The 113,135-nt window shown below is 49.4% G+C and overlaps 2 protein-coding genes across 6 annotated transcripts; both read right to left on the bottom strand.

Annotated features, from left to right (window-relative positions):
* Positions 1–1,702: 1,702 nt before the first annotated feature.
* Positions 1,703–92,071, bottom strand: WHRN (whirlin; the record flags this gene model as incomplete). Of its 5 annotated transcripts, none has more annotated exons than XM_079706200.1 (13): positions 1,703–1,885; positions 2,174–2,296; positions 2,790–2,971; positions 4,877–5,414; positions 6,850–6,921; positions 17,334–17,393; positions 20,214–20,423; positions 21,235–21,447; positions 22,590–22,626; positions 23,724–23,926; positions 57,023–57,148; positions 66,817–67,035; positions 91,451–92,071. In XM_079706200.1, the coding sequence occupies 13 exons, from the start codon at positions 92,069–92,071 to the stop codon at positions 1,703–1,705; spliced, it is 2,787 nt and encodes a 928-aa protein (XP_079562326.1). The 5 variants fall into 5 exon arrangements, with proteins under 5 accessions (XP_079562326.1, XP_079562328.1, XP_079562327.1 ...); XM_079706202.1 differs by having other exon boundaries at positions 17,361–17,393; XM_079706201.1 differs by lacking the exon at positions 17,334–17,393 and having other exon boundaries at positions 2,790–3,000; positions 4,873–5,414.
* On the bottom strand, positions 48,687–49,023 carry LOC307054583 (protein BEX3-like; the record flags this gene model as incomplete). Its single annotated transcript, XM_079706358.1, is given in 3 exon segments — positions 48,687–48,878; positions 48,882–48,905; positions 48,907–49,023. Coding segments are annotated over 3 exon segments (327 nt in total). The 5' UTR covers positions 49,018–49,023.
* Positions 92,072–113,135: the final 21,064 nt, after the last annotated feature.

Raw genomic sequence — 113,135 nt, 5'->3', positions numbered from 1 at the left:
GCAGACCATTTTTTGGCCCCCTCCCCTCCCTGCTCCTTCCATGTTTTTTTGTTTTTTTTTATGGTACGAGGACCTCTCACTGTTGTGGCCTCTCCCATCGCGGAGCACAGGCTCCGGACGCGCAGGCTCAGCGGCCATGGCTCACGGGCCCAGCTGCTCCGTGGCATGTGGGATCTTCCCGGACTGGGGCACGAACCCGTGTCCCCTGCATCGGCAGGCAGACTTTCAACCACTGCGCCACCAGGGAAGCCCCCTTCCATGGGTTTTTGCTTCTAACACCCGCTGCCCTTGGCTCCTGGACCAGCTTGGTCTGCACAGATAGAGGGTGGGACGTGACTGGGAATTCACTGCCTCTCCCTCTCCCCCAGACCTTGTCCAAAGACTGACAACTTGAAAGCCCTGTCCCCTTGCCCTGAGTGGGGACAACTCTAGGCCAAGCTTACACTCCAGTGTCCCCCGTGGGATCAGGCTGCCACTGTCCTCCCGGGACTTTGCCTGTAATCACATCCTGCTTGGCTTCCTCACCTTCCCTCCTGATTCTCCCATTGCTATACTGGACTCTCCACCACACTTCCTTAATGAATCACCTGCACAAACATCCTCATCTCAGAGTCAGTTTCTGGGACCCGCCCTAAGATAGGCCACCTCTCTGTGTTTTAAAACATTCATGCACATTGTGCATTCTGCTTCATAACGTAAATGTGCGCTTAAAATATTACTGTGTAAGTTTCAGGGGTACAGCGTTACAGTTTAACAACTATATATACCTGTGCATTTTGAGCTAAAAATATCTGTAAATCACCTTCAAGGAAGGTGTTCCAAAGATGTGGCTGTGGCTCCAGTGCCCCTGCGTACCTGCTGTGTGACCCAGATTGAGCCAAGGGGGGGCAGGGAAAATGTGATATTCTAGGTGCCTCCATCTGTCCTACCATCCCCTCCCCACGTCAAGCAATCAAAATGCCAGCCACCCAGGCAGGCCACATAGCACGCTGGGTCCTAATCTTGTTCAGATCTCTTTATTGAAAAATTAAAGTCATAAGCTCTGTATATAAATACACTGACGACGCTGGTCACCTGCAAGGCCTCTGGGATTAGGCTAGGGGTGTGGTGGGAAGCTGGGGTCCTGGGGTACCCAGGGGTGTGGGATGGAAATAAATAATAAATACCATGGAGGATGAGGAGCTAGGAGGAACGGGGGTGTGAATGGGGGGTGCTCGATGCTTATTTGTGGCACTGAAGGTCCTGCAAGATGCCGCCCTGGCTGGGGGCTGTGTCTACGGATTCTCATGTCACTGCACTCCAGACAAAAGCTCGGGCATCTGGGGATGGGCCAGGTCCTAGCTGGCCGGGGAGCAGCAGGGCCTCCACGCAACCCAGAGTCCCAGGTCCTGGGAGGCCTCAGGTGAAGACATAGGCGCTCTACCCTTCCCCTTCGTTTCTTCCCTTCCTGAGGTTTCATGCTTATACTGAGTGCTTACTGTGTACTGGGCATTGCACCAGACCCCGACCTGACCTTCTGTTTGCCTTGCCCAGCTCTTTTTTTCCCGGTTCTGGTCCAGTGGGCCAGGAAGGAGTGGAGGGATGTCTTCCTGCCACCCTGGCCATGCAGCCCCAGCCCCTGAAGGAGCTCAATAGTGCCAGGAGGGAGGAAGGACCAAGGCCGGGGGCTGGGCAGCGGCGGGAGGCCCTGGGGCCTTGGCCGCTAGAGCATCACATTGAACTCGGTGACCAGAAAGTCGACGTAGTCACGCTCCTTGCTCTTGAAGGCCTCTGCGATGATGCGCGCGGCCTCGCGATGCTCCTTGCCCCGAAGCGTCACCCCGTTCACTTCCAAGATCACGTGGCCCACCTTGAGCTGCCCACAGTTGTGGGCTGAGCCGCCTCGCTGCAGGAGTGAGACACAGGACATGAGCACACAGGGTGCCTGAGGGCTAGGCCAGCCTGGCCTTGACCACCCACCAGGGTAGGCCTGCCACTGCCAGCCAGGCAACCACAATCTGGTGCCCACTGCCCTGATTAGGAAAACTGTGGCTCAGCGACAGCAAAGGCAGTATGAGCCTGGGTCTGCCCTTGGGTGCTGAGTCATCTCTGGGTGTGGCAAACCCCTGGGGATGCTGAGAGGGGGACCTTCAGGGGTAGGGAGACGCGGTCAGGCAGGTCCCTGGGGACGTACCTGAATCGTGACAATCCTAGGCAGGGGCTGGCGGGTGTTGGCGCCGCCCTCGATGGCGATGCCCAGGGTGGCTGCACTTTTCTTCACGCGGACCAGGATGGAGGTGGGCTCCAGGAGTCCGGGCTGCAGGTGTGAGAAAGGAAACCAGTGACAGGCCTCCTGGGTGGACAGGGTGCCATGACAGGCCTCTGGGTCAGCAGGGTGCAGACTCCAGCCCCGTGTCGGGAGCCTGCAGTGTGCTAGCACTAAGCCCAGCACTTGGTGTTCTCAGCTCTCTAATTCTGAGGCTCGGGAGGTTAAGAGGCTGGCTCAAGGCTGCCTGGGGGTGACACCAGGACTTGAATGCAGCCTGACTGCCTCGCCACCACATCACATCAGAACTGAGCTTAAAGATCCTTGAGACCCACCTTGAGCACTTGGCTTGTGTCAGTGGCCAAGGAAGGGTCTTCAGACTCTGAATACAGAGGTCTTTGCAGACACCCACATCCCTCCAGTGACGGGGGGCTCACTACCTCCCCTGTGGTTACTTGCCAAGTTGAACCCTGCTCAGGACCTCCTGTTCTTCACCTGGGGCCGGCCTCCCCCTCCCCCTCTGCACCCCCCGCACCTCGCTCACCGGTTTGGCGGCCCCCTCGGTGGTCCTCTCGTTCCGAGGCGTCTCCTTGCTACTCCTGCCCTTGGCGGACACCACCTGTCTGCCTCGGCCTGGGGCGCTGGCTTCTGCCTCGCCAGCGTCCACGCCACTGTCCTCACTCAGGGTCTGCCCGCTGTCCGAGAGCTGGGAGAGTGTGGAGGCTGCTGGGAGTGGGGACAGGAGGAGAGGCATGGTTTACAGCTGGGGCTGGTGAGGGCTTCCTGGAGGAGCTGAGCGGCAGGCTGGAAGGCTGGGGATTCTCTGGGCAGACTCCCTGCCACCCTCCCACCTACTGAGACCTGCCCTTCCAACTGGGCCTGGCCCCAAGGCCACCACTTCCAGGACGTCTGCTTTGACTGCCCCTGACATAATGATTAAAACAGAGCTTAGGAGGCAAACCCAGCCCACAGATACGGGCTTTGTTTTGCTTTATCTTGTTTTGTTTTTTTTAACTCTCACAGTGTTGTCAATTTTTAACGAAGGGCCAACACATTCGAATTAGGAGATTTCACACAAAAATTAAATTCCAAGCTTCTCGGGGGGAAAAAAAAAAGGAAGGTCTGCTATGCTTGGTCTGTGCCCCTGCTGATCCCACCTGGCCTGAGCTGAGTGATGGGCACACGCCCTCTGGTTTAACAGTCAAACCGAAGCCGCTTCACTATGTGTGTAACAGCTTGGCCCCTGAGATTGAGACACGTTGGAGTCTGGCAGGTGGGGTTTGAATCCTCTCTGACCAGCTGCGCAATCCTGGGCGAGTTACACAGCCTCTCTGAGCCTCCATGTTCTTGTTCCAACCCAGGAGCAATGATGCCTATCCCATGGGGTTATCATAAAGACTAACAGACACGATGTGTTGGGTGAAGCAGCCAAGAGAACAGGCTTATGCTAGATTGCCTGGCTCCACAATTACATTCCGTGTCTCAGTTTCTTCATCTGTAAAATGGGGATAATAACAGTCCAGCCTCACAGAGCTGTTGGGAGGATTAGATGAGTTACTAATATCGGCAGGGTCCCTAGAACAGTGTTCCTGGCACACAGAGAGTGCTGTACACCTGTTAGCTTTATTATCATGTGTGTCCGGCTCAGTGCCAGGTCTAGAGTGATCCATCTATGATGGCTCAGGTTTCTCTCACCACATCCTGCCTGCTCTTCCCTTAGCTGCCTTCCCTCAGTGAGCTACTGAACGCAGGGACCCCGCATTCTTCATCCTAGTCTGCCCACTGCTTGCATACAGCAGGTGCTAAGTAAGTGTCCCCTGACCTGGCTGGCCACCTTCCCTGGCCAAGGCTGCCCCATGCATCATCAACTTCTCCACAAGATGGCAGCAGAATCCAACAAAACATACCCAACTCACTAATAGGAGGGAGGGGGTCCAGGGCCTGCGGAGGGCTCAGCCTTACCGAGTGGAAAGCCAGCTCTGCCATGCCTGCCACCTCCGCAGCTGGACAACCTCTGGAAGCTCAGGGCATGCGGCCTCGGGCCGGCCTCCCAGGTGTCTGGAAGGTCGAGCCCGCACTCTGACCCTGCAGCCCCAGGTCAGGAGACCTCCAGGGGTCCAGAGACTGCAATTTCAATGCCCACCTGTCCCCCAGCACCTGCTCTGTGCCTGGCACTGGGGGACAGAGATCACAGAAGCCACCCCTGCCCTGAACAGGCTCAGTCTTCTTGGGGAGACTTGTAGGTGAGTGCAGGATGACCAGGTCTGGGGCCTCTGGAGGAGGAGCCCGACCCTCACAGCCACCTGGCAGGACTGTCACTGTTATCTCCAGTCCCCCATGGGAAAGCAGGGCAGCCTGTCCACAGTCACACAGCCAGTAATGGCAGAGCGGGGACTCACATTCCCGCCTCTGCCTCCAAAGCCCCTCAGTGCGGGCTTGGGCTTGGGACCCTGTTCCCTGGCCCCACTGACCCTGACGGGGGCAGGCCTGGGCTCGAAGCCCCCTCACTGGGTGAGCATCTGGTCCCACCTTGGCTGTGTTGATGGGCAGGTCAACGTAGGGGGGGCAGGGAGCCCCTAAGATGACACAGCAGCACCCTGAGCCCAGCCCGCCAGGGTCTGTGGTACTCACTGCGCGTCTGGGGCAGCGCCCTCACTTCGTTCACGTCGGGCTCGCTGTCTGGGCGGTGCACCTCCACCATGACAAAGTGCTGGTTCGTGCCCGTCTGGTCTGGGTGGCCGGAGGGGGAGGGTGGCGGAAGGCTGCCCCCCGCCAGCGTGGCCTCTGCAGGGGGGCTTTTCAGGTGCGGGGGTGACTGGACCCGCGGGAAGGGGCCAATGGGGTGCTGGTTGACCAGGGCCAGATGGGCGTCCAGCGGCCTCTTGGAGCCGGGGTTGGCCGGGGAGATGGAGGCGTAGATGGGGGAGGAGGGCGAGTCCTGTGCTGAGGAGGCCTCTGGGGCAGGGGAGGTGCCCGCCGGCGGGCTGCGGTTCCGTGGAGCAGAGAAGACGATGCCCGCGTGGGAAGATGCGGAGGAAGGCGGCTGGAGGTCCTCTCTGACCGGCTTCCTCGTCTGGGTGGTCAGGTGGTCGTGGCCTTGGGGCAAAGGTGATGGGGGAGGCGGTGGCTTGTAGCTAGGCAGTCCCTTGGAGGTGGACTTGACATCATCCTGCCAAAAGACCCAACAGGAGTAGGAGTCAGAGCCCATCGTGCCTGTTAGAGGGGAGACCTGAGTGCCCCAGTGCACCAGGCCCTGGCTGCAATTCCGTCCCTGCTCTATCAGCTCTTGGCCACGCTGCTCTGAATAATGCAACACCCGAGTGGAAAACTTCTCCCTGCATCTCAGCAGCTGATAAGCATCAGGATCTTGGCGGGAGTCTCTGGGGATGGCGTCGTTACCTTTGGGAACTGAAGTTCTTGGCATTAGCCAGGGCTTGTCACAGGGCACGGGACTTAATTAGACGCAGGATGCAGAGATGGAAAACAAAGAAGGCCTTTCTTTGGCTTTTCTTTTTAAGGGATTATCATAGCTTCTGGAGACAGGAGGTGTGACAGGACTGATGGGAGAGAGTGGATAGAAGGTGGACAGACATGGGCTGGGGTGCCGTGTGGCCCTGGGCAAGACACAGCACCTCTGAGTGCACCTCTGGGCAACGGGGAAAACTGTACCCACCCAGCAGAGTCGTGGGGGGGTGGTGAGAAGCAGCGTGTGTAATGCATTAGCAAGGGGCCTGTGACCCGGCAGGTGCTTGGTGAGTGGCAGAGCCTGTCATCACTATGCCCCCCTCCCTATGCCAGCATCCAACACTGGCACAGCTCTGATGGCCTTGCGGGCACTGTTCCAAATTCTTTACTTAGTTTAATTAATTGACTCCTTGCCACAGACTTATGGGGTTGTACACTATTATTACCCCCATTTTTACAGATGGGAAAACTGAGGCACAGAGAAGTTAAGAAACTTGCCCAAAGTCACACAGTCAGTGGCAGAGGGTGGGATTTGAACCCAGGCAGTCTGGCTCCAAAGCCCAGGCCATTCAAGAGTTATGTGGGGGCTTCCCTGGTGGCACAGTGGTTGAGAGTCCGCCTGCCGATGCAGGGGACACGGGTTCGTGCCCCGGTCCGGGAGGATCCCACATGCCGTGGAGCGGCTGGGCCCGTGAGCCATGGCCGCTGACCCTGCGCGTCCGGAGCCTGTGCTCCGCAACGGGAGAGGCCACAGCGGTGAGAGGCCCATGTACCGCAAAAAAAAAAAAAAGTTATGTGGGTCAGATCACAAGGCAACGCTACCCAGACTGCTGATGCTTGCGTGTGGGCACGAGGTCACGTTTAACTCCCTTTTCCAGTGCAATCACAGGGCCTCCTTGAGGAGCTTCATGCTTCAGTACTTGCTATGACAACGTTCAGATAACATATCAAAAGTAACACCAACTCGGCAAATAGTCAAAGAGCCTGACAGCCCTGCCTCAAATCCCCAGAACTAGCTGAGAGCTCACAGCTGAGGGCCTCTGTCCCCTACCTGTGGCTCTCACCAGGGAGCCGGCCCCCAGGGTCTCAGGCAGACCCGGGAGGGCAAAACACAATGAAAGGGCCAGAGAGGGTCTTACCAGGGAAACGTCTGAGAGGGTGTTCATATTGCCCTGGACGGCCTCCCCCGTCTCCTCCAGGTCCAGAGTGTTCTAGAACAGAGGAGAAAGCCACGTGAGCAAATACAAACTGAGAGGGAAAAACCACTTTGCTCTCTAGGACGCCAAATCTACGTGCCCTGAGACACCTTTGTGCTGTGGTTTAAGTTTCTCCTGACCTGCCCCACTCCGTGGGAATTTACTTTACACATTAAAATTAATGTCGATTTTCATTTGGAAATCAATTTCAAGGATGTCAATTTCTTGGAGACTTTCCAGGCCTCTCCTGAACTACGTGTGGGTGCTGTGGCGTGGCTCTGGCCTTGACTGGGATTTCCCGTAGCTCAGCCCGCGCTCAACACTCTCAAAGCCTCCAAAACCCAAGGGTTCTCTCTCCACTGCTCCCCTCAGGATCCCAGGGAGGTGTGAAAGTGGCAAGATGAGAGGCGGATGGGGAAAGTCTCTCTCTCTTTTAATTTTAATGGTTTTGTGCTGTGGGGGACGGGGGAGAGGGTTACGGTTTCAATGGAGCTTATTTTGCAAAGATGCTCATTTCTTCCTTTCCTACCTCACCGGAAGCCTAACGCTCCCTCAGGTGACACTGAGCTGCCACCTCCAGCCACCCCGGGATGCCCAGCAGTACTCCTCTCTAAGCTGGGCTCCTGAGGGCTCAGCAGAGCTACTTCTCTCCACCTCACCGGGCCCAGGATGGCAAGGAGCCTCCATGACCATCACCGGGCTCAACTCTCAAGTTCAGCGACCCATACTGAGCAGTCTCAGTGCTCCAGACCGAGGGCCTGGGGACACAGAGGAGGTGAGACACCGCCCCTGCCTTCAATAGCTTAGAGAGAGTAGGGTGGACACAAATAAGCAAGGAGGCGATTGCACAGGGTGAGGAGGGGTCATCCGGGAAGGCTTCCTAAAGGAGCGAGCACGGCTTAAAGCTGGGCAAAGGAAGGGAGGATGGGTGTTTCAGAGGGAGGGGTGTGCATTAAGCAGGAAGGATAGAGGATGCTTGAGAACCTTCGGGGGGTTCCACATGAGTCAGGAGCTGCTTAGACCTAAGCCTGAGGGCAGTGGGTCACCATGGAGATGTGGTCAGGTTTGCCTCCTAAGAAGATCCCCTTTGCTCACTTCCTCTCCAGCCACGCTAGAGCCATGCAGGCATGTCAGGGCCTTTACATTTCACACTGGCTGTTCCTTCTGTCTGGAACATGCTTCCCCGGGACTATCCACAAGGCATGATCTGTTTGCTCACCTCCTTCAAGACCTTACTTAAATATCACCTCCTCAGAAAGGTCCACGCAGACAACCCCACCTAAAATCACAACCCCCACCCCTGCCCTGCTTTATTTTCCTCCTTTGCACTGATCACTATTCTTCACCCAGCAGCCACGATGTAATCTTGAAAGGTAAATCAGACAGTGTCTCTCCCCAGCTCATAATCCCTCCAGGGTCTTTCCATTTTACGCAGAGGAAATTCCAAACTCTGCCTTCGCTGTGCCTGGTGACTGGGCCCTTTCTTGCTACTCTTCCAACAGGATGGGATGGTTCCCGCCTCAGGGCCTTTGCACTCACTGCTCTGACTGCACTACACTCCTGGCTCACTCTCTCACTTTAGTTAGTTCTGACCTTAGTGAGGCCTTCCCTGACCAGCCCTGTTTTCAAACAGCGCCCCTCGCCAACCCCCGCATACCACCTCTGTCTAACCCTTGACCCTGCTTCGTTTTTCTGTATAAGATTTATCACCACCTGATCGGATACTATTGATTTGCTTATTGTTTGTCTCCCCACTAGGATAAATCCTCAAAGGCAGGACTTGTGACTACCTAGTCCCTACTCTATCCTCAGTGTTCCGGATAGTGGCTGCTTGGTAAATATTTACTAAGCAAATTAATTAATCCACGAATGAATCAATGGGTGAATGAATTAAGCAGTGACCCTGGCTGTCACAGGGAGGAGGCCCGAGCAGGCAAAGAATTGAGCAAGGTGGCTACGGTAGGTCACAGAGAGCAGTAATGGTGGCTTGAATGAGGGTGAAGGCAGCAGGTGGATGGGAGGAGCCCCCTGACTCCATACCCCTAGGGCAGAGGCTACCAAGTCACTCCACACTGACCCCCATCTCAAATGAGCCTCCTGAAGCCTTGAGCGTTCTGGGTGGGCACAGGGAACGTGGTCAGCCACAGGAATCCACCAACCTACAAGATGCCCCGCCCTCCCGGCCCTGAGCCTTTCTCACCCAGGGCTCCTCATCTGGTCCTGTGATGCCTCTGGGACAACGTCAGGCTGGGACAACATCAGGCCAGGACAACTGCCTTGTTTTATCAACAAAGCTGAGGCTTATGTGCAAACCTCAGCTTCCTGACCTCTCCCGCTCTCTCCAACACTGTCTCCTGCACACCACCTCACGGGAAGACGCCCCGACAGCTTCGGTGATGCAAGGATGGGGGGATCCTTGAGGAGGGGAGGCCTGCTCTTTCACACACTGATTAGTGGTTCTGGCTTTTCTGAGATCGCACCCAGCTCTGCTACTCACAGGTGAGTGACACTGGGCAAACCACGGAACTGCTCTGTGCCTCAGCTTCCTCATCTTTAATATGGGTAAACAGCAGTTCCTCCCTCACGGAGTTGATGCATGAACACCTGAAAGATGCTCAGAACAGAGCCTGGCACAATATAAGAGGGGAGGTTACCAGAAGCCTGGGATCTTGCAAATCTGCCCTAGGAACCAAATGGCTACACAACGTGCCCTGGTCCATGTGAGCACTTCGATAGAAAGAAACAGTAATCCTTTCATATACCCCCTCCTCCAAAACCGTAATGAGTCCAGTGCTCCCAGGAAACAGTCCAGCTGGGCAACACAGACCATCTAGGATGAAGGTGGATGGCGAGGCAGGTTACGTGCAGTGACTTCCCAAGACTCGGCCGTTACTGCCCTGGCCTCAGCAGGAGGCCCCAAGGGGATCATAGACCTGGAAGGTGCCTACACCAAAGACAAGAGGGGCCTCCATCACCTCAAATGTAGCTAGCCACTGCCACCTGCCCCCAAAATTCACCTTGTAGGCACCCTGGGGGCTTAGATGACAGTCCACGGTTGGACAGAAGACATGGGATTCTGTCCTGTTCTGGCACATCAGGAGCTTTGAATATTCATTTAGTTGATCAACAAGCATTTATCAGGCAGCCTTGACTTATGAGGAAAGCTCATGGGGGTAAAGGTGAGCAGGCCACTCCCCAACACCCAGCAGAGGGCCAGGCATGAAGGAGCTGCCCACAAACTGTTGTTCGGGATCACTGATGGGGCTGGCATTGTAATAAGGCCCACGGGAGGGGGCAAGGAAGGGTCCTGATCCTGGCAACACAAGCATGTTTTGCCGAGTGCTACAGGGAGGGCGTGACTTTCTCTTAGAGAGAAGGACATCAGAGAACTCCAAACTGTGGAGGGCCTACTGCATGCCAGATCCCTGCTGGATGTTTTCCTTACATGATCTCATTGATTCTCCCAACGACCCTGTAAGGCAGGCACTCTGTCCCCGCTCACATCTTTTACACTTAAGCTCAGAGAAGGCAGTGACTTGTTCAAGGCCACAGGGCCATTCTACAGCAGATCAGTTTTCTAACCCATGTCAGGGTGACCCCAAAGCCCGTGCAACCTTACCCTGACCCCAGAATTGAATAGGGTCCTGATACTATAGGAACCAAAGGGCCCCAGGAGGACCCTCTCTGAAACAAGAGAGAACACAGCCATCGCTGGGCCCTGGCCTCAGTCATTTCCTGCTGTTAGTGGTATCCTGGAGCCAAGATGGAAGGCAGGCATGGAGAGGTGGGAGGGTGAGGGTGGATCAGGGACAGACATCCGGCCCTGGGAGGAAGGCCTGAAGTGGAGCAAACGGCAGACGGGTTGGAGCCCAGCCCTGCCAGACTCCATCTGTTGAATCCAGACGCTCAGGAGCCCCGAGTCCCCGAGCCATGTTCCTTGTGCATCTGAAATAGCTGCAGACAGCAGGCTAAGAACCCGGGTGATGCGTCAGCAGAAACGCTTCTGGAACAGGCTTCGAGAGGAGGATCAAGGTCAGAGCTCACGAAGGAGCCCGTGCGTCCTGGCCTCCTCCCCACTCCCCTCAGCCCCAGCTGCTTGGGCTGCCCTCCTCCCGCACCCACTGAGGCCAGAGACTAGCTAAGGGTTGAAACCTGGAGGCTCAATGAATCCTGCCAGGTGGGACCCTTCATCAGTTCCACAGCTGAGGTGACGGAGGCTCAGAGAGGGGAGGCCACCTGCCCAAGGTCACACAGCAAGGACGGAGCAGGAAAGCTGAACCCTATTCAAGGTCTGAGTCTGTTATCCAGACTACTTGCCATGAGAGCCAGGATGCCCTCAAGACCTGCTGCCGTGGCTCCCCCATCTCCTTCCTCCTCGAATCTGTGGCGGTTCAGAAAATCCCCTGCCTTCCAAAGAGAACTCCTTTTCATCTGAGTTTGCCCAGTCAGGGCTCAGATACCCCAGGGTCTGGCTTGAGGGAACTGTGGGGAGAAAATGAAAGGAAATCATAAGGGGGCAATCACCTGTGCCTGCCTCTGCCGGATGGACTCGTGATCCTGGAAAGGGAGGCCTGTAAGGCCGTGCGTGAGGCCTTACGCATCCTGTGAGGGAGGCCCTCCCCTCCCCTGCCCTCTTTCTCTCCCCTCCCCTCCCCTGCCCTCTCTACAGCCCAGTTCCGGGGCCCCTCCGCTCCCACCCTCTCATTACAATGGGAGGGCTCTTACATAAAGGTGCCGTTTTCAGCTCTTCATTCTTCTTGCTTCTTTACTCTGATGTCTGCACTACAGGCTCCCCCGCCACCTCCACCCCAAAATGCACCAGAGGCCTGAGGCTGGGAGTGCCCTCCCCTTTCTGTCAATGGGCAAACTGAGGCACAGAGTCACAAAGGCTTCTGGAAGGTCGGCAGTGGAGGCTGCTGAGAGGAAGGGGACAGCGGGAGAGAGAGAAACTAGAGAGGGAGGAGTGAGAATAAGAGGGAAAAAGAGAAGGGAGAAGACTGGGGAGAAAAGACCAAGAAGTGGAGAGCAAGGGGAGAAAGAGGAAGGGAACTTGAGAGAACAGCAAGAGGTGGTAGCCTCGCCAGAGCTGGGGAAGAGGGGCTTGTCGCAGCCGGTAGAGCCAGACAGTCCTGGTGTTCCTGGGGGGCAGGGGGCTGCCCAGAGTGAAGGGGACGGGGCTGCCCAGAGTGAAGGGGACAGGTCTGGGGGTCCAAAAGGATCGAGTGGCCAGACCCTGGGGTGATGGCCATGCTGGTGGAGACAGATCATGCCGTCCCAGCCTGTCCGAGCCGGGGCTTGGGTGGAAGTCTGGAAGCTGGGGGGGTGGGCAGAGGAGAGGACAGCGAGAGAAACAATCTTCAACACAGAGGGCTGGAACCTGCACTCGCTGGCGAGGCTGAGGCCATGGGAACTGGCACTGGGCCTTTCAGCAGCTTGTCCATTCCTGCTACCATGTTTGGCCACCAAACCACAGAAGCAGAAAAGCCCCCGGGAAGATGGTGCACAAAGCCCTCCCGAGAGGCGGGTGTTACTGCCTTGTCCCAGCACAGCCCGTGCTTCCTTCTGCCTCCATGCATCTCCCTCCCAATGGTCTTAGGCAAAGGACGTCATTCAGTGAACAGAGAGGGTGACCCAGAATCTCCAGGTCAGGGACAGAAGAGCCCGTAGGGCAGGCATTGGAAAGCGGGGCTCCAGGAAGGAGTCAGAAGCCGGTGAACCTGGCTGGGGGAAAACCCTGCATCTTTTATTTTCATTAACCTCTAACTGAAATGTAGCGTCTCCTTCTTTTATGGACGGAGGCAACACAGCCCAGCAGAATAAGCAGCGCCTGTGACACTGTCACAGATCTTTCGTAGCACATGGCAGAGGCTACAAAGTCCCATTTATGCTCATCACGGCCTGACAATTACAGCTGTTACCGACCTGCTGTCAGACCTCGTTCCTGGGCGTGATGATAAAGCACACATTTTACCATTTGTTTCCATATTTGAAAAAGGCATTTCATCATCTGATTTGTTTCCTTTGTAATCCTGTGTGTTTTAGTTTTAAACATTTAAAACTGTTATCCTGAGAACGGGTCCCAGGGCTTTGCCAGCTTGCCAGAAGGGTCCACGGCACAGAAAAGGTGAAGCCCCCCACCCTACAGTCCTACGTCAGTGTTTAGTCCCGCTCTCCTAGGTTATAGCCGGGCAAACCTGGGCTCTGAGGGGAGCAGGCACTGGTCATGTTCCAGCAGGCTCTGAGCTCCATGGACTTGGTTCTATTTGGTGGAAACAGCTTCCAGCACTCGCAGTCCCCACACAGGGAGGAGAATGCTCCTCAAAGCACTGTCCTTATTTCAGACACCGGCTGAGGCGAAGCTGCAGCTACCCTGAGGGTCACTAATGCCTCCGGTGACACTATGGTTCTATGCTCTTGTACCACCCTCCGACCCACTTATCAAAGTGTGAATTATGGAGATGATTTGATTCGAGGCTGCCATCCTCACTGCCCTTGCTAAGCTTCGCGAAGGTGGGCGTGTTGTCTCTTGTTCCCGGCTACCAGTGCCCCGCTCAGAGCCTGCATGCAGGAGGTGCTCAACGAATGCTTGCCACATAAATAAGGAACGGCAGAATGACTGAGTAAATAGATGGGCTCCTTCCTGCATCCCCGCTAGGGAAGAACTTGCCCAGAAGAGGACTCCTAAACTCACCCAGGTTGGACCAGAGGCAGATGCAGCAGGTGGGATGTATACCTCTCATCATTTGCTCCCTGTTTCTGGAAAGAGCTGCCTTGACAGTCAGGGGTCTCTGCAGCTGGAGGCATCCGAGACAGGCCTGAGCGCCTCCGCCCTCCTTTGGCCCCAGATGAGGAGGAAGGCAAGGAGGCCATGGGGAGGAGGCTGACACTGCCAAGGGCTGACAGCCACGCCCTGCACCCCCTTCTCACCTTACTGCAGGGGAGACGGGCAATGGCCTTTAGAGGCAGGGGCCCCTTTCCAGGTACATGAGAGGCCTAGAGTGCAAAACCTCTCAAATCCAGGAGGAAGAGGGCTGTGGGTAAGGTCAGGGCAAGTTCCACTGCCACCCCGACCTCAATAGCATCTGCTCCATGGGTACAAGGCTGGCTTTGGCCTTTCGGCCCCTTTTCCTCTGCAGTGCCCTTTGCCAGCCTTTAGAGTATCAACAGAATCGGCTCCTATAGAGTCCACACCTGTAAGTCCACCCCTACTCTCACTCCATCTCCACAACAACCTGTAGATGGCTGGCCTTATCAGCCCACTGTACAGGTGCAGAAACTGAGGCTCCAAAAGCTTAAGTCGCCTGCCCAAGGTGACACGGCTACTAGTTGGGAGAGCCAACCCTGGTGTGTGGGATTCCAGAGCTTGTGCACTTAAGCCCCTCTGCCACAGACCTGCTCACACTAGATGAGGAATTCAAGAAATGTCCGGCAGGCCTTTCTTCTTTCACGCAGCTCTCCTGGCCGACATCTTTATGGGAGGGGAATGATACCGTTTGGAGGCAGCCCAAAATTCCCAGGGCTGACTCTGTATTAGACAAATGGAAAATAAACACAATTTGTTGAAGGGGGAGGGCTGCATCTGATTTCCTTTGATTGATTGTGTCTGGTTTGAAGGAAAATGGCTGCAGAACGAGCCACGTTTAACCTGGGATTGATAACCGTGCAGCACGAGCCAGGGAATTTGGGTTAAATGGAAACCGGCTCCAGCTGGGGCATCCGTCTGCGGCATGTGGGTCACAAGAGCCAGCCGCCTGCCCCCTTGCCCGTCTGAACGCCAGAGCAGAGGACATTTTCCTACGATGTGGGAGGTAACTGTCCAGGAGGCTGGAACGTTAGAAGATGATCCTGGGTGGCCAGGGAATGAGGTTTCATTTCGGTTTCTGCTTCACATTTCCTTGAACTCTGCTCTGTGCCAAGCCCTGGGCTGGCAGTGGGGACACAGACAGGAGAAAGATGAGGTTCCTGCCTGACCCCACCAGCTTTCCCTGTGTACTGGGGAAGACACTCAGGCAGAGGTTAAAGCAACATGGCGGGCATTTTAATGGAGATGTGAAAAGCACGCGTGCTCCACGAGGGAAGGGATTTTGGCCATGTGCAAGAAATGTTTTTGGTTGCTGTCCATCCAGATTGTGGGGCACGTTTGTTACTCAGCATCCCTGCAGCAAAAGCTCACTAATACATGGTGGTGTTGCAGACCAGTGCCTGGCACTTAGCGGCAAATGAATTAATATTATTTTAAGCTCTCTCTCAGGAGGTATGATGCAGCCCTTGTTCAAATACACAGGTAAGTGGTGGGAACACAGGGCTGCCATTCCTTGCCGTGCCTCCCCTGGACTATTTTCCAGAATCTCCTGACAAGAGGACTCTCAGAGTTGGAGGAGACTTGGGGGTCTGCCTGCATCATACAGATGGGGAGACTGAGGCTGACAGTGAGTGAGGGGCTTTCCTGAGGGTGCACTGCGTGGTGGGGGCAGACAGGAGGAAGGGTGTGGGCTCCTGACTCCCTGGATGGGCCTGGTGCCCTGCATTCCTGCATAGAGGGGCTTCCAGGAGGAGGTTTCTGTCCTTGGCTCCGCAAGCAGGCAGCATGGGGTGTCCAGTCTAAGACCTGCTGTGGGTGTGGCGGGAGGGTGTTCCCAGGAGACCCTGAGGCCAGGGCTGACCAGGCAGCAGGAAGAGCTGGCGCCTGCAGAGCCCGTCATCACGTCTCTTAGCAGCTCAGGCTGCACGACCTCCCCAAGCCCTTCCTGGGAATGAACCTGTTCTTGGTTCAAACCCATCCCCGTCTGTTCTCAACACTCAGTGACATCCTGGTGAACTAAGTCAGATCACGTCAGCCCCTGCTCTAACCTGCCGACGGCTCCCACCTCACTCAGACGCGAAGTCCAAGTCCTCGGCACATAACCCGCCACTGCCCTTCCCCTTGCTTTACTGCTCCAGCCTCACGGCTTCCGGACTTTGCTCAGACACTCCAGGCCTGCTTCCACCTTAGGGCCTTTACATTCGCTGTTCCCTCTGCTGGAAACACTCTTCCCCAGCTGTGGGCAGGACCATCTTCCTCACCTTTTCCAGATCTTACGCAGGTGTCACTTCCTGACCATGCCACCCCCTCCCCAAGTCTCCTTTCCTGTTTCGTTTTTCTCCTTAGCACTTTTTACCACTTAACATACCGTGCATTTCAGTTATTTATGTGGTTTGGTCTGTCATTCCTGCTCTACCCTAAATTCCATAATGGAAAGTATTTCTTTGTATTGTTTTCACCACTGTATGCCCAGCACCTAGAACTGGATATAGCACATAGCGATCACTCAATTGATATTTGGTAACAGAAAAGAGGGAAGAGAAAGAGGGAGAGAGGAGATAGATAAGATAGATAGATAGATAGATAGATAGATAGATAGATAGATAGATAGACAGATAGGTAGATAGGTAGATAGATAGATAGATAGATAGATAGATAGATAGATAGATAGATAGATAGGTAATGCCTAGCAAGCATCTGGTGAGCTGCTTCAGGGAAGAATCACAACCAGACTGCAGTGTTAACAGTACCAGCTCAGAGGTAAGCAGGCCTGGGTTTGAATCCACATTCCACTGTTCACTAGCTGAGCAATCTTGAGCAAGTCACTTCTCTCTAAGCCTCAGTTTTCTTCTCCATAAAATGAGGATCATAGCAGTACTTGCCACACCTAGTTACTGGGCAGGTCAAAGAAGATACAGTTGGAAAGCATTATCATAGTGTCATGGAGATGCTTGACAAATGCCAGCTACTATTATTATTAATAAAGGCCCAAATTATTCATATGGACCAGGCTCTATGCTGAGCACTAGGGATTCAATGGTAACTCCAGACACAGTTGTTGCCCTCAAGCAGCCCACAGTCAAGGCGGGTAACCAGCCAGTCTTGTACAAATGATTGGAATATAATGACACAAGAGCCATGACAGCAAGAAGCCCAAGGGGCTGAAGGAGCCAGAGGCTCAAAGTCACTCTCCTTGAGAGGATCAGGGAAGTCTGCTTGGAAGAGGTGGCCTGTGAGCTAAGGGCTGAAGCACACACAGGAGCTAGCCAGGCCACGTGAAGTGGGAAGGAGAACACTCCAGACAGACAGGTCGTGTGGCATATGTGAAGGCCGAGAGGTCTCTCAACAGCTCCACAGCACAGAAATTATCATCCTCATTGTATAAAACTGAGCTCAGAGAGGTGAAACTACTTCTTGAGGTCACACAGCAAGGAAGCGGCAGAGCTGGGATTTGAACAGAGGGCATTCTCACTCCAGAGCCTGAAAAACCTGATGAACTGGCAAATAGGAGAGACAGGGAGCACCAGGAAGAACCCCAGCTCCCCACCAGGGCTGGGTGCGGGTGTAAGGAGGTGGGGGGCAGGACCACAGCCCCCTGCCTCTGCCCCAGCTAAGGCACTCCCACAGCCCCCCTTGGCAGGAAGGACGGTACCTCCATCAGGTCTATGAGCCACAGCAGCCGCTCCTGGGGAGGAAGCGTGGGCAAAAGGCAAAAAGAAAAATACATCAAATAAATATTAGGGATGGAATGGGCACAGCAAACCCCCTTCCCAAACACCCACACACACACACACAAAGGCAAAATAAACAAAAGGATTCTCCAAGTCCCTTTTTTCTTTACTTGGGATGCTGTGGGCAAGAATAAAGAAGGGGTGAGGAAACCCCACTGCTACAATCAGCATGGCCTCGTTCTAACTGCCTCCTGGAAGGAAACCAGGGGTTCCTCACTGCTCTGCAGAAATGACACGTGTCCTTAAAAAAGGCCTTCAGGAGATGGTCATGCCCCTGGGGGCAATCCTGGGACTCTCTAGCAGTTGAGGCTAGGGTCATTATTCCCACTTGGCAGATGGGAAAACTGAGGCTAAGCAAAGGGAAGTGACTTGTCCAAGGTCACACCTGCAACTGAAAGGCAGAGCCTGAAGGAGGACCCTGTTCAGAAGCCTCGATCAGAGAAGACCCAGATTTCAGGGAGGCTCAGGCCCCGTGGTGGCAGAGAAGCTCAGCATCTGCAAACTGGAGCCCTGGGCTGTGCGTGTGGAAAGCACCCAGGGGGGATGAAGTTTGGAGGGGGAGTGGCAGGTCCTCAGCCCAGTGCTTTCCAGAAGCCACCAAATGCCTGCAAGGCCCCGGATACAGGGTGGTTTTTCCGGCCAGGCTGGGACAGGTCAGGAAGAACAGAGGTTTCCTCTGCCCTCGGGCTGTGGGCAGCGCGTCTGGGATGTTACTCATCCTTTACTCCTCCCAGCAAGCTGGGGAAAGCAGCACGGCTGCCCCAACACGAGGAGGGAAACAGAGGCACTGCGGATCGAGGCAGCCTTTCCACATTGCCTCTCCTGCCTGTACGATGTTCTCTTAGCACCCACCTGCGAGGGCTCGCCCTGGTCTTGGTGAGTCCTGATCTGACATGCCCGAGCTATCCAGTGGGTTTCAGACTCATGGTTATTCCCATTTCAGAAGCTGGGAGACCCCTTCCATCTGTCCCACAAACTCCCTGCCTAAAATCATCCCGTGGCCTTTCTGAAGTCTGCCTTTCCCAGGGTGCTCCAATCCACAGAGAGGGTCTCTCCGGCAGGGCAGGGCCAACTGCCACAGCTGGGGCTCAGATGGCCAGGGTCAGCACTCCCCAGGTGCAGGAGAGACCCCCCGGGCTGGGACAGGGTCATGGGAGGCCAGTGCTGAGCTGGGGCTGGGACCCCTGCCCAGAGCCCTTCCTGGGTATAATAGTTACCCTGAGGCGTCTTAGTGCTGCAGCCTGGCCTGCCATCAGGGCATCAGGGCTGCCGTGGCCAGGGCCACCCAGGGCCTCAGGTGATTTAACCTAAACCTCTTGCCTCCCAGGTTAGAACACACCCCATCCCACCCACTGGATTTCTCATCCCTGATTCTAAAGGGACCATCCCAGAATTATAGTCGGCAACCCTCCAAGTTTTAGAGCAGTGACTGATGTGAAGCCACACATGGACATCATCAAGCCAATCTCTGTGCAGTTGGATCCAGAGAGGAATAAACCCTCGGGCCAGGGCCCCGCAGCCTGAAACCAGCTCATCACCTGTGTGCTATATCAGAGCCAAACATGCAGCCCCAGGTGGGAGGCAGCCTCCTCCCTGCCCCAGAAGTGAACTGCTTATCCTGAAGCATGACATCGCCTCCACTGCAGCTGCATCCAGAGCCAGGAGGAATATGTGGCAGCTTCCTGGTCGCCCCAGGAAGGATGAGGACTCTTGGGGGATGAAGGTGACTTGGGATGGTAGGGATAGGAGGTAGAGAAGTAGAAGTTTCCCCAGAAACTCAGATCCCCAGAGCTAAAAAAAAAAAAAAAAAAAAAAAAAAGCTATATTGGGAGCTGGAGTCCCCAAGGGAAAGGCACACATGCTCCAGGGCTGTCTCCTGGTGGCTGCAAGCTCATCTGTGCCCACTTACCACCTGTGTCTGCAGGCGGACATCACGGCACCCTCAGACCTCCTGCTCCCCCAACAGGACGATGAACACAGTCTAACAGAGATTCCACCCGTAAGAGCTCCCAGTTCAGTGTCTGGGAGTAACAGTGTTTAAGGAACTCGACTTCCCCACTCCCTTTCTGACAGACAGGGAAGGAGAGGATGGGGCCAAGCCGGCTCTCCTGACCTCCAGCTCCGGCTCTCCCCAGGGCACGGACCTTAATAACTGGCTGTTCCGCATGATGGATAATCAGGCATTTCCTCTGCCCTTTCCTTGCAAAGGCCTCCCGGGGTTAATCTGCCTCTGAGCATGCTGGGGGCAGAGTCACACCACGAGATGGACCAGATGCTTTTCTAGGGGCTGGCGAGTCTGGGAGAAAGTCAGGCTGGGCTTTGGGGCTCCAGAGAATCAGGAGGGTGTGTCTCAGGGAAGATCCCAGTCACCAGGACCACGACCACGAATGCCCCGTGTGGTCTCTCGTGGGATCCTCGCAGGGATTGGCATTATTTTTTCTATTTGTCTCATGACCTGTGTTTTTCACCTTTCTCCCCCAGCCTGCACCCTATCCCCCAGACTCTGAGCGCCTGAGGCAGGGCCACAGCTGCCTTGTTCACCAGTTGTGTCTTAGAGCCCATGCCTGGCATGCAGCAGGCACCCAACAATTAGGAGGCTTTCAGAGGTGAAAAAAACTGAGGCTCGGAAAGGCAAGGCACAGAGCTGGCAAGGGGTCGAATCCCAGCACAGACGCCCAGTGCTGGGATTCGAACCTGGATGGGTCTCACTCCAAAGCCGTTATCTTAACTCCCCTGCTGGCCATCAAGCCAGGGACGGGGCAGGGGCAGCTCACCCTGGCTGAGCTGACAGTGGTGGAGGTGCCATGGCTGGCCGTGGACGAGCCTGTGTCGCTGCAGGAGACCATGGAGTAGGTGTCCCCGGCCACAGGGCTGGGGGGCTGCCGTGCCTTCATCGACTCGATCTCCCGCCTCAGCACCAGGTGGTCGAAGCGGTCCAGGTCTTGGGGGGAGATGGTACCTCTCACCTCAGAGAAGAGCAAGAACTGGAGACAGGGACAAGCCGGACACTCAGCAGGGAGCTCCACCAGCAGGTGGGACGGCCCCCTGCCACCCCAAATGACCCGCATGCAAACCTGGCCACTGGCCTCCCCTCCTTCACCCTCGTGGCTCCCCACTGTCCTAGGAGAAAAGTCCAAGCACCTTCGCCTGCAGGCCGGGCCCAGCATCATCTGACCCCTGCTTCCATCTCACCTCTTCCTCCCCGGCACCTCAGCCTGCACATAAGGCTGCAAGTCCCTGAACAGGAAGCCCCTGGCTGTCCCTTCCCCCTCCTCTCCAAACTGCGCTTCCTCTGTTGTCTTCCCAAATGTAACCACTCCCAGGGGATTTAATCACTTCTTCCTCGGTGCAGCTTTTGAACCTCCAACAGACTTCCACTAGAGCAGGGTTCTCAGAGAGGGCAGCACGGCACAGTCACTTGGGGGGCTCGTAAAAATTACTGGTGGCCGGCTCCCATCCACAGAGGTGTGAGGTCAGCCAGCTTGGGGTGGGGCTTGAGCATTGCTTTTTAAGAGCAATCCAGACGACTCTAAATGTACACTCAGCATGGAAAGCCGCTGTGTTAGGGCCCCAATCACAGGGGACCTTAACTGACAGTTTCCCCAGGAGTCTGCGGGCTCCCCCGGGGCAGGGTCTGTCTCGGTCACCAGCCTCCACCTGGGGTTCAGTTTGGGCCTCTTTGTGGGCTCTCAGGAGAGGAGTTGGGGACAGAGGGCGGCAGGGAAGGATGCGGAGACCCTGAGAGCTAAAGCCAGGCACCCCCAGCCCCGCCTCGCCCAAGGAGGCATGGGTCACCTTGGCATGGGTGTTGAGCAGCTCGAACAGGGCCATGACGAGGGCGTCCACGGACACGCTGCCGCCGCGGTACTCCTCCAGATAGTAGGCCATGGTGGCACGCTCCTGCGCGCTCAGCAGGTGCCGCGCCTGCGCCTCCAGCAGCACCCGCGTCTGGTTCCCCAGGCTGCTCAGGGTCACCTGGGAGCCGGCTGGCCCCTTGTAAAACCCCAGCTGAAAGACAGCAAGACAGAGGCCTGGGAATTTGGAGCTTCTCTGGAGGCAAATGGCCAGGCCCAGCCGGCGACCCCCCTGCCAAGGGATGGGGTGGGTCCCTCCGAGGTCTCGGCCCACATGGGAAAGCTGTAGATGTTACCAGAGCACGTGGCCTCGTGCAGTTGCAAAGTACTTTCATGGCTCCTGTAGCACTTTTACATACGTGATCTCATCAGAGCCTCGTGACCATTCAGAGTCAAGCAGTATTATTATTATGGTGCCCATTTTACTCTCTAGGTTGAAATACCTTTCTTGGTATGGGGATAATAGTAATTTTATTTCCAAAACATAGCTCAGATCTGCGCCCACACACTCCACCCTTCCTGCCTCTGCCACCATCAGCCACCATCCGGTCTCCCTCCTTGTCTTTTCTGCCTCTCTCTGTCACCTACACGGAGCTGCTGAGAGGACCTCGTAAAAACACACATCTCCTCACCTTGCTCCCCTGCTTAAGCCCTTCAACGGCAACCTATCATTTTAGGTTAGCAGGCAAACCTCTTACACGACCCACTGAGTCCTGTGTGATCTGGCTCTCCCACCAACAAGCCAAGTGTGGCACCTGCCTCAGGGCTCTGGCACATGCTGGGCCCTCTGCCTACATCATCCCTCTCCTGCTCCTGCCCAGACTCTGATCTCACGAACCTCCACTTCACGTTCAGTTTACGGCCCAGACACCATGTCACTACCGCAGAGAGCCTTTGCTCTCTCCCTCTGGCCTCTCCCCCAACCTAAACTAGGTGTCTCTGTCATTCTCTCTCATCAAACGCAGCACCTTTCCTGGATGGCACTGAAAGTCTTTTGTGATTAGATACATGTGCAGTTTTGTTTTGTTTTTATGTGTGTCTCCTTCACTGGGGATAACCTCCACCAGGGTGGGGACCCAATCTGTTCTGTTCGTGCCGTTAACCCAGGTGTCCAGGGCGGTACCCAGAACCCGGTGGCACTCACAGACGTGTGTAGGATGGAGGATGGACAGTCAGCGGGCTGCCCAAATGAAATGAGATCGTGTCCGTGAGTCTCAGCCCACCCTGCCAGGCCCAGAGCTCCCCGCACGGGGAGCTGTGAAGAAGCTGAAGACACCCAGACAGAGAGCAGCCTACCTTGTTGGTCCCCTCTGCTGTGAGATCCCCAGGAAAGCTATGAAGAAAGACAAGCATGTTTAGCCTCATGTCTGAGCAGTTCAAACAGGTGTGGGGAAGGGAACGGCTGCTTTGCTGCAGGATGAGCAAAGCTTTGGGAGAACTATGGCCTGCACCTGCCGGGGCCACTCAAGGGAATATCAACCCCTGGACAGACGGGCAGCTTCTGTCCTCCTGACCAACATGTGGATGGCATTTCTAAATCCATGCAAGGTGGTCTCCTGAGTTGTTTCCAACCCTACAGGGGCCAGGGAGGTAACAAGGAGAGGAGAGACTAAATGGCAACTGCCTCGTGGCCTCGGGGTCAGGCCAACGTTAGGGAGGGTGGGGATGGGGTCAACTGGAGATGCTGAAGTGCAATGCGCAGGTGCAGCTTGGTTGCAGTCTATTTTCACAAAGAAACGTGGGCTCAAGCTGCCAGGATCCCTGATTTTCAAGAAGCAGCCAGAAATCCAGATTTTTTCATGGGAAACCAGATGACCTTTTAAATGTTGGTAACTAATTTTTAAAAATTATAATACTGTGCAGGTGAAAGGAAGAGAGGAAAGAGGGAATGAAGAAAGGGAGAAAGAGATGCTCTGGGTGTGTTTGGCTTGGGGGCCACCAGCCAGTCTGAGACTTCTGATGGAAGTCCAAAGGTGACACTTTACATTATTAGCAGCTGCACAGCCACCTGGCAACTGTATCTCACTTTATGACTCCCAAGGCCCTTTCCCCCAAGTAACGCATGGGATCCTCATCCACACACCTGGGATGGGGGCTGGGGTTATGATTCCCACTCCTCAGACAAAGCAACTGAGGGCCAAAAAGTAAGTTATGTGATTTGCTGGGGGGCAAATAAAGAACGGGAGAGCCAGATCCTGTGGCTCAGCTTTACAAGGGAAACCAAGGCCAGGAGGGGACAAGGGATGTGCCCGAGGTCCTGCCCGGCAAACGGAAGGGACCCCGGGGCTGGGACCACAGGCTCTGGGAATCAGTGCAGTCTTCACAGGTCAGGGCACGGTGCATGGCGAAGAGGTGGGAAGGGCTGTTACTGGCTTTCAGAAATGGCCCTGGGGTCCTGGGGCTCAGAGCGAGAGAGCAGGGCAGCCACACCCTGTTGAGTTCGTGGCGGCGTCCCCGATCCGGGAACTGGCGATCCACTTGGTCTCGTCCACGGTGGTTCGGGCGCGGGGCAGCCTCCCGACATCCTTCACTGTCAGGATGAGGTGCTGGGATGACGTGAGCAACCTGACCGCTTCGTCGTGCAGGATGTTGAGAAAGCTCTGCCCGTTCACCTCCAGAATCTGGTCCCCAACCTGCCAAGACCACAACACAACACAGTCATCTGGGCTGTTTGCAGGACGCCGACACATCAGGGCTTCAGAGCCCTGATCCCAATTCTCCTCCTGGGTAGCCTACCAAGGAGGTCACCGAGCCTCAGAGAGTCTGTGCGGGTGCTTGAGGTCATACAGCAGGAGGCTCGAAGAGGTTATGTGAATTCCTGAGGGTCACACAGCAAATCAATGGCAGAACCAACTGTCCAGTCCTGATCTTCAACTCATGTTCCTGTCACTAGAAAGGGCCACCTCCCCTCAACTTAGCAATGGCTTTGAGGGATGTGTCTATGAGATTCCCAAGGGTCCCCTGATCTAGAAAACAAAAGCCATTTCAGAGGCCTGGAGGTGGGTGGAATTGGGGGTAGGATGAGGTGTGAAGGCAGAGTTCCATTATTTTCTTTTTTTTTTTTTTTTTGTGGTACGCGGGCCTCTCACTGCTGTGGCCTCTCCCGTTGCGGAACACAGGCTCCGGATGCGCAGGCTCAGCGACCATGGCTCACGGGCCCAGCCGCTCCGCGGCATGTGGGATCTTCCCGGACCGGGGCATGAACCTGTGTCCCCTGCATCGGCAGGCAGACTCTCAACCACTGCGCCACCAGGGAAGCCCTCCATTATTTTCCTTTTACACTTCTACACTGTTAAAATTTTTACAAGTGTGCATTCTTATATTACCTTAAAGTGTAAACATCATTTTAAGTTACTCAAGAAAAAAGCAATAAATGAGAAAACTAGCCTTCCGTTAAAGGAATAATATATTGCTTGGATTCTTATCACAAGAAGGCGGTCTGGGGGCTTCCCTGGTGGCACAGTGGTTAAGAATCCGCCTGCCAATGCCAGGGACACAGGTTCAAGCCCCTGGTCTGGGAAGATCCCATGTGCCGTGGAGCAACTAAGCCCGTGCGCCACAACTACTGAGCCTGCACTCTAGAGCCTGCGAGCCACAACTACTGATCCCACGTGCTGTGACTACTAAGCCCGCGTGCCACAACTACTGAAGCCTGCGCACCTAGAGCCCGTGCTCTCCAACAAGAGAAGCCACTGCAATGAGGAGCCCGTGCGCAGCAACGAAGACCCAACGCAGCCAAAAAGAAATAAAATAAATAAATTTTTAAAAAGAAGGCAGTTTTATTTTGTAATATAAGAACATATTTTTTAATGAAAGGAGTAAAAAATAGAGAGAAAAAACTAGCCTTCCAATAAACATAAGTATGTGACAAAACCAGAAGAAGTTGGCTGGGAAGCTGCTGCAGTGTGACCCGGGGCATGTCAGAAGGACGTGCAGCGTGTTTAAACTCGGAGGTTCGGTGCTTTTCCTCTGTTCACCGATGGGTGACCAGAGGGGGCTGCCCAGGGTCAAAGCCCACCGTGGCCTTGAAGGGCAGCCCCATGATGCCAATTATTTTTTATTTTTTATATTTGTTTATTTATTTATTTATTTGGCTGCGCCGGGTCTTAGTTGCGGCACACTGGATCTTCATTGCCGTGTGTGGGATCTTTTAGTTGTGGCAGGCAGTCTCCTTAGTTGCGGCTCACAGGCTCCTTAGTTGCGGCTCGCCAGCTCCTTAGTTGCAGCATGCATGTGGGATCTAGTTCCCTGACCAGGGATCAAACCCGGGCCCCCTGCATTGGGAGCACGGAGTCTTAACCGCTGGACCACCAGGGAAGTCCCTGTAATGCCAATTATTCCTGGCCGCTTTTCCTTCTCCCCCCGTCCCAGCCTGCTGATGGCATATGGTCACCCTCAGGGGCGTTTTCCAGCATTTTTCAAAGCAGAATTTGGAAAAGGTGAGCCAATTGGGAATTTGGAAGAAAAAGAGAATAAGATGTGTTGATGAGGCTGAGAACTGAAACCCTGGTCCCCAGTTTCTCATCTTTTCTTTAACCCCTCACCTGCTGTTGGGGAGTTTCCAGAACAGAAAGTGGTTACAAATTCAGACTTTCCGGGCATCCCTGGTGGCACAGTGGTTGAGAGTCTGCCTGCCGATGCAGGGGACACGGGTTCGTGCCCCGGTCCAGGAGGATCCCATGTGCCGCGGAGCGGCTGGGCCCATGAGCCATGGCCACTGAGCCTGTGCATTCAGAGCCTGTGCTCCGCAACGGGAGAGGCCACAGCAGTGAGAGGCCCGCGTACCGCAAAAAAAAGAAAAAAAAATTCAGGCTTTCCAACCCTCCTCTGCACCAGCGTTGATGTGCTCAGAGAGGGCCCACTGCATCTTTGCCTCCACAACCCCATTCCACATTTCCTGCACACCTACTACGTGCCAGGCTCTGAGCTGGGACACCGTGCACAGCCAGACAGATCACATCCTGCTCTCAGGCTGCTCAGCGGGCTCCATCTTGTGCTATAATTGGGTTTTCCCACCAGCCTCTCCACGCTATGTCCCCAGGGCCCGGCACCCAGTGGGAATGCAATAAAAATTCATCAAATGAATGAAGAGTCAGACACCAGTCCCTCCATTCCTAGCTTCAGGACCATCTCTGCTGCAGCTCAGTGGGGACCAACACATGACACCAGCCTGGGGCCCCAAATTTCAAACCACTTTTAACCAGATGCTGGTTAAAACCTTGTCTGTCCCTTTACATAGTTTTCCTTATTTAATATCTTCAGTATCCTGCCAAGTAGGTATCATTGCTCTGCATCTCACCAGAGAGAAGACAGAGGCTCAGAGAGGTTAAGTAAATAGTCTGTGGTCACAGAGCTAGTGAGGAGGACAGCTAGGGTATAAACCCAGGTCAGGTCCCAAGGCCCTAGTGCTTTCTACTACTGGGCTGCTGTCGGGCTTCAGATCCAGCATGTCCAAAGCCTGCCATTCCTCCCTAGCCCTGCCTGCAGCATCCAGCTCTGAAAACCCACCCCCATCATAAACTCTACCTTTATTCCCTGACTAGACTCTCCAGGAAGTCTCACCTTCCTCCTCTCCCATCGGTCCCCTAACCTGGGTCCCCACCTGCTCATACCTGAGCTCCTGAGCTGGCATCCTCCTCCGTGCATTAACTTCTAAACTGGCCTCAGACCTAGCACCCGATTAATGTTTCTTCAACTTTTTGCTTTCATGATATCCTTCCCGGCTTAAAAACCTCAACAACCCCTATAATCCAGGAGGCAGCATAACGCTATGGTTAAAGGTTTCAAAGACCATCAGATTCAGGTCTAAATCCTGGCTCTGCTACTTTCATGCCACATGAGCTCAAGCAAAACCCCCAATGAGCTTTTGTCCCTTAGTTTCCTCTGGTGTAAAATGGGGAATCCTAGCCCAGGATTGCCCTCCCAATCTCTATAGTCATCAGCATGTGTTTCCCAATGCCACCAGCAATATCAACAATTTTTTTCTCTCTTTCTGCATCTTTGAGCTCCCTAGCTGAGAAACTGGGGTCCCTGAGAACTTAGGCAACCCCAGCTGGTTTCCTTGTAAAGAGCTAGAGGTGAGACCCAACACCTGATTCGGGGCTTGGCACACAGCAAGTGCTCAATAAGTGCTTATGCGCGGAGGTATGGATTTCGCTACTTCCCACTGTGCCTCTCTCCCGGCTGGTGTTCCCCGATGCTGAGAAGCAGAGCTGTGTCAAAGGAGAGCTTCCCAGGCAGGCATTCGGGCCTTACTGAGAGCGGAGGGATGCTCTCAAGGCAAGGACGGCCCCCTCGGCCCACGTCATCACAGTCTCCCTGAGTAGCGTCTCTACCTCTCCCCTCTGCCCCTGGTTGTCCCCCCCACAGATCCGAGCTGGAGCCAGGCTGTACTTTTCATCTGCTGTTTCCTTAAGTATCCCTCTCAATAGCTTTGGCTTTTGTTAAGCTAAGGAAGTCAATTTTAGCCTTTCCCACACACTTTATTTCATCCCAGCAGTTTAATTAAAGGAAGTAACATCTGAGAGACCAGATAAGTAAGGGCATCCTTTTGTGAGCAAGCCTCTCCCTACAGGTCCAGGCCTGGGGGAAGCAACTCGATTCTACAAGCACCTACCTGGCCCTTCACAGCGAGGCTGGAGAAGCAGGGAACATCCCAAATATTGCATGGGACGTATGTACACTAAAAAAAGTATTCGCTCTTTAGCTGGAACTCAGATTTAAACGGTGGCCTGTATTTTTATTCGCTAAATCTGGCAACACTGAGGTCGGGGTGTCAGTAGCCTCTGGGGGCAATGGTTCTTGGGGGAGGTGTACCGATTTAGTGCTATGGTTTCCAAACTTCAGTTACTCTCCCTTCCCTGAGCTGGGCACCTGTTCTTTATGCAGTGCTGTGAGTCACCGGCACACATTTACTGCAGCCTCCACGTAAGCATTAACATCCATGAAATCAAAGGTCTGCTGTGCTAATCACATTTCCCCCTAATGTCTGCTGAATGAATCCCTACCCGATCTGTGAGTCACTGTGGGGTAATCCACTTGGGGAACAGGTGTGAAGTAGGAGTCACACTCTGGAAACCCCAACCTAGTGGGGGGGTACGTGAGCCCCTCTTCCCCATCTCTTTCCATCCTCTCCTATCTTCCTCAGAGCCTGTTTTAAAACTGAAGCTCTAGACGGGGTTGTCTCCACGCAGCCCTCTGCAGCATCTGAGTTGGTCTGAGTGACTCCCATTTCTGTGTCCAGCTCTCTCTCTCATTCCCTCTACTTGTTGGAAAGCTTCCCGAGGTCCGGGAGCCCTGTCAGAACAGGCGTCTGCATGTTCACTGTCATTCAGAATTCACAAGCCACGTTCAAATAAATCCAGCATCTCACGCGCTGCTCACAGCAGCCCCAGGCCAGCAGGCTGTAGAGTCCCGTCCCTACGGTCCAACAGAAAGATGCCCATCGTTCTGAAGCCAGGCAGCCATGACACAGTGGCCGTGTGGTCCTGCACAGCTCGAGTACACTCCTCGTCTGTAAAAGGCACATGATACTGCCCGCCTTTTCCAGGTCTCTGAGAAGCAAGTGGGACCACTCAGCACAGAGCCTGACACTCGAGAGGCTTTTGAGATTTTCATTCACTTCCCTTCCAAATGGCGGGGACAGGTTGACATGTCAACTTGCTCAAGGTCATGGTCACACGTGGACAGTGAGCCAGCATTTGAGCCCAGCCTCTCCCCGATTCTCCCCCAAGCCTGTGCCACCTTTATCCCACATAGTGTCTGGCACGCGGGAAGCATTTAGTAAACAGGAAGGGATTGCAGAGACCCCTCCTCTCTCCTCTCCCAGGCTCACTTCCACTCACTTCCCCTTTTCCTTTGGTTTGTGCAATGTGAAGTCCAGGTTGAGTGTTTAAAGGTCTTCATCTGGCTCTTCCCCTAAAGCACTTCCCCACCCCCCGCCACCCAGAAAAAATACCTAAGAGCTCTCCGTGTTTATTCATTGAAATGTTACTCTCTCCTTCCCACGGTAGCCAGCTCTGAGTTAGATAACCCGGGCGGGGGAGGGGGAGGGCAGATTTAAGGCAAAAAAAAAAGGAAAAAGGAAAACGTGGCCACTGTCAGGCCTCCCAAGGTCCCCTACATATGGGGAGACAGGCAGCACAGGGGCGTGTCAGGGAGCACAGAGCCAGGCAACGGCAAAGCCCAGACCCTGAGGCTGATTCACCAAGAAAACACCCACCAGCCCAGAGCTGTCAGGACACGACCCCCTGGAGAAGGGAGAGACGGGAGCAGAGTGTGACTGAGTGTCTAATATCGCTCAGCTTTCAGACAGGCGCCGATAGAGGACGTAGATGGATGAATAAATAAAGGAGCCTTTCTTTTATTTGTCACCACGGGCGTCCTATTCGTCACCGGTGGTGGAGCGCGGGAGGGCCCTTCAGTTTAAGGCAGAGGAAAGACTCCTCCATCATCCACAGCCATCGAGTGGCAGGCTCGGGTTCGGGATGCTCCGAGGAGAGAGGAAAGGGACTTCAACAAGGACAGGACACTGATTTTCCCCTGAACTTGGCCAGCCAACCACCGGGAAGCAGGAATTCACTCCCCCTGGGTCTGACTGAGGTCCCTGGAGCAGTAGAAGGAGCTCAGCAGGCTTAGGAGTGAGCTGGCCTCGGTAATGATTCCCTCTTACTCCTTAAGAGACTTGGGGAAAATAATGCTACCGCTCTAGGCCTTTCTTCCCTCAAAACGGGAATAAGACCAGCATCCGTGAAGAGTGTTACACCAACTAAATAAGAAGCCATTTGCTGGGTGGTTACTGAGCACAGACCCAGGAGTCTTGCCCTCGGGATCTAATTCCAGGCTCTGCCACTTCCCACCTGTGTGACCTCGGGTCATTTCCCTGCCCTCTCTGTGGCTCAGTTACCTTCTCTGGAAAATGGGGAAAGCATCAGTGCCTACCTCATAGGTCTGAGGATTAAATGAGTTAATACACTCTCCACTGTATCCCCAGCACCTAAAACAGCACCTGGCACATGGTAGGTGCTCAATGAATATTTATTGAATGAACACATACCAAGCAGGTAAAACAGTATCCAGCATACAGTAAGTCCTCAATAAATGCTAGCTGCGTTTTTGAAAACCATGTTTACCCTTAAAGTGACCCTTGGTCACTCACCAACCCGATATTGCAATTCTGCCTCCTCTGAGTCTCTCAAAGCCATACCCTCCGCCTTTCCACCTTCCGCGTCAGCACTCACACATGATGGCCACACCCACGAGGCACATACTGTTATCCCCATCTTACAGATGAGGAGGCTGAGGCCAGAAAGTGAAGTGACAAGAGCTGGGATTTGGCCTTCGTTCTGCCCGCCTGCCAAACCTCTGCTCGAACCACTATCGGCTCCTCCTCGAGGAAAAACCAGCCTATCCTTCCACCTCTGACATGACCTCTCAGGCCCGGGCATTCTGCCACGCACACAGTAGGTGCTCTGTTCTTGCCTGGTGAAAGGAACAAACAAGCCCAAAGAACCCATGGAAGGATGGCAGTAGGGCTGAGCTCCCACATCAGAGGGAGGCAGGGGAGAAACCTGCCAACCACTCGACCCCTGTGCCGAGCTGGCGGGCAGGAATCCATCCCCTCTGGATGCGCACACCAGTGGGAGCCTCGCTGGGCCAGGGCCCTAAGGAGGCTGACTTCAGGCCCTTCTTCACCACCTTCCCAAGACTCTACTGAAATGGATTTTGCGGCTTCAAATGAGGACTCCGCTGACTGTAGCATTACCACAACGAAAATTCGAATTCTACTGAAGAGTTTCATTGCAATTATGAATCTTTAATAGTCTTCCATGTCAGGTTTAAAACTTTAATGGGCTTGTTTTCTTTCTTGCTTTTTTTTGGGGGGGGGGTGAGCAATGCAGTTTTAATGAGACATTAGTTTTTTCCAACAGTTCAGAAGTCAGTAAACCTTGTCTGTATTTTTTTAAAAAAAGATCAAGGTAAATGCTCAGAAGGTTCCTAGAACAAGCAAGCTGTGGGTGAGGGCTGGGTCTGGGTGAGCTCATCACACAACCCTCTCTGGTCAACCTTGCTCCCACAAGGCAGAACCCACTCAGACATGCCACGGATGGAACTGGCGGACGTGGCGCATTCTGACTTCCTTCTGGTTCCTTCTTCTCACACGAACACGTCCATTGTCGGTCCTTGCTTACTCTATTCAGGACATGGGCAGCCCTCAAAGAAGGCCTGCTCTAACCCCCAGGTCATCAGTGGAAAAACTGAGGCCCAGAGAGGGGAAAGGGCTTGCCCAAGGTCATACTCTGAGTCCATGGTGGAACGAGGGCAGAGAAGCCACTCCTGAGCTCTTCTCACAGGAGCGTTTGGCTTTCAAGTAAACACATCAGAGCAATGACAACGGTCAAACCCAGGAGGAATAACAGCTATGGAACCCCTTGAGCACCTCGCTCAGGCCAGTGGCCTCGTACAATTTGGCTCTACTCTTAATAAGCACCACCGGAGGCATGGAATGGTCTAGCCTGTTCTATAGATGAGAGCAGTGAGGTTCAGAGAGGTGAAGTCACTTGCCCAAGGACACCCACCAGTCAAACAGCAGAGCAAGATATGAACCCAGCCCAACGGCTATTCTGAGCCCCCGACTTGTATTTGCCTACTCAACGTTTCAACTCAGAGGATGCAAAGCCACTCTAAACTAGCACTGTCCGAAAGAACTTTCTGCAGTACCAGCCCCAAAGCTCTCATCATAGTTCGAGACCATGCTGGGCTGTAAGCACTGAGTTCAGGGCCAGAGTACTGCACCCCCCTTGCATGGCACACGGGAGGCACCCCACCAACGCCTGACAGAATCAGTAACTTGTGAATGAACAATGAGATGAATGGATGAACAAATACACGAACAAGCAAGCTAGTCCCTTTGCCCTTTCTGGTTTCTGTAGACAGGCAAGAGACATTTTCCATGTATGTAAAGGTCTAGTTTGACAAGGCCAGGGCATGTAGGGAGGCTGGGTACTTGCAGCCTGGCTCTGTGCACTGAAGCAGGGAAAGAATATCCAATTTGTCAATCACAAGCAAGGGAAAGAGGTAAAAACACAAACCACAATTTAGCTTTGGCTGGAATTTCACTCTGGGAAATGGTGCACATTTATCCAGCCCTTCATTTTGGAAGAGAGAAAACTGGGGTGAGGGGTAGAGAAAATATGTCATGGGTCTGAGGCCTCCTGGTAAGTTGGGGTAAAGCTGGCCTGGAACTAGCCCTCTCACCTGCTTTGTGCTGCTCCACAGACCTGTAAAAATCAGTGAGTTCTCAAGTTCAAGTCTTCATATACAGAGTGAGCAATCAGAAGAGGTACAGTATATACTCTATGCTCTATACTCTACATTTATAATGGTGACAGAAGAGAGAAAACAGGAATAAACTTAATAAACAGGAAATGTGCAACACACAGGTGAAGAAAACTTATAACACTCAAAATGGACTCAACAAACAGGAAAAGAAAAAAAAAGATGGCCTGTTGTTGGAAAGGATTCAGCATCATTAAGATGTCAATTCTCTCTCATTTGAAAATTTAACATTATCCCCATAAAAACACAAACAAGCTTTTGTTAGATAAGCTGACATAAAAAGTTCATGTGAGGGGCTTCCCTGGTGGCGCAGTGGTTGAGGGTCCGCCTGCCGATGCAGGGGACGTGGGTTCGTGTCCCGGTCCGGGAGGATCCCACATGCCGCGGAGCGGCTGGGCCCGGGAGCCATGGCCACTGAGCCTGCGCGTCCGGAGCCTGTGCTCCGCAACGGGAGAGGCCACAGCAGTGAGAGGCCCGTGTAACGCAAAAAAAAAAAAGTTCATGTGAAAAAATAAAACTGCACATGGAGGAACCCTAAATGCGTATGGCTAAGTGGAGGAAGCCAATCTGAAAAGGTTACATAGTGTATGATTCCAACCACATGACATTCTGGAAAAGGCAAAACTTTGGAGACAGTAAAAAGATCAGTGGTTTGCCAGGGGTTTGGGGAAGGAGTCGGGGGATGAACAGGCAGAACACAGAGGATTTTTAGGGCAGTGAAACTATTCCTATGATACTGTAATGGTGGATACATTTCAGTATACATTTGTTGAAACCTACAGAATGTACAATACCAAGAGTGAACCCTAATGTAAACTATGGATTTTAGTTAATAATAATGTATCATAATGTGGCTCATCACTGTAATAAACATACCACACTAATGAAAGATGTTAATAATAAGAGAAATTAAATTGTGTGTGAAAAGGGTGGATGGAGAAGGGGTATATGAAAACTCTATACTCTCTGCTTAATTTTTTTATCAACCTAAAATTTCTGTAAAAATGAATCTGTTAATTTTTAATAATAATTTTAATTAAAAAATAAAAATAAGAGAATAGCTATGAAAAAAAATAAAAAATTAAAAATTAAAAAAAATTAAAAAAAAGAGAAGAGAATAGCTATGAAAACCCTGATACAGAATTGCTACAGGAGGAGGTACCAGATACTAAATCCTGCTCTAAAGCCTCTGCAATTAAACGGTGGGGGACTGACCCGTGAGCAGATGGATAGACAGGGGAACAGGCTAGAAATAGGACCAAGGACACACAGAAATGTAGTACATGATAAAGGTGGCATCACAAATCATTGTGGCGAAGATGGGCTTTTAATACATAGCACTAGGATAACTATGTAGCCATTTGGAAACAGATAAAATTGGATCCATATCTTATACTGCACACAAGAATAAATCAGATCTGCATGGAGTTCAGGGCCAGTGTGCTAATCAGAGCTTTAAAAAGAAAAATGTATTTACAAGTGTTAAAAGAAAAAAATGGATAAAATGCTCTATATCTAAGAAAGGTTTTCTAAAGAGACCTCAAATTCAACAGAAGAAAGAATTGGTAATTCAACTAAATGATAATTTAAAAAACTTGCACATTGGGAAAAAAAAACTCTATAAGCAAAGTTGAAAGAAAATGACAACCAAGGAGAAAACATTTGTAATACATGTCACAGATAAAGGGCTAGTAAGCCTTAATATATAAAGAATTCTTAAATTTTCGGGGAAAAAGTCCAAAATCTTGACAACAGAAGGATAATAAAAGACACAACCAAGTTACAAGAAGACATAAAAATGGTCCATAAACATATTAAAAGATGTTCAATTTCACTCATAAGAAAATTACAAATTAAGCTACATCAAGATACCCTTTCTCACCTATCAGATAGGAAACAATTAAAAACTTGACAGCACCTGTCGGGCATGCTCAGACATGGTTGGTGGGAATTCAAGATGGAACAACTCTTATGGAGTGGGACGTTGCAATATTGACCAACTATATATGTATTTACCCTTTGACACAGAAATCCCAACTCTAGAAATTTACCCTGAAGATACACTTCCCAAAGTTACAGAAAACATATACATGGAGTTACCCACTGCATCATTGTTTGTAACTGTAAAATACTGAAAACAATCTAAGCACCCAGACAGAGGACAGCAGTTGAATAAAGTACAGCAAAGCCACACAGTGGAGTACTATGCAGCTGTAAAAAAGAATGACAAAGACTTCTGTGCAGTGACATGCAGTGATTTCCAGGATGCTAAATTTTTAAAAATTAACTGAAAAAGAATATCTATCGCATACTACCTTTTATATAAGGAAGGCAAAAGAACATATACATGTATCTGCTTATTCTTGCAAAAAGAAACAGAAATTAGCTTATTTAGTTGTCTTGTGAGGAGTGGTGGGGGTGGATAGAAGGGATGTGGGGGAGAAGTAATACCCTGAGTACTTTTTTTTGGTACAGTTTTGATGTTTTTGTTATTCAAAGAGTAAAATTAAATCAATAAAGATGTGGGGAAACCCTACTGAATTCCAGCAGAAACAAATGAACCTATTTCAAATCAATAACAGAACTAAGGTGAAGGGGAAAAAAGAAATAACCCAAGTAACACAGTACTTTGACTATAAACACTCAGTTTACAGACAAAATGTACTGCAACCAAATCAGAAACACAACTTAGTGGGTTCGTTTTCCAGTGGTATGTATGTGGCAACTGCAAAACTACTTTTGTGTCTTGGAAGACTGGGCAAATGATAAATATAATGAACCATCTAGACAAGAACCAAGAACCTCCCTCAGGGCCAGCACTATGCTAGGTGTGGGGGATACAGTATGTACTGTACTGTATTAGTTCCCTATAGCTGCTGTGACAAATTATCACAACGTTAGTGGCTTAAAAGGACATAAATTTATTATCTTACAGTTCTCAAGGTCAGAAATCCAGCATGGGTCTCACTGGGCTAAGACTAAGATGTCAGCAGGGCTGAGTTCCTTTCTGGAGGCTCTAAGACACAATCCATTGCCTTGCCTTTTCCAAGCTTCTAGAGGCCACCCACATTCCTTGGCTGTGGCCCCATTCCTCCATCCTCAAAGCCAGCGTCTTCGGGTTGAATCCTTCTCATACAGCCATCTTTCTTGTTCTCTCTTATTATTCTCTCCTCCACTTTTAAGGCCTCTTGTGATTACACTGGGTCCACCTGGATAATCCAGAATCATCTCTCTATGTCAAAGTTAGCTGATCAGCAACCTTAATTTCATCTGTAATCTTAACTCTCCTTTGTCATATAACCTAACATATTCACAGGTTCTGGGGATTAGGATGTAGACATCTTTGGGGCTCATTATTCTGCTTACCACATGAGTGGTACTCAAAACACGGCGACACTCATGGTTAGCCAAAAAGAACCAAACACTAAAAGGTTTTCACCACCCCATCTGGGTGAGAAAGTTTAACAGGGCATCTGGCACTTTGCCAGCTGGAGCACACTTTGGTTCAAACTTGCTAAGAAATATTTGACAAAGTGGTACAAAACTTTTGCAACTCTCCTTCTAGGAATTAACCCCAAGAAAATCATCAAGACTATGCAAAACAAAACGTTTCAAAAATAATTTGGACCCCCCCTCTTAAGTGTCTATGAATCGATCACTCAAATACCCTATGGTATATCCATACAGTGATGCTATAAAGTCATAAACAATAATGTTGCAGAATATTTAATGACATATAATTATTTTTTCCAATTAAACTTAAAATTGCATCTACTAGAAATAGGCAAACAGTAAACAATGGGTATATACACAAATTGTAAAAATCCTGCCTCCCCAAAGTTCCCTTCCCTTAAAAACACGTCTCAGGCCCCCAGACTACTGAAGTCACAGGCCCCAGGACTGAGACTAAGAAGTAACCACCATTATACATATATAATGGAGTACTACTCAGCCATAAAAAAGAACGAAAGTTTGCCGTTTGTAGCAACATGGATGGCCTTGGAGGGATTTATGCTAAGTGAAATAAGTTGGACAGAGAAAGACAAACCTATGACATCACTTATATATGGAACCTAAAAGATACGACAAACTAGTAAATATAACAAACAAGAAGCAGACCCACAGACGTAGAGAACAAACTAGTGGTTACCAGTGGGGAGAGGGGGAGGGGCAATATAGGAGTGGAGGGGTGGACGGTACAATCTAGTAGGTGTAAGACAGGCCACAAGGATGTATCGTACAACATGGGGGACATAGCCAATAGTTTGTCATAACCGTAAATGGAGTGTAACCTCTAAACATTGTATAACTGTATAACTTTTTTAAAAAAAGTAACCACCGTTAACAGTTTCTTGGGCATCCTCCCAGGAACTCTCTTCACATATGTAAGTGTGTACAAATAGACTTCTCTTCTTTAAAAAAAAATGGAATCACATAACACCGCTCTGTACTTTAATATTTTGCAAAGGTCTTTCTGAAATGGAAAGATGTTATGGAGGATGGGGGAAAGCAAACAGTCCGACCCCACCTTTGCTGAACTATTTTTGTCCATATCCTAGGCCCTGTGAGCGTAACACTCTGGAAGGACAGACATCTAGACTGTTGCATGAGGTTTTCCCTTAGTGTAGGATTTTTTACATCTTCTACAGTGGTCATGCTTTACTTGTGAATTCAGGTTTTTTAATGTTATCTTAAAATTGCCCATCTAACGTGGTCTTCAAATGTGTTAAAGAGACTGGGAAGGAATATGCCAAAATGTTCACAGGAGTTGCCTCTGAGAAGTGAATTCCAGGCAATTTTAATTTCAAGCTCTTTATTCATTTTCTCTGCTTTCCAGACTACATGTGAAGGCTATATTGTTGAGGGTAAAGAAAATAAATTCAAAAAAGAAATGTAAAAATTTGCCAGGGGGCATGATATAAAGCTAACATCTCCCTTGACATTTGGGGGTCTGGGGAAGAGTGGGCCTGGGCCCTTGGCAGATCTGTTATGCCACCCTGGAGAAGAATCTTTTTTACACCATCCAGTCCAATCTTTGTCTCTTAGTAATTTGGGATAAGTCATTCTCGTCCCTCTCTGGGCTCAGCAGCTTGCTGGCACAAATAGGCTGGGAGGCGATTTAAGCTCTTCTGGAAAGATCCCCTGAGGTTTCTCTCATTTGTTGCTCCTTTTAAAATCTTACTGCAATTGGAAACAACTAAACACTTGACTTCAAGGGAATGGTTAGGTAAATTATAATTCAGCCAGAAGATGGAGTATTATCATGCAGCTATTACAAATTGCACTTATGAGAAGTTTTTAATTACATGGGAAAACGCAAGTGAAAATGTGGGATGCAAAATAGTGTATACTGTATAATATCATTGTGTAAAAGTGTACAGAGAGACGAATAAAAGGTGCTAACAGGTGGAAACAACCCAAATGTCCATCAACTCACAAATGGACAAACAAAATATGTTATAGCTACACAACAGAATATTATTTCGCTATAAAAAGGAATATACTGATATATGCTACAACACTATGTTAAGTGAAAGGAGTCAGACACCAAGGCCACATATTCTATGATTCACTGATATGAAATGCCCCCAATAGGCAAATCTTTAGAGACAGAAATGGGGAGTGACTGCTAAAAGGGTACAGGAATTTTTTGCAGGGGGTGGGGGTGATGATGAACATGTTTTAAAATTAGATGGTGGTGATGGTTGTGCAATCTTATGAATGTACTTCACTGATCTGCATACTTTGAAAGGGTGATTTTTATGGTATGCGAATTATACGTAAAAAAATAAAAGATGTTAACAAAGGTTGTCTTTGGAAGGTAGGACATCTGGGTCCTTCTACTGTCACATGTTTTCGCGTGTGTATTACATATTGAATCTACTACTTTAATAGCTGGAAAAAATAAACAAAAAAGCAACAAAGTCGCCCCAAGGGTGTGAGTTAATAGTTCTAGTACACAGCCCCACCCAGGTCTCCGGACTCCCCAACCTCTGAAAGCTCTGGCCTCCTTCTGTCTGCCTTACAGCAAACAGCTCCTTGATTCTGGAGTTAATGCAATCAGTCCAAGTGCTATGTGTCTCTCCAGGTTTGTCCAGCCATCGGTGAGCTCTGGGAAAAGCCGGGGTCTCCTTCCCCGCCCCACGCCCCCTCGCCCTGCCTCTCCTCTCAGCAGCCCCCAGGTTCCCCTCAGCACACCTGTGAGCTCCAGCCCATGTGTCTGTGCCTTTGCTCTTGCTAGTACCTCCCTGAAGATCCATTCCTTCACTTCTCTACCTGGTATAATTGTCCACAGTCAACACCCCAACCAGATTACACAAGGGCAGAAAGCACATGTCTTTTGGCTCCTGCTTCTGCATCAGGCACACACACACGTTGAGCAAATCTCAGGTGCCTGAGTGAATACCCTGTAAGGCCCAGCTAGGGAGCTACTTCCTCTCTGCAGCCACACTGGCTCTCCTCCCCTGGGCTGATGGCTCCCTCCCGAGGTCCCAGCCCAGGCAGGGGAGTGCAGTAGTAACTGCAAGGATTTTGAACCAGCTCTGCTTGGGTTCGAGTCCTGGCTCCACCACTTCCTGGCTGTGTGACCTTGGTTAAGTCATTTAACCTCTCTGAGCCTCACATCCGTGAACAGGGACAAAAACCTTTTTAAAAGGTGGCTGTGAAGGTTTAAAGGAGCTAATATATGTCAAGTGACTGTACATAGTAGATGCTGTGTGTTAGTCAAATATTACGTAGTCTTGGTATTAATATGGTACCTAGTTTGCTATTTACTCCTCCCTCCTCCTCAGTAGACTGAGATTTGAGAACAGTAGCCTGTATCTTTGTCCAGCAGTATCAACAACCTAGGAACTTATGAGAAATGCAGGATCGCAGTCCCCATCCCAAATTTTCCAAGTCTTATATGATCTCCTAGAGCCTTGCCACTCTCCATCAGGAGCTGTAGTGGGTTGAAATGTGTCTCTCCCCCCAAAAAAGTGATGTCCAAGTCCTAACCCCCAGTACCTGTTGAATGTCACCTTATTTGGAGATAAGATCTTTGCAGATGTAATTAAGGATCTTGAGATGGGATCATCTTGGATTTAGGGTGGGCCCTAAATCCAATGATTGGCATCCATAGAAGAGAAAGGAGAGAGAGATGTGAGACCCAGAGACAAGCGGGGAAGACCAAGTGACGAAGAGGCAGACACTGCAGGGATGCTGCCACAAGCCAGGGAATGGCAGAAACACCAGAAGCTGGAAAAGGCAAGGAAGGATCTTCCCCTAGAGCCTTCAGAAGGAGTATGACCCTGTCGACACCTTGATTTGTGGGAGAATAAATTTATGTTGTTTTAAGCCACTAAGGTTGTGATGATCATTTGTTACGATAGCCCTAGGAAACTGATACAGGAAGTAAGAGTTATTTCCTTCCCCTTGAACCTGCCTTCTGAGGCTGGGTCATAAAAAGAATACAGCTCTACTTGTCTCTCCCCCAGGACCCATGCCCTCAGAATCCCTTTCTAAGCCACCATGCTTAGAAGAAGCCCAAACTAGCTCTGTGAGAAGATGTCATGGGGAGACCCTTGCAGGGAAGAGCTGGGGGCCCCCGGCCAGCAGCCAATGCCAACCTCCAGACATGAGACAAAACAAGCCTCCCAATGGCTCCGGTGCCCAGACTGAGTCTTCCAGCTGTAGCCTGAGGATCACGGAGCCAAGACAAGCCGCCCTGCTGTGGCCTGTCCACTTCCTGATCCGCAGCAAGGCTGAGCAGAATCTGTGTCTATTGCACACCTCTTGGTTTTGGGATAGTTATGAGGCCATAATAACTGCAGCACTTGCTGCTGAATCATAATCTGCACTTGACAAGGTCCCTGATAATTTGTATGCATGGTCAAGTGCCTGAAGCACCTCCCAGCATGGTTACTGACCTCTCTCAAAGCCCGTCACATGTGCCCTATCCCACAGCAGGGGCTAAGGAAATGCTCGCTGATCACTGTTTCCGTTATGAAACGGCGGAACAGGCTGACCTCAGATCCAGCGAACCATGCACATCCTCGATATACAGGCACCGAACTTGGCATGGCCACATGTGGAGCCAGAGGGCAACTGACGACCCTCCCATGCTGGTCAGTCGCCGCCCAGCTCCTCGGGCCCTTCCCTTGGCCACTTGGGACAGGGATGAGAAGGAGAGCCAGCCCCTGGAAGCCCAGTCTTCCTCCTGTGGAGAGCATGTTCACGGGGGCCATGGGCACCTGAACAAACGCTCTCCCCTTTTGCTGTGACCTGGGCAAGCCACAGCTGGGCTCCTGCTTCACACGGCCTCCCTGCAGAAACTAAGTGTTACTCTTTTCGGCAATAGCCTGCCTGGGAGCAATTACTACCCTGGCAGGGGCCCCTTTAAAAGTCAGGAGGTAGGACTAAGCAACTCAAATGTTTGCAATTTACTAAACATGCATTCAGAGGCTACTTCACAAACCCAGCTAGGAGAGCATGCTATGGAAGGACTGAGAACGTGGCACAGCCGGTGGGAGTGGGGTGGGGGGGAAGAGGCTAAAACTGTCGCCCAGCATGTGCCAGGATTCTCAGGAAAGAAACCACCTTCTGGCTCCTCGGAAAGGTGTTCATCATCTGGGCAGATCCATCAGCTACCCGAGAGTTTCAGATGCCATCAAGGACCAGTCTCACCCACGAGCACACACACTCATGTGGATACTGAAGATCACTCACATAACCAGAGCTACCATTTGAGGGGAGCTTATCCTGTGCCAGGCACTGGGCATTCGCTCATTGAGTCTTGACAATATGGTACTTAGGACACAGGTGGTGGTGGTGCTGGTATCATTATTTTTACTATTTTTAGAGAACCTGGAATCTATGGGAAGCACAACTCCTCCCCCACAGTCCTTGGAAGGGAAGCAAGATGCCAGCTGGAGGTTCACAGCTCATGGATTCCCACCCAGGAGAAAGAGGTGGCCACCACACCCCAGGGAAAGGCAGCCCCAGGGAAAGGCCTGGAAGAGAAGGCCCTGCTCGGCGAGGGGCTTGGGAAGGGAGGCAAAGCCAGCCTTCTAAGGTGGAGCTTGGCAATGATGTGAAAGCTGTTATCCCACCTCTTGCTGAAAGAGCCAGGGGACTTTCAAGGCTCCAAGCAATCAGGGGCTGCTCTGCCACAATTCCTCGCAAGCAGGCTCCGTGCAGGGCCCGGGCTGGCATGCCGGCAAGGAACTGAAGGAACAGCCTAGGTTTATTCCATCCTGGTGGGGCAACGCCAGACTGACCCTTCACCAGGGAGGCAGGACCCACAGCGGAAACCACATGGATGGGCATTAGAGCTGAGAGCCAGGCCTGTGACCTTGGCCAGCCCATTCCTGGCATGTGACCTTGGGCAAATCACTCCCACTTTTGGAGCCTCATTTTTCTCATCCACAAACAGAACCAATTCTATTTACTTACAGGCTTATACTGAAAACCAGAAATTAATTTTTTTAAAGCCAGCATATTTTTTTTCTTTTTTTTTTTAACATCCTTATTGGAGTACGATTGCTTTCTGTTTTCAGCATTTTTTTTTAAATTGGGGTATAGTTGTTTTACAGTGTTGTGTCAGATTCAGTCTTAAGGTAGAGACATAACTGTGCAACATGACTAATATTTTGATAATCACGTATTGTGTTGTTGGTTGTATTTACCTATAGCATTCCTATATACATTGCAGGTTAGCAAAGCAAATGTTTCATTGGCCCCAGTCTTCTGCAAAATGTCCTATCATTAATATTGGAGTACAATTGCTTTACAATGTTGTGTTAGTTTCTGCTGTATAACAAAGTGAATCCGCTATACGTATACATATATCCCCATATCCCCTCCCTCTTGCATCTCCCTCCCGCCCTCCCTATCCTACCCCCTCTAGGTGGTCACAAAGCACTGAGCTGATCTCCCTGTGCTATGCAAAGCCAGCATATTTTGAATACTTTTATCTGTGTTAAGTGCTTTTATAGAGATTCTCTGGCTACATCCCCACAAGTTCCTAAAGGTATTATTTTCCCAGCTTTACAGATGGGGAAACTGAGTCCAGGGAGATAAAGTGATACAGCTGGTAATTATGACTCCAAGGTGTGTGCATTTAACCACCATGTGACACTGCCTGGTAATGACTCACAGCGCCTGACACAGTGGGTATGAGAAGTGGTTGCCATTGTTATTAGTTTTCCCCAAATAATACTTTCTTGCTGAAGTACAGCTTTAATCATAAATGCTTATTTAGATAATCTTACGAGTTGAGCCAGGCCCGTGCTCTCCCATGGAGACGGCACACATCCAGTCATCCGGGCCCCCGGGCCCCCTTCTGTCCACAGCAGACACTACTGCGGGAGCCTTAGCTTAGCTAAGTATTCTTTCTGGCAGAATCCAGTTGCAAACGCACAAGTACAAACACTTCTGCAGTCACACTAATTAAATGGCGTTGGCACACAAGATAGAGATTATTTGCTGTCCCTGCGAATGGCAAGAGCACTGGGTTTGGAAGCACAGAAACACGGACAAAGCCTTTCTCAATGTAAAATTTAAAAAACCACGTTACCAGTCAGAGATATTCTGATTTCTGTGTTCAGCCATCCAGGTGGCAACGGAGGAGAGCATGTAGCCTCAGAGAGCTCTGCATTTGAATGGCCAATTCTCTGCCAGCTAAGAACATGCTTTGGGGCGAGCTGCTTAATCTCACTGAGCCTCAGTCTCTTCATCCATAAAATGGGTACAATCAGTACCTCTGCGTGGGGCTGCAATAAGGACAGACGAGGTGATCTCTCCTGGGCGGGACTGGGCTGGGAGTGGTTGGTGACTATGAGCGCTTTTGTGCTGTTGTTGTTCTGTAGATTTCAGGAATATCACTGGGTGTGTGGAGGCAGGAGCGCACACACCACATACACAGAGAAACAACCCGAAGTCAAGGATTATTCACTCCTCCCTCACCCCCCCGGGGGCAGTAAGCTCAAGCTGCCCAGTTTGCGTGAGAACCATTTTACAAAGGGACGACCCCCTAAGTCCTGTAAGAGCCACTGCAGTTGGCCAGAGGAGGGGGTACGAGGGAAGGAAGAGATGGGAACTGGATTTCTGTGACTAAGCTCCAGACCTGCCTGAGTTTCAATCCCAGCTCCTCCACCTACCAGCTGTGTGACCTTGGGTGTATTACTTAACCTCTCTGGGCCTTGATTGCCCATCTCTAAAATGAGGATGATTCTACTGCCTCCTCACGGGGTTGCTGGGAGAATTAAATGACTCAGTGCAGGTACAGCACTCACTAAGCGCCCTGGCTGGCACAGAGGGAGCACTCCCCAGATGCTGGTGATTCCTATGATTATTACTGTCAGTTAGAAATACTGGAAGACTCCTCTGCCCTAACTTCCTTCCTTCTATTATTATTGCCCCTTATCCATATTATTATTATTACTACCCTCACACTACAGTACCTTCCACCATTTCCACCATACTTTTACTTAAACATATTCTGAATGGCCAGGAGAATCCTCCAGGTTCCAAATCCAAAAGCAGAGTGTGTAGAAACATTGCGCAGCTGTCACGACTGTGCTGATGTCAGAGACCTGAGCAGAAGCAGAGAGGGCTGAGGGCCTGGCTGCCAAGGGCCGTCAGTCTGTTTTTTTCCATCACACAAGTTCAGAGTTATAGGGTCTCGTGGCTAACAGGGGAGGTCCTGGAGCCAATCCCTACTCCAGTTTCACCACTTCCTTGCCGTGTGATCTTGAGCAAGTGACCTCTCTGAGCTTCAGTTTGATCATCTTTAATGAAGTCGATGTACAGTGTCTACGTCAAGAATTGCTTAGGGATTCATTAAGGTGGAACATAAAAGAGCACTTAGCAGGACGCTGGGCTGGAAAAATCACTCAGTGGATGTTCACTGTCACCATTCCTCTCACTGACGCTCAGCCAGCACATCACCCGGGGACGCCAGGAGTCTTCGCTGCCTTCTGTCTCCCACTCCCGCCCTCCCCATTCAACACGATTTCCATGCAGAGCACGCAGGAGACACAAATCCAGGTGCTGCGTCGCGCACGCCTCACTCTGGTCCCCAGATCACCAGCATCTGATGCCCACCTGAATGCCCACAGCCCTCTAACCACAAGAAAGACCCACGGGCTTGGGGTGCCCGGGGAGGGACATGGCTGCTCACCCCCTCCCTGCCACCTAGCCAGCAAGACTCTCTCCAAATCCTGCTCAAGATGAGAAAATGGACACGCTCAGGAGACATTTGTTTGTTTCTCCTTCTTGTGTTTTCTCTCTAGCAGACCGCAGAGAACATTACAGATACTAAATCGCAGTAGTAAGAAATGATAACAAGATGGCTAAGATACACTCGTGCTACATTTTTGTGCTTTGACTTTTGAGGAGGGCCTTCTCGTGGCTCTGAAGTGGCAACAACTTAGTCAAAATCTTAGAAATCAGAGATGTCAGGTTTTGAACTGAGAAAGGAAGCATTTTTCTAAGAAGCGGATGGTTGGGTCACAAAAGGAACAGAATGAACAAGGGTCCCCACATAACTGTGTGCACAACAGGCCAGGGAGAAAAAGGTCTGGAAGGACACGCCAAGGTTGGGTCACAAAAGGAACAGAATGAACAAGGGTCCCCAAATCACTGTGTGCACAACAGGCCAGGGAGAAAAAGGTCTGGAAGGACACGCCAACGGCTGACAGTTGTCACGTCCCGGGCTGGACAGGGACAGGGGAGGAAGGGCTGTCACTGCGAACAGGAGTCAGTGCGTGATCGACTTTTCTACAACCAGCAAGTGTTATGTTTACAATTAGAAAAAAGTTAAGATTTTTTTCTTTTCTTTTTTTTTGCGGTACACGGGCCTCTCACTGTTGTGGCCTCTCCTTTTGCAGAGCACAGGCTCCGGACGCACAGGCTCAGTGGCCATGGCTCACGGGCCTAGCCACTCCATGGCATATGGGATCTTTCCAGACCGGGGCACGAACCCCTGTCCCCTGCATCGGCAGGCGGACTCTCAACCACTGCGCCACCAGGGAAGCCAGACTTTTTTCTTAATATGTATTACACTTGGCTAACTTGGTACCTGCCAGGATTCTCTGCTGTAAACTTATTCTTTTTCCCTGCATAATTACAAAATATATTGGTAGAGATACTTTGAAACTATGCAAGACATCCTGTTTCTGCTTAAACTTCTGCCCACAATTTAGCTTCCATTGGTGCACCTTGCCTACAGCAATTAATACTGTAATGTAATGTTCTAATGGTGATTTTCTCTTCCCTTATTCCTTCTACATTTTTTCATGGGAATTTTTCCTAAAGGAAGAGTGGTCGCTTCTCCCCCATTGATGTATTTATTCCGTTCTTTGTGTAATTACATTAGTATGGATCCATGGATATTTACTGTCTTCTCCTTTGGCCACGAGGTGCTCTTTCAGGTTGGCTCTGTACACATCTGATAGGCTGATTGGTTGGTTGATTGATTTGGTAGCACATCTTTGTTTTCTGGTCCCAAAAGATACCCCAGGCTTCTCTGCCCTAGACCTGGAATCAGTGACTCCTACAAAGAGCCCTGGTTCCTTTCATTTAGAGAATAGTATTTAGAAACTAAAACCTGAGTGCTAATTGTACCTATTTTAATTGTGTACAATCCCTCTCAATGGATAGAATGAGGAATTATATATGTATATACTAACTCACGCATATATACACATGTATATTGATCTCTGTATCTATTTATCTGTGGGTAAATGTATACATTTTGGGGTTTTTTTGTAAATGAGTCCATATTGATACCTCTGACGATTCCTGCACCACAGGGTTTATTCTATTTTCCCTTTCCTTCCTTGTAACTTTCTCTGGGAGTGAGAAACCTGGCTCTCACTATCTAAAATGTACTTATTTTTTCAAATGAACCCTGTACAAATGAAGTAGTTTCAGAATTCCTAATCCATATCCCTTTGAGAAAAAGAAATCTGCCAACTGGAGTACAGTGTCTGAGTACAGTTCGTCTTGTCTTTGCCTTACAGTACTGGTAGAAACAATGTTTTTCAAAATTGCTTAGGTCAGCTTCTTCCTTCTCCATTCCCTTTCAGTGTGGTCACGGGAATCACCTGTAATAGTTAGATTCCTTTGTCTTCATTTGTCTCAGTCTGCTCTCCATCTATCCCCGCAACAACTGGGTTGATTTTTTTTTAATTTATATATAACAAAATTACTCTGTGTACAGTTCTGTGGGTTTTGACAAGTGCACAGACTCATGTGTCTATCACTACATGCAACCAGTTTTCCATACAAAACCATTTCCCAGGTCTTTTGCCCATTTTGACAGTTCTTTATACATTCTCAATAGAAGTCCTTTGTCGGAAATGGGATTTGAAAATATTGACTTCACCAAGTCTGTGGGTGTCTTTTCAATTCTCTTAAAGGTGTGTCTTTTGCAGAGGGAAGTTTTTAATTTTCATAATGTCCATTTTGTCAATTTTTTCTTTTATGGGCCATGCTTTTGGTGTCACATCTAAAAACTCTTTGCCTAATGCATGATCACACAGATTTTTCTCCTATGTATTCCTTGAAAAAAAAATTATTTTTATTTATTTATTTATTTATTTATTTATTTTGGTTGCACCGGGTCTTAGTTGTGGCACGCGGGATCTTTAGCTGCGGCATTTGGACTTCTTAGTTGTGGCACGTGGACTCCCAGTTGTGGCATGCATGCCGGATCTAGTTTCCCGACCAGGGATCGAACCTGGGCCCCCTGCATCGGGAGTGTGGGGTCTTACCCACTGGACCACCAAGGAAGTCCCTCTCCTATGTATTCCTGTAGAAGTAGTGCAGTGTTATATTTTACTTTTAGGTCTACAATTTATTTTGAGTTAATTTTCATAGAAGGTGTGAGGTTGAGGTTGAGGTTCATTTGTTGGCATGCAGACTTCCAATTGTTCCAGCACCATCTGTTGAAAGGACTACCCTTTCTCCATTGAATTACCTTTGCACTTTGCCAACAGTCAGTTAAGTATGCTTTTGTGGGTTTATTTCTGAACTCTCTACTCTGTTCCACTGATCTATGTGTCTATCCTTTCACTAATACCGCATCATCTTGTTTACTATAGTTTTATAGTAAGTCTTGAAATCAGGTACTAAGTCCTCTAACAGTGCCCTTTGGTTTCAGAATTGTTTTAGCTCCTCTAGTTTCTTTGCCTTTGCATTACAAAATTTACAATCAGCTTGTAAATATCTACAAAAAGTCCTGCTGGGATTGGAATTGGGATTGTGTTAAATCTAGATCGAATTAGGGAGACCTGACATCTTAATAATATTCAGACTTCCTATCCAGGAACACAGTGTATATCTCCATTTATTTATGTCTTTTTTGGAGTTTTCAGCATACAAATACTGCACATATTTTGTTATTTATACCTACTCTAAACTGTATTATTTTTATTAATATTGAATTCCAGTTGTGCATTGCTAGCATATAAAAATGCAATTGACTTTTGTATCCCTCCACCTTGCTAAACTCATTTATTAGTTCTAGGAGTTTTTTTGTAGATTCTTTGGAATTTTCTATGCAGATGATCAGTCTCTGTAAATAGAGTTTTATTTCTTCTTTTCAGATCTGTATGCTTTTTCTTTCTTTCTATGGACTTATTGCACTGACTACAATTTCTAGTATGATACTGAATAGGAGTGGTGAGGGAGGACATTTTTGCCTTATTTCAATCTTAGAGGAAACCTTTTAGTTTTTCACCAATAAATATGTTATCTACAGGTTTGTGAAGATGCTCTTCATCAGGTAATGGAATTTCCCTTGGATTCCTAATTTTTTTTTTTGATTTTTAATTGCTTTATTAACTTTACATTTTTCCATGCAAATGGGTGAAACTCTACTGTTGACAGAAACTTAGATTGCGTGCCAAGGCAATCTCCAATTAGAAGCTGGTAACACAAGAACCCACCTGACACATGGAAATTACATAAGGTTCACAGCAAACGGATCAGTAAAGGCATATCAGGAAAACGCAAGGAAAAGGAGAACAACAGTGGGAATCACAGTATTAATCTCATGGAAAATGGCAGGAGTCAAGGCATAAGGCAAAATTCATCATGATGGTCATGGTGATTAGAGAGCTCCCCCATAAGGATACGCAGACAATTCCTCAATTGCAGCTCCCTAAGTTTTCTCCTGATTTCTCTCATCTCCTCCATGAACATTTCCATATCATCTCCATCTCCACCCAACCCATCGTTGACCTGCCTATTGGGTATGGCCCATCAGAAATTAGGGGCAAGCCTGTCCCCGTCTATTATTTCCTGCTGGCTGGTGGCCTTCGCCCCCTCCCAAAGGGCGGTCTTCCTCTCCATTCTGCACGGGCTGCTCCATTTCTTCATTTTCCTGGTGGATATTTGCCATGATGAGATTTTTTTCCCCTGGTTATTTTTCTGGGCCTATTCTCGCTGTCTCCTGCTCCTCCTGATTCTCGCCACGAGTGCGCCGCCGCGATGCCTAGTCCCGCAGACCTGCAAAGGGGCGGGGTGGGAGCAGGGGGCTGCTGCAGCCGGGCGTTCGGCCCCTTCCCCACCCCACGCCCCCGCCAACCCCTTGGATTCCTAATTTGATTAGAGTTTTTTTTTTATCATAAATGGACATAGAATATTGTTAAATGCTTTTTCTGATTACATGGTTTTCTCAGTAACATTGATTTTCAAATGTCGCACCAGCCTTGCATTCCTTGGATAAAACCCACTTGGTCACGGTATATTATCCTTTTTATAGATTGCTGGATTTGTTTTTCTAACATTTTGTTGAGGATTTTCACATCTATGTTCACGAAGAATAGTGATGCGTAGTTTTCCTGAAATGTGTTTGTTTGTTCTTGGTATTACATAATGCTGGTTTCATAAAATGAGTTGGGAAGCATTCCCTCATCTTTTATTTTCAGGGAGAAACTGCATAATTTTCTTCCTTAACTATTTGGAAGAGTTCATTAGTGGAAGCATCTGGCCTTGAGTTTTCTTTTTTGGATGGTTTTTAATTATAAATTCAGTTTCTTTGACACACATATAGAACTTTCAGGTTACCTAGTTTTCTTTCTTGAGTATTAGTGGTTTGTGTCTTTCAAGAAATTGGTTCATTCATCTAAGTTAGAGAATTCATAGGCAGAGAGTTGCTTGTAACATGCCCTTATTATCTAAGGTTTTTTTTTTTTTTTTTACTGTTAGGAATTATATAAATATTAAGAGGTAATTTTTGTCATCATCATTAGGACTGCTGTAAAATCAGTCATAATCACAGATAAAAATACTTTTAAAGGATCCTTACTAAACAAGTATTCTGTAGTAGCCACACCCTTTTCCCACCAAGGATACACAGACAGCAGCCTTGGAGAGTATTCCTGGCTCATTCTCTCCCTATTTCAGGGACACATAGAGACAGAGTCAGCAGGCAAAGTCGAACTGCCAGATGATGGAGGGGCTCTGTCCAGAGGTGTCTGGACCCACCTCTCCATGATCCTCAGCCAGTCCTTCCCCTCCTTCTGGTCCTCAGTCTCCCCATGTGTAAAATGGGAGGGTTGGAGGCTGGGATCTATGCATATAGATGGATTCCTGTCACTTATCCTTCATCAGAGAAGAGCTGAAGGTGGCACCAAATGCCCATGGGCACCTTTGATGAGCAAACCTCACTGCGGGCCATGGCTGCTACTCAGCTTCTTAAACATGAAGGCAGGAGTCTCTAAGGGAAAGGGTTTGACCGCTCAGGCCCATCCCAGGTAGTTGTAAAAACCACTAACACCTCTTATCAGGATTCATCCCTTAACAAAACTGCCAGCTCTGTGCCGTGTTCAGGCCAGGATGCAAATGAAGCAGTGGTCAAGATTGGAGCTTTGGAGTCAAAAAGACTATAAACTACCAAACGTAAAATAGATAGCTAGTGGGAAGCAGCCGCATAGCACAGGGAGATCAGCTCGGTGCTTTGTGACCACCTAGAGGGGTGGGATAGGGAGGGTGGGAGGGAGGGAGACGCAAGAGGGAAGAGATATGGGAACATATGTATATGTATAACTGATCCACTTTGTTATAAAGCAGAAACTAACACACCATTGTAAAGCAATTATACTCCAACAAAGATGTTAAAAAAAAAAAAAAAAAAGACCTGGCTTGGGGCCTGCCTCAGCTGCAGCCACTGACTCCTTCATTCAAGACACCCACTGTGTGCCAGGCACTGTCTAGGCAGGGAGATAACAGTGTGTAAAGAACACCCAGTCTCTGCCCCATGCTTCTGGGATCTCAGAAAAGAGACAGTCATTAATAAATAATCCCAAATTATGATGGGATTACAAGTTCCTACCTCACGGAGCTGTGGTGAGGGTAAGAGCTGACACGTGGAGATCACCTGCTCCTGGGTGACTGTTCTGCAAAGGATGCCATCCCAGGCTCAGTCTAGAGAGGACCCTGGCGAAAGCCAGTCTGCAGAGGGGTCAGCCCAGCCCAGTTGGCTTCTCCAATTTAGCTGACACACAGCACACACGACAGATCTGCAAAGTAGCAGTTCATCCCCATAGCCACTGAGACACCGAATGTGAAGCTGATGCTCCACGGCCGGCCCCAAGACCACAAGTAGCACAGTGATGACCCCAGGGGTGGGGCATTCATGAGAACAGAGATCCTGCCCCAGTGAACCCCAGCCAGGATGGAAGCGTGGCTCCCACTGGCAAAAACAAAATGGGCCTCCCACCCTGGAATGACCTCAAGGGTGAAGGACGTGGAGCTGGGCAGGGTCAGGGACAACCACTCTGGGCTTCAGAAGCTTGGTGATTTCTAAGAAGACTAAGTGGCCTGTGTTTCTTTTCTCCGCATTCTTTTGATATTTAGCCAGTTTAGGGTACTAGGGAGGTGGCAGAGCAAAGCCCATGGCTGTTAGAGGGCTTGAAGGGCTGGGGCCGGATCCCTGTGTGATCCTGAGCAAGGCACTACACCTCTCTGAGCCTCAGTTGCTCATCTATTAAATGGCATTATTAATGCCCACCGTAGGGTTATTGGAGGATTAAATAAGTGTATCTAGGGCTTCCCTGGTGGCGCAGTGGTTGAGGGTCCGCCTGCCGATGCAGGGGACACGGGTTCATGCCCCGGTCCGGGAGGATCCCACATGCCGCGGAGCAGCTGGGCCCGTGAGCCACGGCCGCTGGGCCTGCGTGTCTGGAGCCTGTGCTCCGCCGCGGGAGAGGCCACAGCGGTGAGAGGCCCGCGTACCGCAAAAAAAAAAAAAAAAAAAAAAGACTGTATCTAAAGCGTTTAGCACAGTGCCCAATTCATAATAACTGGTTAATAAATAGCAACTGCTACCATTATTATTAGTTTTAAATGCCAGTCAATTCTGGCTGTTCTTAAAGGAACAAACAAAGTCTTATGGTCCATTCTTTGGTAGGGTTTGCTGGGGGCAGGTGCAAAGGAGTAAGAGAGGCGTAAAGATCAATGCCGAGGGGGCAGTCAGCCCCTGCCGGGAGGGTGGGACAGTTCCAAGTTCCATGCGGCCGCTCCCCAGGCCCCCCGCCACCGACCACCCCCACCGGGGTGAAGGCACTGGGAAGTGCCTGACCTCCTCCGAGGAGCTTCTCCTCCCAGCCGTGTTGGCTGGGCTCACAGGGCCCCTCAGGAGCTAAGGGAGCGGCTGGAAGCCAGGCACAAGGGGAACTACTGCCCCAGGAAAGCTCTGCACGGTGGCAAGGAGCCCTATGTACAAATAAAGCCTGTTCTTGGCTCTACCGCCCACACGGCCAAGCCCCTTTATTTCATTTCAATATGCCTAATTCCATGCTGCGTTGGCAACAAACAGAATCAATCAGTCCTGGACGCCTGAGTGAGTGTAGGCAGGTGTTAGCATATGCGAGGGACCCTGGAGAAGAAAGTAAAACAGTGGCAGGGAATATAAAATGCTTTACTGCGGTGGGGACTGAAGATGGAAGGGACTTTACTGAAGGTGGGCATTTTATGAGCAAATAAAGCCTCCGACTGCCTGCAACTGAGAAGCAAACTAAAGTAACTGAAGACCTTCTATGGAATATTTTTCCTCTGCCTTGTTTGAAAATGGAAACTGCTTTATGGTTGCTGTTTCCATGACTATAAAACTAGTATTTGCTCCACTCAGATACTGTATAAGGATGTAAAGAATAAAATGAAAATCATCCATAATCTTCCCACCTCGGGACAGCCACGTGTAGACGTTTCTCTGGGCATATTTTTGTATATGTATACAATATGCATGCGATCCTGATAGAGGTGTGGTCTGGCAGTCTGTTTCCCACCTAATGACATACCATGGACATCCTTCCATATTAATAACTGCAGATCTCAAGCATCATCTTTTCATGGCTGCAGTCTTGGGTGCATTATACACCCTGTGGGATCTGGCTGTTCGCCTCCTCAGCATCATCTGGCACCTTCTCCCTGCCTGGCTTTCTGTGTTCAGCCAACTCTGGTCTTCCTTTGCACCCGGAACACTTCTTTCCACTTCAGGGACTCAGCATTTTCTGTCCTTTCTGCCTGAAATTCTCCTTTCCTCTTTCACATAATTAATTTTCTCCTTTTAAATTTCAACTGAAATGCTTCTTCCTCCAGGAAGCCTTCCTGGATATCTACCAGCAGACAGAGTTCCACGTCCTTCGCCATCTTGGTATTTATCACAATTGTAATTAAACAAACAGTTGTGGAACTTATTCCGCCCTTGTTTTCCCACTAGAAAGTAAGCTCCAGGAGGTCAGGGACTGGGTCTGTCTGGCTCAGCTCAGAAGCCACAGGGCAAGTACAGTGTCTGGTGCTCAGGAATCCTGAGGATATATCTGCTGATTAAATGCAAGGAAGGAAAGGAGGGGCAGCCAGGGAGACCCACTGCCGGCATGTAACACCCACTTCCTTCCTTCCTTCCACACAAAAGAGGGATCTGCCAGCAGGTTACCTACTTTGGCATCTCTCGGTGGGTATGGGAACCTGCAGATGAAGGAGAACGGATCACGTTCCTGTGCCTGGGCACCCACTGGTGCTCTCAGGCCGGGAAAATGTGCAGATCTAGGAGAAAGCCTCAGAGATCCGCCTGCCCAACCGTTCAACTGCTGACTGTCTGAGCTGGGAGACTGAGGCCCAGAGAGCAGGGGACAAGTCCACCTTCACACAGCTGGTCAGGGCAGGTCCTAGGCCTCCCATTTCCCCCCAGACAGGGCAACCCTAGGCTCTGTGAGGCCTGGGTTCAAATCTCAGTTCTGACATGAGAGAGAATTTGGCCTTTATCTCCATGAGCCTTGGTTTCTTCAACAGAAAACTGGAGATGGTAACACCCACATGATCATTGGGAGGAAGTGGAACATGGTGGTTAAGAGTATGGACTTGGAGTGAGCAGGTGTGAGTCCAAATCTAGCGCTTCCTAGCTGGGCGACCTTGGGCAAGCTGCTTACTATTGTTCCTGAGTCTGCCACCTGTCAAAGAGGGAGAAGGACATTCTTTTTTCATATACTGCTGCAAAAATTAGTAAGATAATGTGAAGCATTTAGCGCAGTCCTAACATAGTAACTGCTCAGTAAGTGGCTAACGCGATAGCAAAGCTACCACCTGTCAGTCATCAGAGGGGGAGAGAGAGAGAGACAGAGAGAGACAGAGAGAGATGCTCGGTCCTCTCCGGCCAGAACCTAGCATGTCATCTCTCTTGCACGCTGCCGCTCCCCACTCCCACTTTCTCTTAACATGGATTCAGTAAGAGTGTATTCACTGGGCTGCCCTGGTGGCGCAGTGGTTGGGAGTCCGCCTGCCGATGCAGGGGACACGGGTTCGTGCCCCGGTCCGGGAAGATCCCACGTGCCGTGGAGTGGCCGGGCCCGTGAGCCATGGCCGCTGAGCCTGCGCGTCCGGAGCCTGTGCTCTGCAACGGGAGAGGCCACAACAGTGAGAGGCCCGCGTACCACAAAAAAAAAAAAAAAAAAATGCATACAGGCTAAACATAACGTGCTATGCTGAACTGGACTGTATCCTAGAATAGAAAAGGGGCATTAGTGGGAAAACTGGTGAACTCTGAATAAAGTCTGTAGTTTGTTTAACAGTATTGTACCAATGTTAGTTTCTTAGTCTTGACAAACGCATCATGGTTATATAAGATGTTAACATTAGAGGAAGCCAGATAAAGAACAAATGGGTAATCTCTTCGTAACTTTTCAGTAAATCTAAAATTAATACAAAATAACAAATTTATTAAATACAATCTGCATATAGAATACCACGAGATTGTCTCCTTTTGGAGTCCCAACAAGGAATCATCTTTACTTGCTGAGAGCACAGCAAGCCGGAGACCCAGGGCATTTCAGAATCACCTAGAGCCTACCGGCATCTACTCCTCTCCCCACCCCCACCCAGGCTGGCCTGGTAACCAGCACAGTTCTAGAACCAGAATTCTGATCCCTGGATGGGAATTCCGGCTTTGCCTCTTACAGCTGTGCAGCTCTCTGAGTCCCAGATACTGTGCCTATAAAATGGGCTAACGGAAGAACTGCTTTCACAGGAGCGTTGGGAGGTTTAGGTGATTTTATGACATAAAGTGCTTGGGAAAGAGCAGCCTGTCTCAGTCAGTCTAGGCTGTATAACGAAGTACCACAGACTGGATAGCTTATAGACAACAGACATTTATTTCTTGGAGTTCTGGAGGCTGAATGTCTGAGATAAGGGAGCCAGTGTGGTCAGGTTTTGGTGAGGACCCTCTTCTGAGTTGCAGACTGCCAACTTCTTTCTCATTGTATCCTCCCAAGGCGGAAAGACAGCCAGGGATCTCATTGGGGTCCCTTTTCTAAGGGCACTAATTCCATTCATGAGGCTCTACCTTCATGACCCAATCACCTCCCAAAGGCCACACCTCCTAGTATCATCCCTTTGGGGGTTAGGGTTTCAAGGTATGAATCTGGGAGGAACACAAATATTCAGTCCATAACACAGACCCTCAATAATTTTAACCTTTATTTGTAATGTCACTGTGAGTTTATTCCTCATTTTTTTCTGAGAAAGAGATGCTATATATTGTTATTATCTGGGAAAGGGAAGGGAAACTCCGAGAGGTAGAGGGATTCTCCAAGGTCACACAGCCACTAAAGCAAAAGCAGCAAAGCTGGGATCTGGACTCCAGACCCAGAGCTCTTCCCATTATGCCATGTTTCCTAAGAGAACCCCCCGAGCCACATCATGGAGGATGAGGCTGGAGTCTCATTCCTGTCTCTCTGCCACTCCAGCCTCATCCTCTGTGGCTTGGTGGGGGAAGAGGTCTCCTGACTACCACTCTGATCTGCCATGACCCTTCGTCTCGTCCGCATAGAGAATCCGCTTCCCTCCGTCAGTGGGGCGTTCAAGGCTCTTTGTTAGGAAGGCACGACCTCATCTCGTGCCTTCTTTCCCAGCCTCACATGTGGCTAGTTGCCCATCCAGTCACACACGGTCAAACCACATGGCTCCTTCAACCAGACAGCTCCACAGCCCAGCCCGTTTACCCAGCAGCCTCTCTCGTCCCACAAGACGTGGCTCAAACGCCACCTGTACCCAGGGTCACTGCTGCTGTGGCTTCCCTGACACCAGGATTTAGCCCAAAAGCATGCTGCCATTTATCTAGGTGACTAGGTGTCCTTAGTCCAGTGCCCTTGTGGACGGTCTCTGCCTCACTCACTGTCACCTCGCCCCCACAAAGCTCTGAGCCAGTTCCTGGCCCTCCCCAGCGGGGGATACAGTGTAGCAGTTAAGACCACGGGCTTTGGAATTAAGACTATTGGGCTCAAACCCTGCTCTGCAACTGATCAGCTGCATGACCTTGGACACGTCTGTTTAACCTCTACATGCCTCAGTTTCCCCAACCGGGAAATTCGGATAACATACTACCCCACGGGATACGGTTTAATGAGATGATATGTGTAATGTCAATTACGGATGCTGGGCACACAGACAGCCCTCTTTAAAATGAGAGCTAATTGCTGGTTGCTCTGGATCAAACGCCAGCCCCGAGGCTGCCCGGTGCAAACCCACCCCAGCCTGCAGCTTCCTCTCCTCTTCCCTCTCCGAGTACCACAGTCAACCCTGAAGTCGGGGCCATCACAGGCCATCAGCAGTGTTTCCAAAACAGCAGCCACGAAGAGCTCAAGCTGGCCTGCTGCCCAGCAGCTCGTGGGAGGCTGCCCTGCTCTGCGGATGGCTAGGAGAACTCGGGGTTCGGGAGTGGAGGCGGCTCCTGCTGCCCGCTCTGAGCCCTGAACTAGAGCCGTGCGGCCAGGGGAGGGCTCTCCGCCGGGACAGGACGTCCCGTTGAAATCAGCTGCACAGGGCTCCGCACACAGGTCTCTCCCTCCCTTGCCCCAGCACGTTCAGCCTGGCGCCCCATCCCCTCCCTGGGAGTCGGGGTCTCTCACCTTGAGCCCGCTGCTTTCCGCTTCAGAGCCCGGGTCCACGCCAGTGATGTAAATGCCCAGGCCGTACTCGGCTCCCCCACGGATGGTGAGGCCCAGGGACCGGCCGTCCCCCAGCACCAGGTTCACCTGCAGGAGGGAGGGAAGAGAGTATTCGAGGGCCTGGAGGGCACCGGGAACGTTGGGGGGCACCCCCTCCCATACTCTGATGGGCACACCTATTCAGGCCTGCAAGATCTCCTGGAACATTCCGGTTTCTGCCCCAGCTCCGCCCCTGGTTTGCTGAGTGACTTGGGGAAGTCCCTCTCCCCTCCGTGGGTCACAGGTACAAGTGCGGTAAAAGGAAGGCGCTGAGGAGAGGACCTCCAGGGACCCCTCTGGTGCTAACGTTCTAGACACTCCAGGTTTTCATGTGTTCCTCACACCATGGCGGCCACAGACTCTCCAGGCCTCCACTGGCTGCCCTTGACTATACGCCCTTCAGTCAGGGAGTGCCCGTCAGGCTGCGGACCCTCCACCCAGCTCCCTCACCTCCCATCCTCCCACCTTAGGGTCAAGGCTAAGTCCAGGCGCAGGGCCCCACCACCTGCCTCCCCAGGGGTCTCCCGCCTCCCCAGGGGTCTCCTGCTCTGCCATCCATCCTGAGAGGCCCCGGCAGTGTCGCTTCAGCAGCCCTTCATCCCACAAACACAGGGAGCGCCCACTAAGGGCAGACCCAGTGCCAGCCCAGGGGGTGTGGAGAGGACCCAGACACAGGCCTGCTCCCCAGGGCTCAGGGTCCTGAGGGGCAGAGAGACCAGTAAACACACCTTCACGGCACCGCGTGATCAGAGCCAGATGGGGTGACTTGCGGGCTGTGTGGGTCCCGCCTGGAGGTGGGGGGATGGGTGGGGACGGGCTTCCTGGAGAAAGTGACATCTCTGATGAGACTGGAGGGTGGGCAGGAGTCAACCAGGCAAGGGTAGGGCAAGGGCAACAGGGGCATTCAGGGCCATGGGACAGCGGTAGGAGAGCACACGTCACACAGGACCAGAGAAGTGAGGCACTGTGGCCAGAGCAGGGCGCGCCGGGGGTGGGATGGGGGCCGGGGAGGTGGGTGACCGGGCAGGGGAGGCTGGGGCAGATACAGGAAGCCTCAGAATCTATGCCGGAAGCTGCAGGAACCTGCAGGTTAAGTGTGCCTTGCGTCTGAAAGGGGAACTTACAAAAAGAAGTGTCCAGAACAGCTGGAACCTACCCCAAAAGGACAGAAAACATCCCGCAACAAGTGAAGACCCAGTGACCTGTAAGGGGCCTAAAGAGAGCACAGTGTGACCACCCACAGGAGAGGAAGGGATGGAGGTCCCGGCGGGCATCAGGGGAGGGCAAATGTCATGGTGTTAGGGAAGCCATCCAACTAGCTTTCTATTTCCGAAAAGTCATTCATCTAAGAGTTATCAGGGGCTCTGCACCAGCCATCAGGAGAAGCTTTCTACATTTATTATCTTCCTTCTTTGACCCCTCCCCCCCCACCGCTGGAGGTCAGCGGGGTGGTGCTGAAGAGGACTGACTCAAGTCCAAACTGACCAGTGGGGGCCTGGCTGTGTGACCTTGGGCAAGTTACTTCACCTCTCTGTGCCTCAGCCTCCTCACCTAGAAAATGAGGATGGAAATAGTGTCTGCCTTATAAGGTTACTAGGGAGAGGATCAAATTGAGAGACAAATGGAGGCTAGTCTCTGGCCCACAGTAAACGCTCAATAGATGGTAGCCACTGTTGGTGTTACTTTGCACAGGACAAAACCAGACAAGGCCACACAGCCGCAGCTGACACCTACTGGCTGGCAAGCCACTGTCGGGAGAGAGCCCTACACACAGAACGACTCTACATGGTTTGGTTCTAAGACTGTAGACTCTGCAGCATGTCAGGGAGGCCCATCCCTGTGGGAGAGTGCCAGGCCGTGCTGCCCAGTGGAGTGGCCCCAGCCCCTTTAGTCCAGAGCCAGCCCCCCATCTCCTCATCAGACACCATGACCACATTATAAGGAGACCATCCGTGAGGCCCACAGAGGCCTCAGGGGGACTTGTGAGCAGTCACCCAGAAATGTCAGAGTTCTGGGAACAGCAGGCTCTGGGGACGCTTGAAGTCGGACTTGGGAACAACTTCCTAGCCCCCTCCCTTCCCCAATGCAGCTCCAGGGCTGAGATAGGTTTGGGGTGACCTAGGTCCACCCTGGTTCACCCTGGTCCCTCATCATATCCAGGTCTGTGTGTTTGGGAGGTGACAGTGTGGTAGCTGCCTGTGTAGACTCTGAAGCCAGACTGTGGAAGTTTAATCCCAGCAATGACACTCGCTAGGTATGTAACACTGGGCAAGTTACTTCACCTCTCTGTGCCTCAGTTTTCTCATCTATAAAATGGGGAAAACAATCACAGCAACTTTATTGGGTTGTTGTGAGCGATGAACGGGTGTATCTACTTGGAGTACTTAGAATCATGACACAGCAGAAGCACGCACACAGCGTCAGCTATTGTTATTATCTTCAAAATGTCCCTCTTGGGGAAGCCATGGCACTGAGCTTGGGCAGGTACGATCTGGAAAGAATGAGGAAGCCTTCTTCACGCGAGAGAATGAACATGGGCTGCTTCTCAGACAGGGACAGGCCGTGCGCATGTGAGCCGGTGCTGGTATTCCATCCAGTGCAAACCAAACCCCAGCTCCGCACTGGGCACAGATTCAGGGGAGAATCTAACTGGGTCCCTGTCCTCAGAGGAACCCCTGAGCTGGAGTATTGGCTATTGATGGCTCACAGCTGAGTGCCTGCCAGGACCTGCCTCACCTAAGGTCACAGCCTCCCTGGAGCAGCTCCCATCCAATGACTAGCTGATGCAGACGAGCGAAAGCCTGACCCCTGCCTCAATTCAGGACAACCTTGCAAGTCACCCCCAGCTCCAGAGCTCCCTTGGGAACAGCCAAGGCCTCTGCAGAGATGGTATCACAGCCTACTCCTCCCTCCGCCCAGTCCTGTATTCCTCATGCCTTTTCTGGTGGAGTTCGCAGGGCATTGCCTTGCTGCTGTCATAAATGACCATGGATGTAGGGGCTTAAAACAACACAAATTTATTATCTCAAAGCTCTGGAGGTCAAAAGTCTACAGTGGGTCAACAGGACTGCATTCCTTCTAGAGGTTCTTGGGGAGAACCCATTTTCTTGCCTTTTCTAGCTTCTAGAGGCCACCTGCATTCTTGGGCTCATGGCCCCATCCTTCATCTTCAAAGCCAGCAGTGTAGCATCTTCTGATCTCTCTCTCTCTCTGCTCCTGGCATCACACCACCTTTTTCTGACTCTGACACTCCTGCCTTCTTCTAAGGACACTTGTGATCACATTGGGTCCATCCACATAATCCAGGATAATGTCTCTATCTCAAGATCCTCATCTGAATCACACCTGGAAAGTCCCTTTGCCATGTAAAGTGACCTGTTCACAGGCTCCAGAGATTAGGAGGTAGACGTCTTTGGGGCATCATTACTCTGTCTACCACAGGCACATTCCTATAAACCTCTTTCAGGGAAATCTTGGTCTCAGAGTCCATTCCTGGGAGCCTGAGCACAGGCAGAGCATCCCAGAAATATGACCTCCAAGCCCTGAAGGCTGAGGGGGTCAACCACGGCAAGGGGAGGGCAAGAATGTGTGCAAAAGCTCAGAAACAGGACAGAGAAAGGCCCCCTGGGATCACTGCAGGGTTCTGTTTGGTGGGAGAGTGGCAGGGAAGGAAGGTATGGCACTCGCCTGTGGCGGGGGGGCAGTGAGCGAGGTCAACAAGCCTGGGCTTCAAGCAGGAGAGAAAAGGCTCAGATTCGAATTTTAGGAAGACTCCTGGGGAGGGCTAGCAGCAGACAAGGCCAACTTCTGGAGCTCCTTTAAGACAAGGTGTGTGCCTTACGACACTGGTGGAGTGAGGGAAGGCGAGCTTCACACCTGGGGGACGTCAGTGAGGCTGGCTGAGGACAGAGTGGCAGTGCCCGCCTCAAACCCAGATGGACCCTTCCTGCAGGCTGTGCTGCTGCGGCATGGAACAAGGCAGGCCTGGCCTGGGGGCCTCACACCAAGGCTCCAGCCCAGTTCACTTGATGGCCTGGGTCAGTCCCTCCCCCATTCCCACCCCCACCTGGTCTCTCCAGCTCCGGGACATGAAGATTCTGGGGGAAGAGAGCAGACAGGAACCCAGGAGCACACAGACGGCTGTGGTCCCCGCCTTTGAATAGTAAGGATGAAAACAAACCCCACTGTCTGCCAGTCACTTCCCCATAAATCCTTCACATGGGAATAAAACGGAGTCTTCATCCCAGGACTGTAATAACAGACCTATCAACAGCAGGGTATCTGCTTCAATCACCTGCTGGAAACTCCATCAGCACTTGGCAGGAAACAAAACTCACCTCTGGGAAAGGGCATTAAGCTGTGAGAGGCAGCCTGGCACAGTGAAAAGAATATCATTCCCACCAATAATAAGAATATAATGATAACTCACTAAATCAATTGGTTACTAAACGTATTGAGTCTTTCCTAGATCCCAGGCATTGTGCTCAGCACTTTACATGCCTTACTTCGTTGAGTCCTCTTTCCTCCTCTATGGTTTCTCTTATTATCCCCATTTTCCAGGTAAGGAAAGTGAGGCCAGAGAGGTGAAGTGACATGGCCAAGGTCAAACAGCTGGCAGAGCCCAGGCATTTAATCAGCTCACTGCACTGCCTCCCACAGGCCTGAGTTCGTATACTGGTTCTGCCCTTTACTCCTGGGCAACCCTGGGGCAGGGCCTGTTGCTTTTCTGATCTTCAGTTTCCCCATCAGTGAAATGAGAGTTGCACAGCTTGCCCGGCGCAGGCACTGCCATCCCCCTTCCCACCTTCCTCTAGAACCCCAACCCTGTCCAGGAAGCAGCGTGAGCAGCCTCAGGAGATGACATCAATAAACATTTGGGGACAAAAATGATATGAAAGGTACCTAGCACCTAGGAAGCATTGGATAAATGATGGCTGTTACTGCAATGAATTACTATGCCCCAGGCACTATCCTCTGTGCACATGATTTATTGATTCTTGAAACAGCCCCATATGGCTGCTATGACCATCCCCAAACCATGGCTAGGGAAGCTTAAGTGACTCACCCAAGGTTAAGTGTCTTACCCAAGGTCACACAGTCAGGGAGTTCTGATACCAGGTGCGATACTGTGATTTATACTAAGAAATATGTATTTTGTCTTTGTCTTCGTTCCTGGCACTGAGCTCCTGAAACCTTTGTAAATTCCTAGGTGATAAGAGCACTAAGCACATCTGTTGTTCTAATGAGGTGACTCTGATTGGCCTCCTGGAGGGTGGCTGGTCCCCAGAAAGACCAAGCCATGATTAGAAGCTTGGAATTTTCAGCCCCACCCCAATTTCTCCAGAGAGGGAAGAGGGGCTGGAAGTGGAGTTAATAACTGATCGTGCATGGGACTTCCCTGGTGGTCCGGTGGTAAGGAATCCGCCTTGCAATGCAAGGGACGCGAGTTCGATCCCGGGTCAGGGATCCCACATGCCGCAGGTAGCAACTAAGATCCCACATGTTGCGGGTAGCAACTAAGCTTGCGTGCCACAACTACTGAGCTCGTGCGCCTCAACTAGAGAGAGAAAACCCGCACACCACAACTAGAGAGAAGCCCACGTGCCACAATGAAGAGTCCGCGCACCGCATCGAAGATCCCGCATGCCGCAACTAAGACCCGACGCAGCCAAAAAAATAAATAAAAAGTTTTAAAAATTGATCATGCCTACATGATGAAGGCTCCACAAAAATCCCAATAGTATGGGGTTCAGAGAGCTTCTGGGTCAGTGAACAGGTGGAGGTATGGGGAGAGTGGTGCACCTGGAGGGGGCATGGAAGCTCTGCACTCCTTCCCACATAACCTGCCTTACACATCCCTTCCATCTGGATGTTCATCTGTATCCTTTACCATATCCTTTTATAATAAACTGGTGCACAGTAAGTAAACTGTTTTCCTGAGTTCTGTGAGTCACTTTAGCAAATTAATCAAAGCTGAGACGGGGTCAGGGGAACCTCTGAGTTACAGCCCATCAGTCGGAAGCACAGCTGATAACCTGGACTTGCAACTGGTATCTGAAGTGGGGACAGGTAGGGGGTTGTTTCATGGGACTGAGTCCTTAACCTGTGGGACTGGACACTCTCTCCAGGTAGACAGTGTCAGAATTGAGTTAAATTGTAAGACATCCAGCTGGTGTCGCAGAGAATTGCTTGGTGGGAACCCCCCACCCACCCACATCTGGTGTCAGAAGCGCTGTGAGTGTGATGGTAAAGGAGAAACACAGGAGGAGAACTGTAGGTTTTTCTTCAGAGCCGGTCCCAAAGGCTCCTCGCCTTCCATTCCCAGCTGGGCCCCAGCCTGAGCTAAGGGGCAGGCCCCTCCTTATCTCTGCGGCTGCTGAAGGCATGGGCTTGGGGGAGCAGCCGCTGCTGCAGAGGGTCTGCCTGCTCAGCCTGGAGCGGGGCCTTGGGACCGAGAAACCACTGAGACTTGCTCACTTGCTCCTGGGCCAGTGATCCTGGCAGGGGGCAGTAGGGGACTTTGAGCCCTGCATTTTAATTCAGTCATTCATGTAATAAATACTTACTGAGCACCTCCACTGTGCCAGGCACTGATCCAGGCACTTTGGGCATACCAGGGCCCATAACCAAGAGCCTTACACAGTGGTGGGGAGAGGAGGCCCTACCACTGTCTCCATGTTATACAAGAGGAGATTCAGGCTCAGAGAGGTTATGTAACTTATCCAAGGTCACACAGCTGGCAAGTGGTGGAGCCAGGACTTGAACCCAGGCAGCCTGGTTCCAGTGTCTTACTCTCCCTGCCACGCTGACACCATACTATCTAACTCCCACAACAGATCTGTTCCAGTTTTTTCATACAGAGGCTACATCTGTACTATAGAGGCTGGGGGTTAGCCCAGAATGGGAAGCTGGAACACTGAACAACTCTGCACCCTGTTCGCCTCTGACGATGTGATGGTGACTTGAGAGCAGACAGGCCTGATTCCCAGAGGCGCTACCTGTGCCCTTCCCTTCTGTTCCTTCCTTCAGCTTCATGGGATGGTTCTCACACGTCAGTGTGGAGAAGGGCACTCCTAGCAAGGGCTGCAAGACCAGAACCAGCTTCAGTGGACAGCTTAGGAGGTTTTCAAGGGTAATTTTGCTACATGTGATTTTTACACCACTATTGCCCTGAGAACTCATTTCCCTAGAAGGTGTGTTCCCACTGGGGTTGAGGTTAGGATTTTTGAAGTTTGGCATGGGAAGTCTGGGAGGCTGGTGGTGGCTCTCTGGAATATTAGCTGAGACCAGTCTGCTGGAGAGAAGAGAATCAGGCCAGGGGGCCAGAAGTGAGGGCTCCAGAGACATTTCCCCCATGCCCTTCCTCAACAGGAAAAGGGGGGCTCCATGTTGTATCAGCAAAAGGAGGAACGGGGTGGGGGCGTGTAGAAGCTTCAGCCTGGAGCTATAAAGTCTGTGAAGGCTTCTCTGGTGTGGTTCAGGGTATTTCCTGCCTCCTGAGGTATCTGGGTCCTCCCTGGAGCATGATTCCCTCAGCCTTTGCCTTCTACATTCCTAAACACGTTACTCTAAGACTCCCAGAGGGCACCCTACATCCTCCCAATCCTCCCACCCACTCAATTCCAGTGGCAGGGTCCTTCTCTCTAAGACTTGAAGATGCCATGCTCATTCCCACCTCAGGGCCTTTGCACGTGCTGTCCTTGCTGCCTGGCATTTTCAATGCTCGGAACGGTACGTGGAGGCTCCATCTTCCTCTCTCAGTCTCAGCTCAGAAGTCATCTCCTCAGAGAGGTTTTCCCTGCCCACCTCATCTGAAGCAGAGCCTCCCTCCCCATCACCCTCTAACCCCCTTCCTGATTTTATTTCCTTCCATCAATCTTCACCACCTTAATTATCTTGCTCATTTATGCTCATTCCTGGATTTTTGTCTCACGCCTCCTACGACTTCCAAACTCACTGGAAGCTTCCCCAGAGCAAGGCTTCATGTCTCTTGTCCATTTCTCCATTCCCACCTCCCATAACAGCGTCGGGCATAGGTGCTCGCTAAGTGTGGACTGACTCGCTCAATGGGTCCTAGTTGCCGCAGTGCCCCCTGAATGTCGGATTTTGCATCTGTAAAACGTGCATAAGGACACCTACCCCCTGGGGAAGCCACGAGGATTCAGTGAGATGCTGTAAGCACAGAACGAGCACATGGTGAGCTCTTACTATTTTAAGTTCATGCCCTATACAGGGAAGAGCTTGAGAAAAAGATAAAGCAAGTTCTCTACCCACCCTGGAAGGCTGGCCTTGAAAATGACTCAATGCCACAGGCTGTGCTGCTTTCTCAAGATGGCCAGAGAGCAACATCGCCTGGCGGGGAGGGGGATATGAGCCCACCTCTGCAACCCTGGCCACCTTGAAGAAGCCCAGGCAGGCTCTGACGGTGCATACGAACTGGCTACCCCACTGCCTCTTGCCTGGCACAGAAGCCCCCGCCATCTCTGCCGCTTCCTGCATATCGACATTTGAGCAAAGAACACAAAACACATTAAATAAATGTTATGCTCTTATGGACAGGAAAAGAGAGCTGAGAAAGAGTCTCCAGAGGGAAGGCGGTTGGCTCAGAGCCCCAAGCTGTGTCAAGGTCTTAAAACACCAGAGACCAAAGTCATGGTCATGTTTTGACCACGGTCATGGTCACACCAAAGTCATGCTTACAGGAATAACTTTCTTGGTCCCAGGAGCAACCATAGGGCACAATGCAAACAGCACCCGGAGTGAACCTTAAATATCAAGGGGACCATCTCTCAGTCCTTTCTAAAGAAACAGTCATGGTCTTGGGGAGGAAGGCTCTGTAGGGGGCATCTACTGATGCCCCTGGCCGTCTCCTTCAGGTTACAACACCCCATGGTGCTTTGGGCTACAACCCCTCCTCCACCGGCCACAGTCTTGGTGTTCCTGTCCATCAACGGGCACCTCCCCGCCAGCCAATCAGGTGCTCCCTCCCTGGAATACGAATCTTGAGGGGAAGGATGCAGAGAACAGAAACCATGGGGATCCCTTTCTTCCTGGAGACTGCACCCTGAGCCCCTCAGCTTCAGTTCTGGGGCTGCCCACACCCTTCCAGTAAATTCTGACTTTGTGGAAGGTGACCAGGACTGGTTTCTGGTTTCTCTTTCTTACAACCTGAGACCCACACTGCAAAAGGTGCCCTGTGGAGCTTGGAGTCATGGCAGCTGCGTGTGGCCATGGCCTGGGTCTGAACCACTGAGAAGTTAAATCATCTCTAGTGTAAATCATCCGAGCTTTCTCTCTTCCTCTTTCCACTCTAGGGGCTACAGGGGGACTAGGCTTCAACCAGAAGGGGGCGGTATCCCAGAGGATGGCAGACGGAGAGCAGAGCTGCCCCATCAGCCTAGATGGTCCCCTTTACTCTGCTATGTGAGGGGAAGATGATCTAGCTTATTTAAATCACGGTATTGAGGCTCTTGTGGCAGCAGCTTAGTGTGAATTATAACATGTGGTGCATAGGTTAAAACGAAAAGAAAACCCTTCAGTTGGGACTTGAGGGAGAGACGAAGGCCAGAGCCCCTACAGGCCAACCCCCTTCTTCCAGCCTCTAAGAAACTTCCCTATTCTAGGTTTAGCGAGGAGAATGTGACCTGATGGCCAGCCCGCCATTCCCAGCCCTCCACCTCCAGGAGGCCCGGCGAGGCCAAGGCCCAGAGGCTCACCTTTTTCTCATCCCCGCCTTGCAGGAGGTGTAGGGTGCTCCTCCGGTCACCCTCGTGCTGCCGCAGGGTGCTGCCATGGGGTTGGGGCAGGCCCGAGGGCGGAGAGATGCTGCGGCCTTGGGGGTCTACCCAGGTGTAGATATGGTTGGTGACGTAGCCACCGGGGATGCGCCCCGCTGAGTACACCGACAGCACCAGCTTCTTGGAGCCCTTGAGAGCCTAGAGAGAGAGAGAGACACACGAGTTAGCAGGAAAGGGGACGGTGAGGGATTATCCAGAACTTGCTGCCTCTCAGGACCCCGCCCATGGAGCAGGCGACCAGCTCATAAATGTCTTCCCTTTACTAGCCCTCAATTTTGTCCTATGGAAATGAGGACACCTGTCTCACCCCACTCTGGCCCCCGTCTTGAAGTAGTCCAAACACGTGGAATAGGACCTCTCAGCATACCTGTGCAGGACAGAGCAGGCCTACAACTGCATCCTTATGAGGGCCTGCTGGGCGGGCCTCAGGGAACTTGGATTCTGAGCGTTCCCACCATTCCCTAACTAATAAGGGCAGCTTGCCGTGCCTGGATTATTTGTGCAAACCATGTGGGGGCCTGGGATGTGGGTACAGACGGAGGTGCCTACCTCTGGTGCTGAGTCTCTAATGAGCATCCCTGGTAGACAACGTTTCGCACGTGTTGTTACAACTCAGGTTGTAACAAGCCCATCCTGTGTGGCTGCACAGAGAGAGGACTCAGACGCTCCTGCCTGGTTTCCTGCAGACCTTGCCTCGCGTGCTGCTCCTGTGTTCACTGTGCTGTGTATCTTTTTGCTGTAACAAATCTTAGCCACAAGCCCAATCATATGCTGAACCCGTGAGCCCTTATGGAAACTGAGGGTGGCCTCGGTGACCCCGATAAATTACTAGACAAGAGAGTCAAGAGATAAGAATACTGATAGTAATGGTGGCTTAACAATGATCAAGGGCCTGTATGTAAGAAACACTCGGCTCTGTACCTGATGTGCTTTAGCTCTTGAAATCCTCATGGAATCCAATTCCATGATTTAGCGGAAGCAAACGAGCGAAATGACCTGCCCGCACAGCCAGTACGGGGTTCCTTTCGTACAGCAACTAATTTTGAGTGTGCATACCACCTTGACTCGACACTTTCTAGTGTGGGGATGGAACAGCCTCAGGGAGAGGTGAACCCAAACTCTGAGCCCTGGGAGCGGCCATGTTGCTTTCCCATGATGCACCTGTACTGACACAAAGCCCTTTAATCAGGGAGACGGTCACTTAGCACTGGGATTAACAGCAAACATACCCCTAAACCTGGGACTTCTGAGCCAATGAGAGATAGTACCTGCCCGTGGGAAAATTCACACTGCCGTTAAAATCGCATTTTACAATCATTACAAAGTATTTGTAATGCCATGGATGTGTGATACATTTTAATGTTAAGTGTGGTCAAAAGGATATAAATCCTGTCTTACAGTGTGACCTCAGTTATGTTAAGAGAAAAATTACACAGGAAAGAAGAAAGGAAATTGAGGAGTAACGTGCCAAGAAGCAGTACTTCTCTCGGGGTGGCAGAATTATGGGTGATTATTATTTTGTCCTTCCTGTTTCTCAATATTTTCCAAATGTTCCGGAATGCGTTCAATGCCGGACAACAGCAATATACATAAAAGGGTAGGGAGGCACTTAGCTCTCTGAATCTGTGGAGCACTGGGTTCTACTGACCCCCCAGTTCTCTTGGCAGACAAAAGGGGTCAAGGTTGGGGCTTTCAAAGACAGTGAGTGGGGAGCCCTGGCTGGGCGGGGCTGCCAGACAAGGACACTGGGCCACAGGACTGGACACTCTGACATCTGAACCTCTTCCAGAGGAGGACGGGCAAGCTGGAGTGACCCTCAATTCCACAGCTTAATGCCAGTCCCGGGTGGAGGGATAACGAGAGGATGGCAGCTCTCCAAAATCCTGCTTGTGAACTAGATTTCTGAGAAGATGAGCAGAGAAAGATTGTACAGTGTTCTTTTCCCATTCCCTGGGACTTCCCTGACAGGACAGTTGGGAAAATAAAACCTCTGTGAAGTTTGAGATGCAGGATGGAGGAAGCCGTAGACCAAGTGGGCTTCTGCCAGAACTCAGGGCATGAGCACCCTCCGCAGAAGCCCCTGCAGCCTCTGAGCGGTCTTCCCGATCCTTCTGCCCTGCCCCCTGCTCCCTCCTCCTCCGTGAGGGCACTGCTGCAGCTCTGACGCTGCTCCAACTGGCCTGCCTCTTCTTTGCTCCCTTCCCTGGACAGACGGTGAGTCTGAGCCCCATCACTCATCAACGAGGGCTGACAGAGCCTACTGTGTGCTGGGCCTGGAGAGAGCAAAGTGGGCATATCCTCATGGCACCTACAGCCTGGAGAGAGACAAGGCTCCGTCAGGTGCACAGTAGGTCCTCAGAAAAACCTGGACTCATCCTGACTGGATGAGAAGGCACATATATGGCCTCCAAAGGAACCACAGCATGCACAGGCATCATCCTGCAGCCACCTTCCTCATCTGATCCGGAAGGCTGCGCTGGAAATTAGGAACGGGGAAGGCAAGTGGAAAGAATGGACGTTGTGGATTTGGGCAGAACTGGATTTAAGTTGCTTCTGTCACCTGTAGGTCAGGAGCCCTGGGGCCGGCTGCTTCCTCTCTGAAAGCAGCCCACGTGGGATGCAAGACAATGCCCACCTCTCAGGATTGCGTGGGTTAAATGAAACAGTGTGCTTGAGGGCCGGGCCTCTGCACACAGTGGGGGGTCAGCAGGTAGCAGAGCCCACTCGCCTCTCCTCCCAGGAGTGTCCACATTGAGATGGGGAACCAGGTGTAGATAAGCATTGTCCAAGGAGTTAAAAAAAAAAAAAAAAAGAGGTGTCTGAGAGAATGAAAACCAATGCACAGTGTATGATTTGTATTCTGTATTGCTGGCAGTCGTGGCATTCTCTTGGTCAGTTCTATAAATAGGCAAGCAGCAACCTTGAGAACAGAGAGAATGTTAATGACTTTGATGAGAATACCAGCACGGAGAGCTGGTGCCGGAGAGGGCCTGGGAGGTCACTGAGTCTCCTAAGTGCTGCCCGTCCCCAGTGTGGTCCAGAAGGGGACACTGGCAACCCGAGATGGGAAGGGACTGAGAGGGTACAGCCCAGACACAGGAGGCCAGCCCTGGACAAGCCTCTTCGCCTCTGCACCTCAGTTTCCCCATCACAAGCCTGTGGGACCAGAAAATCTGATGGCCACTCAAGCCTAGACCATTCTGGAACCTCTGATATTGGCTCTTTGCGGGGGGGTAAATATAGGCTTTCCTTGGGTCTTGGAGAGCACAAATATCATCATCCACTGCGTCATCATCCATCTTTATTTTCCTGGCAAAACTGAAGAAAAAACGAGATTCCTGAGACAGCACTTTCCACATCCAAGCAAGCTCTGGGAATATGGTCTTGGTGCCAGGGCCATTAGAACCCAGAGGGAAGGCCTCCATCCATTGTGCTTTTTTTTTTTTTTTTTTTTTTTTTTAGCAGTACGTGGGCCTCTCACTGCTGTGGCCTCTCCCCCCGCGGAGCACAGGCTCTGGACGCACAGGCCCAGTGGCCACGGCTCACGGGCCCAGCCGCTCTGCGGCATGTGGGATCCTCCCGGACCGGGGCACAAACCCGTGTCCCCTGCACTGGCAGGCGGACTCCCAACCACTGCGTCACCAGGGAAGCCCCATCCATTGTGCTTTGACTAAACCTTGTGTGTCACGCAGGGAAGGCGAGGAGGAGGGGATGGTCTAGGAATTCAGTTTCTACTTTCTCACTGCCTTCTTGTCTCCTTTTTTTTTACAAACAACCGCTTGCTTATTTTAAAAGGTGTCACTGAACGGAGGGGTTAATTCCTAAAAAGAGCTGGCTGGTGCTTTCTTGCCCTGACAACCCTTCCACCTGCCTTCCACACTTACTCACCATTGCTACCTTGATCCCCGAGGCTCAGGCCATCTGGAGGATAGTGTGGTTAGGTGCCCAGGCCATTCATTTCACAGAACTGGTGGCTTCTCTCACTGGCGAGCCTCAGTAGCAAGCAGCCCTATGCAGTAGGGCAAAGTAGAAAGAACTCTGGCTGTGAAACCGAGACCCAGGCATGTCCCTGTTGTGCCACTGTCCTGCTGGGTGGTCGGGGGCTACGTCCTCCTCTTGCTGGGCCTCGGTTTTGCCAACTGGCCATGAATGGGTTGGAATCCCTGATTGCTAAGCTCCTGCCCCAAATTAAACTTCAATGTCCTCTGGTTCATTGCTGTATTTAGAAGAAAAGAAGTTGCTATCAGGTCCCTGAACCAGATCTTGAACCTGGAGGCTCTGAGGTTCCATATCAATTGGGAGGGACCAAAAGGGTTTAAGAAAACATCAGAAAGGCAGATGGAGCATCTCAGGTGTTGCAGGATGCACACCCCAACTCGGCTCTATCATGGGCAGCAGAGGGACCTTCAAAGGGACCTGAGGGCTGGGGAGACACACTCCAATGGGACTACAACTGTGTTTCCCCGCTCTTTGTAGGCAGCTGCTTATGTGTGGTAAATCACATCCAAAAGCTACCTTAAAGCAGCCTGCATGCTCTGCCTGTGACTGTGGGTGACTGTCAACCACACCCCTCTCTTGCTGCAGCAACCTGCAGAATCAGCCAGTCTCCGGAATCAATTGCTTATAAGCTGTGCCACCTCACACAAGTTACCAAACCTCTCTGTTCATGTTTCCCTCCTGTAAAATGAAGGTCTCTTTTCTACTCTCTCTTTAGGTAGAGGAACCCTATTAGCACAGTGCCTGATACTTAAGAGTCCAATGAGCTAAGGCTAAACAAATCCCATGAGATCTAGGGAAAGTCCACTGCAAGCAAGAGCCGTCACCAGAGGCCTCCGCTCCCCTGCGTGTTATCACATTTACTGATGAAACTTCACCGAGGGGCTTACCAGCATTCCACCAGGTCAGATCACAGAAATCTCGACCTGGCCCGGCAGATGGCATGGCTAAGATACGACCCATCACCAGGTGACTACTCAGACTGCGTGCTATGATTGTAGAACGGTAAACTATTTGTGGATGTCTTCAAACTTAATAACTTGCTACTTGGAGTAATGCTCTCCGGAGGCAAATCTGCCTCACTCAGCTCTTCAGAGCTGACTCTGACACCCCAACATCACAGTCCAGGCGATAGAATTCTCTGCTCGGCAGAGGACTGAGAGATAGACTGGAGACGGCTACAGTGTGAAGGGACTGGGGGGCGGGGTGTTAGCACGGCAGATGCACACGTGCTCCTGTGTTCAAAAACATGCACCAAAGTGCAAGCACAAGGTCACAAGACCATTAGACTACTGTCTGGAGGGGCAGGTACAGAAGAAGTGTTTCAGAAAAATCTCGAGTAAGGACATATAATGGTGAGTCATCCAGCTTATTTCAGGGCAAGGTTTTCTCTTCTGGGGAACAGAGGGGAGCTGGTCTAAGACCCAGGTTAGTGATGGGGAAGAGAGGGACGGATGTGCTACCCTGCTCTTCCTGACCCCACAGTGCCTAGTTGGGCTTTGGGTTCAGACTCACTGGGCACCAATCCTGGCTCTGAGGTTGACCTGCTGTGTGGCACAGAGCAAATAACCTAACCTCTCTGTGCCTGTTTCTGCACTTAAAATGCGACTGTTTTAAGGATTATTAAGATAATGTAAACTGCCTCTATAGTACATAGCACAGAGTAGGTACTAACTAAATGCACATGAATTCCCTTCCTAAGTCTGCCAGCTTCTTCTCCCAAACAAAAGCCCTAGAAATTCTCTAAACCTCCCATCTACATGAATACAAATACATGAGCAACTCTAGCCCCGCCCTCCCAACTTTCCTCCTCTTCAGAAACGTCCTTCTTTCCTTTAATCCACACTTCCTCATATCAGCCCCGCCTTTGACACTCAGCCCCTTTCCCACCACCTCCAGGAAGCCTTCCTAGATAGTGAGTGACTCCCCTTCTCGGAGAGCACCCAGCACACTTGCATGTTTTTGTTGCCATCTATACTATAGCCTCTGCATCACCTTCATACATTCTGTCTCTAAGACTACAAGACAAGTTCCTTAAGGCACAATGCGTGTTCTGTTTTCTTTAAACCCTCCCCCTGTTCCTTCTCCTTCACTTACTTACCCATTCATTCATTTCATTCATTTGCTCATTCATTCAAGATATCCACTGGGCTTTTGAGATGCCAGGCAGCCGCCAGGAATTTGTTCAAATGAGGCCACAGAAAGAGCAGTACACTAGCCTGGGGCTCAGGCAGCCCTGGGTCACCATTCCATGCTTCTGCACACTCGCGTGAGCATACACACCTCAGACACACGTGGAATTCGGAGAGAGAAGCAGAAGAGGGAATGGTTAAGAGCCGCAGCTCTGAAGCAGGGCTGCAAGGATTCCCATCCCGGCTCTGCTACCCGCCGATGGCAACCCCAGGCAAGTTACTTAGCCAGTCTGTACCCCAGTTTCCCAGGCATAAGATGGGATAATAGTAGTATTGTCTCACAGGGCAGTGGTGAGGATTAAATTAGTTAATAGGGCTTCCCTGGTGGCGTAGTGGTTGAGAGTCCGCCTGCCGATGCAGGGGACACGGGTTCGTGCCCCGGTCCGGGAAGATCCCACATGCCGCGGAGCGGCTGGGCCCGTGAGCCACGGCCGCTGAGCCTGCACGTCCGGAGCCTGTGCTCCGCAACGGGAGAGGTCACAACAGTGAGAGGCCCGCGTACCACAAAAAAAAAAAAAAAAAAAAAAAAAAAAAAAAAAAAAATTAGTTAATATACATAAAGTGTTTAGTGCCTGGAAGATAGGTAAGAGGCACAGAAGGGTTAGGTGTTATTATTACAGAGAACCCAGAGTAGAAGTCTCAATTCACCATCCACGGTAACCACACACAGCTACATTCTGGTGTCTGTCCTTCCCGACTTCTTGTGTGCATTTTACAAACACGTGGATGTTCACACACAAAACTATTGTTGTCTGAGGTTTATACAGGTTGACTCACACTTAAGATTTCATTGATATCTTTTTTTTTCAGCTAAAAAATATATTTTGAAGCTCTTTCCTCAAAAGATCACCTCTTCCAACACTACATGGCATTCCCTGGCAGAGATACACAACCACTGAATTCCCACCCCCCTATTACTGGACATTTATGTTGCTTCTCACTTTTGCCAGCATGAGCAATCTGCGATAACATACTTTTACGTGCATCTTGGAGCACACGTGCATCTAATTCTCTACACCAGAGAAAAGTGGAATCCCAGAGGCAGTGGGCTGTCTTTTTTTCATATGCAACCCTGTCCCTCTCTGTGTAGTTCCTATAAACACCTGCAGGGGGCAGCACTGTGAAACCTGGACCTATAGGAGGCCTGAATGCCCCCCATCTATGGGCGCTGTGGATGGGACTGGGTGAGGGCTGTGCTGCGATTTGTTCCCGAAGCAGAGCTCACTGTGGCGCAGGGATCCATCCTCTTTCATGCCTGCTTCCACAGGCTCCAGAAATCTCCCCATTTAGGCAAATCTTGGCTCTATCTTCCAATCCCTTCTGGGAACCAAAGTATTATAAAGCATCAAAATAAAAAGGTGGCTGAGGGGGAGGACCCCTCAAGAGTTTTTCAGTAAAAGGTATACTCACTAGAAAACCATTCCCAGACATAGTTCCACGTCTTCCTAGCTATCAGAGTTCAGGCAAGTTCCTTAAGCCCTCCAAGCCTCAGCTTTCTCACCTGTTAAATGGGGCTACTAATGCCTACCCTTATGGAGCTGTGTGGACAAAATGAGGACCGACAAGATAATGTACACAAAGCATCTTGCACTGGGCATGGCATACAGCAGGTGCCCAGCAAATGGTGGTTAATATTGATAACAGCAAAATGACTGCGATGACCACGCGTTTTATTCTTCCCACGGCACATATGAAGAAAGAACACCTGGGTGCTGAAGTGTCTTATGTAAGGTCACAGAGAGGATAAGAGGCTGGGCTTGGACTTGAATCTTGGATTCTCCAAACTCATGCATCTCTTACCAGTAGTTCAAGAAGGTTCAAATAACACAAGGGCAATCCTACGTCTTGGCCTCACAAGATGGACAAGGAGAGGATCTGAAAAGGGGGCGTGGACTTACAGGCTGTAAATAACTGAGAGGCCTTGTACTCTTGAACCCTGAGCTGGTCCCAGGTGCAGCCATGGGCACTGGGAAGACCCTCCCCATTAGCACCACTTGGAGGGAGGAGAGAAATTGGTGTGTGCACTCTCGGCCCCTGTGGCATATTTTAATGTCATGAGACAGTAAAGCCCTAATTAACACTCTGTCTTCAGAGCTCCTTCCTCTGCACCACATTTTTGTCTGTGTTATTTATTACCTCTTACAGGGACCACTAACTGCAACAGCTTTCCAGCCTCCTCTCTCAGCCTTCAAAATTAGTCTCTGCAGGGTGTCCGGACACCCTTTTAAAATGCAAGTGGACCATTCCCTGCCCTGCGCCAAGCTCTCCCAGTGCCTCTCAGGCCTGCACAGCTGGCCCTGCTGCCCGGCCAGCCTCATCTCCTGCCCTGCCACCTAGCCTTCCTTATAGTATCAAGTGCTCCAAGCTATTTGCACGTGCTACTCCCTGTCCCTGCAAGTACGAATCTCAGCATACTCACTTATATAAGTAATTATTTTATCCACATCTTTCTCAATAGACAGAGAAGACAGGAAATTCTTCTGGTTTGGTTACAGATGTATCAACAAATATGAAAGACAGGAGATTGTGGGTGATTCCACATAAAATGAGAGACAATGAAAAATGCAATTGAAATTGCCTTCCTCCTGAAATTGACCTCCTTCCTCTTGAAATTGACTGCCAATGAGGAATTTTACCTCTCCTGAAGTACCATTGAGTTCTCTATAGAATCTAAAAAAAAAGTATTAATTTCTCTTTTTGCCTTGGTTGCTAGGAAGCTCAAAATTCCATTTGAATATGAAATATCATTCCTATAAAGGCACCACCTCACACACGCCTGTTTGCGTGAACACATGTGCACATGCATGTGCGCGCACACACACACACAATACACTTTTCAATATAGTTTCTGATCCCTCTTTCACGTGCCTCTTTCACGATATGCTTTTTAGGTTAAGTCACTCAGTTATTTTTGAAGTAGGAAGTAATATTAATTACAAACATATTAACAAATAAGTACATGGGATATGTAGAGTTTAAAGAGGGTGTTAAATCACACCAGTCACATAGAAGGTGCTCAGTAAAACAACTGTCAAGTGGATGAATGAATGCTAAAGGACATCTCAAGGATTAGACATCTTCTGTACGCAGTTGGAAGCAGAGATATTTTTCACAGACGTATGAAGCAAAAGTGAAAGGAGAAAGGTAATTAAACCACTGAGGAAATGTGAATACATAGAGATAAAGGCCAGGGGAGATGGCAGAGAAGTGATGACTAGTTAAGGAGGGTGCGAATATCTGCATCTTCTTTTCTGCTTTTCAGTTTTCTTAATGATGTTTAAACTTGCCTTTAATTGGGAACTTACTAAGTAGATTTTCAAAAACCAACTGTGCATTCCCCTCATTCTCTTTTCTTTATGAGTTTGACCTTCTCCAAAGGCTCAGTGTGAAGATGCAAAAGGAAACCTTTGCTCCAGTGGTGGGAATGCCAGGATCCCAGAGGCTGGAACAGGGACCTGAAATTTCAAAACCCCTGCTCTCCAGTATCTTTGCCCCTAAATGTCTTAGTGAGCTAAGGTTGTGCAAAAAGGAAAAACATGAAGGATCAAAGAGAGGGAAAAAAATGTTGTCCTTGGTGATAATGCTATGAGAAATTTACAAGATAGTGACAGAGTGACCCTCCCTTTGCAAAACAATTCACAAGATGAGGACAGAGCATTCCAGAAAGATATTCCTTTTTAATGCAATTCTTCAATTATCCACTAAGTCTGGCTTTTAGTCTCTTATAATTTAAGTAAATTACTTTACAAATGTTCTTTTAAATTTTGTCTCTTTTTTCTTTTCTTTTTTCCTTTAAGGAGGAACTAACAAGATTCTAGGAGTCATAAATATAATCACCAGATGCGCCTCAATGGGTTTGCAATGGACTGCTTTGCTGTCTAGGATCAATGTCCATAGCACATCCATCCATCAGGAAAATCAGTTTATATCAGTATCATTTTCTCAGTGCACAAGTGGATACATGGATGGGGAGTATTCTCCTTGCTCTCTACATTCCTGTCCGTCATCACTTTCTGTGCATTCTCAGTTAACACGGGGATGGGCTTCCAATTTAATTCACCCTTAGACTGAAGAATCTGAATTCAAGGTGGATGAATCAACCACCTCCTAACAATCTACCCAGGAGATAGGATAAAGAAAAAGGCTGATAGATTTGATGACATGGAGATGTCAAATTCTTGTGATTCAATGGGCAAAGAACATCAAAAAGTTATACACCAAATAAATGTTTTATATATGTATTATATATCTATATATGTATATACTATGATATATTCTATACACCATATATATGTATATACAGCTATACAAACAATAAACATGCAAAGCAGTTCAACTTCACTATTTAAATTATGCAAATCAGAGTAGGATACATTTTGTCGATCAGATTGGCAAAAATGGAAAAGAAATACAATATCCAGTGTTGGCAAGGCTGGGGAAAAATGAGGCATCTCATACACTGCTAATGTTGGGCGGAGGGACTGTAATAAAAACAAACTCTTGGGCTTCCCTGGTGGCGCAGTGGTTGGGAGTCCGCCTGCCGATGCAGGGGACACGGGTTCGTGCCCCGGTCTGGGAAGATCCCACATGCCGCGGAGCGGCTGGGCCCGTGAGCCATGGCCACTGAGCCTGTGCTCCGGAGCCTGTGCTCCGCAAGGGGAGAGGCCACAACAGTGAGAGGCCCGCCTACCGCAAAAAAAAAAAAAAACAAAAAAAAAAAAAAAAAAAAAAAAAACAAACTCTTTCCCAAGAGCACTTTGACAACATCTACCCAAGCCTTAAAAATCTGCCTATCCCCTGAGCCAATGCCACCTCTAGAGAGACAGTCCAAAGAATTATTAGAGATGTGCTTAAAGATTAATGTGCAAAGGGCTTCCCTGGTGGCGCAGTGGTTGAGAGTCCGCCTGCCAATGCAGGGGACACGGGTTCGTGCTCCGGTCCGGGAAGATCCCACATGCTGCGGAGTGGCTGGGCCCGTGAGCCATGGCTGCTGAGCCTGCGCGTCCGGAGCCTGTGCTCCGCAACGGGAGAGGCCACAACAGTGAGAGGCCCACGTACAGAAAAAAAAAAAAAAAAGAAGAAGATTAATGTGCAGGGATGTTTAAAGCAGAAATATGGATAATGTTTTTTTAAAAAACAGTCCAACAAGAAGAAATTAGTTAAATAAACCATGAACCCCTTTGCTATATTATGCAATCACTAAAAATCATTTTCGAGAAACATTTATCAAGGTGGGAAAACAGTCCTGATACATTGTCTGGTGAAAGAGGCAGGATCCATAACTATGTTCAGAGTGGCAGTTTTATAGAAGGTTCCCAGTGCAAACCTACACACATAGGCACACTGGGAACTGAACAGACAGGAATCAAATTGTCCACAGTGACTGTTTCTGGGTGGAGGGGATTATCAAGATCTGGGGGTTTTTTCCTTTGTGTTTTTCTGGGGTTTCTAAGTTTTCTAAATTGAACCCGTATCTCTTAGGTCATTAACACACACACACACACACACACACACATTTTATTTTTAAAAGCCCAAACAGACTGCCCTACCCCTCATGTTTCCTATGAACCGAACAAAATGGTCTTCGATTTACCCAGTCTGCAATGACCACCAGTCTTTTTTTTTTTTTTTTTTTTTTGCGGTACGCGGGCCTCTCACTGCTGTGGCCTCTCCCGTCGCGGAGCACAGGCTCCGGACGCGCAGGCTCAGCGGCCATGGCTCACGGGCCCAGCCGCTCTGCAGCATGTGGGATCTTCCCAGACCAGGGCTCGAACCTGCATCCCCTGCATTCGCAGGCAGATTCTTAACCACTGCGCTACCAGGGAAGCCCCAGCTACCAGTCTTTTACACAAGGCCGAGGAGACTCTGTCCTCATCCTGCCCAGATGGCAGACAGCAAGACAGATTCAAGCCTCCACCATCCAGTGAGATGATTTTGTAAGCTACAGGTTTATCCTAGTGGGGGTTGAGTTGAGGTCACAGTTATCTAGTTAGGGGATTTCCACAGACTGCACAAAATAAAATCCTGACAAAGCTCAGGGCATGGTGAGAGAGATAAGAGAGGGGGACAAGGAAAGGAGGCAAGGAGTGCCCACTGTCACCTCTGTACCTAAGGTTTAGTCAATGACACGCATAGAGCTTTCCCAGGAAGGGGCAGGGCGGCCGTGGCCTGGGTTGTTTGGGTCCTCATGGCTTTTCCTGCCAAATGGAAAAAATTGGGGAAGAAGTGTACATTTAACTAAACCCCAGGTCTGGCCAGCACCGTGGCTTACACCCCGCTTCTCAGAAGCTGTCGAGAGCAGTGGCCAAGAGCAATGCTTTGGAGGCAGAAAGACCTGGGTTCAAATCGGGTCCTGCGACCTCCCATCTGTGTGCAGGTGACTGGTCACTTCCTCTCCCAGATGCTCAGTTTCCTCTCCCCAGGGGCTGTGTGAAGAGTCGGTGTGTGAAGCCCGAGCAGAGTTCCTGGTGGCACACAGAAGACTCTCCATGTGGCCATATTTATGAGTGTGCTCAGTATTGTAGGCTTGTAAGCATCTTGTGTGTTACGTATTTTATACGAAGTAGAACATCACCTGGTAGGAAAACAGACCCAACACAGTGGAGTAAACATAGTGGGTAATCATTCAATGTTCAAATTAATAGATGTGCCCAGTGCTTCAATACATCACCTGTGGCATGCCATCAATATCCCTATTTTAGAGATGAGGAAATGGAAGAGAGAAGTTAAGTAACTTGCTTGCCATTTGACTATTATTCCCATCACAATTTTACTGAAGAGGAATCTAAGAATCAGAGAGGTTAAGAAGCTTGTTCAAGGCCCTACAGTACAAAGTGGCAGAGATGGGCTTCAAACCCAGAGCGTCTGGCTCTAGAGCCCAGGTTCAAGCACAGAAGGACGTTGCCTCTTTCCTGTGCTGGGGTGATGGATACATTCCCTCAAGTCAACAAAATCTGGGTTTAAATCCTGACTCTGCCGCTTTCCATCTTTGTGACAACAGGCAAGGGACAAATTCTTTGTAGTTTTGCAAAACGAAGCAAATAAACGTGGTCCCTACCTGACAGGGCTGTCGTGATGTTTAAGTGAATTTATATATACAAAGGTTATTACTGGCCACAGAGCAACACAAGAAAACACTAGGAAGTATATACCCTGTGTCACAACAGAGTGAAGGAGGCCACTACCCAGAGGAAGGGGAGGGGAGAAGGGAAGGTTTCTCGCGGATGGGGCAGCAGCATGTGGGCGGCAGGACGGCTGGGAGGATGCACTGGGGCTGTGGATGTCAACGGGTAGAGAGAAACAAAGCCTTGTTTCAGAGGAGGGCGTGCTGCTTGTCTGGCCAACTGTGAACTGCACTTGGGAACAGCCGGAGAAAAGGACTGTCTGTGGGTAAAAAGGGATCGGATCACGGGCAACCCGAACATCAGGATGAGGGGCTCGGCCTCTGCCCCGTGGGCTCCCAGCTCTGGTGCGGGGCACTAGGCAGGGCATGGCTGGATCAGACCCAAGTTTGGAAAGTTCACCCTGCTTCCAGGGTGCAGAATGGACTGGGCGGCAGGTGAGCAAGATGGGAGACAGACAGACAGCGAGGAGGCCTCTGAGGTTTGGGAGTGGCGATGGCGGGGGCGGAGTGAGACCTCACTGGGACCCGCTGGGGAGAGGTCGGTCCCAGAGAGTCTAACCCTGCCAGCGCTGGTGCAATCCCCAACAGGGACCACGGAGAAGAGGAACAGGTCAAGTTACTAACTTGGGAAATGTCCGCGATTTGCACGTGAGTGGAGAGGTGCCACTAGAGAGTCAGAGATGAGCCAGGGCTTCCAGGGCAAATAAAGCTGTCATTAATACTAGAGAAGAGCTGAAACTATAAATACAAATAAATAAATAAACTAAAGGGAGGACAGGAGCTTCCCTGGTGGCGCAGTGGTTGAGGGTCCGCCTGCCGATGCAGGGGACGCGGGTTCGTGCCCCGGTCCGGGAAGATCCCACATGCCACGGAGCGGCTGGGCCAGTGAGCCATGGCCGCTGAGCCTGCGCGTCCGGAGCCTGTGCTCCGCAACGGGAGAGGCCACAACAGTGAGAGGCCCACGTACCGCAAAAAAAATAAATAAATAAATAAATAAATTTTTAAATAAAGGGAGGACAGATACTGTTCAGAGACCACACTGCTAGGAGATGGGTGAAGAGACAGACATTTGGGGGAAGAGGGGAAGGAATCGGTGGGCGATTCTGAACAGCCTGACCTGCCCAGCAGACTTAAAAATCTCAGGATTTGGAAGGACTCTTGGAAGGGGGGAGAGGGTTCAGGAGAGCTGGGGAAAATCTGGGAGAGGTTTGGGGAACCCAAGAAGAAAGAAGAGGGAGGCGGAAGAGAGACGAAGAAAAGCATAAAGGTCATGCTGGGTCCAGACACACCAAAGGACACCACACCCTCCATGTGGGGCCAGGAGGATGGAAATGGCAGAAGGAAAACCCCTCCCCGAGGACTTCTGAGCACAGCTTCCCTGCCTACATGGGAGGTTAACTTCTGATAGCTGGACCACTTTTCTATTCTTTTCTTAATCAGAAACCTCTAATGAAGCCTAGAACACCACTGCAGAAGTGGTTCAAGTAAATTACAGGGTTTTTTTTTAAAGTGCGGATGCCCATGTTGTCAAATCACCACTTTCACCTGCATTAATTGCTTAAATGGGTTCTGGAAACAGCTAACTCTTCTGCCTCCTCATCAGGGCCCCTGGGGCACCCAATAGGGAAGGATGCTGGGGAACAAATTTGGGCATGCAGCTGATCGGGGGACAAGGCTGTCACAAGCTGGCCTCTGGGCCATGCATCTATCTTGCCTCCCGACATTTTTAAGGGAGGTCGGGGCATACAATTCCACTCAATCCCTGGGCTTGATTACTGCTGTAAAATGAAAATGCAGATGCCAACATCCAGATAGGAGCAATTACATTTTTAAAGAAACTCTGTCTATGTGGGAATATTGATTACATTTAGTAAATGACTGTGCAATTCAAACATCTACAATGGATCACGAAAGCCCCAAGTTCCAGAGTTTTCTTCCAAATACATTTTTTCTTTGTTTTTCAACAGGCACAACGGAGAACTTTCAAAGCCAAGCAAATTCAGTCGATAGCAGTTTTCATTTCAATCCTTTCAGTGTGACCTCTACATCCTTATTTCTCAAACTTTTGATGTACAACGGCATACGTGACCTGTTTGTAAGGACAGGGAACCAGGCTCACCAGTGTGGGAGTCTGAGTCACAGAGAGGCAAAGGGAGTTGCTCAAGGTCACAGCCAAGTACACTGTCACATGAACCCAGGTCCATCTCCAAAAGTTACCTCTTGGGTACAGACCTCTCTTCCCTTGATTTTCCAATATATCAGCTGACCTTGCACATCTGGAATTGCGCTCCGAAACAGCTAAGGATGGGGACAGGCTCGATCCACCTTTCTGATCAAGTCTTTATGTGGATATAAATGGGGGTGGTGTGGGGGGAAGGGGTGGAATCCAAAAGAAAGATGTGCTTCCCAAACCTCAGAGTGGTTAAGACTTGTCTGGGGCGGGGGGGCTTGTTAATTTGTGAATCACCACTTTTAAGGCCCCAACACCTGGGTGTCTGGAAACACACTTTTGATGTCACTTTACTATGTTCTTCCCTGTAGCCTGCAGCTTAAAAGTACTATAAAGAGGACAGCTTGGGACTTGTTTATGGGAGGCTGCTCTATGTGCTTTGCATTCAAAGTTGAGAGGATGCTGATATTATGAAAACTCAGGTAGAAAGGAAAAGTGACTATGAAACTGGTTGCCAGCTGAAGCAGTACCACAGCCAATTTAGCAGAAGGAACACAAATTCTCAAAGGGGGAAGGAGGCAAAGGGGCTGGGACTGGAAAAGAAGAAAAAAAAACCATTTATGCATTCTCAGATAAAGCAGCTTCGAAACATACATGTGATTAGTAGGAACTTGCCCTTCACCTGAAATGCTGAAACCTGAAGTGTTTCTTTTTTTTTTTTTAATAATAAAAAGCCAGAAGATATAGAAGATATATCTCACCCGAAAATGGTTCACTGATTGCTTTAGAATGCATAAATGATTCTATTTTGGAATCTAGACACAGTCAGGCTGTGGAAATAACCCACTTCTGGGAATGTGATTTTTAAATTAAAAGCAAAAGTGACAAATGAAATAACTGAAGGGGTCTCTTAGGGTCAATTTGGGCTGCAGACGTTGGAAAAAGCTATTGCCCAGGGCTTCCCTGGTGGTGCAGTGGTTAGGAATCTGCCTGCCAGTGCAGGGGACACGGGTTCCAGCCCTGGTCCAGGAAGATCCCACATGCCGTGGAGCAACTAAGCCCGTGCGCCACAAGTACTGAGCCTGTGCTCCAGAGCCCGCGAGCCACAACTACTGAGCCCACGTGCCACAACTACTGAAGCCCGTGTGCCTAGAGCCTGTGCTCCATAACAGAAGCCTGAGCACCACAACGAAGAGCAGCCCCCACTCACCACAACTAGAGAACGCGTGCCTGCAGCAACGAAGACCCAACGCAGCCAAAAATAAAAAGTAAATAAATTTATTTTTAAAAAAAAAGAAAAAAAAAAGCTATTGCCCACCGTCACAGACCACACTTTTTTTTTAAGGTCTTTCACTTAAATGGTATTAGAGGGTTTCCTATTCAGTAGGTTTTCATACCTATTAACTCATTTGATCCCTACAGCCATCCTGGGAAGGAGGCAAGTGGGAGGTAGCTCTGCCCATTTCACAGTTCTGAAGCTGAGGTTCAGAGATGTCATGTGATCTGCCCACAGCCACACAACTAGCTTCCTGGTACAGCATACAGTAGAGTCTATGGCTTTCCTTGATTTTTCTATCCAGCACCCAGTACACTGCAACCCACAGACTTTCTTAAGCAATCACACTCAAGAACCAAGGAATCCTGAAGTCACCAGCATTGTATTGGGAGTAAGATCATTCCATTCATTCAGCAAATATTTATTTATTAAAACACCTACTGTGTGCCAGGCACCGTGGAGGTGCTGGGGGTGTGTCAGTGAGTAATGCAGGTCAAATTTCAGCTCTCATGGAGCTTACTCGAAGTGGGGAAGGCAGATGATAAACAGGAAAATGTCCTTCTGGTAGTGACAAGTGTGCTGAAGGAAATTAAAGCAGGGTACAAGGATGGAGGAGTTGGGGGGTGGGGGTGATGCTGCTTTGGAGAGGGTGGCAGGGATGCAGATGCATGCAGATGTCACAGCACTTAAAACACTTGGTGGGACCTCCCTGGTGGCGCAGTGGTTGGGAATCCGCCTGCCAACGCAGGGGACACCGGTTCAATCCTTGGTCCAGGAAGATCCCATATGCTGCGGAGCAACTAAGCCTGCGAGCCACAACTACTGAGCCCGTGCACCACAACTACTGAAGCTCGCGCGCCCAGAGCCCATGCTACACAACACGAGAAGCCACTGCAATGAGAAGCCCAGGCACCGCAACGAAGAGTAGCCCCCACTCGCTGCAACTAGAGAAAGCCCGCACGCAGCAACGAAGACCCAATGCAGCCATAAATAAATAAATAATATAAAAAAAACAACAACACTTGGTGACCTGTGGCCATGGATGGATCCAAGTCCCCCTCATGACTCCCTGAGGGCACGGGCTGTATACTGGTCATCTCTGATTTCCAAGTACAAGCCACAGGCCTGGGTGTGGTAAGTGCTGCTTAGAGCACCAGTGGACAAACGGCTCTGCCTGATAACAGGCTGGACTAAAACATGTCACTTTCTCTCGACATGTAAGCATCAGACTCCCCACTTAGTAAAATGAAGCCTTTGGATAGTTTTGTTTTTGTTTTTGCGGTACGCGGGCCTCTCACTGTTGTGGCCTCTCCCGATGCGGAGCACAGTCTCCGGATGCGCAGCCCCAGCGGCCATGGCTCACGGGCCCAGCCGCTCTGCGGCATGTGGGATCTTCACGGACCGGGGCACGAACCCAAGTCCCCTGCATTGGCAGGCGGACTCTCAACCGCTGCGCCACCAGGGAAGCCCCTTTGGATAGTTTTTAAAAGACCCTCTGAATGTCAGGCACAAAATGTGCCGTCTGCCTGCCTTCCAGCAGGGGGCTGGCATTGCCATCCAGAAGGCCAGGTACATAACCCTAGGGCTGGGTTCCAGGCGGGGAGGTAAGGCAAAAGGGCTACTTAACTCCTAATCCCAATGGTGACTCTGGGCTAGTCAATTTCACCTCCTTGGGCACAACCCTCCTGACCTCCCTGCTTTCCCTGGGGGGAGAAGGCACCCAGCGTACAGCAAACACACACTAAGTCAGCCTCCTCTCTTCCCGGTGGTGCTCCGGAAAGCAAGGTTAAGACACAAGTGCACCGACCCCATGGTGCTGATGAGGTGCTGCCTCCTGCAGCTGATGCCCGAGTGCATGGAAAGAAAATGCAGAGGCTGATTCTTGCTCTTTGCACCCTTTCCACCTGCCCTGCTGTAAAAGTAAAATGGAAATGTCTGCAGCACAGGAATCTTGAAAAGGCGGCCCCCGCCCTGGGGCGCAATTAGAAGTCTGTGTGAGCTCAACATTAACATCAGATTCTGGCTTGGGGGTTTTTAAAGAAAAAGAAAAAAGGAAGAAATAGAATCGGTTTTGAAAGATTTTGCACTGCAGCCTGCAGCTACCTCTAGCCATGAAATGTCATTCCTTCTAATCAGATTCTCTGGTCCGTGCTGGGCACTAGTCCAGGGTCCCTAAGCTGTGGAGACCAAACACTGCCCTTCCAGGTCATCAAAGAACCTTGCTGGAAAGCCAGTTGGAGCCTAATCCCCAGGAACGCCTGCTTTAGTGCAAAGCCCTTTGAAGGGTGGCGGGGGGGATTATGACTTGGGAGGAGACGCACATGTGCGGCGAGCACGAGCCGACAGGCAGGCAAGGGGCTGCGTGCACTTGACAGGTGCGTACAGACTGGGTGTCTCGTGGCTGAAGGCAGGCGGAGGTGGGAAGCAGCACCGCGCACAAAATCCAATTGGTCGGGGGTTAAAGGATCATACTTATCTTTGTAGCTCCATCTAAATGATGAATCTACAGCAGGTAATAAACAACTGGGTTTGTCGGGAGGGGGAGGGGGAAAAATAAGAAGCTAGCGCTGGAGTGACTCTACATCTCTTTCCCATCCAGCTTAAAGTCAGGAGGCAGGAATCTTCTACTATAAAAATATCAATCCTGAAAAAAACAAATAAAGGCATTCTCTTCCACCCTAGAAAATGCTTCTTTGATTTGAACCATAAATAACCAGTTGAAAGGCACCATCATTTTCTAAAACCTTGAGGATCTGCTTCAGCCAAATAAACACACAAGACTAAATTAAAGAAATGCACCCTCTCAAGGTACCGCATCACCCTCTGGGCCCAGCAACCAAACATCTATTCAATAATGGTTTTATTAATAGTGAGCTTTCAACATGTCATTGCTGGCAGGACTCAGAGGACCCAAGAGTGAGTGCAGAGCCAGAGGAAAGCCTGTGTGTCCCCACGAACACATTACCCATGGTTTCCAAATTGGAAGACAGGAATGAGGGGAGGAGGAGCTGCGTTTCAGACACCAAGTTGGAAGTGCTAATAATTTGTAATGGCTTCAGCCAACCATGTACAATGGGAAGATGAAAAATGTGTCATTTAGAATGTGCCAGACCAAATACAATAACTTATATTAATACAGACAGATTCTTCCCGGGTTATTATGCAAAGGAAGGGAGGGTGTGATAACTCCAATTAAATGAAGGGGCCAGCCACTGTTTTAAACTTCTGGAACGCTTCAAATTCTAATATGCTCCTTGGATGTTCCTGGGGGGATTCAGAGACTGTAATGAAGCCGTTTAATTTTTATCGAGATGAAACACATGCATCCATACACACACATCCCGGTGGCACGTGGCTACCCCGCGTTCCGCTACCAGAAGAATCAGGGACTCAGAAAGCAAGCGGGTGAGTGAATTTGATTTTGAATGCTCCCAGGGTGGTGCTGGGCATGCCACAGTCCTGTTGTCGTTTTCTCATTTTCTCTGGAATGGCACAAGGGTTAGTGTTCTTGGGTTGAGGGACAGCAGTCAAGTTCTCGTCAGCACAGTGTGTAAGCCATCAATTTCTTGATTTGGTAGGAGGCTACCCAAGAGTGCCAAGATTCTTGTCCCCCAATCGTTAGCCAACTTTCTTTACTCTGCGATAAACGAAATCAATTCCAAAAGAACAAGAAAACACCGGATTAGACATTCTAAACGCTTCTGTGTAGTACATACTGAGCAAATCACAGACTGTCTGAACTGGAAGGGACCTTGGGCAGCCCTGGCTCATCCACCCTAGGACCCGTGGAGAGTCAGTGACTGGCCCAAGGTCACACAACAAATGTGCAGCAGAGTCCAACACCCCTGGCCTGTGGACTTCTTGGCCAATTTATCAAGCATTTTTGGCTGAAAATCTTTGAAAGATCTACTTTTTTATTATTATTAGCTTGGCTCCTGTTCGTCAAGGTAGACTTTTCAAAAATCAAATGTTTCAACATAATTGCAAATAGTAAATGGCTTGCCTTATCTGCACCTGTCCCTGCTGATTTAGCAAATAGGCTTCAAGAGAGGGATGGGAGCCCCACCAGACAGAGGATAAAATCCTCACTGAACTTGCCCTAACAATGGATACTTGATTTGTCAGAAGAGAAGTGGAAGAACCCTTGTATACTCAAATCTCCTCTGTTCACTGAGAGGAGGTGACCCTCTCTGATTCATCAACTCTTAAGCAATTTGATTCCTAAAATTTAATTTTCTTTACACACACACACACACACACACACACACACACACAATTAATCTCTCCTTTGAGAAGCTCAGAGGATCTTTCCCCACTTTCCACCTGCAGAGGAAAAATAAAGATTTCAAGATTGAAAACATATCTCCTCAATACCCAAAACATGGAAACAACCTAAGTGTCTACTGACAGATGAAGGGAGAAAGTAAACATATTTATATGTTTATATATTTATATATATAAATATTTTATTTATAAAATAAATATATTTTATATTTATATACATATATTTATATACAATGGAATATTATTCAGCCATTTAAAAAAGGAAATATTGCCATTTGTGACAACACAGAGGAACCTGGAGGACATTATACTAAATAAAATAAGCCAGACACAGAAGGACAAATACTGTATGATCTCACTTATAAGTGGAATCTAAAAACGTTCATCTCATGAAAGTAGAGGGTAGCACAGTGGTTGCCAGGGTTTGGGGGTGGGGGAAAGGGGAGATATTGGTAAAAATTCCAGTTATAAGATGAGTAGGTTCTAAGGGTCCAATGCACAGCACGGTGACTACAGTTAATAATTCTGAACTGTATTCTTAAAATTTGCTAAGCGAGTACATCTTAAGTGTTCTTATCATGAAAATAAAGTAACTGTGAAGTGATGGATATCTGAATGCTTAACTGTGGTAATCATTTTGCGATATAAAGGTGTATCAAATATCCCATTGTATACTTTAAATACATACAATTCTTACTTGCCAGCTATACTTCAATAAAACTGTGGGAGGAAGCAAAAAATAAACACATGAAATAAACAAAACTGAAGAAGAAGAAAAAAGAAAACACGTCTCCTACTAAATGCAACGTGATATCCTGGAACAGAAGGACAGAAGCAGAAACACTGGTGACGTTTGAATAAAATCTGAAGTTAAAATCCCTGCACCGTAGCTTATAAAGAGGGGCTGGGGCTTCCCTGGTGGCACAGTGGTTGAGAGTCCGCCTGCCGATGCAGGGGACACGGGTTCGTGCCCCGGTCCGGGAAGATCCCACGTGCCGCGGAGCGGCTGGGCCCGTGAGCCATGGCCGATGGGCCTGCACGTCCGGAGCCTGTGCTCCGCAACGGGAGAGGCCGCAGCGGTGAGAGGCCTGCGTACCGCAAAAAAACCAACCAACCAACCAACCAAACAAACAAACAAAAAAAAGAGGGGCTGGAAGTGCAGAAATCCCGGTTAAGGGCAGTTTGTACCTCATAGAGAAGCTGGGGCCTCTTTGGGCTTTCAGTTAAGGGACTTAACACCTTTAATTTTGTGGAAATGTGTTAACAGCTGCAAGTGTTCTAAACTGTCCCTGAAACTCCCGCCCATCCTGCAAGCCCAGGCCCTCCTGAGGCCTCAGAGATGAGGTTCCGCCTCCTCCGTTTTAAATTCCATCCATGGAAAGTCCGTCCCCCTTTCTCCCCGGAGTTAAGGTGACACACAGCAGCACTCGTTTGCCTGTTGCTTCTGGAGGGTCCAAAGGGGTGTGTTCCAGGCTGGTTATGTGTCTGGCATTGGCCGGAAGGAAGAGGGTCACCCGAGAGGCAAGTGTTCCCTCAGCCTGCTCAGGAAAAGCGACAGGGGTGAGGACTGCCCGGATCGCACTGGCTCTCACCCATCCAAGGGCAGTTCTCTCCTATCAACACCACCCCACCCCGCGCCCGCCCCCCCAGCAAGGGCAGGTCGGGAGCTTCAAAAGCTATTCCAAGAGAGTTCAGGTCTGACTCTGGAAGCAACAGGAGTAAACACAGGAGCGAAGGCCTGGTGCTGTTCTGAGTCACCGGGTAGCAGCACCTTGGTGTAGTCGGGGGACATTCAGGGAGAAGATGCCTCTGAGCGCCGTCAACGAGATGGGGGAGGGTCAAACGGAAGCTCACAACTGAGCAGCTCCAGCCTTAGAGGTGCCCCAGAGTCTGGGGTGGGAACTGAAGGGAGGCTCAGTGTTTTGAAAGTCCACGTTACCTGAGGCCTTTCCCAAGTTTATCACTTTGTGATGATTAAGCTACCTGAGTCCTTTTAAACGGCCACTAAAATTGAATCCATGTTTATAAATGACCATTTGGATCAAGTATCTTTCAAGTATAAATGGATCATCTGAGAACTCCAGACCTTTTAGTCAAAGGCTAATGGACTATTTCTTTATAAATAGGTGGAATGTCAGATAACAGGAAGAGATTGGCTTGGGGGAGGAGACAGAGAGGAGGATGCCCGGAAACCCACAAGGAGCTTTGTCCGCTGCACCCCTGAACAATATAAACTCATCCGTCTTTTTTCAGAAGCAGTGTAGAAGTTTCTAAAATCCTCAGGGGCCTCCCTGAGGGGCAGACAGATCAGGAAGCAAATGAGGGAAGCCAAGGTCAGAGGATGGTCATGCCCCAGGTGAACAGTCAGGAAGTGGGTTCAAGATGCACCTGGCCACAGGTCATTAACAGACACAGGAAGTAGCCTGGGGACCTCTGCTGCCTAAGCGTTCCCCAGCAGCCTGCAGGCCCTCCGCTGGAGTCCAAAACACCTGCATAGAGGGGACCCGAGGCAGGGACTGAGTGGTGGAGTGGTGAGAAGCTGGGTCACAGGCAGCCCCAATCCCCTGGGAAGCATTTTCCCTGCAGAAGCAGATTGTGTCACTGTTCCTTTTCCCCAGAACCCTTCACTTCTTGCACACAAAGGTGGTGGTGGTGGTGGTGGTGGTGTGTGTGTGTGTGTACCCCTGCAAGGGATCCCTGAATCCACACATAAACCAAACGCTCTCCACCTCATACTCCAGTTGATCTGCAATAGCCCTGGGCACGAGATCAGCAAACATGTACATTCCTTTAAACAGCATGATTAAATCCCTAAGAGCTAGTTGTCAGGAGGTTATTTTTCTCAATTAACAGACACAAAAAGCACAACTACTCTCAAGGAGGGGGGATTTATTCTTGACATTCAGGCAGACGCCTCCTTCCCAACAAGGTTAGAGACACAGTCCAAGTGAGAACCAGAGGTTATGAGGGGGCAAGTGACGTGTCCCGAGATACATGGCCTGGTTCAATAAACAGCAGGGTCAGGCCAGAACTCTGTGGGTCACCAGACCAGCCTCCCTGGACCACTCTGACGCTAACACAACTTTCTTTCAGGGGCAAAAGCCTAGAGAATAATGAGAATAACAACAGCAAAAGGGGAGGTCACCCACTGATAACTAACTATATGCCAAGCAGAGACCTTCTCTCTCTTAATGCTCATAAGAACCCACAGCCCCTTTCGCACTTTGTAATCACACATTTGCCTAAGTATTTGATAATGCTTGTCTCCCAGCACTAGCCTTTATGCCCCATGAAGGCAGGGTCCGTGTCCGTTTTGCCCATCACTATATCCCAAGTGCCTGGCATCTATTTGCTCAAAAAACTAGATGTTCCTGTTTTAAAGAAATACTTTTAAGAAAAACGGGACCCAGAAAGGTCAAGCGATTTGCCTAAGGACACACAGCATGGACTTAATGCCAATATGAGGAGCTTCGCCACTCTGCCCCGTACTCACCCCCAAACCAGAGCCCTACCTTGACGGCCTCAGCGTGGGTCACCCGGGCCAGGGATTTGTCGTTGACACGCAGAATCTGGTCCCCGACTCGCAGCCCTTCCTTCTCGGCCAGAGAGCCTGGCTCCACCAGCGACACATAGATGCCCACGCCATGCTCCGAGCCCCCGCGGATGCTGAAGCCCAAGCCCTCGTGGGCCTTGGCGCGCCGCAGGCTCACTAGGCGCACCTCCCCGGGCCCCGCGCTGTCGGGGCCGCCCCAGGTGGGTTGCCTGTAGGAGGAGGTGGCGGGCAGGTAGAGACCCTCGGCAGTGTATTGGTCGAAGAGCAGCTGGTCGGAGCGCGGGATGACCAGCCGCAGCATGGGCAGCAGACGCCGCTTGACCGGGCTGTCCAGCAGCACGCGCAGGGTGCGCACCAGGTCGAAGACGTTGCGGCGCGCGTGGTAGGCGTTCAGACAGTGCGTGAACTGCTCCCGCTCCGCCTCGCTCAGCAGCGCCGTCAGCGCCTGGTGCAGCTGGCGCACGTTGGCAGACAGCAGTCGCAGCCCCGCGCCCCCGCCGCCGCCGCCCGCCCCGGCCGCGGAGCCCAGCGAGCCGGTGGAGGACGAGCTCACCGACAGGCCGTCCAGCTGCGCGTTCATCTCCCCGCCGAGGGCCGGGCGGACTCGGAGCGCGCGGTGGGGCAGCCGCTGCACTCGCTGGCACTGGCGCGACAGCTGGATCCCCGGGAGCGCGGAGATCGCAGCCGGAGTCTGGGTTTGGGAGCTGGGGGGACGCCGAGACAGGGGCTGGATCCGGGGAGACGCAGAGACGGCTGCCGGAGTCTGGGCTTGGGCGGGGCGGGCTGTGGGCACGGAAACAGTGCCTGAATCCTGGGGGTATCGCGGAGACCAGTGCTAGAGTCCCGGGCGCGCGAAGACGGAGGGGGTCGCGAAACTGGAGTCCTCGGGGCGCAGAGACGGAGGCTGGAGTCCAGAGGACGCGGAGACAGCGGCTGGAGTCCGGGCAAGGCGGAGACGGCGGCGGGGTCCGAAGGGACGAGGAGTTGGCGGCTGGAGCCCGGAGGTCGCGGCTACTGCGGCTGGAGTCCGGGGGGACGCGGAGAGAGCAGCTACATTCTGGAGGGCACAGAGACGACGGGTGGCTGCAGTGGGGTGGGGGGGTGCCCAGCAAAGCTGACCGCCCCGTCACACCATGCCCGGGGCTCCCCCAGCCGGGCCGCCCGTTCCTCTCGGGCTGGGGGACCCCAAAGTCATAAGTTGGGGTGGGGGGCGCTCTAGTCCCAGAGCCCCCCGAATCGCAGCTGATGGAGCCGCACGGGCGTCCGGCAGGGGGTGCGGGGCATGTCCGGGGCAGCCCTGGGAGGCAGCAGCCCGGGAACCCCTGCGCCCCCCGAACCACCCGCGCGCAGACGGAGCCGCGCGGCCGCGAGCCGGGACTTTGAGAACTGTTGAGCAGCCCGGGGCCGATCTTCCAGCGAGTTCCGACGCCGTCGCTCTAGCCAGCCCAGTCTTGGCCACGCCCCCTTGCCCCTCCCCCTCTCCCGCCCCCTCCCCCCCGCGGGCTCTTCAGGAAATGACGTCCGGCTTCGCGCCTGGCGGTTGCCTGGAGACGGGGTGAAACAGTCCAACCCCAGAGAAGAAAGGGGTGAAAGTGGGGGTAGGGGTGGGAGGATAATGCGAGTCCCCCGACTTCTCCAGCCGCGGGCCGGGGGGCTGGACCTCAAAAACTGCTTTTCCGCGATCGAAGCCTGTTCGTCAGGATCGCTTTGGTGCAACTAGCCAGCTAGCTAATTCACAACTCGGGGCGGGGGGCGGGGAATAACCAACTTTTTGACCCTAAAATACTAAATGCTTCAGGCTCAATTTTCACCTTGAGAGCTCGCGGTCCCTTTTTGCACACACTAACATTCAAGTTCCTGTGTTTATGTAGACGATTGTTGGACACCTACTGTGTGCAAGAAACCTATCTCTTCAAGCATATACTGGTGTCTACAGGAGCCAACTCCAGTGCAGGGATAGATCAGACTGGACCCCTGCCCGATCTCCAGTAGGTGGGAAAAAAGGTGGACACAACACACACACATGCAGATAAAATAGAAAACTGGAGATATCGGAATAAGGTGGGTGGATTGTATCAATGTCAGGATCAGGGTTGTGATCTTGTCAACACTGGGGGAAACCGGGTGAAGGGTATATGGGATGTCTGTATTATTCCTTACAAGTGCATGTGAATCTACAATTATCTCAAAATAAACATTTTTTTAAAATGTGTATGAAGTGGGTTGGGAAAAAAGTATTCTATGCCTTCCCATACCAAGACAAATGGGAAGATACTCCAAGGCTGGTTTAGAGACTCTCATCCCCATCACCCCCACAATACAATCTAAGGGAAACCTGTGTTTTTATTCAGAGGTGACTTTCTAAGGAGCCCACACACACACACCCCTACCTCGCACACATCCCCTCCAACCTGAATTGTCTCTCCTAATCTATCTTCCATAGAAAGACATATTTTCCCTACAAATATTCTGGAATTGCCATTCTAGAACCACCTGACTTCTATCTGGGAGAGGGAGAGATGGGGTGTCACCTGAAGGAGTAGGTTTGAGCTGGACCCAGAAGGATGGAGCATTCATTCATTCATTTACTTATTTGATCACTCTGCATTCACCATTTTCCAATCACCTATTCTGTCCTGGATCTTGTGCTGAGTGTTGGAGACCCTAATTAAAAAAATGAAATCTCTTACCTCAAGGAAGTCAGTCTAGCAGGGGAGAAAGACCACATAAATTAAGGTAAAAACCAGTATGATAAGTGTTGTAATGGCTGAGAGAGCCCAGGTTTATGGGAGGAGAAAATGGTAAGGACTTTATCAATCAAAGAGGTGACACCTGAATGAAGGGAATGGACTTTCTTTTTTGGACAATGGGGAAACATGGAGGGATTTTGTACCCTGTTAGCTTAGTGCATTCCCAGAACTGAGGCTAGGAATTGAAGTTATATTATTCTCCCCAGATTGTCAATTCTCTTCTTCATTTCCCTAAAACAGAGCTTGATTAAATTAATGCCCAGTGAACATATTTGAGAGGGTGTTTTAAACAGCCAGTGTCTTGGACATCCATCTGACAGCTCTGTTACAGCAGTTAATGATGTGTATCTTTCTTTCTCGTTCTTAACTGCCATTGAAGCCCTGATGTAACTAGCCAACGGTATTTAAGAAAAAAATCAATCTCCCTCACCCCCAAAATATACTAATGGCAAACCTCAAAATGCCACCAGGCAGGGCTTCATTGTATGCAGTTCAGGTTTTCTGCAAAGGTATTTCATGCTAAGCTTTCACTTACTTTGTGTTCTAATTATAATTATTGGCTTGATAAATGCATCCCAGGAGCTAAGATCCCCATTCCCAACATTTTATTTCTGTGCAGAGGATATTTGCAAGAAGGTATTTTGCTTTGGGCAGCAGAAACTACTGCTGAACACAGGTCTTAGTAGAAAAAGAAACACTTTCTTCTGCAAACATCAGAGACCATCTGGGATGCTGTGCTATGGTTTAATGTCATAGAGGCCAATTTGGGGGGCAGACAAGTGCAAGAACATGGAAAAAGAACTCATTGGGGTTTCTTCCAGCCATCTTGCATGACCTCCTTCGTATCAGTTTGCACTATGTACCCTTGGATGCGAGGCAGTGTGTAACTGTGCTCAAACCTCAAGAATCCTATTTCATGTCTGAAGATGTGTTTGTCGTTCAGAAATAAGCTCTTGGAAACCCAAGATGCCTGCGCTTCTGAGGGCTGCACTGCCTCCAGCCTTCAAGACCTGGAAGAAAACCCTGAGTACGTGAGCAGACCTGGCCTTGGTTGCATGCTGCCCTCTTCAGAAGGAAAATAGAATTCTCCTGTGTCCGCTGCAGGCTTCCCGTGGCTGTCTTCACCAAAGCCACTTTTAATATAGTCCATTATTGTTACCCAACTCTGGCAAATCAATGCCCTTCTCCTGTGGATATTCCTGGAAACCTGGACTGGAGCAGTTGAAAAGACAGAGGGAAGAAGAGTGAATTGTATTCAACTCAGAAGTGCTTTGTGTTGAACTGGATTTTTGGTTGTTTATTTCTCATGTGCTTGCTTTAACCAAGAGACAACACATCGAATTGCACTCGGGATATTGGGCAGAAAACCATTATTCCAACCTCAGAACGTCCCTTTACTAGTTGAGAGACCCATGGCAAATGGCTTCCCTGCTCATCTGTAAAATGAAGCTTCTAAACCTTCCCTGTCTCTCCAGAACACAGCTGCAAATACCACGTCCTGTGCAGTAAGTGAAAGCACGACGCAGCGCATAGGTTTGCCTAATGTTGTTAGTTTCTCCTCTTTTCTATGGAACTTTTTGAAATCCTTTTCCTATTTCATAGTCATTTGGAGCTTCTCCCCTTCCCTCTTATCTACTGGAACGTATCCTTAGAAGACAATAGAGATTAATTTCATTTGAGATGCATTTCCCATGGGACATATAGAAAAATATAGCTAATGTTTATTGAGTGCCAGACACCATTTTAAACATTTGTAAAAAATTTTAACTCACTCAGTCTCCCAATTATTCTGTAAAGAGAGATACTACCACCACCGCTACCACAACCATCATCATCATTCTGGTAAAACAGACAGAAAACCGAGATGTAGGGACATTACTATCCCCAAGGTTACAGCAGTAGCTGATGGAAGAGTTGGGATTTGAACCCAGGCCATCTGGCTCCAGAGTTCTTACTCAGTCACTGTGCTGTGCAGCCTCTCAAGTGTTTGGTTTGAAGACGCTAAAAGGTACCCTATGAGAGCGGCATAAAGACCACTTTTCTTGCAAGTTGGGCTGGGCATGTCAGAGTTTAAAAACAAGTCACACACTAATGGCTCCTGGCTGGTAAGCGGACATTCTATGGTGGAGAGAATGAGCAGGGGTTTAATAAAAAATATCATTGAGAGAGACGGAGATGAAGAGGATTGGGGGACCCCCAGGGCTCTCAGTCTGGACAAAGGAGGAGGACACTCAAAGCCATCTGGTGTAGGGTGTCCTAGGGAGCCTCTCCCAGCTCTGGGATCCCTAAAGAAAGAAGGTTAGCCACTGGAGTTATCACTTCTGCTCCAGTACCACAGCCTATCTCTTCCCTGCAGTATCAGTGGGGATGGTATCAGCAGAGAAAAGGAAGGCATTCGCCTCTATGACTAGTAGATCATGCAGACAATATTGGTGGAAGTGCAGGGAGATAAGAGAGAGGGGAGAAAAAGAGAAAGCACAAAAACATCAGGAAAGGAAGAGAGAAACAGGTATTTATCTTAGCCTGGGTATATTCTCCAAAGAGTCTGTCTCATGGTAATGGAAAATCATGTGGTGTTTGTGCTAGAAAGACGTTAGAGCACAGAGTTGATCTCCAGGTTCAGATCCCATCTCTGATGTTTGTTACCTGTGTGACCTTGGGCAAGTCACGGAGGGCTTTTGCACCTGAGTGCCCTTACCTGTAAAATGGGGACAGTGGCACTGCCATTAGTGTTATAATGAATATTGATTGAACTCAGGTATTCAAAGTGCTTATCGCCCTGCCTGGCATGGATCAAGCACTTCCACAAGGCTTGGCATCTGTCTCGGTCCAAGCTCCTACTGCACGGGAGGCTCTCAAGAACAGGACCGTAGCTCCTTTACCTCTGTGTCGGGTGCTCAGCTCCAGGACAAGCACATAGTAAGTGCTCAGTAATTACTGTTGAACGCATCCTTAGTTCTCTTCCTCTCCTGCCCTTGGTTACGGATAGGACCGTCAAGGCTGGAGAAGGTCATTGTCTGGTCCCCAGTCCCAGTGGCAGCTAGAGGTGTCTGTCCCAGGCTTTCTGATTTGTAGCTAAAAGGAAAATTTACTGAATGCTTCCAAAGAGCTAAGCCCTTTACAGGTGTTATTTCTTTTTAATCCTCACAACGGATCCTGTGAAATGGATATTATTATTATCCCCACTTAACAGATGAGGAAACTGAGTGTCTAGGCTATGAAGTGGCTTCCCCAAAGTCTGTGCTGTTAACCACCCACCATGCTTGCCCACTACATGTTCTCACTGTACCTTGTCTTAAGACAGATGAGACTGCGGCTGATTTCTCTCACACAGCCTTGGGGAAACAGCAAACTCTGATGGCAATAATAAATGGCAGGGAGCTGATCTGTGGGCTGGAAAGAGTCAGAGCAGTGGAAGTGACTTTATCAGGAGTGCTTGTGTAATCGGATTGTTACGAAGTCTGGAAGGGCTTCTTTAATCAGAGGATTATATATGAGTTACACAGGGACACTCACTCCACACATCAGCTTGGTTCAGATTAGAGAAGCCCCCAGCAAAAGCATCCTTACCATGCACACACCCACGTGGTTAACTGGGGCATCCATTCATGCCTTCACTCTGTCCATTCACTCATCATTCAAATTTTCCTTAGCTCCTCCTCTGTTCTGCCAGGCAACTGTTCTGGGGATCCAGTAAGGACAAGACCACCATGGTTCCGGCCCTCCTGGAGCAGACAGTCGGGGGCTGTCGTGTTGTGTGCATCAAACGTACTAATGGGTGGCTGGAGGGGAGCGTGATGAGCCCTGGTGTGAGGGTCCCAGACAAGGCTCCCCAGCTGGCATCCCCTTCTCTGAGCCTTCTTTCAGCATCACAGCAAAGGATCAGTACTGCAGACAGACTCGGTTAAATAATTCCAGCTTATATAACCCTAGAGGAATCACGTCACCTCTCTGAGCCTCAGTTTCTTCATTTATTTAAAAAAAAAGAGCTATAGAAAGGGCTATAAAAAAAAAGGAATAGTTGGAAGGCTAGTGAAGATAATGCATGTAAAGCAGGTAGCGCAGTGCCTGGGACCAGGGGAGGTCCGGTCTGCTCTAAGAATTGCTTTGAGAAAATAACTCCTTAGCTTGCCTTGCCTGTATTGATCCTGTAAAACTTTTTGTTTTTTTAATAGCCAGGTGCTTTAAATTTCTGATTAATTGCCTCATTTCCTCACGGCTCCTCAAGCAGACTTTTTGTTTTGTGTGTTTTTATTTTTAACATCAGTCTTCCGGAATTCTGAAAAAGAACGCTGTCCTGGGGATCCTCTGTATATTGTTGGCCAAGTCCTTTCTCTCCGTGCCTCAGTCTTGCCATCTGTACAATGAGGGGCTTGGGAGGCAGGGATCGGCAGACTTTTCTAGCTCTAAGAATTAAGTGTTTGTTTCTAGAGCAGAAGAGGAGAAGGGGAGGGGAAGACAAGGATGAGGGGGAGGCATGAAGAGTTTTCTGGGGGTTCTGAGCAGATTTAGGTTTAGAATTCTGTCTCTGGCCCCACGGCTGAATGATGACTCTTCCTCTGACTGGTTTGAGGCTCCTAATGGCTCTTTGCCTCCGGGTTTCAAATAGCAGCTAATGGTCCTAGCTGCCTTTCAGCAGGTTTTGTGATTTTTGCCTTTGACTTTGACCATCCTCAAAGACACTCAGCAGACATTGTTATTACATTTACATGGCCCAATGTGCCCAATTGCTTGGCAAATTGTGTCAAAGAATCTATAACTGTTACAGAAGAATCCTCGCTCTCTGCATTCTTCTTTATTCCTTGGAAATTTGATATGCTTATTGAACTTCTATGAAGGTAACAAACAATGGAGTTCTAATATCCTAGAATTATAGTGATTTTTAAAAAAATCAAGTGGAGCCTTAAATCATACTCATTCATTCATTCAACCAACGTGTATCAGGTGCCTACTATGTGCCAGGCACCATGTGGGGCTGAAAGAGCTGAACTCTAGTCCTTGTTTTCATGGCTCCCATCTACTTGGGAATAATATATAAAGAATAATACTGGCTATGTGTTGTAATAGAATGTATTAGTTATCTATTGCTGCGTAACAAATTATAACAAACTTGGGAGCTTAAACAATGCACATTTATTATCTCATAGTTTCCACGGGTCAGGAGTCTGGGGATCGTCTATCTGGTTCCTCAGCTCAGTATCTCAAAAGACTGCAATCAAGGTGTTGGCAGGGCTGTGTTCTCATTCGAAGCCTTGATTAGGGAAGGATCCACTTTCAAACTCATTCAGTTGAGGGCAGAGTTTATCTTTTATGACAGTGTCATGGAAGGCCCCACCGTTTTGCTGACTGTTGGCTAGGGGCTGCTCTCTGACTCTAGAGGCCATTCACAGTTTTTCACCATATGGACCACACATGGCCGCTGACATCTTCAAAGCTAGCAAGGGAGTCTCTCTCTCTCCAGCCTACTAAGATGGAGTCTTCTATGATGTAAGGTAATCTTAGGAGTGCCATCCCATCATGTTTGTCATAAAAGGTAACCTAATCAAGGGAGTGACACCCTATCACTTTTCATATACTATTGGTTAGAAGCAAGTCACTGGTTCTGCCCACACTGACGGGGAAGGGATTATAAAAGGGTGTAACTCATTGTGGGGGTCACCTTAGGGTGTGGCCGTCACATAGAAAATGGACGAAGTGTAACAAGTGCCCAGAGGAGGAAACCCTGATTCTTCCAGGTGAAGTCAAGAAGGCCTCCTGAAAGAGGGGACATTTGAAGGGTAACACTGGGAGGGTGAGTAAGGGGTCACCAGGTAGACATGCTGGGAAGGACACTCTAGGAAGAAGCAACAGCATGAACAAAGACACCGAGGCAGGAAAGAATGCAAATTGTTCAGGGAACTGCAAGGAAGTTCTGCATAGTTGGATTCAGCAAGCATGTGGCCAGAGATTTGGCTGGAGAAGGGGGTGGAGAGAGGCAAATCATGATGGACATGGAATGCTGAGCTTGGCGATTTTGACAGCATCCTCAAAGCAACAGAGAGACATCAATTTGCCAGTGTGGATTCCAGTTCTTCCTAGAGGAGCATCTGGCACCTTCTCTAACATCTCTCAAAGATTTATACACTTTTTCATAAAGAATCCTCAGTGAGGGTGGCACTCTTTCAAGGGTATGATAGACACTAGAGCTTGCTAAAAATATGTCTGCACCTCCATGGCGTACCAAACCATAGACTGTTTATATTGGAAGGGACTTTCAAAATTCATGCAGGCCAGTGACTGCCTTTTCTCCTCATGTCAATCTGATGCAGCAACGTGTGGCAGGCAGCAGAGTCAGACTGAGCGAGGTTCAAATCCTGGTTCTGCCCCTCACCTGCTGGTAAGACCTTGAGCAAGTGAATAACCTCTCTGGTCTGTTTCCTCATCCATGAAGTTCAGATAGTAAAGAATGCAATGAGGATCCAATGTAATTGTATATGCCAGGCACTCATCTGGCATACAGGATGTGTATTTGTTTGTTAGGGCTACCATAACAGAGTGCCATAGACTGAGCGGCTTAAACAATAGAACTTTATTTTCTCACAGTTCTAGAGGCTGAAAGTCTGAGATCAAGGTGTCGGCAGAGTTGTTTCTTTTGTGGCCTCTCTACTTGGCTTGTAGATGGTTGTCTGCTCTGTGTGTCTTCACATGGCCTTCCCTCTGTGTGGGCATGTCTGGGTCCAAATTTCCTCTTCTTATGAGGACACAAATCATACTGGATTAAGGCTTACCCTAAAGATCTCATTTTAACGCATTTACTTCTTCAACGACCTTGTCTCCAATATAGTTATGTTCTGAGGTACTGGGCTTAGGACTTCAACATGTGAATTTGGGTGGGGGAGCACAATTCAGTTCACAATAGTATACTCTCAACTAATGTTAGATGCTTCTTCCTCTGCGTCTGATTGGTGAAAGTCCTTATGTTCCAATTTCAGCTATGATTTCTCAGCCTCTCTTAACTATTCCATGAGAACTAGTTTGTCTCATCAATAACCTTCCAGAAGGACGTGTGTTGACACCTCGCTCTGTAAATAACAATAACAGCAAGATAGTCCGTGATGCTAACCCAACACCCCTGAGATATGCCTGAATCAATTGAATAACCTTTCCTTAATTTAATCCGATGGAAGTAATTTTCTGGAACACACCATTACCAGGGAGCAGTATGATCTCCAGGGCTTTTTGATGCCTAATTAAAAGGCAGTGTAGCAAAAAGGAGGCTGCAGTTACATCTCAGAATCACATTGTTCTGATTTGGGAGTTGGAGGAAAGGAGTTTTTTTACTGAACTGTGAGGAGGATGGGAAACTGAAGCCCCAGAATGTGGCCCAGGGAGACTGTGGGAGCCTCTGCTGGTCACGTGGAGAAGGCTCTGTGCCTCTGTTTTTGCTTGTCAGAATAAGCCAAGGTCATTGCTCTTTCCTTACAGGTGATGGGCCTGAAGGCCTGCCCATGGGCTGAGATGGTCATTGGCTGAGGAATTTCAGGGAAGGCTGATCCATTTTTAATATAAACTCATTCAGCAGCACCTTCTTATTGAAGATTTCTGAGGTGCTACTGACGGTGGACATAATAATAAAAATAACTGATAATTTATAAATACCTCTAAATTATGGGTTCTTAACTTGGGGCTTGTGCTTCAGCGCATCTGTGAAGTCCCTGGAATTATGCACATATTTCTTCTGTGTGTGTGTATTGATGTTTCGTTTCTCTAAATTCTCTGGTCTATGAGCCCAAAAGATTAAGACCTCTCTATTCCAAATAATATTTACTTCTATTTACTGAGTGCTTACTCTGTATCAGGTACATTATGTTGCTTTCTTCATTTAACACTCATGTCAACTCTCCCATCTTTCTGTATCATCCCTGTTTAATAGACAAGAAAACTGAGGCTGGGAGTCTAAGCCTTCAAGAAGCAGAGTCTGGATTTGGCCCATCCATGCAACAAACACTTATTGAATACACACTAAGCGCCATGCATTATTCTAAGAAGCAGGGATGCAGTGGAAAATAAAACAGAAAAAGTCTTTGTTCTCATGGAATGTACATGCTAGGGAGATCTGAACAATCTACTGAGATTACTACTACTAGATTGAAACATGCTGTTATACTATTTTACTTATATCTGTATGAGAGCATGTAACAGTTATCAATTGCCGCAATAATGCTGCATAATAACCAACCACAAAATTTCAGTGGCATACAATAATAAATTCTTACTTGGGGTTAGGCAGAGGGGTTCTGCTGATCTGAGTCTGCTTGGCAGCTTTTGGCTAGGGTCACATATGCGTCTGTCAGTCAGCTGGCAGATCACCTGGAGTCTGGCTGGCTGTGCTGACCTCAGCTGGGATGCCTCTTCTCTGCTCCATGTGGTGGCTCATCCTCCAGTTGGCTGACTTGACCTGGCTCTCTCTCAGCAACGCAAGAGAGAGAGAGAGTGCAGAACCACATCGCCACCACGTTCTGTTGGCAAAGCAAGTCACAAGGCCTGTCCAGATTCAAGGTGCGGGGTGGGGGTGGGGGTGGGGGGAAGGGGTTTAGACTCTGCCTCCCAATGAGAAGACCTGCAAAGTCACATTGCAAGGGGCATGGATACAGGGAAGGGAACAACTGGGACTATTCTTGCAATTAATCTACACAAAACAGGCTGTAGTGGGTGGGAGAGTGTCCCTCCCACCCCACCAAATTCCTGCGCATCCAGAACTTCAGAATGTGACCTTATTTGGAACAAAGGTCTTTGCAGATGTAATTAAGTTAAAGATCCTGAGATGGGATCATCCTGAAGGTGAGCTCTAAATCCAATAACTAGTGTCCTTATGAGAGAGAAAAGAGGGAGACTTGGCACCCAGAGACATGAAAGAAGGCCAGGAGAAGACTAAAGCAGAGGTTGGAGTTAAGCTGACAGCAGCCAAGAATACCACGGTTGCCAGCAGCCACCAGAATCTAGGAGAAAGGCAGGGAATGGGTCTTCCCTCAGACCATCCAGAAGGAACCCTCCTGGCCTTGATTTTGGGTTTCTGGCCTCCAAACTGGGAGAGAATACATTTCTGTCCTTTTTTTTTTTTTGCGTTACGCGGGCCTCTCACTGTTGTGGCCTCTCCCGTTGCGGAGCACAGGCTCCGGATGCGCTGGCTCAGTGGCCATGGCTCACGGGCCCAGCCGCTCCGCGGCATGTGGGATCTTCCCGGACCGGGGCACGAACCCGTGTCCCCTACATTGGCAGGCGGACTGTCAACCACTGCGCCACCAGGGAAGCCCCCATTCTGTCCTTTTCAGCCACTCACTTTGTGGTCATCTGTCACAGCAGGCATAGGAAACTAATACACATGGTTAATAACAATTATTTAAAGTTGCTGTGCTTCAAGTGTTATAGTATTTGACTCTCCCCATTTTAGAGATGGGAAACTGAAGTTGAAAGGGTATGATGACTTGCTCAGGGTCCTTCCCTAAGACAGGTGGTGGAGAGACTCAAATTCAAGCAGCCTGGTATGGGCAGGACTTCTCACACTTCGATATGCACAGGAATCTCCCAGGCACCTGTTACAGTGCAGAACTCAGTTGATGAGATGAGATGAGATGGGACCCGGGGTTCTGTGCTTCTCACGGGCTCCCGGGTGATTCCAATGCCATGGTGCCTGGACCCTCACCTGAGCAGCAAAGGTGTAGTGGGGACGGGCACTGGGCACTGAAGATCCAGATTCAGGATTCCATCCTGAGTCCTGGCTCCACTATTGCCTCACCATGGACCAGGAGCAAGTGGCTGAATTGCTTCACTTTTCACAGTGGGAGTAAACTGAGGATGATCATTCCCACCCACCTCAGATTAAACGAGGTGAGGGGAGGATGAGGGGTGAGCAGTGGAAGTTCATGGAAGGTTTTCAGGGACAATTTCCCTTTCTCTGGGTCTTGGTCTCAGATTCATAGATGCAGTATGGCTCCACAATTAGGAGCAAAACACAGGCCATGGAGTCAGACTGACCTTGGATTAAACCCTGACTCACCTGCTTCTGAAAGCTTCAGTTTCTGTGTCTCTAAAATGGACATACACATCTTACCTGTCTTCCTTGTGTGGTCTTCTTGAGGATTCAGTCAGATAATGCATGTAACGTGATAAGCACAGTGACTTCCACATGGTTAGTCCTCAGTAAATGCCACACAAACATAATAATAATTAATTCAGTTAATATGTTATTGTTATTATCGTTAAATCAAAATGAGATGATGAACTTGGAAGCCCTCTATAAACCTTCAAGACAGCAAACAAAGGTGAAGATAAATGGTCTCAAGGTATGTGAATTCAAATTTGCCCTTTTGACCGCTCTCCTCAGAAAGCTGTTTAGGATGGAGGCCACCCAGGGCCCAGCACTGAGCTGAGAGGGCAAGTCCTAGTAAGGGAGGCTTGGCAGTGGTTTCCTGTTCCCCTGACCTCTGCTCAAGAAGGGACTTAGACAATTACACTACAATGAGGTGGGTGCTCAGGGAGAAGGCGGTGACCGTGGCACAGAACGGGCACCAAGCCCAACGTGGGGGCTAGAAGCCAGGAAAGACTTGCTAGAGGAGACAGTGGCTGAGCTGAATCTTTTTTTTTTTTTCTTTGAACTGAATCTTAAAGGAGAAGGCAGGTGAAGAGAGTTGGTTGGAGAAGGTGCTGTGGAATTGAAGCCAAGCTTCTTCATTCAGCTTAAGGAATGAGTGGGGGTCTGCCTATTGTGAAGGTGGAGAAATGCAAACCTGACCGAGGGTGTCATTTCTTTTGCAGAAACCCCGTTCAACCAACAAACGTCAGAAAAGAGGTTCCACCTCGTTTGAGATCAGGGAATTGCTGATTAAAATGAAAACAAGACATTATTTCACACCATCAGATTGGCAAAAATCAAAATATCTGACATTACCAAGTATTGGCAAGAGTATGGTGCAAGAGGTACCGCCTACAGGGCTGGTGGGAGTGTAAATTGGCACGACTACTGTGGAAAACTACTTGGCAATCTCTAGTAGACTTGAAGACATGCCCAGTCTATAACCCAGCAGCTCTACAGCTTGATACAGCATGTTCCCCGGAGGAACTCTGGAACTTTTGTACCAAAAGTGTGTCCGTTAGTTTCTGACCACCCTTAGACAATAATCGTTTATTCAGCTCATACTTCTGTGGGTCACCTGGGCAGTTCTTCTGGTCTGGCCCAGCTTGACTGGTCTCTGCTGGGCTCTATCATGTAGGACTGGCAGCTGGAAGAACTAGGATGGCTTCACTCACATACCTGTGGGTTCACTGGCTGTTGGCTGGGGTGAAAGGTGTGGCTGGGCCACATGTCTCTTGTCCTCAGGCTCCATGCATGATTAACACCCTTGCCTGGTACAGGGGCGTCCTTAGTAAATGGAGAGCTGTCCTCACACGTGCCTGCTGGATGAACTGATAACCTGGTTTAGGGAAAGGTAGGCTTAGAGGTTTTATTCTTTTTTTTTTTGCGATACGCGGGCCTCTCACTATTGCAGCCTCTCCCGTTGCGGAGCACAGGCTCCGGACGCGCAGGCTCAGTGGCCATGGCTCACGGGCCCAGCCGCTCCGCGGCATGTGGGATCTTCCCAGACCGGGGCACGAACCCGTGTCCCCTGCATCGGCAGGCGGATTCTTAACAACTGCGCCACCAGGGAAGTCCAATAACAATTATTAATACAACAAAAATGATAGCTTCTACCTATTGAGCAATTACCATGTATTAGACTCACGTATTAAAGCATTTAATCCTTGCAACAGCTCTATGACATGGGCGCTATTTTTATTTGCATTTTATAGGTAAGGAAATTGAGTCTTAGAGAGTTTAAGTAACTTTCCTGGTTTCTACTTCTAGCCAAACTAGAGAAACAGGGATCAGATTTACTTTCCTTCTTGATTAACTGAAAAACCAAACAACAGCTCTCAGGATATTGGCTATCAGTCAACGAAGGACAGTAATCTCTGAGAGATGGGAAACAAAGGAGATGTCTTATGCACGCACCAGCTTTCTGCCTGGAGAAAGTTTCTAGTCTACAATGCTGATGGGGATATGGGGTAGAGCCTGATATCCCCAACTCAGGCTCCTTGAGTTGAGGATACAGAGCTGGGAGTTCAAGAAAGTCAAGGTGGCTAGTGTTTGTAAGGTAGAGTACCAGAGAGAAGGGAGCTTAACAGAGAGAGAACTCTGGTGCTTGTCAGAGGGTCACTCACAAGTCTTCCGTTTACTGACAAGTGCACGTATGTGTGGAAATTGCCAAGACTGAGGAAAGAACCACCTGAAAGAACTAGAGGAACATGGCTGAGAGTTCACACAAGACTGGAAACAGCCAGAGTGGAAAACTCTCATAATACATGGGGCATTAATGAAAGGACTAAAAACGGTATTGCCTCATTAGCAGAGAAAAATTAACACTGACTAAATATTGCTCTGGTCATGCTAAATAAAACATAAAATAAAGCCCTGAAAGGATGAAACTGCTGTCAAGTAACTGAACCATATCCCATAAAAACAGCTCAAAAATATATTTTAGAAATATATAAGGACGACCTGGCCAGATAAAATGGTAAGTGGATGGGCTAAATGCGTACAAAGTTTAAAAGCTATACATTTTATCTTTTCTGGTTATAAGTGTCCTAAATTAAAATGATCTCTATTCAGATTTGTTTGTTTGTTTAATACAACAATGTCCCGTACACAACATGGTAAAATTTATAATGTCTGGCGTCCAATAAAAAATGACTAGGTATGCAAAAGCAGTAAAATAAGGAGAACAATCAATTAAACCTGACCCAGTAATGACATAGATGATAGAATTAGTAGATACGGACATTGAAACCATCGTTATAACTTTATTCCATATGTTCTAGAAGCTAGAGGAAAGAATAGACATGTTAAGTAGATACACGGAAGATACTTAAAAGATCAAAATACCCAAACTGAAGTTCTAAGAGATGAAAACTACAACATCAGAGATAAAAATACATCAGAGGAAATGTATGGCATATTATACATCAGAGAACTTTAGTGAACTTGATGACATAGTGATAGAAAGTATCCAAAACGAAACAAAGAAAATGCAAATCAATCTATTAGGACAGAAAGCAGATCAGTGGTTTTCTGGGAATGAGGGTTACTGGGAGGGGTGGGAGGGGCAGGAGGACACTTTTGGGGGTGATGGATGTGTTCATTACCTTGGTGGTGGTGATGGTTTCACATGTGTTTACATATGTTGAAACTTATAAAATTGTATGCTTTGAACGTATGTAGTTTATTTTATGACAGTCATACCTCCATAAATCTGTTTTACAAAACAGGTTTCCAAAGGCCATACAGCTAATAAATTGCAGTCTGGCTCCAGATGCTAAACACTTAAGCACTACTTTATACCACAAGGTAGATATTATTATTCCCATTTTATAGATGAAAGAGACTCAAAGAGATGATGTGAATTCTCCGAGGTCATGCAGCTGGTAAGTGACAGAGCTAGAATGTAGACCCATCTCCGTTTTACTCCAAATCAAGTGCTCTTTCTGTCCCATTCTCTCCATTTTTGGTGTTTATTTGAAGTCTGTAGACACCATGCACACAGCCTCTGCTCTCCCCCGGGACTCTGGGTCATCTCCTCCTCACTCCACACCTCTTCCTCCAGATACAAAGCACCCCCTGGACTCCCAGTCTTCACCCATGGATCATTACTCAGCTGTTTACCTTCTCTACCTGGAAACACGGGAACAAATCAATTTGTAAATGCCTAGAAGAGAACAGGCTCCGAGTAATTGCCAATGCATCTTTGTGAAAGCAAGAGCTTGCTGGGCACTTGGAAGGAAGCCCCTGCCTGTTTTAAAGAAATAAGCACTCTGAACTGAGACAAACAGACCAGCATGCATGCAGCACTTAGCATTAGAGAATCCTTTCTCCTCTCTCGTGTCTTTACAACTCAGTAAGCTCTGTTTTCTCACCCTCCCTCCTTTTTTTTAGGCGAGGCAACTGATGGTGAAATTGGTTATGAGGCATGGAAAAACATAAGTAGCTAAGCTTGCATCGAAATTCATCCTTGTTTGGGGAGGAAATTTACTCTGAATTCTAGATCTTATTAAGGTCATGGCACAGTGAATATCTGACCACTTTTTTCAATATATGCATGAAGTTTATACAGTCAGAGCTGTTAAAAACAAACAAACAAAAGAACCTCCAACCACCTGGTTCCTGGAGTGGAAGAGAGGTTTCTATTCCAATTGGGGGGTTCCAACAGATGGCTGCTATCAAGAAGTACACTAAGGAGACCCCTGTACAGAGCAGGGACCAGCCCTGACAACTGCTGAAGTCCCTTCCCAATCTGGTGGTCTCTGAACAACAACGGTACTACAGTCAACCTTAGAACATGAGTGCTATTTATATATGAGGTTAGGGGTGAAGAGGAATGTCTGCCTATGGCCTGCTCTGTCCCCGGATCTGACTAATTCAGCATTTCTCAACCACTGGACTGTCTCTCTCTGTGTAATGCAAAGTTTTAATCATTATGTAAAAAAATTTTTGTAGTAACTAAGAAAAGATGCCATTGCATATTGCCTGCTGGATGGCATGTTGAGTGGTTACGAGATGCAGGGCATAGCAGGGCATGCCTCTCCCTGAACTCCAAGGACACATTTCATGTACCTCTGAATTTTGTGAACTACAAATGTTGGATGATATAAAACATATTAATTAAGCTTTCTTTCTGTGGGCAAAATTTGAAATAAAATTCCCCTAAATTGGAAAAAAAAAGTGCATCATGTAAAGAATGATCTCCAAACTGGAAAGAGGCTGGGACGATTTGTATTCTGGGTTTATGCTATTGATTCATGGCTATTGATTCTTGATTCTAGCAGGTACAGATCCTGACCATTTCCCTTGGTCAGGATCTGTCTTGCTTCACGTACTATCTTCAGGAATCATGTCCCTTGCATTGTCCTGTTAAAAGGTAAGAAGCAACATCAAGCCAGCTCCCTCTGGAACATGAGGGAACTTGGTCTCTGGAGCAGGTTGATGCAATGGAAATATTATGTGAACTACATACACAATTTTATTGAGAACTTTTCTAGTAGCCATATTAAAAGAAGTTAAAAGAAACAGGTAAGGACTTCCCAGGTGGCGCAGTGGTTAAGAATCTGACCGCCAATACGGGACATGGGTTCGAGCCCTGATCCGGGAAGATGTCACATGCCGCGGAGCAACTAAGCCCGGTGCCACAACTACTGAGCTTGCGCTCTAGAGCCCTCGAGCCACAACCACTGAGCCCATGAGCCACAACTACTGAAGCCATGCGTCTAGAGCCCGAGCTCCGCAAAAAGAGAAGCCACCGCAATGAGAAGCCTGTGCACCACAGCGAAGAATAGCCCACGCTCGCCACAACTAGAGAAAGCTCACGCACAGCAAAGAAGACCCAACGTGGCCAAAAATCAATAAATAAAATAAATAAGTTTATTAAGAAAACAAAAACAGGTGAGATAAATTTTAATAATATATTTTTTAACCCAATACGTCCAGATTACATGTTATCTTAACATGTAGTCAACAGAAAAAATGATTTTTGAGATATTTTACATTCTCTCTTTCATACTAAATTTTCAAAAAATCATGTGTGTATTTTAGTGATAGCACATCTCAATTCAGAATGGCCCCAAGTTCTCAGTAGCCACATGTGGCTACTGACTACTGTATTAGGCTAGAATATATAAGGGGAGGGGTCAGAGCGCTAAAGAAGTTTACTTGGTGAGGGGCATAGTTGCATGGATGGTTCCTTCCAGAAAACAGTATGTTAACTGCCTCCCTTATGCTCTAAAACGTTCTCTGACTCTGGCAGCCATTGTACCGTAATTTCTGCTCCCTTCATCTTAGTAGGTCTTTTAACCCCACCAAGTGGCCTGCCCCAAACTCCAGTATTCAAAGGCATCTTCTCACACAAGAAGACTGAGAACCACTGGATATAATATTGGACAAGCCACAAGTCCATTAATTACTTTTTGCGATAAACTCCCCATCTGTAGAATGGTGATAGGCAGGAACACCAAGAAGATAAAATGAGGCTGCTGATGTGATGGTATAATTTAATTTTTATTATGGGTGGTTAAAGTTATATTCCTTGGCTATATTGCTGTGCATATGTCCGTGTATAATTTTATATTTCACCCTACCTTTGAAGCAGGTATTTGAACTTAAAGCAAGCAAAAACAAACCTAAACAAACAGATAAACAAACAAAAATCCAGATGAACTATATATATTTATTGAACCTCTAACAAACCAAATCCTTTTTTTTTTTTTTTTTGCGGTACGCGGGCCTCTCACTGCTGTGGCTTCTCCTGCTGCGGAGCACAGGCTCCGGATGCGCAGGCTCAGCGGCCATGGCTCACGGGCCCAGCCGCTCCGTGGCATGTGGGATCTTCCCGGACCGGGGCACGAACCCATGTCCCCTGAATCGGCAGGCGGACTCTCAACCACTGCGCCACCAGGGAAGCCCCCAAATCCAATTTTTAAAAAAAGTTTAACTGCAAATTGAACCACTCTACCCAAAACAACAACAGCGATAAAACAAACAAGACCCAGGGAGTCACTTCTCAGTAGTCTGATACATTTTTGATCTTTCCTGTTTGCTGCCCAACCTCAGTCACAGAGCCAGGTCCAGGTTTGCTACACCTATCACAGGGCTGCTCTTAGGCATGAGACACCAATACTTGTGGCTCTGGGAGAGGTACTACGGCATCAGCCAAATAATCATTATTTTCTTATGATATGCTGCAGATGTAGTAAGGCTTGTCTGTTGATTTTATAGAATGTGCAAAAAAGGAACCATTTCAGGGCTTCCCTGGTGGCGCAGTGGTTGAGAGTCCGCTTGCCGATGCAGGGGACGTGGGTTCGTGCCCCGGTCCGGGAGGATTCCCCCATACCGCAGAGCGGCTGGGTCCGTGAGCCATGGCCGCCGGGCCTGCGCGTCCGGAGACTGTGCTCCGCAACGGGAGAGGCCCCAACAGATTTCAGAGGAAATTCCAAGCTGCCAGGACAGGGAAGTCTGTTCCCAAACAGTTATCACAACACATCTGGGTACTCTGATTGAGTACTTGCTTAAAGGAAATTGCCCTGAGAATCCATTCAGTAGCCTGTTCCACTCTGTCCTGCTCAGAATCAGATTATTTTCCTTCCATTTGAATGATAGGTTTTTATTATGTACCTGAGAAAAGACTCGAAGCTACTGCATGTGGGTGTCATACAATATTTCACTCAATACAGTTTAATGAAGAACAATCAGAAGAGCTATGTTTAATCTTCTTTGCTTGAACAACCAATGGCATGTCCAAGTGCTAAGCTGTAAAGAACTGGTCTACTGTCCTCCAATGGAAAATCCATGGGCTTTGAAGTGGGGCATACCTGGTACATATCCTAGTTTTCCTCCTTATACGGTATCTTAGTTTTTCCATCAGTAAACTAGAGATAATGCTGGCTATCCAACAAGAGAGAAAATGAGGTCATATAAGTAACTTCTTGGCAGACAGAGGTGCTCAATAAATACTTTCCCTTTCCAATTGCCAAGCCAGAATTCTCCACCCAAACTGATCTTTCAAGTAATTGCTGGATGTCTTTCAACTAGAACAGCAGATGATGAATTTGTGGATCCTATATAAATTATGACCAACTTTATTACAGCAGCCCGAGAAAGGCTTCCCACAGGCTGGTAGCCAATAATCAAACCACTGCCAAACTAGAGGACTTTTCTGCTCTTGTTCCTGAATTAGTGGTGAGATACTATCAGCTCCTTTGACTGTAATGTCAGTGTATTCTTAGCGGCAGAGCGGTCAATCAGAAAATAATGAGGAATTAATGGGAGCTGTATGTGAAGATGTGTGTGTGTATTACTGTTTAATTCCTTGGAATAAAAATTCTAGTAGAATAGTTGGTTAGCAGAGCCTACACATTTAAAAGACATTTAGAACATATTGTCAAAATGAGCTCAGGAATATTCCACCAGCAGTGGAGGAAAAGTGCTCCTTTCCTCACAACCTCATTAAAACCAAATTTTGCCATTTTTCACATTGACTAATATGAAACATGAAATGGTATAATGTTTCATGGGTAAGGCTTTATTGTGTTCATGTTTTTAGCCTCATGTTCTTTGGAGATTAAGTTTTTCCTTATTGGTTCATAAAAGATTTTTGTAATATAGATATATTAACTCTTTATCATATATATAACAACTGTTTTTTTCCCCAGTGTGTTATTTGACTTTTTTTTTTTTTTTTTGCGGTACGCGGGCCTCTCACTGTTGTGGCCTCTCCCGTCGTGGAGCACAGGCTCCGGACACGCAGGCTCAGTGGCCATGGCTCACGGGCCTGTGGGATCCTCCCGGACCGGGGCACGAACCCGTGTCCCCTGCATCGGCAGGCAGACTCTCAACCACTGCGCCACCAGGGAAGCCCTTATTTGACTTTTAAGATTTATTATTCTATTTTTCAAAATTGTCTACAAAGTAATGAGCAACCATTTATCCATCCAATAAACGTTTGTTGTGGCAAGGCATTGGCATTAGAAGAGGAAGAAAGCTCAAACCTCTGTCCTCTAAGAGATCATAATCTAGAGGGGAACAGACATTTTTTTTAAAGTGCCATCAACCCAGTGTAATAGGTGCTACGGCCAAGGGAAGCACTAGGGTCCACAGGAGCAGAGTAAGGACATTCTAACCCAGTTGGAAGAGGAGGAGGAAAATGAGGGAAGGCTTCATGGAGGTGGTGACATTAGAGCCTGGTCTCAATCAGACACAGCATGGAGGCCATTCCAGGAAGAGGAAAGAGCACAGGCAAAGGTCCCAAGGCATTGAAGAGGCTTCATCTTTTCAGA

This window comes from Hyperoodon ampullatus (genome assembly GCF_949752795.1).
Source record: "Hyperoodon ampullatus genome assembly, chromosome: 6".
NCBI classification, from domain to species: Eukaryota; Metazoa; Chordata; class Mammalia; order Artiodactyla; family Ziphiidae; genus Hyperoodon; species Hyperoodon ampullatus.
The sequence above is the reverse complement of the archived record's forward strand: the minus strand, read 5'-3'. Positions and strand labels throughout refer to the sequence as shown.